The sequence below is a fragment of the Triturus cristatus genome, chromosome 7 (assembly GCF_964204655.1).
Source record: "Triturus cristatus chromosome 7, aTriCri1.1, whole genome shotgun sequence".
Classification (NCBI taxonomy): Eukaryota; Metazoa; Chordata; class Amphibia; order Caudata; family Salamandridae; genus Triturus; species Triturus cristatus.
The window spans coordinates 1,842,440,983-1,842,585,161 of record NC_140590.1 but is presented as its reverse complement, the minus strand read 5'-3'; the positions used below and the strand labels follow the sequence as shown (position 1 = coordinate 1,842,585,161).

General features: G+C 45.7%; 2 protein-coding genes across 10 annotated transcripts; one reads left to right on the top strand and one right to left on the bottom strand.

Annotated features, from left to right (window-relative positions):
• Positions 1–39,546: 39,546 nt before the first annotated feature.
• LOC146813399 (zinc finger protein 783-like) lies at positions 39,547–70,129 on the bottom strand. Of its 9 annotated transcripts, XM_085620181.1 has the most exons (8): positions 69,408–70,129; positions 59,853–59,979; positions 59,311–59,424; positions 58,086–58,184; positions 54,486–54,581; positions 46,692–47,309; positions 41,055–41,101; positions 39,547–40,005 (listed from the first exon to the last, which is right to left on the bottom strand). In XM_085620181.1, exons 1-7 carry the CDS (start codon positions 69,447–69,449, stop codon positions 41,094–41,096), a joined length of 1,104 nt encoding a protein of 367 aa, XP_085476307.1. In that variant the 5' UTR covers positions 69,450–70,129; the 3' UTR covers positions 39,547–40,005; positions 41,055–41,093. The 9 variants fall into 9 exon arrangements, with proteins under 9 accessions (XP_085476307.1, XP_085476306.1, XP_085476303.1 ...); XM_085620180.1 differs by lacking the exons at positions 39,547–40,005; positions 41,055–41,101 and adding an exon at positions 40,825–41,000; XM_085620177.1 differs by lacking the exons at positions 39,547–40,005; positions 41,055–41,101 and having other exon boundaries at positions 44,361–47,309.
• Positions 70,130–70,187: 58 nt separating this feature from the next.
• On the top strand, positions 70,188–123,393 carry LOC146813398 (uncharacterized). The gene is made up of 8 exons (XM_085620176.1): positions 70,188–70,429; positions 82,827–82,953; positions 83,446–83,550; positions 90,276–90,377; positions 92,132–92,242; positions 108,142–108,252; positions 108,813–108,929; positions 116,158–123,393. Exons 1-8 carry the CDS (start codon positions 70,388–70,390, stop codon positions 117,108–117,110), a joined length of 1,668 nt encoding a protein of 555 aa, XP_085476302.1. The 5' UTR covers positions 70,188–70,387; the 3' UTR covers positions 117,111–123,393.
• The last annotated feature ends 20,786 nt before the right edge of the window (positions 123,394–144,179 follow it).

Here is a 144,179-nt window from a genome sequence, read left to right as displayed (position 1 = left end):
TCCTCCTTATGTTTGGCGAGGGATCTGCAGTTAAGGTTAAAGAAGGTAAATTCTTTAGTTTGTTTTTTATTAGTACTGCACCCAGATGTAAGTTGTTTACAGGGATCAAGCTGGATGTCAGTATTCTGCACTTGCGGTTTCTTGTGTAGGGGAGTGCAGGTGAAATTACAACCAGGACATGAAAAAAGTGGGGCAGTCAAATGTGAAGGAGCTGCATTCTGCTTCTGGTCTTTTACGCAGATTATATAGGAGACTGGGAGAATATTTTTGTATCGTTTTAGATATAGGGGCAGGGGTTATGGCCCCTGGCCCCGGACGGACGTGTACGGGCGCAGACGGGCTTGCCTTTGGCGCGCCGCTGGCACGCCCGCTGCGCGCTTCCGCTGTGCGAAGTGGGAGGCATGTAGTTAAGGCCTCGGAGTCAGCTGTCTGCTGACGTTGATGCTCCGCCTCCCACCGGCCCCTCCCGCCAAAGATGTCAGCCACTGCTCCCTCCACATCAGAAACAGATGTCCACAGCCTTAAGTCGAATAGAATATAGTTGATTCTACTGGAATGACTAACTGACTAAATTGATTGCAGTGGATGTGGGCAATCCGAGCGTTGGGGCCCTGTTTAACATAGGACTTCTTCAGGACACTATGATTGTGAAACATCAGACACAATCACAAAAGTGCCCCTTAGCTAAGGGCACTTTCCAATGCATATGCAAATTGCTGGCATCTGTTTAGTGCTTTGAAAAAGTAATCTATAAGTCACTTGGAAAATCCAATAGACAATAAGTAGATAAAACACGTGGTGTGATAACCAAATGTCAACGTTCAGCATGCAAGTCCAAATCAGACTGGCACTCCGTGGTGGAAATTATCCACCAGATCATATGCACTGCAATAGAAGTGCGTCTTAGTGGAAAAAATTCGATAGATCTACTTATTGGCTATTGGATTTTCCAAGTGACTTATTTTCCTGCATGGATTACTTTTTCAAAGCGCTAAACAGATGCCAACATTTAGCATATACATTGGAAAGTGCCCTTAGCTATGGTGCACATTTGTGATTGTGTCTGACATTTCACAATCATAGTGTCCTGAAGAAGTCCTATGTTAGACAGGATGAAACGCGTTGGCTGATGGTTTTTATGAAAAGAACAAACCTCAATAAAGTATATGTATTGCATTGATAGATTTTTTAAATTTAATTGTGATATCTGGATGCTTGTTTCTTAATCTGTACATATGTCTGTTTGTCAGTGGTGCAGCTCCGATTCTGCTTTGTTGAACAACCAATAGGTCAGTGAAGATTGATGGATAAATACTTGTTTGGAGCCTGACGGCTATGGAACATTGTGTGGGTGAATTGCTTCTCCTTCGTACCGCCTGGAGGGGTGTAGACAGGGGAACTCATCATCCTTTGTGGGTGACATAGCTGGCAGAGTTGTACTGGCCTGGGCCACCCTGTCTGGGACTTACCCGGTCTGGTTGACTGCTGTCTGAGAGTTACTTACTCTATGATAACCTTATTTTACAAAGGGGTGTTAAGAGATGAAACTTGGGCAATCCAGAAGTTGGTGAGGGGTTGACTTTTTCCCAGAGGGAGTGGGTGAGGGGACTTCCACCATTATATGAATTTGAATAAATGTGACAACAGATGAGACACAAGAGGCTGGTTAACGTGAGACAGTGTGGTAATGACGCAAACATGACCGCACTGGGGGACTGCTCATGGCAAGGTCGAAGATGGGGTGACATTTGCAACAATGGACTATGAATAGAACGTTAATAATTTGGAACATGAGGGGGCTTAATGGTGCCCTGAGAAATACAGAATATATTCTTATCTTTGTAGCTATAAAGTCAAAATGACAAAGCTGCATGAAACCAACCTGCTTAGCTCAGAGGTCGCTACATGGGTAAGGAGGTGGCAAGGCCTTATGTATGGGTCCACCTACTCAACTATGCCTGGGGAGTGGTGACATGGATAGCAGTGAGGGTTCCGTTCCTGGAGCGGGCAGTGTTGATAGACCCGGAGGGAGGATACGTAGTAGCGGCGGGGGTCCTAGATGGGCATGACTCCTGCAGAGTGAACTTGTATGCTGCTAAAGCGATGACCAATCATCTTCTCTGAGTTATTGAGGAAGACCGCTCCCTTTGTAGGGTATGGCTCATTTGGGTGGGGGATTTGAATTGGGTCCTGAATAGGCAACAGGATAGATGCCCCTTCCAGGTCAGGGCCTTACATCACAAATGGAAAATACTTTGAGGGAGCGAATAGAGGACTTTCATCTTATAGATATTTGGTGGTGTCAATGCCCACAAATCAACGCTTACACCTTCTAATCACAGGTGCATGGAGTGTATAGTTAGGTAGATCACGTATTGGGCTGCGGGGAAGACGCTGACATCTATAGACACTCAGCATACAATGCCCGATACTTCTCTGATCACTCCCCTTTGCTCTTTACAATATCACCAGGGTGACATAGACTTAAAATACCTTTCTGAAGATTACAAGCAGATATAGTAACAGACACCTATTTCCTAGGACATATGAGAGAATATACTGTGTAACCTATCTGTGACAACCATGCATTGTGACCGCAAGGGCGGATGAATGGGACTCTTTGGGGGAATGCATGGGGTAGATAATTGGGGTGCGGATAGATTTAGAGCAGACACCCACAGGGCTGGAGAGTAAACTGCAGCACCTGGGCATGCACCTGGGCACACAGTAGGATGTGGCACAGACATACTCTGCAGTGAAGCGACAGTTGGTGGATGTCTGAACTCTGCTGGAGAAACCACACAACCAAGATATAGGCAGTGTCTGTTCCGAGAGGGGGGTAATTCGGGAAAAATGTTGGCATGGTTGTTATAAAGGGAAAAACCACATGGTCTTCAACCAGGTGAGGGGGAGTGGACTTGCTGTCTAGAGATCAGATTAATGAGGCCATAGCTGAGTATTTGAGACTGAGGTTTGCCCAGGCACACGCTGGAGCGATACTTGGAAGAGACAGGTTTACTGTAGCTGCCAGCGGGTTACTGTGTCAAGGTTACAATGCCAGTCCTTGGACAGGCTGCTTGGATTAGAGGAAATTAGGAAGGTGCTCATTGAGATGCCCTGCGGCAAGACAACAGGGGTGGACGACCTAACGGCAGAACTATATCAGACACTGCCGTCCCCAACTGCAGAACATCTGCTTGAGGTCTTTTTGGAGGGCTAAGAGCAGAGAATACTTCCGCACACGAAGAGAGGTGCTTATCCAAAAGAAGGCAAGGATTTAAAGAGGTTAGCCTTTTACATGCCACTATTGATGTTAAATATGGATATATAGATATTACGAAAGGCTCTTGTGTCTAGACTCTGGCTCCAGGTGGTGTAGGAGTTGGTGCATGCAGACCAAACGGGGTTTGTGCCTGAGAGAAGCATGCTGTACAATATCCATCAGTTGAACCATGGCCTGCATGCGGTGGTTGACTCAGAAGAGAGATACATGTTAGCTGGATTCGATCTCGAAGAGGCAATTGACACAGTGGACTGGCAGTATATATGAGCAGTCTTGTGGGCGATGGGCTTCGGGGTCCCAATTTCATTGCATGGTTACACCTATAGTGTAATGACTCGGTGTCCAGAGTCTGAATGGGAGGCCTGACTTCAGACATGTGAAGCCGGTGTAAGGCAACCAGACAAAGGCGCTGCCTTAACCAATGGTCTTCTCATTTGCGGTGGAGCCACTGATCTGTATATTGCTCTTAGAGATGAGGCCTTGGGGAATAGTGCTGGGAGGGTCTTCCCATGTGGTCTCTATGTACACGGATGACACTTTGGTGTACCTGCTGGAACCTGGCACTCAATGCCCTACAAGCCGGTGATATTTGACCTGTTTGCGGCAGTGTAGGGCAGACACATAAACCAGTCAAAATCAAAGCTTTTCCCATTTGCCGTCCTAAGGCAGTCAGAGGTGACTCTCCCCCAGGGGCTGGGGTTGCAGTGGGAGACTGACAGGTTCAGGCATTTGGGGGACAAACTACCCAGCCACACAATAACCTAAATGTGAGGAAATTGCTGCTGGGGTTCCGTTGGTTGGCTTCTGAATCAAGCTACCACTCTCAATCATGGGGCTATATCCCTAGCTAAAATGGTATTCCTGCTGTGCTGCCTGTATGTCCTGCAGAATGTAAAATGCTGAATCCAAAATGATACGTTTATGTCAGGATTGTCAAACCACGATTCAGGAAAACATTGCTGTTGAAAACTGTGAGATTAAGGTCTAAAGGAAGAATTAGGAGACCAATGTAAACAATGGACCAAGACTGATGCTAAGATGGCCGCCAAGAACCTCCCTTTAGGACAGCGAGTTAGCGCGCTAGTGTTTACTCGCAATCAGGTAGATCCAGGTGAAGCGCCCGCGCTGTGGCGCACTTCACCTGAGTATTGAGGCAGAGTAGGTCGCTGAAGGTCGTCGCGGAGTTTACAGGGAAAACTTTGTCACGCCCTAATTCCGCCAATTCCCTGTTCCGGAGTTTCCAGAGGAAGACGTTTGAGAAGAGTTTCGTGTCAGTCCGAGAGGAATTCAAGTCAACTGAACTACGCGGTAAGACTGTTCCATGAGGAGCAGTTAGTACGCGCTCTAGAGAAGATAAGGCGGGTCGCTAGACCTTGGTGTTTCAGTAGAGAAAACGCCGTGAGGTCATGGCCAGTATCATTTGAGTAGAGTAAGCTCTGAAGAATTTAGTCATGCGCAAATAGAACTGTGACAGAGCGAAGTGTTAATCTACCTGCACGTTTACAAGAGACGCTTTTGATTATCTGTAAGGAGAAAATTTGTTTAGAGTTTTCCAGAACGAATTACTACTCATCAAAAAAGAATTAGACAGTAAAATATCGAATAGCAAGTACCACTTAAAATTAGAAGGAGAAGCAAAAGAAAGACACTTACCTTCACAGAATCCAAGTATCGCCCAGCTGTAAATCCATTAGGTGAGGAACCAGTAAATGTAAGAGGTAGAGTTAGGAAGAGAGATTTCCAATAAAAATGTTAACACTTGACAACTTCAGTTACAGCACACAGAAGCAAGAAAAAAGAAAAGACACACACAACAGAAGAGAGGCAAGGGTCACACTCAGACAGGGTAGGTAATAAGACGATGGATATAATATAGAGAGAGAAGCAGATAGACGTAGGACTAATTGTGTTACTTATATTACAGTCCTTAAGCTGTCGCGCTAGCCTGAAGAAGACAAGAAGGTGAAGTCTGAAGAAAGAAAATAAGACGCAGCAGTGTGGCCGTCTCTTCTCTGTCCAATTCCCCTTTCCCCCCTTGGGTTTGTTTGGCACTCGTGCAATAAGGTGCAGTGCTGGAGAACCTGGGAGGGGCATTGGGAGCTTGCGACGTTCTGCTCCTGTGCATTGAATCGAGCGTGGTCTGACAGTTTACTCAGTTGGATAAATTGTGGTGTACGCTGGTATGGGCCAGGAAAAGAAGTAGAGTTACTGAAGCCTCTGGGAAGGCAGGGTGGACTGGGATTGTAGAGTTAAACCAGAGATACTGAAGCTTCTGGGGAGGCAGGGTGGGCTGGGCTTGTAGAGTTAAACCAGAGATACTGAAGCTTCTGGGGAGGCAGGGTGGGCTGTGATTGTATAGTTAAACCAGAGATACTGAAGCTTCTGGGAAGGCTGGTGGGCTGGGAATTGTAGAGTTAAACCGGACACACCGAAGCTTGTGGGGAGGCAGGGTAGGCTGGGATTGCAGGATTTATTCTTTCATTACGCTGCTACACAGCTTCAGCATACAGTGAGTTGGTTTTATGAGGAGCCCAACTGCGAACTGAGGCTCCTTTCGGGCTCTCTTGACCTGTGTGCCCTCCCTGACCTGTTCATGGGATGTATGTCGTTACAACGCACACTTTTACAACGCATGCACTTACAATGCATTTTTTACAACGCAACATCCACTACAACGCATTCCATTACATAGCATGACACTACAACGCATGTTTAAAAACTACCTTTACAACGCATTCCATTACATCGCATACTACCTTTACAACGCATACCATTACAACGCATAGCATAGGGGTAAAAATTACTATTCTAACTCCAGGGGGTGCAACAGTAGGGTAAGTGTTGGATTGCGTTGTAATGGTATGCGTTGTAAAGGTAGTATGCGATGTAATGGAATGCGTTGTAAAGGTAGTTTTTAAACATGCGTTGTAGTGTCATGCTATGTAATGGAATGCGTTGTAGTGGATGTTGCGTTGTAAAAATTTTGTTGTAAGTGTAGTGCGTTGTAACAGTTGCGTTGTAAAGGTTGTTCACCCTGTTCATGATGGGAAAGGGACCCCTGTGGAATCCCCGCATCTCACAGGGCCTAGTTTGTGGACAATATGCCCCTTGGACCTTGAACCCCTCTCTACAATATGTGGATAGACATGGACTGCTCCAAACAGTGGAAGGAATGCTGTGAGCATGTAGGAGACTGGTACTTAAGTAACAGGGCGCTGCCTTTACACAGGCTCAGAAGTAGGTTGGGTTGGGAACCGGACAGGTTCTGCTTTATGACACGCAGGTGCATATAGCCCATGGTATATGACGCACATTCTTAGACAGGCTAAAGGAGCACACTGTGTTATGCAATAATTACTAGTCCTGGCAGGGTGAGGACACTTATAGTGGGCCACAGCAGATGAGCAGCACGCCCGGCTCACTAAAAGAGATGAAACAAAGATTGAGGCGGATTTAGAGATACGTTTGGTAAAATTATGGACTCGTCCTGACTCGTGCAGATCCGGTTGCTCCCCTCTGTTCTCCTGCTGGGTATCGTAGCGCTTCTCCCACGCTGCTTGTAATATCTGCATTCTTCAGCTGGACTACCATAGCGCCGCATTGTGCATTTGACTCGCTCTGTCCTCAGCGCTGCTTTGCTGCTTTGTGATTGCTGCTCTGTGTTTGCTCTGTGCCCAATTTCATAGCGCCGCCTGTCACTCTTAATGTGCTGTGCTCATAGCGCTACTCTATGTCAGCCATTTCTTTTATAAAATATATATTTTGATCATTGCGCCCCACTGCTCGCCCCAACCTCTCCCTGCGTTAAGTGTTTGTTGTTGTTGCAGCCATTTGCTTCCTGTGACGTCCTAGCCCGTCCCTCCAATCACGCTCCCGCCTCCCAGCTGAGCCTGCCTCCCACAGATAGATTAGACCGACCCCTCCCCCCCGAGAGCTGTGACCGTCCTGACTCGTGCAGATCCGGCTGCTCCCCTCTGTTCTCCTGCTGGGTATCGTAGCGCTTCTCCCACGCTGCTTGTAATATCTGCATTCTTCAGCTGGACTACCATAGCGCCGCATTGTGCATTTGACTCGCTCTGTCCTCAGCGCTGCTTTGCTGCTTTGTGATTGCTGCTCTGTGTTTGCTCTGTGCCCAATTTCATAGCGCCGCCTGTCACTCTTAATGTGCTGTGCTCATAGCGCTACTCTATGTCAGCCATTTCTTTTATAAAATATATATTTTGATCATTGCGCCCCACTGCTCGCCCCAACCTCTCCCTGCGTTAAGTGTTTGTTGTTGTTGCAGCCATTTGCTTCCTGTGACGTCCTAGCCCGTCCCTCCAATCACGCTCCCGCCTCCCAGCTGAGCCTGCCTCGCCCCTCCCCTTCAACTATCCACTTATGACAGTGGCTTTTGCGCGCAGCGTTCACGCGCAGCGATCGCGCCCCATTCGCGCCGAAGGTGCGCCAAAGGTAAGCCCGTCTACGCCCGTCCACGCCTGGACCGCGCCCAGCGCCAGAGCCCCTGGTCCTCGTAATGCCCACCCCTCCCGCATTACTTACGATGCCACCACCCTCCTAGCCCTTAACCCCGGCCGTTCCCCCAACTGCGTCCAAGCGGCTCCTGGACACACCCATGGACCCTTTTCCTGCTACTCCTGCAAGTTCGACGGCACCAAGAACAACTCCTCATCTACGAACACACAACAGATATCTGATCCCAACCACCTACAATGCATCCTGCTCAACACCCGCTCGGTCCACAGGCACGCCATTGACCTCTGGAATCTACTCGACACCATCTCTCCGGACGTCGCCTTCCTAACAGAAACATGGATGAATGCCTCTTCAGCCCCAGACATCACCATTGCCATCCCGGAAGGCTATAAGATCATTCGCAAGGACCGTACCGGCCACACAGGAGGAGGCATCGCTATCGTCCATAAGAAATCCATCCGCATCTCAACCAGCTTAGACGTCAATCTCGCCAACTCTGAACACCTTCACTTCCAGATCCACATCGACCCCAAGACCACACTCAGAGGCACCCTCCTTTACAGGCCACCAGGACACCGCGCACAATTTAGTGAAGACATCACGGACTTCATCACTCCACACGCGCTCCCCTCCGAGGACTACATCCTTTTGGGAGACCTCAACTTTCACCTTGAAAAGAACAACGACCGCAACACCACCACCCTTTTGGACAACCTCGCAAACCTCGGACTTAAACAACTTGTCACTACCCCCACCCACATCGCAGGTCACACACTCGACCCTATCTTCCCCTCCAGCAAGCATGTTTCCTTCAGCCACACCACAGCTCTCCTTTGGACTGACCACAGCTGCGTTCACTTCACCTACAACAAGCCCACATCCAACAACCACCCCCAACCCACTCTGCAAAGAAACTGGAACAAAATCACCATCGACCAGATCTCCTCATCGCTTCTTCAGAGGCCCCCCGCCCACTCCTCAAACCCAGACCAAGCAGCCACCAACCTCACCCAATGGTTATCCAACAGCGCCGACATCCTAGCACCACTGAAAAAACGACAAATCAAACTAGGCAGCAAGAAGGCCTCCTGGTTCAACGATGATCTTAAGAAATCCAAGAAACTCTGTCGCTCCCTCGAGAAGGCCTGGAAAAAAGACCCAACCACCAGCACCAAGGACGCCTTCAAAAACGCCACCCGCATACACCACCAACTAATCCGAAATGCCAAGAAAGCAGCCCTCAAGGACCGTCTAGATAACAACGCCCACAACAGCAAGGAATTATTCAACATCGTCAAGGAATTTACCAACCCCTCAGCCAACTCCAACGACATCACCCCCTCTCAAGCCCTCTGCGACTCCCTAGCCTCATTCTTCCACAACAAAATTGCAGACATCCACAACAGCTTCGACAACCAACCCGAAGACCAACCCACCCAATCCCCTGCAGGACCCCCACCCCCCCTGAACATCCTCAATGACTGGAAGCCAATCTCCACTGAGGACACCATCCGTCTGATGAACTCTATCCACTCAGGATCCCCCACAGACCCTTGCCCTCACCACATCTTTAACAAAGCAGACTCCATTATTGCACCGCACCTCCGAGACGTCATCAACTGCTCCCTCAACTCCGCAACCTTCCCGGAAAGCTGGAAACATGCCGAACTCAGCGCCCTCCTGAAGAAACCCACAGCTGACCCCACCGAACTCAAAAACTATCGCCCTATCTCACTCCTTCCATTCCCGGCCAAAGTCATTGAGAAAGCTGTCAACAACCATCTCGCCGCATTCCTCGAAACCACCAAATCCCTCGACTCCTCACAGTCCGGCTTCCGAGCCAAGCACAGCACCGAAACCACCCTCATCGCAGCAACAGACGACATTCGAACTCTACTGGACAATGGAGACACAGTCGCCCTCATCCTCCTCGACCTCTCCGCAGCCTTCGACACAGTCTGCCATAGCACCCTTCTACAGCGCCTCAAAAACATCGGAATCCAAGGAAAAGCACTGGAATGGATCACCTCGTTCCTCTCCGGAAGAACCCAGAGAGTCCGCCTTCCACCATTCAAGTCAGAGGCCACTGAAGTCATCTGCGGCGTACCTCAAGGGTCCTCACTCAGTCCCACCCTCTTCAACGTTTACATGAGCCCCCTCGCGGCCATCGCACGCCAACATAACCTCAACATCATCTCCTACGCCGATGACACTCAACTGATCCTATCACTCACCAGAGACCCTAACACGGCCAAAACCAACCTACACGAAGGAATGAAAGAAGTAGCCGATTGGATGAAGCACAGCCGTCTGAAACTGAACTCAGACAAAACAGAAGTCCTCATCTTAGGTACCTCCCCCTCCGCCTGGGACGACTCTTGGTGGCCAGAGGCCCTTGGAAAAGCACCCATCCCGACGGACCACGCACGGAACCTGGGCGTCATCCTGGATTCCTCACTCTCGATGAACAGACAAGTCAACGCCGTTTCTTCATCTTGCTTCAACATTCTTCGCATGCTCAAAAAAACATTTCGCTGGATCCCTACCGAAACTAGAAAAACAGTCACCCACGCTCTGGTCACGAGCCGACTGGACTACGGAAACACCCTCTACGCCGGCACCACCGCAAAACTCCAGAAAAAACTACAACGCATCCAGAACGCCTCAGCCAGGCTCATATTAGACATCCGCGTAAAGAACACATCTCTGATCACCTGAAAAACCTCCACTGGCTCCCCGTCAATAAGAGGATCACTTTCCGGCTCCTAACCCACGCACACAAAGCACTCTACGAAATCGGACCCGAATGCCTCAACACACGACTATCCTTCTACACCCCCTCCCGCCAGCTACGATCCTCCAACCAAGCCCTTGCCACTGTACCTCGCATCAACAAAACCACCATGGGAGGTAGATCCTTCTCCTACCTAGCAGCTAAAACTTGGAACTCACTTCCCACTCACCTTCGCCTTACTCAGAACCACCTAGCATTCAGAAAGCAACTCAAAACGTGGATATTCGACAAGTAACTCCCCACCCTTCTACAAGCGCCTTGAGACCTTCTGGGTATGTAGCGCGCTATATAAATCTTTTGACTTGACTTGACTTGACTATTTGCTAGAGTATCGCCATAAGTGAAGGGTATCCGGCGATGAGCTCTGAAACCGGAAGGATGGGTGGACCCCCTGGAAGTCCTAAGTTAAAGGGTTTTGAGTGTCATACTGCTGTTTCGAGGCTGACTCACAAACATCAGGATATGTAATTTGCCTATTACTGTTGACCATTGCGTAAAAGGTCTCTGTATAATTAAAAAATGTAATACAAACAATCAGTTAAAAAAACATGGAAATTATGTTTTCAAACTCCTCTCACTTTGCTGTAAGAGAAAGAAACATTTTGAGGCATATGCATCAAAGTATTTATTTGTGATTACCAAATACGGACTTTTAACGAATCGCTATTTGATAATCGCAAATGCCTATGCAGCAAATAAATCGCTATATTTTTTGCCAAATTGGGACTCACATAGTAGTGAATCTGCAATTAGAGACCTCAAAACCAGGAAGTGAGCCATCCCATGCTGTTACCTGTGTACTGAGAGTGAGGAGGAGGGGGCAGACTGCAGGAGCACAGCACTAGGAAGCCTGTTGGGACAGCTGAACCTGTGCATGTAAATCAGCATGGCATCAGGAAACACCGAGAAGGAGCCAGCACTGCACAAAAGGAAGCTGAAGTTCAGCGAGAAGGAGTTGGAAGTCCTCATTGAGGAAGTGGTGAAGAGCCATAAAAAGCTGTTTGGCAAACAGTCACTGCAGGTCCCAGAGTCAGACAAAAGGAAAACATGGCTAGGAGTACAATAAAAAAATCAGCGCAGTGGGGGAAGGGGGGGTCACAAAGCGCTCCATTGCGGATCTACGGAAGCCGTGGTATGACCTGCGGAGCCGGGCGAAGGAAAAGGTTGCTGCAAGGCTTGCTGATGCTAAGAAGACTGGAGGAGGGCCATAAACACAAACAGACGCTACACCCTTAGAGGACCTGGTGGAGTCAATCCTTCAGCCTGAAGCTGTCGTTGGAGTGATGCATATAGACACCTCTTCACAGCCCAGTACTTCCAAAGGTATAATGCATGCAAATGAACATTCAATGGTAAATTTGATAAAATACCCCTTAAGTGATATCAGGCTTAGTGTAAGAAATACTACTCCAGTCCACATTTTACTATCTACACACAAATGCATTATGGGATAAGCAGTCAGGAACTCCAATAGGATCAAAACAGCATAGGTGCATTCAAGTCCAACAAGCAAGTGAAATATATAGTCACTGTGTGTTGCTGAACAATTTTATTAAACAAAACTATGTGCTATGTGAAATACATGTCCAAATATAAAAACTGAAATTGCACTGTTTAACATCAGATGCACCTGCACAGGAGTCAGATAAAAGTCAAGCCCATGACCCTCTGGAGACCCAGGCACAGTCAGGAGATGACAACACAGTGGCCCCATCACCCATAACACCAGCACTCACAAGATGCAGGACCACAGTGGCACCAGTACTTGCGTTCTAAATTGAAGAGGAGAGCCAACCTGACCCTCCAATAACACAGGCTGGGCATACACCCTCACCAAGACCCCAAGTCCAAATGTGGTGCAGCAATGTCCACATGAGGAGGCGCAAGGCAAGGGCACAAATGGGAGCTGATGAAGGCGACAGATCAACTGTCTGTGGTGGGCTGGGGAACGCAATGTTGAAGGTGCAATGCCTTCAATGCAAACAAATGCGTTCGATGCAGGCACAACTTGTATCATTTTCAATAAACATGGTAGAGATGAGGGACAGCATCAAACAGCTCACAACAGTAGTGGTGGAAGGACAGAGGGAAACAACTGATAACTTCAGTAACATGACACAAGCCATCTAGGATTTATGCAAGGTAATGCAGGAAGACCACGTGTCCCACTGCAAAGGGCACCATCATTTACTTGGCTGCGTAGATGGCTACACTAGGGCCATCACCCGCCTAAGCACCTCAGCAGCTCTCCTGTCTCAACGTGCTGTGGGCATGCAGGTAGAAATGACCCATTGTTGTGGTGATGGGGCCAGAGGACTGATACAGGTCACCAATGCTGTGGAGCAATTGCAAACTGCTTCCGTTGGTGGCAGTGATGTACTGGGTGGAGGGGATAGCGAGGAGAACCCCAGCCTCAGTACAACATGGCACCAGTGACCGAATGCAGAAGGCACAGTACAAGAAATACTTCATCAGAAGGCTCAACAAGGGATGTGACAGAGCGCACAGAATGGCCCACTGTAGTTCGTGGCTGCAGAAAATAGTGTGCCATTGAGCAATGGAATGCAATTTGGTGAGGTTACCAGTCGAATTCATTTGTCAGGGCTAACGTACAAGTTCCATGACAATGTTATCCTGTTGCATTCTGACTGTCACATTCCATTTTTTTAATTGTCTTGGTATGTGTGCATTAACACTACCTGATTTTTTGATTTAATAAATCACAATAGCAATGAAGCCATATAGTGTCTCGTATCATCATTACCCACCTTAAAAATAATTCTGTGTTATTTCTGCACATCACTGTCTTCCTTCTGCTGTACTCGAAACGATTGCTGCATGTTGAGGTTGTCCTGGGTCGTCATCTTCACCAGGTTCACTATCCATTAGGCCCAGGGGTATGCTTCTTGAAGTTGCAATGTTGTGCAACATGGCACAAGTAGCCACAATTTTGTAACAAGTATCTGGCCTGTATTACAATGCCCCACCAGTTTTATGTAGGCAGTGGAACCTACTTTTCAGTAAGCCAGAGGTCTTCTCGATCACATTGCATGTTGATATGTGCACTGCATTGTATCGCTGTTCACTTGGTGTAGTTGGATTCAGGTATGGTGTCAGTATGAATAAGCGCACAGCATATGCGCTGCCACCTACAGGGTAGAGGGCAATAGATTACTCATTGCTATGTTTCACAATGCTCACTTTGTCACTGGATTCAAGCAAGCCTGGCTGAAATGCCGGAAACCGGTCCTAGGAAGCTTGTTTCCGGTCCAGGGAAGACATGGCTTGGCAGTTTGTGCTGGACTGTTCCCATGAGGCACAGGGTCAGACTGATTTGCATATGGCCATGTCTGAACTGGGGTGGCAGTGTGGGCTAAAGAACGGGATGGATTAAACCCAGATCAGTTGACTGGGGGTGAGTGCTTACAATGTTCAACACTCCGTCCATCATTTCCTTTGGTTTTGCTGTGTTCGCCATAAGTTGGCAGGGTATGCTCAGATGTGAGTCCCTTGCTCACTTTGCCACTGGATTCAAGCAAGCCTGGCTGAAGACGGCTGAAATGCCAGAAACTGGTCCTAGGAAGCTTGTTTCCGGTCCAGGGAAGACATGGCTTGGCAGTTCGTGCTGGACTGTTCCCATGAGGCACAGAGTCAGACTGATTTGCATATGGCCATGTCTGAACTGGGGTGGCAGAGTGGGCTAAAGAACGGTGATGGATTAAACCCAGATCAGTTGACTGGGGGTGAGTGCTTGCAATGTTCAACACTCCGTCCATCATTTTCTTTGGTTTTGCTGTGTTCGCCATAAGTTGGCAGGGTATACTCAGATGTGAGTCCCTTGCTCACTTTGCCACTGGATTCAAGCAAGCCTGGCTGAAGACGGCTGAAATGCCAGAAACCGGTCCTAGGAAGCTTGTTTCCGGTCCAGGGAAGACATGGCTTGGCAGTTCGTGCTGGACTATTTCCATGAGGCACAGGGTCAGACTGATTTTCATATGGCCATGTCTGAACTGGGGTGGCAGAGTGGGCTAAAGAACAGTGATGGATTAAACCCAGATCAGTTGACTGGGGGTGAGTGCTTGCAATGTTCAACACTCTGGCCATCATTTCCTTTGGTTTTGCTGTGTTCGCCATAAGTTGGCAGGGTATGCTCAGACGTGAGTCCCTTGCTCACTTTGCCACTGCATTCAAGCAAGCCTGGCTGAAGACGGCTGAAATGCCAGAAACCGGTCCTAGGAAGCTTGTTTCTGGTCCAGGGAAGACATGGCTTGGCAGTTCGTGCTGGACTGTTCCCATGAGGCACAGGGTCAGACTGATTTTCATATGGCCATGACTGAACTGGGGTGGCAGAGTGGGCTAAAGAACGGTGATGGATTAAACCCAGATCAGTTGACTGGGGGTGAGTGCTTGCCATGTTCAACACTCCGTCCATCATTTCCTTTGGTTTTGCTGTGTTCGGCATAAGTTGGCAGGGTATGCTCAGACGTGAGTCCCTTGCTCACTTTGCCACTGGATTCAAGCAAGCCTGGCTGAAGACGGCTGAAATGCCAGAAACCGGTCCTAGGAAGCTTGTTTCCGGTCCAGGGAAGACATGGCTTGGCAGTTCGTGCTGGACTGTTCCCATGAGGCACAGGGTCAGACTGATTTGCATATGGCCATGTCTGAACTGGGGTGGCAGAGTGGGCTAAAGAACGGTGATAGATTAAACCCAGATCAGTTGACTGGGGGTGAGTGCTTGCAATGTTCAACACTCCGTCCATCATTTCCTTTGGTATTGCTGTGTCCGACATAAGTTGGCAGGGTATGCTCAGACGTGAGTCCCTTGCTCACTTTGCCACTGGATTCAAGCAAGCCTGGCTGAAGACGGCTGAAATGCCAGAAACCGGTCCTAGGAAGCTTGTTTCCGTTCCAGGGAAGACATGGCTTGGCAGTTCGTGCTGGACTGTTCCCATGAGGCACAGGGTCAGACTGATTTGCATATGGCCATGTCTGAACTGGGGTGGCAGAGTGGGCTAAAGAACGGTGATGGATTAAACCCAGATCAGTTGACTGGGGGTGAGTGCTTGCAATGTTCAACACTCCGTCCATCATTTCCTTTGGTTTTGCTGTGTTCGCCATAAGTTGGCAGGGTATGCTCAGACGTGAGTCCCTAGCTCACTTTGCCACTGCATTCAAGCAAGCCTGGCTGAAGACGGCTGAAATGCCAGAAACCGGTCCTAGGAAGCTTGTTTCCGTTCCAGGGAAGACATGGCTTGGCAATTCGTGCTGGACTGTTCCCATGAGGCACAGGGTCAGACTGATTTGCATATGGCCATGTCTGAACTGGGGTGGCAGAGTGGGCTAAAGAACGGTGATGGATTAAACCCAGATCAGTTGACTGGGGGTGAGCGCTTGCAATGTTCAACACTCCGTCCATCATTTCCTTTGGTTTTGCTGTGTTCGCCATAAGTTGGCAGGGTATGCTCAGACGTGAGTCCCTAGCTCACTTTGCCACTGGATTCAAGCAAGCCTGGCTGAAGACGGCTGAAATGCCAGAAACCGGTCCTAGGAAGCTTGTTTCCGGTCCAGGGAAGACATGGCTTGGCAGTTCGTGCTGGACTGTTCCAATGAGGCACAGGGTCAGACTGATTTGCATATGGCCATGTCTGAACTGGGGTGGCAGAGTGGGCTAAAGAACGGGGATGGATTAAACCCAGATCAGTTGACTGGGGGTGAGTGCTTGCAATGTTCCACACTCCGTCCATCATTTCCTTTGGTTTTGCTGTGTTTGCCATAACATGTATTTACCGAGCCGGTATCCTTCGCCAAATTCACTCACAAGGAGACGTGTATGTATGCCACTGTATCTGGAGATGTACGAATCATGTGTACTACTTGGGAATCTTGCCACTATGTCTGTGATGATATTTTTTGCATTGCATATGACTTGTATATTCAGTGAATGATATGACTTCCTATTCCTGTATATGTACTCATTCACTGAGGGGGGCATATAGCTACATGCGTCTCATCAATGCAACCAATTACACGGGGAAATTGGGCTATCTGATAAAAGTCAAATTTAGTTTTCTGCAATTCCTATGGTGTAGTAGGAAATCGTATGTGGTTGTGTATCCTCTGCAACATGGCGTCCAGGAATGAATTGAAAAAGCGTGATAGTGCCCTTTAGGAAACCCCTCCTGCTGCAGTTATTACACCCTGGAAGCTACCAGAAGCTAGGAGGTGCAGTGAATATAGGACCTGCACATGAGTGGGGATGGCATGTGTCCTGCGAATCCGACGCTGCAGTAGTGGATCTAGTTCAGCTATCAGATCATAGATCGTGTCTGAAACCAACCAATATTTCCCATAAATTGCTTCCTCTGTCTCCCCCAACAATAAAACGTGCACTCTATAAATGCGTTTCTGCATCCTCCTTCTTCTCTGTGCTGCTGCTTGTATCCTCAGAAACAATCTTGGGTTTGACTTATAAAGCAGCAAGGCCAAGTCATATTAATTAACAAAACAAAAGTGCTGCCAATGCTGCACTGGATTACAAAAACACTTTTGACAATGAACTGAATAAAACAGCTTCACTCTCAACCACTTTTTCCGTTGATTTTAATCAAAAATTGAATTCAGTACTAAATTAACTCATTAGTTAGCACGGTTTCATTAAGACAAATAGAACATTTCAACAAAATAGTAGAAAAACAGTACATCATGAATATTTACATTACATGGACATATGAACACGACACTACCACTAACATACTGAGATCGATCAACCAACCACACAAACACACTAATCAATCATACTGTAAGGCACTTCATAGTAACATTCAGTGACAGTTTTGGAAGAGGGCTATCGACAAATGGTATTTGACACAGTTGTAATGGTTGAAAGATATAGAATTAGGTTGTTAAATGTATGATTAGCCCAAGGCGAAGAAGAGGTCTACGCGTTTCGAATCCCTCAAGTTGTGGGGATTCTCATCAGGACCAAACGCTCTCTAGAAAATAGACAAAAAAGCTAAATTAGACCAAATAACCCTGGCACACTAAGACTTCCTTGTCGCACACCTTATTCTTGAATCTTACCTGTCATTGAGTGACAGCAAAGGAGAGACTATGGAAAATCAACCTTTAAAAGAAACCTTAACAGAGACAGAAAAGGAAGAATAGGTCAGTGAAAATGTTGCCTAAAGCGCGAAGTCATAAAGACACGGCGTTTAAAAACATGAGGTGCGTCTTACTTGTCAGCCTAACGTAGTATATCCGTCGTGTATCTGTCAACTGGCGTGAGGGTTTGCAGGGGAACAACTTAGTCCGGAAAAAAGTCTCAACAACTTTGGATGAAGGAGTGTTCTTACTTCGAAAGGTTCTGGGTATTACTCTAAGAAAGAGACGAACCACAATGGCATGGGGTCATCGCGCCAGTGAAACATGTGGGCGGCAGACAGGATAACTGCAGTGCTGATGGATGTGAAATAGCTTACCTTCCGATGCTCTTAGTGAGGTTTTACGGGGAACCCTCGATCCGTGTGTGTTGCGCCATTGCAGATGAAGTTCGTTGTGGAACAGGGGAAGCGTCTCTTTTACACTTCCTGTGTTGGACCGCAGGCGGAGTCTGGGAATTGTAGTTTCGTTTAACGTAGGAGCTGGTTGGAGTCTTATGGCAGACGGCTTCAGAATAGAGATTACAACGGTGTTGGTTTACCAGAACATGAGAAGGCTCATGGGAAATGGAGTTCAAAACGTTTTTTAACCGAACTTTATTGGCAAGACCAAATAGGCACATTGAGAGGTTCGTGAAAACAGTACAGTTTATTATGGTGGCCAGATTCGAATAAGAGCAATAATTTCGCGCACATATGGTTTGAGGGGGCTTGATCAAGCCTCATTGTTAATAATGTATAGCCAAACGGGGGCAGCAGTGCATTTGAAATGATGGTGCCAGGCCTGGACGTGATCTCAGTAATGTGTATAATATATGAAGACTATGTTAGCATACAGGGAACCTCAGTTCAAAGAGAATTCACAAGTTAAAGATCTCTGAGATTTCATTCAACCCGTCAACTGACGTGTTGAATTTAATTATCAGCATCGCTTCCCTTTTTAATAATTTGGCATCCAGGTCTCCTCCTCGACTGTCTTGTGTAACTTTCGAAATGACAGTCCATTTCACAACTTTTTCTGTGTGATTATTGAGATGCCAGTGATTGACCAGAGGAGCGTTTTGCACATTCTTGCGTATTCTGGATTTGTGCTGTTGAATTCTGAACCTTATCTCCTGATTGGTTTTTCCAATATATAGTTTGTCGCATGGACATAGTATCCCATAGACTACGAATTTCGTTTTGCAATTTGAAAAGGAATCATGTTTCCAATGAATTTCCTGATGGGTGAAATGATTGCCTTCCAAAGTGGACTCACAACAAACACATGTTCCACATTTATGATGGCCTTGGATTGGAGGGAGATTTAGAAAACTTATCATATTCAGACTTTTTGTTTTAGGAAGCGCAGCTCTCACAATCTGATTGGCTATGCTTCTATCTTTCCTAAAGGCAAATAGTGGGGGTTCTTTGAGAGAGGGATCCAGATTTTTAACCAGGTGCCAATTTTGGGAGATGGTCTTTTTGAGCCAATTGGACGTAGGAGTAAAGGTGGACACGCAGACAATCCTGTCCATTTTGGATTTATCTCTCCTTTCGAAAAGTGCCTCCCGTGGGGTCCACCATGCACGTTTCATGGCTCTCTTCAGAAGTTTTTTAGGGTACCCTCTTGCTAAGAGGTTGGTTTTTAATTTTTCAGCATGAAGAAAGAATTCATCCTTGAATGTGCAGTTCCAACGGATTCGTAAAAATTGGCCATAGGGCAAATTGTCCCGTAGGCTACGTGGGTGGTTGCTTGAATAGAGTAAAGCTTTATTTCTGTCGGTTTTTTTCTTATACAATGTGGAGACAAGGTGCCCTTCACTGGGGTAGATTTCGACGTCCAGAAATGGTATTTTAATTTTGGAAAAATTGGCACTAAACTTTATATCTGGTGTTCTATTGTTCAGCCAATTTACAAAGTCTTGCAGTTGGTCTTTATCTCCAGTCCAGGTTAGAAAAACATCGTCGATGTACCTTACCCAATGTCCGATGTAGATTGAAAAAGGATTATTGTTGTACACGAAATGATCTTCATATTTTGACATGTAAAGGATAGCCAGCTCTGGGGCGAAAGGACACCCCATAGCGACGCCTTTGATTTGTAAAAATAATTCATCCTTAAAACAAAAGTAATTATTTTTTAAGGCAAAGGTGGCTAGTTCCAAGATGAATTGTGTCGGGACTTTTTCGGGCTTGGGTCTGCTGTTTAAGAATGTCTCCAAGACTGCCAGCCCTTCGTCTTGGGGAATCTCCGTGTACAAAGAAGTCACGTCTAGAGTGACTAGGAAGTGTGTGTTTTCTTGAAACTCCATTGTGGCTAGTTTGATAAGGAAATCCGTGGTATCTTGAATGAACGATTTCACCTCTTGCATGAAGGGTTTGAGGAAGAAATCTACAAATTTCGAAATTGATTCAGTTAGTGACTCACAGCCCGAGACTATCGGACGACCCGGGGGATTAGTTTGGTCCTTATGTACTTTGGGAAGTACATAGAAGATGGGTATGCGCGGGTTATTATTTTTTAGAAATTCATATTCTTTTTTGCCTAAAAACCCTTCGTCAAATCCTTTCTGAAGAATATTGAATAGTTTGCCTTGCAGTTCAACCGTTGGATCTTTGTTTAACTTCCTGTAGCAAGATTCATTTGAAAGTTGCCTCATCACTTCTGCCGTGTAACGTTCAGTGGCCCAAATAACGATTGACCCGCCTTTGTCCGCTTGTTTAATTATTATAGATGGGTCATTTTTTAGGTCAGTCAATGCTTCTTTTTGAGCTCTCGTCATATTGAATTTGACAGATCTCTTTTTTTGTTTTTCAGCTTCCGTGATGGCAGATAGTACTACTTTTTCTAATAGAATCACTTCTTTCGGAGCTTTTGCTGTTGGTGGACAAAAACAAGATTTTTTCTTTAAACCTGTCGTTTCTGTGTTGTCCTTCAATGGATTATCTAGGAAGAAGGTTATCAGGCGTATTTTTCGGCAGAATTCAATAAATTCAGTCTTGAGTTTGACAAAGTTGGTTGCTTTAGATGGTACAAAAGACAAGCCCATTTCTACTACACTGCATTCATCTTGTGTCAGAATTTTATCTGAAAGGTTGAAAATGGACGTGGTGATAGGTTCCTGTGAAGTTTGCAGATTAGCAACGAATGGCGTCCTTAATTTTTGTAGTTTTGACGTCTCGTGGACATTTCCCATGGTTGGTTGGTAAATCTGGACCTGCCGCGTGGTTTCCGCTGGCCTCGTCCTAAAAAAGACGGTTGTTGAAAGTTCTGTTGAAAATTTTGTTGGAAGTTCCCACGTCTGCTGGGTTCTCCCCTTGTATTGAGGTTGTCAGTGTCACTGCTACCCGAGGAAGATGACGTTTCAGAGAAAGTGATGAAATTGTTCCTAGATCTCCCTTGGTAGTCCGGTAAGAATCTCCGTGAGTCAGGTCTTATATAAAAGTCAATTTGTAAATATGGATAAACCTTGTCTAAAGAAAAGTTCTTTTTGTCCTTTTCAAATTTGGAGCCCTTTTGGTTGATTGAATAATCTTTAAATTCAAGAATCTCTTTATCGACTTTGTCCAAAAGTGCTTTGGCATCCGTAATCAGTTGGTTAGATTTGATTTCACTCTCAAGAGCCGTGATTTCTTCCAGTTGTTGTTTGGACAGTCTTTGTGCTGTCTCAACAGTGAGGACCATTAGGTCCCTACTACATTTCGTTTCGATCTGACTGAAGCTTTTTTTATAAATTGGATCCTCTGTGAATATTACTGGAACATTGCGTATTTGGAGGCCTCCCGGGATAGTTCCTGCCCTCAGGTGTTCAATTAAGAAGTGTCCGTGTAAATCTGTCCGTATTTGCTTTTTTTTCAGTCTTACGAGTCTGTCAGATTCGTTATTAATTTTGGCAGTTGTGCTTAAGGCGGCGGAAGAAAAAAGTGGAGGGTCATTTATTAGCTTCAGTATATGTTCCTCGCTGTATGCAAAAGTGTCGCTAACTGACATGATATGTCAAAGAAAAACAGAGAAAGACAAAGTTATCTACCAATGACACCAACCCTTAAATGTGCTATATCTATACTACAACAAATATCCGTGACCAATTCAAAAGTCGGCAGTCTCAAACTGCTCGTAATATAAAAGAAAAACACAATTCAAATCTGTACAACCTCGCGAGTGGGCACCCGCCAGACAACCTTAGAAACAATCTTGGGTTTGACATATAAAGCAGCAAGGCTTGTATCCTCGCCATGACATACAGCATGGCCATTGTGAAACATTCTGAGACCTTCTGGGGCTGTTTAAATAGTTTTCACCTGGTTACCACCTGATTTGAAAAGTGCAAAATTGTGAATCCTCATCATTCGCAATTTGCAAATAATTCATGCATAGGTTTTCGATTACCAAATAGAAAATTTGCTACTACGGAATCGCTAATTGGAAATCGCACAATAGAGAATTGCAAATTTTGCGATTTTCCGAGATATTGTGTGAATTTTGATGGTGCATTGTTTAGGGTTATTTTGCAATCGCAATTGGGCGATTTTGGGGAATCATACTGTTTGAGATCGCAAAATAGCTTGATGTATGTGCCCCAAAGTGAATTATGAGGCAATCTTGCTGGGTGGCACAGAGGGAGTGTGAAAGGAAGGCTGTAGGGTGTCATGTTTGAAACAAACGACACAATGTAAATACCTGTAAATGAACTGTACACATTCAGCAGTTAAAAAAGATATAATGAAGTACATTTTGTATTATTCTCAAGTGTGATGGAAACCAAGATTTTAATAGGATCAGAACAAATCAAGACACTTTACTTGGTGGTGCACGCATGTTAAATATTCACTGAAACCTGATTTCCACATGACATGTGAGTAATACAATGTTATCAATTAAACTGCATTTCTGTGCAAATTTATAGGCCATTTAAATAGAATATATGCTGTCTGTAAATGACAGTGTGCTACCACCCCGTTAGTTACATTAAAAGAAATGCCTGCCTCCTGTACGTTAAAGCAAGATGGGCCTCGAAGGTTTGTCGGTCTAAAAATTGGGTCATGATTCTAAAAGGTTTGGGAAGCACTGCCCCAGAAACTAAAATCAAATCACACAAGGCACAAGCCAAACCAACTCTGGAATTACCAACTTCTTACAAATCAATTATGTCTTATTGACTAAAGCCTGGACTGTGAGAAAACAACACGTAAATTGGGAGACAGAACATGAATGTATGTTTGGAGCAAACAAATAATTAAATATCCTAAAAAACACTGTAAAAACTTACAAACACTTGAATTTACAAGTGATCAAGCAAATAACTTGCATATTCCTAACTCTGGGAAAACATCTATGAAACAAGACTACACATGGAGAGGTACAATGGCAGAATTACATCTATGAATGTATAAACAAGGAGAGCATAATCTACACAAAACTAAAGATGAATTCATGTTAATTGGGACATACGCTGGTAATTATATATCAATAGTTCAGACAATGACTGAACCTCAAAGATATTTGTGGGATTCTTAGGAAAAAGTATGATACAATGATTTCCATATTTCACCAAGAGTGTCTGCGAGGGTCCTTACAAATTACACCATAATTAATACTGTGATTCTTATTCCATTCTGTGATCCATTCATCTTGATGAAAGAACTGTTATATTGGTTTGAAGGAATATCAGTTGATTTGTTAAGCTCTATAGCAGTTCCAGTCACCCTTGATATAAGGATCAATCATAGTTGCTATGGACACTGTAGACCTTGGAAGAATCATTCTTGAATTTGGCTTAATTAATCACCATTGTCATCCATTGCATGTGTCTTTATGTTGTTATGGATTCCTCTGCTCTCCATGTACGTTTATATACGTTTATGTAAAAAGTCTCATAAATAAAGATCCAAGTATAAATTGGATTCTGCTCTCTACACATTCTCTTTCTATCATGGTTCTCTGCATTATTTCTGCTTTCCTAAAGTATGTATTTTCTATCAAATGTCTTTTTGTTACAACAGGTTGCTCTGCTTTGAAGAAATAAATGGAAAAGAAAAATACAACAGGCTTCATCATTTTGGCATTTTCCACGCATTCTCGGACTCAGATTCACCTGTTTGTTCTCTTCTTGGTGATTTACGTGTTGACCTTTGCTGAGAATCTTTGCCTGGTCATGATGGTCTGCGCAGATGACCACTTGCACACCCCCATGTACTTCTTCCTCAGTAACCTGGCCTTCTTAGACATTTGCTACATCTCAGTCAGTGTCCCCAAGCTATTGGACATCTTCTTAACCGGACACCATGCCATATCCTTTGCAGGCTGCATTACTCAAATGTATTTCTATGCATCCCTGGCAGCTACAGAATTTCTTCTGCTTTCTGTGATGGCGTATGACCGCTATGTTGCCATTTGCAAACCACTCCACTACCTGAATATTGTAACCCCAAAACTCTGTGTCATTCTCTCAGTGGACTCATGGTCCTTTGGCTTACTCATGTCAATACCAATTGCAGTTTTGATGTCCAGGCTTTCTTTCTGCAACTCTCTTGAGGTTAACCACTTGTTGTGCGACGTGAAACCACTACTGAAGCTTTCTTGCACGAACACTAAGGCAGCAGAAACGGCAGTGTTTGTAGAAGCGCTGTTTTGCAGCTGCTCTTCCTTCCTCCTCATCGTGAGCTCCTATGCTTGCATCATCATGACCATTGTTAAAACCAACTCCGCAGAAGGGCGTCAAAGAGCTTTCTCCACTTGCTCCTCCCACCTCACTGCTCTTGGCTTGGTGTTCATCATTCTACTTACGACATATGTACGGCCGTCTTCCACGTATGCGCCTCAGTCGCTGGATAATGACAAGTTACTGACATTATTGTATTCTGTATTCATTCCAATGGTGAATCCCATCATTTACAGTCTAAGAAATAAAGAGGTCAAACATGCCGTCATACGAATACGACACAAATATTTTGTTCTTAATACCCAATAGATTTTTCTGCCAAGTCATTTTTTCAGTCATATTATACAAATTGAAGGCCAGTCCTAAACCTACATTTCTTACAAAGCATATCAACTACATTACTGTGATGCACCCTATAAGAAGACAAACACATCTGTAATTGTTGAACATTATTGACAGATGACTGTCTGGAAAATTTGTCTTTATAATGACTCTGTGCCTCTGGACTATGAGGTCTATTTCAAGCAGTCACTTCAGAGCAGTGCGGGATGCCTGAATTGCCATTTGCCACTGAGGAGGAAGAGGTAGACAAGACTCTAGTGGTTGAATAAAGGGGCACGTGTTTTGACTTCTTGAATGTAATGAGGGGACTATATGACCCACATCCCCAGTGCCTCTAGCTCAGCCCACTGGGCTGTGAAGTCTAGTTCAGCCCACTTCCCTGCACCCAGTGAACTCCAGGGACCAAGACCTAGCTGGTGTGAGGCACAGTGGACTTGGCCAAACCCTCTTGGTTCCTTCAAACAAATCTCCAACTAGTCCTTTTGATATTAACACATGCTAACTCGATAACTCAGTATGAGTAAGCTGAAAGCCATTGCACAACTCATTTTCACCATCTCTGATAAAAAGTGCTTCTCATCCACAAGAATTGATTTGGGGGGGTGGTCAGTGGGTGTAATAAACATGGAAAGAGAAGATACTGCTTCTGATATTGATGCACTGTAGGCAGATGTTGTTAGGAGTTCTGTTGATATGACTAAAGATGTTAGCCCTATAAAAAGTGCCTGAAAACTTGTAGCTGGTATTGGTCAGCAGTACACATAGAGCTTCAGCAGCAATTGTTGCTGATGTTCATCGAACTGCAGATGATTGACTGGCTCATGCTGTGGGGACCAATACTTTGACTAGGTTTATTACAACAGCAGGAGGAAAGGATTATTGTAAGGATTGTTTTAATCATCTTGCCAGCTGTCTTTACCTTAGTAAGATTACTCTCAAATGTAAGTCTTTGATTCAGCCCAACTAGGAAAGGTTAGAAGAAACATTGGCAGTCAATGAACAGTGGCTAAATATAAACCTAACATCTAGGATCTTAGTTACAACACCTGATCAGATCACAAAGCTGGATCAAGATTCCGCCCTGCATCTTTCTGCTTCACTGAATACCAGGCCTTCCACTTTTTCGGCAAATCCTTCTTCTTTGCTACTGCCATATAATTCCATAGTATCTGGCGACCCTGTTGGTGCAGGTAGCCTCACTCCTGGTTTTCATACAGCTCAATGTGCTTCTAGTTCTGAAATTCCACAATTCCCTCAACAAGCAACCCTTTTGAACCAGTAGTAAAGTATGTCCCTCATGTGTCCACATCTTAGATTGAAAACTACTTTCAGTTACAAAATAAATCTATCTATTTGGCTTAATCTTCAGCTCAAGGCACACATACATAGGTGTTTCCCTATTCTTAGTCCCTTTTTGTTGGGCTCATTGGCCCATTCGTGATTTTATTGCTTTTTCCAGGTTACACGCCATTAACAACCGAGTCAACCATTGTTGAAAATATGAAGGGTTTAAGTCCAACCAAGCTGAAGCAATACATAACCTAATAATAAACAGTGCGATGCTTAGCAGAGCACCTCTCTCCTCCATACTGATGCTCTCTTGTATTCCCAGTAGTATTAACAAAGGGGTCATAGCTAGATTCATAAGTAATTTATTTCTAAAAAAGTATTAATTTCATCTATTACCGGAGAGAGAACTAAAAGTTGCAAACATATGCACTGCATCTGCCCCATAAAGAGCACAGCATGGACAGTGCATTACTTTCCCTTCACCCTATTTGCCATTTCGATGTGGAGTATAGTATAGGAAGAAGCAGGTCTTATAGAACTGAACTGAAGATTGCCAGACATTAAAACCGATTGTGCTAATGAAAAGGCTTGATGAAAGGCGCCATCCATAATACTTAACTTTATTTGCCACTTTGCAGAGCATTTTTCCATGTCATCTTTCATTAGATTCAAAAAATTATAAATACTACCTATTCCGGGGGGTGGGTAGTTTAATCAGTTTCCCTATAAACTCATTTTTACAAAACCCAGATGATCCTCCCACCTTCTTCTGCAAATAATTCCAAATTTAACGATTAAAAAAAAAAATCCACTGAGTAAGATTAAAATTTGATCTGAAATGATTATAAGAGATAGTAAAAGACGATGAATAAAAACATCCTAGTTTATTAATCCCCACCTTGAACCAATTGATCATATACGAGTCATCAAAGATCTCGGGTAGATTCTTATTACCCTGGAGGGAGGGTATAAAAGTTTAGTCTCCCTATACCCAATAGTCGACGTACAGTGGTCCAAACTTAAAAGCAGCTGAAAGGGTCTTAAAATATACCCTTTTAAAGTATCTAAAGTCTATCTGTCGCCATAAACACCCCCAAGCTTCGGTACCAAATACTATCTCAAAGGGGGAAGGATAACTCCACATCTCGCTGCTGGGGTGTTTCCGTAGAAGTACCATACAAAATGCCAAGGAGGTATCCCAATATTAAAATTTGAGACTAGGGAAGGCCATTACCCCTCGTTCTCTAGGGGGCAACAAAAACGTTGCTGATCTTGTTAGTCTCGAGTAAGCCCAGATAAATTGTGAGTAGATACTCTTAAATTTCTTCAGCCATTGATTTGAAAACACAAGAGAAATAGCCCTCAATATATACAAAATCTTTGGGGAAAGAAAATCTTAATTAAATTGCATCTGCCCACCAGTGGCAGATGCAGATTATTCAACCTGCCCAATGAATGCTTGGTTTCCTCTGTTAAAGGGGAAATATATTCATTAATAAGCTTGTCTAAGTTAGCCCTTGTTGGAAGGCGGACCCCGAGGAGTCGGCGAGACCACCAAGGGGGGCCCTCACACTGCACGAAGTAGCCGAGCGCTGCAGGGAAGTCTCCTGAGAGATCCTTCCCCTATCACGTACTAGCACAGTAACACCACCACACAGGACTCAAGGAGGTTGTCTCAAGACGAGTAATTCTTTATCAGCACTTAAAGGTTACGGAATCAATATTTACACTAAAGGGATCGAGGGATCCACCAAAAGTCTCAGTGTCTCTTTGGAAGGGTAGGGGTAGCGGGACAGTCTTTGGCAGGAGCTCGGTACGAGGGTACCTGGGGCCCAGTTCTTATCCTCAAGCTGGAGAACCTCCGGATCTCGAAGGGGTCGAGCCGCGACGGCGTCAGCAGGGCTCTGGCGTTCAGTTCGTGGGGAGCCGCGATCAGGTCAGCAGGGCTCCCAAGATGGTTTCTGCTCAGCTCGAGCCGCGACGTCGTCAGCAGGGCTCCGAGGGAGGTTTCAGCGAGGTTGGGCCGCGACAGCGTCAGCAGGGCCCCGATGTTCCGGGGGGCTTCAAGGTTTCCACAAGAAGGAGCCGCGACGCAGGGCTCGTGGTAGTTCAAGCAAGAGTTCTTCTCCGTAGGGTCGGCCGCGATTCGAAAAGCAGGGCTCTCGACTCCGGGATACAACTGCCGATCGGTGGCGGGGTCGCCCCAGATATAGGTCTGGAGCCCTTTGATGTCCGGACCCTTGCGCCCGGGGGGGCGGAGAGGCCGGGTGGAGGTGGCCAGACGCCCAGCAGGAGAGGCGCCAGGCCCAAGAGAGTTGCAGGGCGATCACACCTAGGGATGGGAGGACAGTTGGGGGTCTCATCGATACTGTCCTCCGCCGGGGGCGGTGAATGGTTCATGTGGCACCCCCTGGCCAGTTCTTGGTGCCTCGATGTCGGGGCTTCGCTGGGGCCGAGGCCGGGTTGAGCGGGGTCGCGCCGGCTGGCGCACAGAGTCACGTGGATGCCAACAAGATGGCGGAGCCTCGAGGGGTATGCGACCTCGTGCGGCTCGGGATGAGGGGTCTCGGTGCAGTTTGGAAAGGGGGCCCGTGAAGGCCGGGGCGGGGAACGGGCACAATCCACGGGGGTAAGGACCACGCCACGAGGCTGGGTCCAACAGGCGTCCCCCGCAGCCGAAGGCATGGAGAGTCACCCATCTCCTTGGGGATTCTCCTCGTCAAGGCGGAAGAAGCGGGACAGGCCGTCGGCGTTGGCGTGGTCATTGCCGGGCCGGTGTTCAACAACAAAGTCCATCCCTTGCAGCGAGATGGACCACCGCAGCAGCTTGGGGTTCTCGCCCCGCATTTGCATTAACCACCGCAGGGGCCGGTGGTCGGTCTGGACCCGGAAGTGGGTACCGAAGAGATAGGGCCGGAGCTTCTTAAGGGCCCACACTACAGCGAAGGCTTCACGCTCGATGGTGCTCCATCGCTGCTCCCGGGGCAGTAGCCGTCGGCTGATGAAGGCCACTGGTCGGTCGAGCCCCTTTTCATCAGCCTGGGACAGGACGGCCCCGATCCCATACACGGAGGCGTCTGTCTGCACGATAAACTCCTTCTTGTAGTCAGGGGCCTGGAGCACAGGGGCAGTGCACATCGCTGCCTTGAGAGTCTCGAAAGCTGATTGGCAGCGGGGAGTCCAGTGCACTTTCTTGGGCTGTTTCTTTGAGGTGAGCTCCGTGAGAGGCCCAACAATGCTCCCATAGTCCCGGATGAACCGCCGGTAGTATCCGGTGAGGCCCAGGAAGGCCCGGACAGCTGTCTGGGTAGTGGGGGGTTCCCAGGCCTGGATGGCATCGATTTTTGGCTGGAGAGGGGCCACCTGCCCGCTTCCCACTTGATGGCCCAGGTAGGTCACTGATCCTTGGCCGATCTGGCATTTGCTGGCCTTGATCGTGAGCCCGGCCCGCTGGAGGGCGGCCAGGACGGCTTTGAGGTGAAGGAGGTGCTCCGCCCAGTGGTTGCTGTACACGGCAATGTCATCTAGGTAGGCCGCGCTGAAGGCCTCGAGCCCGGCCAAAACCTTGTTTACAAGTCTCTGGAAAGTGGCCGGGGCGTTCTTCATTCCGAAGGGCATCACCCGAAAGTGGTAATGCCCATCCGGGGTAGAAAAGGCGGATCTTTCTCGGGCGCCGGGGGTGAGCTGGATCTGCCAGTACCCGGCGGTGAGGTCCAGCGTGCTCAGGTAGCGGGCGGCCCCTAAGCGGTTGATGAGTTCGTCGGCCCGGGGTATAGGATGGGCGTCCGTCTTGGTCACCGCATTCAGGGCTCGGTAGTCCACGCAGAATCATAACTCCGGGGGGTGGCCGGGGGCTGCGGCCTTTGGTACCAGGACGACAGGGCTGGCCCACGGGCTGTCGGAGGGTTCGATGACCCCCTGGGCCAGCATCTTTGCTACTTCGGCCTGGATGCATGCCCGCACTCGGTCGGGTACCCTGTAGGCTCGGTGTCGCACGGGGGGGCTCTCCCCGGTGTCGACGTCGTGGACGCACCAGTGGGTCACCCCCGGGGTGAGGGAGAAGAGGGCTGCGTAGTCCTGCAGCAGTTGTTGACAGTCGTCACGCTGTTCCGGGGTCAGGGAAGAGGCAAGTTGGACACCCTTGATGGATCCGTCATGGACGTTGGACTGCAAGAGGTCGGGCAGGGGCTCGGAGTCGTCCTCGCCCCCCTCGTCGGTCGCCAGTAGCAGGCTCAGTTCGGTCCGGGCAAAGTGGGGTTTGAGCCTGTTAACATGTAGAACCCGGAGGGGGTTCCGAGGGGACTCCAGGTCGACTAGGTAGGTGACGGGGCTTTTCTTCTCCACCACCTTGAAGGGCCCGGTCCACTTGTCCTGGAGGGCGCCGGGTTCAACCGGGGCCATGACCCAGACTCTCTGGCCTGGCTCGAATTCGATGGTGGAGGAGTTCCGATCGTACCACCGCTTCATGTCCTCCTGGCTGGCCTCGAGGTTGGCTTCGGCCATGGCTCGGAACTTGCGGGTCTGGTTTCGGAGGGTCAGGAGGTATCGGTAGACGTCAGGAGGGGCGCCTTGGAGCTTCGTCTCCCAGCCCTCCTTGACCAGGCTGAGCGGTCCGCGGACCGGATGTCCGTACAATAGTTCAAACGGGCTGAACCCCAGGGACTTCTGCGGGACCTCCCGATAGGCAAACAGGAGGCACGGCAGCAGGACATCCCATCTCCGCCTTAGGGGTTCTTCCAGGCCCTGGATCATTCCCTTTAAGGTTCTGTTGAACCGCTCAACCAGTCCGTTCCCCTGAGGGTGATAGGGGGTTGTGAATTTGTACGTGACCCCGCACTGCTGCCACAGGGACCGCATGTATTTGGAAATGAAGTTCGTGCCCCTGTCGCTCACCACTTCGCGGGGAAATCCCACTCGGGAGAAGATCCCCATCAAGGCCCGGCCTACCACGGGGGCCGTTATAGTTCTTAGCGGGACCGCCTCCGGGTACCTGGTGGCGTGGTCCACGAGGACCAGGATGAAGCGGTGGCCCAGGGCGGTCTGGGGGTCCAGGGGCCCCACGATGTCGATTCCGACCCGTTCGAACGGGGTGCTGACGGCTGGAAAGGGCTGGAGGGGGGCCTTGACCCGACCCCCCGTCTTCCCGCTGGCTTGGCAGGTCTGGCAGGACCGGCAGTGGTGGTCCACGTCTCTCCGCATCCGGGGCCAGTAGAAGTGGGTCACCAGACGGCTGTAAGTTTTGTCTTGCCCCAAGTGTCCGGCGAGGGGCACGTCATGTGCCAGGTTGAGCAGGAACTCCCGGAAGCGGAGGGGGACCACCAACACGCGGCTGGCCCCGAGTTCTGCCACTTTTTGCTCACTGTACAACAGGCCCTCGGCCCAGTAGACCCAGTGGGTGCCGGTCTGGTCCCCGTTGAGTTGTGCGGACGCTTGTTGTCGGACCCCTTCGAGAGAGGGACAGGACTGCTGCTCTTGCTGGAACTGCTCCCGGGTGGGGCCCCCTTTGTGTCGCCATTGTGCAAGTTCTGGTAGGGCGCACGGGGAAGCGATCTCCTCGGGGGAGGATTCACTAGGTCAAGGGTCGGTGTCCGCCTCCCCCTCGCCGCCGGCAGGGGTTGGTGCGAGCCCCTCGGGCTGGGCGGCACCGGGGGCCAAGGACGAGCGGGGGGCCGGGGCGGTCATGGACCGGGTGATGGCGCAGGCCCATTCTGATAGTCCCAGCATTCGGAGGTGCTCTCGTCGCTCTACTTGGGCCCAGGGGGAACTCTCCAAGTCGTTCCCCAGGAGGCAGTCTACGGGTGCGTCGTCGCGGACCGTCACCTTTAGCAGGCCGGTCACCCCTCCCCACTCGAAGGGGACCAGGGCCATCTGGCACAGGCTTTCGCTGTTGTCGGCCGTCCGGACGGGGCACAGCACATTGGGTAGGATCTGTTCGGGGGTCACCAGGTGGCAGCGGACAGCGGTGACGCTGGCGCCGGTGTCACGAAGGGCTTCGGCCCGTTGTCCATTGACGGTGACCTGCTGCCTGTACTTCTGGGTGTTGCTTGGGATGGGGGTGCGGGGCACCATTTCTCGGCTACCCAGGCAGACCAGGGACATGGCTGCCGGCTCCCATTCGGTGGTCCCTCGGTCGAGGGTTTCTTCTTCCTCTTCTCCCTCTCCCAGGGCGGCGGCCGCCAGCTGTCGGGGCGGGGGCCCGCCGGCCCCGCTTCTTCGGTTCAGAGGGCAGACCGGGTCGCTGGCATAGTGTCCGGTTTGTTGGCAGCCGTAGCATGTCACTGGTGGCCGTGGTCCGGGTCTGGCCGGGGTCGCCCCCCTTCGGGCTAGGCTCGGGGAGAGGTGTTGCTGCGGTGGCCCTCGAGGGGGGCTCCTGGGGGCCCCGGCAGGGGGGTCCCGGTTCCTGTTCGGCCCTCCCCCTCCACCGCGTTGGCGGGGGGGTCCGGTGGGGTTCCTCTGGTACTCCCCCATTGAGTTCCGGGGGACTCGGGAGTTGATCCATCGATCGGCCTCGACGGCGAGTTTTCGTGGGTCGGTCATCTTGCTGTCGAGGAGGTGTTGCCTCAGCTCCACGAAGCAATTGTTGGAGAGATGTTCCCACACGATGAGGTCGACCAGCTGCCCGTAGGTGGTGACTTTGCTACCCTTGATCCATCCTTCTAGGGCCCGGCTGAAAAAGTCCACATATTCCACCCAGGTGGTACCCGGGATCTTTTTGCAGTCTCTGAACCGCTGGCGGTACATTTCCGCGGTTAGCCCGTAGCGGGTGAGCAGGGCCTCCTTCATGTGGTCGTAGGAGGTCATCACCTCCTCCGGCAGCTGGAGCAGTGTGTCTCGACCCTCACTCAGGAACCGCCCCCACAGGCCGGCGCCCCAGTCCTTTCGGGGCACCCGATGAGAGGTCATGGCCACCTCGTAGGCCTTGAACCATTGTTGAATGTCGTCATTCTTATAGTACTCTTTGACGACCTCTTTCGGGATATGTACCTTGGCCTCGGCAGGCGGTAGGGTGTCTCTAGTACTGGGGGTGTTGGTCCCCCCGTTCTTGGCCTTGATTTCGAGCTCTTTGAGACTTCGCTCGTGCTCAAGGGTCAGTTTTTTTTTCCTCCAACTCTCGGTGCCGTCTCTTTTCTTCTATCTCCTCTTGAAGCCGTAGCTGCTCTAGGGCCAGTTTCTTTTCCGCCAGCTGGAGTTCGCCGTCCAGCCGCAGTCGTGCGAGCTCTAGTTCGTGGTTCCGGACCTTCTCCACTCTCATATTTCTTCTTCGGAGAGGCCGGTTTCTAGGCTCTTTCTTCCTCCGGTTGCCGGAGTCAGTGCGGTTGATGTGGCCTCAGTCAGGGGCAAGGGACCGTCTTCCTGGGAGTGGCCTGCCTCGGCCTCCAGCCAGGTCCTCAGGGCTTTCTGCATCTCCTCTTTGGTACCTAGGCCGGTGGTTGCAATGCCTTTGTCCTTGCAGAACTGTTTTAATTCCTTGTGCGTATATTCCTCCAACCGTTCGGGCTGGAACTCCATGGTCGCGTTATTTTCCTGGTTGCTCATGATTACTGTTTGACTGGATGGGTAGCTAGTGGGTACTGGCTGGTACGTACTGCGTTCGGCTCGGATCCCGTCGCTGGCCACCAAATGTTGGAAGGCGGACCCCGAGGAGTCGGCGAGACCACCAAGGGGGGCCCTCACACTGCACGAAGTAGCCGAGCGCTGCAGGGAAGTCTCCTGAGAGATCCTTCCCCTATCACGTACTAGCACAGTAACACCACCACACAGGACTCAAGGAGGTTGTCTCAAGACGAGTAATTCTTTATCAGCACTTAAAGGTTACAGAATCAATATTTACACTAAAGGGATCGAGGGATCCACCAAAAGTCTCAGTGTCTCTTTGGAAGGGTAGGGGTAGCGGGACAGTCTTTGGCAGGAGCTCGGTACGAGGGTACCTGGGGCCCAGTTCTTATCCTCAAGCTGGAGAACCTCCGGATCTCGAAGGGGTCGAGCCGCGACGGCGTCAGCAGGGCTCTGGCGTTCAGTTCGTGGGGAGCCGCGATCAGGTCAGCAGGGCTCCCAAGATGGTTTCTGCTCAGCTCGAGCCGCGACGTCGTCAGCAGGGCTCCGAGGGAGGTTTCAGCGAGGTTGGGCCGCGACAGCGTCAGCAGGGCCCCGATGTTCCGGGGGGTTTCAAGGTTTCCACAAGAAGGAGCCGCGACGCAGTCTGCAGGGCTCGTGGTAGTTCAAGCAAGAGTTCTTCTCCGTAGGGTCGGCCGCGATTCGATCAGCAGGGCTCTCGACTCCGGGATACAACTGCCGATCGGTGGAGGGGTCGCCCCAGATATAGGTCTGGAGCCCTTTGATGTCCGGACCCTTGCGCCCGGGGGGGCGGAGAGGCCGGGTGGAGGTGGCCCGACGCCCAGCAGGAGAGGCGCCAGGCCCAAGAGAGTTGCAGGGCGATCACACCTAGGGATGGGAGGACAGTTGGGGGTCTCATCGATACTGTCCTCCGCCGGGGGCGGTGAAAGGTTCATGTGGCACCCCCTGGCCAGTTCTTGGTGCCTCGATGTCGGGGCTTCGCTGGGGCCGAGGCCGGGTTGAGCGGGGTCGCGCCGGCTGGCGCACAGAGTCACGTGGATGCCAACAAGATGGCGGAGCCCCGAGGGGTATGCGACCTCGTGCGGCTCGGGATGAGGGGTCTCGGTGCAGTTTGGAAAGGGGGCCCGTGAAGGCCGGGGCGGGGAACGGGCACAATCCACGGGGGTAAGGACCACGCCACGAGGCTGGGTCCAACAGCCCATATAATGACCCCTAGATAGCCTGCACTTGTGACCACTCTATTATCCTCCACAGATGTATACTCATTAATAATAATCTGGGTATTTTTCTTATCTAAAGACTTACCTGCCAAACCCAAAAATCTATGCTTCTACTTCTACTGTTTTAATAGCAATTTCGGGATTGGGAGTCACCAGGGCTATGTCGTCCACATAGGCTAACACTTTAGTATCATGCCCTTGCAAAATCACTGGGGTATAGTCAGATTAATTTCCAGACTTTTAAAAAACAGGTCAATATATACCGCAAATACCAATGGGGAACATGGGCATCCTTACCTTGTCCCGCTTGTAATTTTAAATTGGTCGGTCAATTCCCCGTTGATATAAACGCTTGCGGCTGGCTCCACATATAGTGCTTAGACTACCCTGATGTAATCGGGCCGATACTCTTAATTTGCTTTGAAGCCCAGAGAAAAGTGCCAGGAGACCCTATCAAATGCTTTTTCGGCATCAAGCATAATCACAGTCATAGGGTCTCCTGACACTTGGCCCTCATCAAACATTGATATAATCCTTATTATGTGGTCTATCGTGCCCCTCCTAGGGATAAATCCATGTTGCCATTTGGATACTATTCTGTGAATCACCTGGAAAAGGGGGTAGCAATTTTGAGTAGATTTTTGAATCCCCATTGATTTGTGTGATCAGGCGATAGAAGCTGAGCTCCTGCACAGGTTTATTCTTTTTGGGGAAAACAATAATTTTGGCCAGAGCCCATGATTTAGGTGGATCAGCCCAATTAAAAATATGTTTTCAAACAAAGCTGTAATAAAATCTTTTATCTGATCCACAAAGATTTTGTAAAATGCGGAGGGAATTAGGTCCCTGACAGCTGCTTTTCCTTCAAACTCGACATTGCCATAAAGATCTCATACCAAGACAAGGGGCCATTGGGCTGCTCCTGTTCTTCCCTAGTCAGTCGTTCTGACACAGTAGATTCCAAATACCTACTAGTTAAGTCCTGCATTTGATAGATCTTATCTTTGGGTCCCTCAGAATATACTCTTTGATCACAATTCTGAAAAGCAGCCAGAATCTTCGTTGGATCTGAAACCAAGCCCAGTGTTGGATCTCTAATTGTCACAATTTCATTGCAAGTAAGTTCCTGTCTAGATGTTATTGCTAGTTGGTGTCCTATCTTGTCGCTACATTCATATATATTTTCCTGATGACCTCTTAATTTATCTGCAGATTTTTTAGCAAAGATTTCCCCAATTGTAGCCTTGGCTAATGCCACTTCAGTTTGAGCCTCCTCAACCCCATTCTTCTTTTGTATTTATAACTAGTTTTTCTTCCACTAGTGCTAGCGTCAGCCGGCTATCTTGCAAAATACGTTTCTCATCTTTTCCCCTATTTCAAGAACTCCAGAATCCACTCCTTCATATGACTCCCATAATCATCACTATAAAGTAATGCTCTTTCAAAACTCCAAGGAGATACCCTTTTTTTTTGTTTTTAAATCAACCCCATCCCTAAAAGTTCCAAGATTAACGGGTTATGATCTGATACAATTCTGGGATAGCATTCAACCTTGCTCGCCTGCATTAACGGAGATAATACAAAAAAGTAATCCAATCTAGCATGCTTTTGATGTGGGGCTGAATAAAACGTAAACCCATGTTCCATTGGTTTTAAATTAGACCACAAATCCCATAGCCCATGTGTCTGGCACAGATTCATTACGCATTGAAATACTTTAGGTTTCCTCCCTATATATCCCTGGCTCATAACACAGTTCCTTGGTAAATTTATATTTAAATCACCACACAGAATAATAGGCAAATGTCAGTGTGCTAATTTGTTGGATAACCAGTCGAATACTGCCCTACACTGAACATAATGTAAAAGAGGGAGAACCGGCGATAACCCATGGACCCAGTGGATGCGCCAGAGTCTGGTTAAATTGAGGCATATTATTACAGTCTAAAATTGTCCCATGGGTTGTTCCCCACACTAATCTATAGCCTAGGTTCCTCAACACATCCTGAGGGGCTCCTCTATATGCGTTTCTTGCAGGCAAACAATGTCTGCTTACAACATTTGGAGCCCTTGAGAAACCCATTCTCATCAGTGTCATTTAACCCACAAATATTCAATGTGGCTATCCGTAATTTTCCCATTCCTGTCATCAAAACAACCATAATCCCTTCGGCCCCATATCACACCTAAATCTGTTAAGAAAACTACCGTCAATTAATAGAAAAAACTAATGTGACCCTTCAAACATAAACCTTTTCCTGTGTGTGTGACCAACCCATCCAACCACCCAACCCATCCCCCTCCCTTTAATAAATGAGCAATCAGGCAAAGCCTGAGCGATGAGCATTTGACCCACTGCCCCACCGCCCCCACCCCTCAAGCCCAAGATAATAACTATCCAGAAACCTCTGGAAGCCCTCACATAATAAACGTTGAGAAAACATCATCATATGTTATATTTCAAAAGATTACTGCTACTACCCCCAGGATTAGCTTTTTTAAGTATTCTTGAGCTTTAATCTCGGAAGTAAAGTTTGTCCATTAAATATAATTTTTTTGCCTGGTGGGATTTTGGAGATAGACCGCTGCCCTAATTGTTTGAAAAGGGGCAAACAGAAGCCGGAGGCGCTATCTTCGCTCAACAGTTGAATGCACAAAATCGGGTTTGACACCCCTTCGTGCGATTTTTGGGCATTTGGGCAAGCCTGCTCATACACAAATTGCCTCGGTAAAAAGTTACCATAATGCACTAGCATTGCTCTGGATCTTTCTGTCTCATTCCTTCATTTCTTCTCCAACATTAAAGGGAATCGGTGGAGTCGCTGGATTTCCACGTCCCAATCCCATTTGGACTGACCCAGAACTGCACCTTTCAGCAAATTCACAATGAAGGCTCTGGGGTTACCCCCTCCCTCCACCCTCTTTGTGATACTGAGGAAACGTAAATTGTTCCTCTGCTGTCTAATTTCATGGTCCTCCAGTTTAAACATAACTTCAGACATAGCTACTCCTTGAGAGGCACTTTGCATTTTCAGAAAATTAACCTCTATCTCCAGGGTCTCTGCTTGGCCTTCCACAGTTGTTAATCGGTTGGCAATCTCTGTGCAAGCTTGGTTCAGTTTCCGGATCGACCCCTTGTAGCTTTTTAGGGGCAATTCTCACCGGTGGCTTTCATTCCGGGTCTCCTCCTGCATTTGTTTAATAGACAAAAAAATAGTAGTAAGGGAGTTCCTTTGTCCCAGACAATGTAGCAATACTTGGAATATCAGCTTCATTTAAATCTGCCCATGATATGTTAGCTGAGTGGCCGAGTAATCCCATTTAAGTTGTTGATTTCCCCCTTCTTATTTCCTTTTTTTCTTTTGATTTGATGATTTTTTTCTTTGTGTCAATCGTAAATCCTCCATTGAGATGCTGCTATTTGAATCTGAAGTATCATCGTTACTTGCGGAGGCGTTTCTTTGATTAAATGAGTCCGAACCATTGGTTAATGAAAAAGAACCTTTCCCCATGTACCTTGAGAGAAGGACTCCCGCTTGTTGCCAGCTGATGCTGAAGGGGCCAGATCTAATAGGCATGATCAGTTTCATATAACCGGTGTCAAATTCCCCCCCCACCTTCTCACCTCCCTCTGCTCCCTGAGCTGGAGGACCGCTGGATATTCCTTCAGTAGTACCTGGATCAGTAAGTTCATTCAGGGCTATCCTAGATGAACAAAGCTTTTGGGGGGGGGGAGGGGGCGGCTGGAGGAGGAAGAAGCTGAAGGCTAGAGCTAGTGCAGCTATAATTATTCCCTGCTCTTACACTCTTACACTTACTTCTGTCATGGGATGCATGATACCACTATCATCACCAATCTTTGAGATGCCATTTTGGAGGTACATTACAAGAGGAGTAAACAAGGATGCTATAGATGGTTGTGTGGACCCATCTCCGACTGCACTGCATTAGACAATGTATTCAGAGTAGTTTTCTTCCCTCCAGTCTCCCAGTTAGGTTTACAGGGACCCTCACGTTGCTTGGGTTCCTTGGCTGACTCAGATGTTAATGTTGGCCGAGGCAGCCATAACACCGTTGACAAGCAGTTCTGCGGCACCCGTTTTCACTGACTTCCATCCCCAGCCCATCATCATCTCAGTGGAGCAGAATCTCTTGCTCCGTAGCGCCGTGATCTGAGACCCGCGGTAGAGTGCGGCAACCACACAACAAAAGCAACGATCTGGCGGGACAGCCTGGAGTATTTGGACCATAGGAGCCAGGCAGCACAGCATAGACCGGGCAATCGAGGTCTGTAAGGTCTAGTCATGGGTGGAGCGGCGAGTGATGCGGCCAGTTAGTCAGGCGGCATCTTTGCTCCTGTAAAAATAAATCTGCAAATTTTGTGTGATTCAGTGGGAGTCCCACAGAATTGAGGCAAAATATAAAAAAAATGGTGGCTGCCATTTCTTTTTTAAATACATGGGGAGCCCCATCCTCCGGTACCAGGTTTATTTAAGGCAGTAGTTCCCAAACTGTGAGCCACGGCACCCCGGTGTACCACAAAAAGTAGCCAGGGTCACTATTGCTAAGCTGAGTCCCTTATGAATTACACCGACCTGCACTTAGAGTGCAGGCCAGGTGTGCTGAATCTGGCGCCCACTAGGCGGTGCATTTGCTGCATCATCATAATGATTAAAACCTAATTCGTGAAAAGCCTTTACTTGTCCTGGAGGCTCTCAAAAACAGTTATGCCCATCCAAACAAAGTATAATGTCCAGCCGTATTTATAACTCCATGAAAAAAAGTTTATTTTTGGGTGTTTGAAGACACTCAAAAGTGTTTTTAACATAAAAGATCTGCAGTTTTAACTGTGGGAGTTCAGAACTTCTGCCTGTATTTTTATTATGTAATATAGTGTTTGGCTATAAAAACAAGACAACATTGTGAAACCGGTCGTAATCCACTTGTGATGTCTCCGCTGTCGGCTTGCCTGCTTACAGGGGCAGGAAAGACTGCACTGCGGTATGCACTGTTCGAATTTGTTAAAGAGCCTTCTGTTAATGTGCAGCACTATGTATTCCACTTGGCTCTTCTCTGGACTACTTGGCTCTTCTCTGGACTACTTGGCTCTTCTCTGGACTCTGATTTACTACGCTACTTCCCCTTCTTGCTCCTCTCCTCTTCTTTGGAGGTTCAGGTTCTAGCGCCGGGACACCCCTTCGGGGGTAGCTGTGCGCTCTACAAACTACATAAAATAAATAAATAAAATAAATAGGTCAAGTTACAACTTGTTTGTAATAGGATTATCATTATGAGACCTTCAGGGCAGTGAAGAAAGCCTTAATTGTGACTCACTCTACAATCAATGTACTCTTGTTTAAGCAAAATTGCAACTTTATTATGACTGAAATACTTTTTAAATGAAAAACAGCTGGCTGCGGAGGGTGGCTTATTCTTTTCAGCTGTCCATCAAGGCCAAATAAAACAAATATCACAGAAACAAATGAATATTGATGGGTATACCAAACCAACCAACCAACTCAAATATTATACAGTATCAACATAATAGAACTTTATAACAACATTTAAGGGACAAAAACACCATATTATAAACCGATACAAAAATAATTTTATTCAAACAAGTCCTTATAAATACATAATTCACCTTCACACGTCAGTCATATCTGCATTCATTCTGAAGTCATTCTACACTATAAAAACAGGTGCAAAAGACAGGCACAAAGACGAGACAAAAACAGTTCTAATCCGTTAATAGATGTTTTGTCTTTTATAAAGATCAATGAATATTGGTCTGATATAATCAAAGAACCGTGAAACAATTGAATAACAATTGGTGGCTATAACATAGATGTAGTTCTCTACGTGCATTTCGGCCAAATCCATGCCTTCATTATGAAAAAGCCACAAAAACGTATTGCGTAGTACTTGAAAATACCCTCCAAAAAAAGGATGAATGAACAGAAGGTCTAGTTATGATACATTTGGGATTACTTGCAAAAAAAGACAGGATGTCTAGGCCTTGATGAATTTTGTAGTTGACCAAAAAACTCTTCAAACGGGGGACTGCTCCTAAAGCCCCGTATTCATTGGTGCCAATTGGTAATGCGCAGTGTAATTGACGGTAGCTATTAACATGCGTCCAAACATCCGTGGATAGACAATCAGAGGCGTAGCAAGGTCAGGTGGTACCCGGTGCGGAAACGTTCTTGTCACTCCCAGCTTAACATACAAATACAAACAATTAGCATGCATCATAAAGTTTACATTACTTACCAAAATCAATATCATAGAGAAGAGGATGATCACAATGAATCAATTAACTAAAAAATGGAATAAAAATAAATTAACCACAGCACTTATAAGCTTCAGTAATAATGCATAACTAACTCAACAGAATGACGTGGGGTGACGGACCGGCACGGCAGCGGATAGGATTGGTTGCGGGTTGAGTGATGATAAGTCACCGGTTGTTTACATCTGTACAAACTGCAGAGACAGACTTCGACGGAAATAAACACCCCCTGCCCTTCCTTATCCTTACGCTCTCCATACGTCGAGTTCAGCCGCATTTCGTTGCGTTTGTTGACTTAACTAAAAAGTTTCAATACATATTATGTTGACTTTTTGAGGTTAATTGTCAGACGAAGTTATTAAACTCATTGTAAATAATATGTTTTTTTCCCCAAAAAGTTTCATGAGCCCCCCCCAATTTTTTTTTATTTTAAAAACACATATTTTTGCCATTTTGTCACCCCCTCAGTGATGACACCCAGGGCGGCCTTCACCCACCTTCCTACGCCATTGTAGACAATTAGTAATGCTGTGAATAAAATGCAACGAGATGTCTCGCTATAAGGCGGGCAGCAGCCAGACACCGTCTAAGCCATGAAGACTATCTATACCAAACTACAGAACATACAGTATGCAAACCCTTAGAAGTGAAACCTTTTCATGCACTTTTATTAAGTCACGTCATAAGGTTCATAAGATAAGTCAATAATGCAATTAAGTACTTCCTTCTAAAGTTTTGAAATAAAACTAAATCGCACAGGGTTGTGCTTTATATGACTTGACACCGGAGTTTTTGAGTACTTCACAGACTCTTAGAAATTGGGAGATATTTTGCTGACTCCTTATGCAATTAGTACAAAATCATACAAAATTGATCATGCAATTTTATCTACGGTTTCACTGGTCTCGGTAATGCTGGTGTTATCTCTTTTATCTGCACCCCTAAATAGCAAAAACTGGGGACACAGAAGACACCAGAAGAAAGAAAGCATTGGAAAAGTCAATAGGTGAGGCTTTTATGTGCTAACAAAGGCAAACGGTATTTATAACATAATGTGTTTGCATGCTATTATGCTTTGTTAGCATGCATTAGCACAGTGTTCCTTAACCTTTTGACGTGTGGATTCCCACTGAATCATTATTGGAAGCCAGGGTCAGCCGGCCTAACTCTGTGATTTGAACCTCAAAACAAAAACATAAAAATGCAAAAACAAGTATAATCCAAACAGATGCTCAAATATTGAAACAATGTATTTAATTCAAAAGCAAATATAGAAAAGGTTTTCAAATTTACAATTTTGCCTTTTTATTCGTATATACTGTGTTAATGTTAATTGATTAATTTTACTAATATTTAATTTTGGAAAGCATTTGCAGGCACCTTAAATTGGCCTCACGGACCCCCAGGGTCCTCGGACCACAGGTTAAGAAAAACTCCATTAGTAAATTAAAATCAGACCTGTTGGTTTTGCCAACGCCTGCCATCCAATGCAACCCATTACCAACAGTCCCTCGAGTCAAGCCCGGGGCCTTGAGGATCCTTTCAATAATGTACAGTATTGCAAGCCGTTAACAGTAATGTAATGGGGAGCTGCAGCCACTGGCAAATTGGTCAAGGGCGCCGCAGGTCGAAAAAGTTTGAGAACCACTGTTTTAAAGGGATATTACATTCAGTCCCGGGGATGGCGTCCCCGGGGGCCAAAAGCAGCTCTGGGAGTGGAGGTTGCGCGATCACCCTCCCCGAACCATTTTTTGCCAGGGTGACCCCGTTCCCTGGGACCTAATTTAATTATTTAGGGGAAAGGGCACACACATCCCCTCCCCAAGATGTATTCAAGGTTCTCATCACCTGGGACCCAAAGTATTTAATAAGGAGAAGGGGCAGTGCCGCATTTGGGATGTCAGTGATGTCATCAATTATGTCAGAGAACATGTCATGAGTGATGCAATATTTGAGGTCATAAGCAGTGCATGGCGGAGGCGCAAGTTATAGTTAGCTCTGCTTACTAAAACTAGTGAATTTTTCAGTGAATATATGTGTGTGTCTTTACACACACCAACACATACAAAGTCATTTAAACATTTTAAGCAGACTGTAAATCAAACAATACTAGGGTCTGTGGAAGGGGTTGTGGTCTTCAGAGTGCCTTAATCACTCCAGTTCTCTTCGAAACAGCATGGCGCAGATTTACTAACATTTGACATGAGGCAGTGCAGTAACAAAAGCTGCTGCACTGCCCTGTGCCAAAAAGGGAGAAAGAAAGAAATTTGCCATATCTACTAAGATAAGGCACATTTTGTCTCTTCCCCCAGCGCTGGTACACTTTTGGCTGCCATTCGCCAATGTAAACTCCCTTGTGCATAGTAGAAGGACGAGAGTTCTCTAAAGCTCGGGTTTTTCTTTTTTACTGGAATGGGACCCATCCAGAACAAATGCTATCCTTTATGACTTTTCTAACCTTGTATGTGTGCTGTACATTGCAGCACACACCCAAAGCAGGAAAAATAAGCAGCAATTAAAACATTTCTCCGAGTTACACCTGCCTTCGAGAAGGCGTTTAGTCCTGGCACAAATGCCTGTGTACAAAGGTTAGTCAATAATGATTTGCACCACAAACCATGGGTGGTTGCATGGGGATGCCCATGTACGACCCAAATAATGCTACCTTGAGGCAAAGTAGTGCATAGCGTAACTCTGCTTTACTTTGAGGACATTCCTGGTGCAAGTCTTGATTTGCATTGAATAATAAAGCCCAAAATCATTCTTTGTGACAGGTTTGCATTCATTTTGTGACACAAACCTGGCACAAAGCTTTGGACCCACTGTTTCTGCAGTTTCACAGTTAGACTCGTATGCCCTTTGTTTCTTGATACTTTTGTGAAACCATCCATCTGCCCATCTCATATCTTTCCTCTTTGGCACCCACTTTACCCTTTTTGTGCACAAACTTCCTTGCATTTCGTTGCCCTCACGTCCCTCTCACACACAGAAATCCACCACTCAACTGTAAGCCCTGCCTTTGCTCATCTCCTTAACACAGAATCACATTGACAACTGCCACACCGGACCATTACTCTGTGTGCTCTGCAGAGGGGCCAAGGACTAGATGAAAATGTATTTTGAACCCCTTTATGACCCCTTTGAGAAATTCGTTCTGCCTTAGGCCTTAATTGCACAGCTAATAATTGTGGCCAGTTATACACATCCACAACCTGAACTCACACAGCTACATAGAGCCAGCTCTTTTCACAATACACACTATACCTGAGTAATATGATGCATGAAAAAACGGTTCAGAAACACAACTTTATGAATAAAATCAAATATTTGTAGGGAATTCAAGAGTAAGTACAACATGAAATGTAAATAGGAATAACATCGCTGTTTCCAGGCTTACAGGCTAGTGTCTGTTTTTGCTAACAACAGCGGTCATCAGGTGGTGGAGCACAAGGGTGAGTGTCACACAATTTCAGATAAGGCACCAGTAACACCAGCCACACCCCTTACTACACTACTAAATGTGCAATGTTATACATACTGGTTAAATGGAACTTAATATTATGGGTGCGGTACCCAATATGTTTCAACCGCCCCCTACCTTTGCTGCTTCTCTCTCAGGACTGTCAAGTGCTTCTTGGCAAACATATTACCTTTTATAGCTTTGCGGATCTTTTGTTTCAAACTCAGGTTACTCCCTCAAAGACGGCTTCCTCATCGGGAGTACTATCCCGAGGATGCGGAGACCGGCTGGGTAGGTGTAGACACACAGTCAACACATCTTAATTGATCGGACTGTTCCCATGAGGCACAGGGTCAGATTGATTTGCATATGGCAATGTCTTAACTGGGGTGGCGGAGTGAGCTAAAGAATGATGATGGATTAAATCCAGATCAGTTGACTGGGGGTGAGTGCTTCCAATGTTCAACACTCCGTCCATCATCCCCTTTAGTTTTGCTCGGAGTAGATTCCCACCTGCCCCCAGTGCCTTGAGACCCTCACGGGTGAGTAGCGCGCTTATAATTTCCCTGATTTATTTAACTCTTGGCATGCTTCAGTGCGGCACCTCCATGCCACCCGATGTGGCCGTAAATCTCCTTGCATTTAGGTCGGACCCTGAACAACACACACAGTAGGTAGCACCTAGGAGCATTAACTCAGTGTCGGTTTGTTCATTCACTATTGGTTTGTTGCCCTGACGAAGCGCCACAGATCCTTACAACCACACCAGGCACGAAATATGTTGACACACCTTTAAGGGAGTAACCTGAGTTAGGTTCCCCCTCTTCTGACTATAGGATACTTTCCCTATCTAGTCTCATTTTACTGACTACCAGGGTTCCTTTCAAACCCCAAGGTAGCATTCACATGTCATAGGTTTTTATCCCTGGAGGGGTGATCTCCTCATTAAAGTATAGTGCAGGATCCCAATTACAAGTTTTAACCTCTAATCATACCTCACTACTCCACATCACGGATCACTTCACTTGCACTCATCATAGGGCAGCCTCTTTAAAAGCTCTCTGCCAAAGTGACCCTTCGGGGGACCCGTAGGGCATTGCAGCGAGGAGGAGCACTGCCCTATGATGAAGCATGACATCCTCTAGGAGATGTGTGAGGACATCATGAAACAGTCCTGTAGACTGTCCCCATCCATGATCCGGGTCCAGGCATTCTCCACCTTTTGAGAGACCCTGCCCCCTTCTCTCAGGAACATTAGCCCATTTTGTTGAGTCCATCATGATTTGTCCCCAGTCTGGTATTTCCCCTATGTACCGGCACTCAATCGAAAGTGGAGGTTCCCTTGGGAAAATGCACTGCTTATTAGAAGCACCCCGCCCTAAAACTAAAAAGTATTGTGGTTAACTCTCAGCTGAACTCCTCCAAGTGACCAAAAAAGAAGGGCGAATAATCACCTGCTTCAAAGCCTGGAACCAGTTACTTTCTTATGCATAAGCACTTAAAGCAGGCAAGGCTTCAGGAGAGCAGTTAAGAATCACCCACTAGCCATGGTGTCCAAATGCTAAACCTCTAAGCCCTTGGTTTGCAATGTTGTGGATTACATGCAGTAGAATGGCTAATATCATTACACATCTTACCATCTTAAATTTTTAGTCAATTTTAGGTTTTTGTGTGTCCAGGCTAGATAATATAAATAAAGGGGGGAGCGCAACAGTATCAGACAGGCATCAGAGTGAAAAGCAATGATTAATAGTCAAACAGCAGACAAACCGCAACCATTGCCCTGGGTATGCAGCCAGGTCTTCAACTGAGTGCATGCCCCAACCCTTCACTAATAGAAACAACTTCATAAAGCCAACAAGCTTCCACTCACAGAGATTAAACACTCAATACATTCATCTGTGTTAAAGAGCCCGACAATAGCGTAATTAAGTAAGGACTAAAGGAATCATGAAAGGCAAGACTGTTCACTGTTTTATAGAACTCAAAGTATCATATTTGTATGTGGTAGTGCACAAAGAGGCCCGCTGATTTAATGATTATTTCCCACATAATTGAGGTCACATTTTTTCAAAACAGTGGGTTCGCCGATGAGTTCTCATACTAGCTGACTGACTAAACCTCTTTCCACAGTCACTACAGGTGTAAGGTTTCTCACCTGTGTGAGTTCGCTGGTGAACTGTTAGGTGTGATAAGCGACTAAAACACTTTCCACATTCATTACATTTATGTGGTTTCTCGCCAGTGTGTATTCGTTGATGTCGGATTAGGTTTGATGAGTCACTGAAGCTCCTGCCACATTCATGACAAATGTTTGGCCTCTCTCCAGTATGTGTTCGCCGATGTGTTATCAGGCTCGAAGACTGACTGAAGGCCTTTCCACAGTAATTACACACAAAAGGTTTCTCTCTGGTATGTGTTCGTTGGTGTATTAGAAAAACTGATGAATGCTTGAAATGCTTGCCACATTCAACACAGCTGTATGGTTTACTCTCTTGCTTTAAAGGCTGGTGTGTGACCGGGGATGACGAATCTTTAACACTATTCCCACTGTAGGTATCTAAGCTTCGTCTTGTGTGGGTAATTGAATTACTATCCAAATGCAGCGTCCAGCAATTTCTTTTTGTGCATTCACTGCATACATGTTTCTTCTGTTCCCAGTCAATATGATCTGCAGGCAGAACAAAATTACTACCGCATTCAGTGCAAATGGAGGTCTTCTCTTTTCGGGAAGATTCTTGTTGTCCTTTGAAGTTTGCTGATTTGCAAACACCTGCTGAAAAAATAAAAAAATAGGAACTCATAAGCTTAGTAAGCTAGATATAGCAGTGACACAAAAATGACAGAACCCATGAGAATTTCGTAGAAGATCAAAAACTGCAGAATGGCACCCGGTAATGAGACACCGAATCAATGCAACTAGAAAGCAAAAGTGAAGCAGGCATGCCACATGTAAAGCCATCAGCATTTTAACACAGAAGTCAGTTACACAGTTTATGGAAATCTTATTGTTCACAAAAAATTAAACAATAAGCAGGATCATTAAACACAACGGTTGGCAAAACATACACCTACACCCCATTCCCACTCTATGATAAATCATCAGCAGGACTGTGTTTTAGCACAGCCAGGCACACACAATGCATTTAGACCCTCAGGTATCGATACATTTCCCCACAGACACAGAATGGGGACAACCCTTTGATACACCAGGTGCATGGTGTCATAATCAATAGTACTGCCCCCATGTACCTGCTCTGCAGACCAAAAACAACACCTAGCAGACATAGTACAGTGCCTGAACCTCTACTCTTGGCAAATGCACCTCACTGTCTGTAAGAAAAGTCCAGACCATCTTTGCAGTTGCAAAACTCCCGCCAGATTTCTCTTTAATGCTTGCATTACCCTCAGTATTTTACGAAACCAGTTTGTGGGACGCCCGACCCTGAGCAGCCCTTCAAATTACAGATCCAGTATCTACCCGAGACACCCTTTGGTGCGCTCTGAAGTTTGTCCCCCTTGAACATTATGGTTTATGGCTGAATCATAAGTTGGGGGCACGCTAGATGCTTCCTGAGGTAATGCATTTAAAAGTAAGGGCTTGGGCAGATGGGAGATGTGCAGGTTTGATTGTTTTGCACGATAGGAAGCGCGCAAACGGGATAGTCATTTGTTAGAATGGCATTTGAAGATGGAGGATAGATTCGGCTAACAGAAAATGAATAGCCCATCACCTGCATCGTCCCATTTCTTTGTCTCTAGAATCTGTCAGAACTGGTCCCAACAGAGCAAGTTTAAAGATGGTGTACACAGCTGCCTGACATCATAGTAGATTCGGGCAAGACAACTAGGATGACATTTCCAGGATCCCACCCGAGGAGGAAACATGGTTGAATGAACCCTTGAACTTTAAGGCTGAAACCTGACAGGCAGTGGATTGCTAAGCAAGTACCAGGACTTGGCAAAATAAGCTGCAGCTGCCCTCCAGCTTAGTGAACACCTTCAATAACAGACCTGCTTGGATCCTGTTGCTAGTGTGGTTCCAGAAAGAGGAGCAGAGTGCAGCCTATTTTCTGTTAGCTGGGCACTAGGCTGAAGGCAGTAGCCTTGGTTTGCAACTGCTGATGTCTTGCCTGCAAGGAAGACCCCAGCCAGACCAATACGTCCTGAGATGTGTACAGCGTGCCTAAAAGTCTTGCCTTAAGAAAGGAGCTTTACAAGTAGAAATGAGCTGAGTGGCAACTCTGCCTGGTGAGCACATTCACTGTATCAACTGTTGTTCTTTTTAATGTGTGGAGAGGTCCAGCATGAGGTTAGCTTGTCCAATGGCCCCACTGCAAGGCTCTCAGTGGTCAGATATGTGCCCTTGGTGTCCTGTGGACCCATACACTGTGCCTTTGGATCAGACTCTAGTGTGCCAGAACAACTTGGGCTACATCTGAATCATGTGAAGCAGCGGACCCAAAGACTCTACAGTCCTGAACTCATAAGGAAGCCCCATTTTATGGCTCAACAATTTTTATAATCAAATATACTCTGCCAACATACCTCCTTGGGCAGGCAGAAAAGCAAAGACATAAGGAAAAAATACACCATCACAAATGAGTCTCAGATCACAAATCATTATTTAACATAAACAGCTGCTGGGCAGCTGAGACCTACTAGGGGAAGGGAGAAAGCAGAGAGGGAACAATGCAAACAAACTAAATATACAGAAAGATCCTTTGGGGTTCCCACTCACTTCCCCAATGACATGGCAAGGACAATGGATCCATGCCACCCTGCCCCTGCTGAAGTCTCTCCTCTACAACAGACACATACACCATCTACTCTTCTCTGTTCTCTCCCCAAAGTCTTTATGGGTGGATCACTATCCCTTCTCTCGCTATTCCACTTTCAAACTCACCTGCTGGGGAGTGAAAAGCTTGGTTGCGGAGGCCTCACTTAATAGAAGTCATGGCCTATTTTCCTTCCCTGAGTGACAGGAATCACATTTATGAAAATAGGAAGATATGATGCCCGGCACGCAGACCCTCAGTGAACTCACTTGCCTCACCCAGAAAACTTCCACGAAGTCATCAGATCCCAAGACCACCATCACAATGTTTCCAGCTCTTCTCCAGGACTTGGGTGCCTCTATATATCATATAGAACTTTCATATCAGGTGCGGAGCCCCATCACCATGGGCCCTGAAAAATGGTTGTAAGAGTGAACATCAAACTTTAGGTCAATACTCTCCATCTGGGTAAAGATGCCTAAGATATGCAACACTATACATTACCAGAGATATTCCAGCACCTCTAACTTGGGGCCTGTACTCAGGAAGACATGGTTTATAAGACTACTACAGTCCAAATATCTAACCCCTAGTGCCAATTGTTATGTCCATCTTGTCTTGATTCTGCTCTAGAAAATGTGTCTCTCTCAGTCAGGCCATGTCATTTCATCTCCAACACGCTGATAACCGAAGTGATGACCTCTTGTTTCTCACCGAGGTCATTGTGAAGAATGCTTATAGTCTCAAAAGTCCATAGTACCTCCTCAAGCTGTTGCGAAGACACTTGAAGGTCTTTGCGCTACAGTGTCTCTCAAGGATTAAATACTTTTGCTGCAGAAGTTGTGTGCCATTGTAACAGAATGACAGCCCACTCTAAGAGTTCTTCCAGATGGTAGAACAATGCCTCACATGCCTCTGGTGCTTAGGAGATCCTAGCCTCTATGGTCCAGAGACACCTCAGGGCATGGGAAGGAGGACAAAGCACCGAACCCTTGAAGCAGGCCAGCCCCCTACATAGGGCACCAGGAGCTGCAATTCCCTAACAAGGTGTGCCATTCTCCTCCTCAAGATTCCACCCACCTCCAATGCTGGGCCCCCAGGGCTTTTATATTAGATTCCAGGCTTGGTTATATCAGGTGCAGTCCACACCAATTCCATTCTTGTGGTGTCCCTGGGATCTTCAGCCCTAACCCACAACCCCAGAGGAGGACAGCCAACTCAGCTAATGGTGGCAGCCACACATTCTGAACCCCAGGAAGTGAATGGAGAGCCCAACAGCTGCACCAAAGCCAGAGAGGTCACAGCGCTCACTTGAATTGGGCCACGGCATCAATGATTTTAATGGGGTGGGGGGTAGGGTAGTTGGTAAGGTCAAGTGGGCAAATCAATGGTTTCTTTAGGAGAAGAAGGATCAGACCGGTCTTAAGGGCATCTGGGAATGTTCCTTGGTTTAGTGAGGCATCCGCAATGTGTATAGGGGGTGTGAAGACCTCTTCTTTGGAGATTTGATGATGGGAGAAGGAAGAGTGTCATCTTCATGGGAGTTTGCCTTGGGAGAGTGCAGGATTTTTGTTAGATTCATCTGTAAGGCTAGATTGAAGGAGGCCCACTTGGTGGTGAGATACTGGTGATCGGTCCTGGAGGTGGTAATGATGTTGATCTGATTATGTTGATTTCATGAAGAAGAGGTTGATGGCATTCCATTTGTCCACTTAAACAGGGACTGTGAGTTTGGGTAGCAAGCCTTGAAGAGAGGGTGCTGAGAGCTTTAGCTTGGTGCAATGGGTTTCCGCTGGAGCATAGCATTCAGCGCGAGTTCTCATTGAGGTCTCGTGAATGTCAAGAACAGTACCAATAACTGTGGTAGGCTGTAAGTGTTTAGAAACATGTTTTGTTCTTCTTGGATTTTTCTAGATGGATGACTTTGATGATCAAAAGGTTATTTTTCCTTTTTTCGTATGTCTTTGAAGCGGAGGTACGATATATACAATAGCGAAGAGGTTGATCCAGTCCAAGGCAATAGATGTCTATCAGTGGATATTGGACAACATTGACTTGATAAGGTCCAGTGTGTTATCTTTGGAGTAAGTTTGATTATTGAGGAGTTCTTTTACTTCCAGTATTTTAAGAAGTGTGTAGAACAATTCCTTTATTGGTTTTGTGTTGCCAGGGAGGCAAATGTCTCTGAGGAATGTGGGGAGGGTGTGTTGTTGGGAGGCAGAGGTGATGAGGTCGGAGGTTTCTTCTAGGAAGTGTTTGGTACAGGTCTGTAGATCATATTTAAGGAGGTTGTTTAGGAGCTTAAGAGGGGGAAGTGGCAGGAAAGGACCTTAAAAGGTTTATATGTAGTAGTGTTGCTAAGAATCGATGAGCACCATGTTAGGATCTTCTGTTTTCAATAGAAATGCATCCACTACAGGGAACTGTGCTTGACATCATGGTTGCAGGTTTGAATATCAGAAGGTCAACTCAATCTTTCATCCATCAGACGTTAATAAAAGGATTACCACTGAGCTAAGTAGCAATAAACATCTGTTATTTCATTGCCAAGATTCCCTTCAGAGTGAGCATGCACTTTACAAATATGTGTTATATTATGACATGTACATCTGCAAGTACCTCTCCTGTTTTGAATTTTGTTCATATTTTGGATGCTACATCCATCAGAGATTAGGACATCCAGGAAGTGTGCGGAAGAGGGTATAAAGCAGGTTTCCGTTATGCAGTGCCCCTAGGTTCTGTTGGACAATGATGTTGGCTATGTTCAGAGCATATATGACTGCAGAGTGCGGATTGATGAGCATCAGTTGAACGTGCTGCGTTGGGGTAGGTTTGTGTGTTGTAGTGAGCATGTAGAAAACCAAACAATGACGGCGGACCCTTCAAACCACACCTTCCACACAGTTCCTTTTGATTAGAGATTGGTGCACTTCATTCACAGTACCAGCCGGTACGTGATACTGCTGCTAGGCAAAAAAACATAAAAATCAAAACACGGAATGGTGCACACACAAAAATGGAAAGTCAACAGTCCTTTGCATCTTTGTAGCATTCTTTATTGAAATGTGATGTTTCACTTCAAAACAGCCAAGATAACAGGCAACACATTTTGTTCAAAAGAACTGAACTTCCTCAGGGCTTTTCTATGTAAATAAGGTAAATTCATTCTTTAATACATGGTAAACAATAAAACATAAAAAATTTGTTGGACGCGTATGTGGGAAAAGATGTATTACCAATGATGGACGCGGATTTAGGCGTCGCTATGGATGACCATCGATTTATATGATAAATATGTGGCAAACCATGTATTGAAGAAGGAATCTGCCTTATTTACATAAAAAAGGCACGAGGAAGTTCAATTCTTTCTAATGAAACGTGTTAGCTGTTTTTGTAGTGAGCATGTATATAAAGTTAGATGCATTTGATGTGTGAATGGGGTGAAAATGTTTGTGTGGTCCAGGAGAGTGCGTGTGAATGAGGTGAAATGTATTGTTTGCAAGGCACATGATGAGCTAGTTTACCTGGAGCAGGGATCCTAGCCCCAGGGCCTTCTTGGTTCAAACCGCTTTAAAAAGCTGATCCCCCTGTCTGTATCAGCCCTTAGATGGGGACGCCCTAAAAATATCGACTAAAGTAGGGGGGAGGTGGAGAGAAAGGCAGATGGAAACAAGTGATGTTGCTTCCTTCAGAGATGGATGATATGTCTGTTCTCGCAAATTCCCTGCTCCTTCACTACTTAAACTACATTTTTGAACCAACATTTTATTTTCCCCTTTATTGTCTGTACCGCAATATAGAGATTAATGCAATTGAATGGGCTTCTCAACTGGATTCCTCTCAGCAAGCAAGGGTGATAAAAGACGGTCACAAAACTGACCTCACACATCAGCCACCCTTCCCTTCCCTACACCTTTGCTGCTTGGGGTATCAAAGGAGAATAAGGGATATTAGTTCTTCTTTGCCCCAGAGATTGCTCTGATAGAGGAGCTTCCGCAGTGCTAAGCATCATTCGGCTTAAGTAAAATCCACAAAACAAGGCGATACTGCAGGAAAGGGAGCAGAAAAAGAATCAGAGTAGCATGAGACCAGCTTTGCCACCCCGCACTTTGGCCAGCAGCATATGGCGAACACTTAAACAAAGCCACTGCTTCAAATAAGTTTGGAGGCTGTGGAGAACTGGGGGGGAAGGCTGACTAAACATTTTCCTTTATTGGACCTAAAACCTGGAGACCACTGGGCTGGATGTCTAATGGTGGAAATAAAGATGGCTGGAGAGATGCCAGGGAATTTAATCATGAGGCAATACATACAGTACAAGACAAGAGTGTGGCAAGACTAAACAGAAAGGCAGAAAGACAAGAGTTGGGGGAACTCATTGTGACAGAGGAAAAGGAGGGAGGAGAGATGTGATTTAACAGATTTATACAAATATACGAGAAGAAGAATTAGGCGTGCGATGCATTATTTGACAGTCTTTCTGAAGGATCGGGAAAATGAAGTCTCATGTGTTAAGCTGGTGGGACTAGAGGTCCTATTACGAGGCATTTAAAGGTGGCGCATGCTCGTACAGGCATTTATTTAACAGCTAGTGTGCTGATATCAGTGCAAGACCCTGTGCATGATGGGTTACACTACATAGGAGACAATGAGAGTGGTTTGCAAGTGATATTATACCAGATTCCTGCTATAATGTGATGCTAACGATTGTAGTTACTAAGCAGACGTAACAGAGCTTTGTGCAAGCAGTCACTGCAGAATTACAGTCATGAAATAGCAAGTGGACAGCAGGTATGACTTATTTTACAAGTTTGTTTTATACCTCCATCATGAAACAGTGTTGTCTCCTAGCATATCTGGAAAAAATATCTTACTGCTCTACTATTCAGATGAATTACGAGAACATGCAAGTGAGTCTGAGAGAGTCTGCATGAACCTCAGGCTGTACCCAGATCCCTCTGTACTTCCAGGTATGCTCAGGAATTTGTATTCATAGGAGACAATGTTCACATTTGAATCAGAACAGCTTTCTGTTCCTTTGCATATATCTGCAGTACTCCAGTATTCTGTAAAATGTACTTCTCTGATAAAGAGGGTTGTCTATACGTTTTACTCAGAAGCTATGGATTCCCGCCTCTCCACATGCACGTCTCTAGCAAAGAAAACAACCTTACCACGGATTATGGGCTCTGGAGCTTCTATTTCCTGGAAATGTGTTTCATCCTCCTGTTTAATGCTTAAGGAATACACGGATGTAACAAATGGATCGCCTGCAAAAAATACATTTAAGAAGAGCTGAGATTAACACCGTGTTACATAGTGATTAATAAACAATGTTCATCCCAAAGATACAAACATTTCACTAAACCACAATCTAATTTGCATTTATGTAGAACTATGTGGACTGTTTCCATGACAATGCATGAGATGATTTAGATCACTTTTCATGGCAATCCCTTGCCCCAGTTTACAGATTCTGCAATGGGTGTTGGGCAGCAGCCTATGGGCAACAACAGCAAAGCTGGGTCTGATTGGGAACAGAGCCACAGCCTGAGGGAGCTGCAGTGGGAAGCTATGGAGTAAGTGGAGCAGTTGAGGCCGCAGAGGGTGAGCAGAGTAACATCAGCAGAAGGGGGTGAGCACAGTGGACACACACGTTGTGCACAGTGATGCACAGGGTGGTGGAAGTGTGCAATAGGTGGAACATCGCCCACAAGGTGATGCAAAGTGGAAAAGGTTGTTCTGGTGCATGGCACAGAAGGTCTGAGGGCACAGTAGAGCACAGTCCAGAAGAAGGTAGAACATACCCCAAAGAGGGCCAATGGAGTGTAGCCCACATGATAGCGAAGAGCAGTGGATGCCGTGTGCATAATGCAGAGGACAGAATAATTTGGCCCTTGTTAGAGAGGATGGGTAGTGGGTGTGGCATCAGTGCGGACTAGTGTGGCCTCAGGACTCTCCCGTGCAGCACCACATAGCAGCCTGTCTTTCCAAGATAGCTCAAGGTGGCAGTAGGTCAGAAGATTGTGAAGGCATCGCACAGGTCTGTGGAGGCTGGACAGAGAAGCGTAAAGTGTGAGCTAAGGAATGCAGAGTGACTGGTTGTGGGAGTGCACGCAAAAATTGAAAAAAATGTGTCAGGATTAGGGTTGTTTTTGTAGTTATTATTGTGTGTTCTTTAATGACAATACAAGGACTTTTAAAAGAACACAAAATCACAGCTTATTCCAGTAGGTCTCACCTGCGTTAAGGCTATGACTTTTCCCCATGTATATATCACATTGCGGCAAGTCTGCCAGCAAGTCTGCCAGTAAAACCAAGAAATATGGGATAACTACAGTATAACTAGAACAGACTGCTTTCAAAGGAATATTCTTGAACTCAATAAATGTTACACAATTTATTCTTATTAATTGACTATAATCTAAACATACAAAATGAAGTCTACTCGTTTTATAGTGCCTTTCTATATTCAAAGACTCATTCAGAATTAATAAACATATTTGTTGCAATCACAATGTGTTTTTCACGGCAGTGGAATTTCCCACAACCCGATACATGGATCTGTTACAGTTTGGACTTACTCTAACATGTTAATCATTTCCTACCAAAACTAAAGGGCACATTCTTACCTGGCTGCCCATCAAAAAGCTGGAACGCATACGCAAACTTACCAGTCTGTGAATGCTCACAAAAACATTTTGCAAGTTCTTTTCAACCATGGGAAGCTACCCACTTGATGAGTAGCAGTATTTCCTTCTACAGTGAGGCAAAGGTTCTTCTTGTTGAGGAACAAAAGTGCTTTGCTGCCATGCATACCCAGAAATATTTTTTGCCGTGAGGAAATTGCACTGGAGTACACAAGCAGTAATATCTATGATTTTCTTAGACTCCCATGTTTACAACTTGAAGTCTTTTTGGTACAAGGGTTCGGGCGGGAGTGGCCACAAAGATGGAGAATTTCAATCTGACCACTTCAGCTTTGTTTCATGGTGGAAAAACCAGTATTAAACACGTGCACTTCTGCTGGTTATTCCCCAACTGATGAGCTATGAAGACCTATTTACCACGTGACACACTGCCCATGGGCAAGTGCCTGCAGGGCAGCAGACTTAATGTATATTCACATTGGGGTGTAGAAATCTGCATTTGAAGGTGAGACCATTTAAAGCAATGGGGTGACCCTGTGTCCCTCAGAACCTGGGTATGAGTAATATATGAAGAAGTGGTTCTGTCGGGTAGGTGTCAATTGCTTTGTACTGGCGAAATCACTGTATTCACAACATTTGATTTTTTGTGAAGTAACTCTGGATTCTATTGAAGGTTCAACGTCCCTTCTGGAGAACCAAGACTGGACTGTTTTAACACACCACAAAGACAATTATATTTTAGACCAAAAAATGTTTTGTATTGTACATGAATTACTGAACATGGCTGTCAATGAAACAATACAGAGTAGAATAATAAAGTGATTAAGGTGAAAAAAGTGACTTAGTGGTGATATGTGAAAATTGTGCTATACATATATTATACAAATAGGTAACATTTAGGAGCAACAATATTGATGTTATATTGTCCAATGTTCATAATGCATGAATACACGACCGGTGAATGACTTTATGTTGGGGCCTGTGCATCTGCGTAGGACTAGCGTGACTGCAACGTCGACTTTTCGACCCTGGGAACTAGCGCAGATTAAAATGCGTCAAGGGCGGGTCTTCATCAGGACAAGGATAATAGAAAATTGGTTGACAGCCTGTCAAATGAATTAGGAGGGGGGGGGGGGGGGGGGGGGATCAGGTGTGTTCCAAATGTAAGTATGATTAAGCATGTATATGCGATACGAAATTCACGCTTACCGAAATTAATCGTGGAGGAACCCTATTGAGAGAATAGAATAGGATCAGGGAAGGTTCATCGGTGGACACACACCGGGCGGTTGTGGTCTAAAGAGGCGAAAAAATACAGTGTGGCGCGTTATAGAATAACCGCTGAATCACCGATCTGATGGTATTGTTCATAGCACATGCTGTCAAGTGAAGCGCTAATAAGTCCTGGGCAATCACGTGCGTGTTAGTTAAAGGCTCAGGCATGTGAGGCTGAGAAATTAATGCGGGCCGATAATTCACAGTGCACGGTTATACCGGATTAGTTCTAGGTGATTAAGCCAGCAGGAGCGATCTTGTAGAGTATCGCGGGCTGAAAAATAATTGCATTTACGCCGGGAAAACATGCGGTTACATAGCGCTATTAAAAGGTACAAGATTATGATGGGTGGCGCAGGCTGGCGCATTGGGAGTGATTAAATAATAACATGGCACGTATCATTATAGCGTGCGAGCAAAACACGCTACAAGGGTCCCGGTAGTGTTGACTTAAATACCTTGCGACGTGTATTCTTTAGTATCTCCACCAGCCGGTTGGAGATGGGGTGATTACATTCAACATCGCCAACTTCTACTCTGTATTGTTTTATTGACAGCCATGTTCAGTAATTCATGTACAATACAAAACATTTTTGGGACTAAAATATAATTGTCTTTGTGGCGAGTTAAAACAGTATAGTCTTGGTTCTCCGGTAGGGACGTTAAACCTTCAATAGAATCCAGAGTTACTTCACAAAAAAATCAAATGTTGTTAATACAGCGATTTTGCCAATACAAAGCAATTGACACCTACCCGACAGAACCACTTCTTCATATATCTGAAGGTGAGACCAACAATTTTACTCACAAAAAATGGCATGTAAAATCTTGAGACAACTTCCAACTCACCTATGCTAGGAAATGGCTTCGTTTTTAATTCATCAGAGGCACGACTTCTATCCATCTCTTTTTCTTGGTCAATCCTTATCAAAAGGTCAGGGATAATGCCTAGATGACAAGATACATAATTAAATATTTTGTATTATCAATCTCTTCCTTCCTCTAGTTATCCCCATCTACCAAAGCTTCGAACTTTCTCCTTTCCTTTCTAACGTCTAAGCTCGTCAGAGTTATGTTACTCAAACCTTTCATTACACCCTTTACACCCCTCCATGTGACCCCCATAATCTCCTCACACTGGATGATCACACCTGCCTCTCCATTCACTCCTTTTCTAGCTACGGGGCAGAGATCATCAACTTCTGGAGGGAGTGGAGTCACTTTAATGAGGCCATAACTACAATGGTTGCCATCTTCAACTAAAAATCATCGCAATCCTTCGTTCTAGCCATGTTTTATAGGCCCTCTTCCACCTCCTTCCTCAGAAGTAAAAACAAGGTTCCCCTCCAACGATAATCCTCTCTTGGAATGTAAATTTTGCCCACTCTAGTTTCTTACACTTCCCCCTTTAACATAAATAAATTAAAATTACATGACTTCCTATTCCCCTGTAAGGTCACTGGAGACAACCCAGAGGTTAGCACAGTCTCTGCCTGGCTCTTCTACAAATGCAGGAAGTTCATAATGCCCACCTCACTTTCCTCTCTTATGCTCTCACCCCTTTTACATCACAATCTAATACTGAACAAAATTTGCATTTTTCAAATCTCATGTCCTCAAAACCCTCCTCATTCAGTTCAGTTTTTTAATCTAGAATTCTCCTACTAAGCTTTCCAGATGGCATGTTTTCTCAGTTCGTGGACTGAGGAATGCCCTCCATAAATTCACTTCAGATAAAGGGGATACCAGGACCACTAGCATGACAGTCAAGACATTTACTACTTTAGGTCATGGCTCGACCTGGTCAGCAGTGTCTTCGAGGTCTATCAGTTTGTCGTGGGCCACAATCATTACCCTACTGCCCCTTTGTTACTTTAAATGCAGCGTTCCTCCTCTTAGACCAGCCAAAACATGGCCGTGCTGGCGGCGTACGCCACACTGTAGCAACACCCATAATGCATCAACAGATGTAAGGGGCCCAGGGACAAGTATGTATAACACTCAACAAATATTAGACTTTTTTATAGGAATGCCTTAGCAGCCACAGCGGGGATGGTGGAAGCGCTTTACTTACACGAGGTGGGGTCTTCAGAGTATGGTCGGTTCGCTTCACCCTTGTCGGGTCTGATAAACATATCATTTCCTTCATGAATGCGAAGCAGGGTGCTGGTGTTGGCTATTTTATAGCCTGTCACCAGAAAGGAGAAGTAAATACAGCATCATCAGAAAGTGAACTTACACATTTATCCTTGCAATAAGAAATTGAGGCGCAGCACAGGAAACCAAGTTAGATTTTGAAAAATCTGTCATTCTACCAGAAATGTATATTTAAACAATCACTATTGTAACCAGATTATAAAGCTAGAAAATCGTTTGCACTTGAAAATATCTCAACTGCATTAGAAGAGTCTTGAAGGGGAGGTCTCTCCCAAAACCAATCACCTAACAACTTAAGAAAAATATTCTTATTGGTATAAAGAAAAGCATATGTGCTGGAACATTCTGATTTACCCTGATACAAGACTGGTAGACCTGTTATGTACATCAAGAAGGCTCTGAATGACAACCCCCCAATTTAAATTACTCCATGAGTAAGGTGCTGGTGGACTCCATTACCCAGCAACAGCAGCGCCTGGTGAATCTCTTTCATTACACTCATGTAAAGTTCCTTCTGCCAGTCAGCAATGACCCTCCACTCAGCCTCTGAGAAGCAGGCAGCAACATCACGGAAAGTAATTGGTGTCTGGAACGAGATACACATCATACAGTCAGAACCTGTGCTTGCATCTTTCAAGCATGCAGGTTGTCATTCATGTTAGCTTTCCTCTGACCCCTCACAGTTCCTTCTTGGTACATACCAGAAAGGTATGTTGGCTAAAATGAAGAAAGGAGAAATCAGGGGGTCGGGAATGTTCCAGCTTCCACCACTGACCAACAACCAATCACTAGGGCCTCAGTTGCCTTAGATGGAAACACTGGGAATTCTTCAAAGAGGCAAATCCTAGTTTTGAGCGCTTTGTAACACAAGCATGCACAAAGTCACAATAACTAGCATATTAAGTGAACCTGCAACTTCATTATGTGCGTGAGAATGCAAGAATAAATGAATGGATGGGTGAACGTGTGTCTGCCTAAATAAATGAGTGAGTGACTACTGGGAAGCATACTAGATAAACGGGTGAGCGCACAGATAGACCTGAGTGGCGAATGAGTGGATGGATAAAGAAGCAACCCATACAGCCACCCCTGTGCATTCACTATCGCTGCAGTGAATCTTCACACACGAACCTCTGCACAACACTCATCAATGAATCCATGAATACACACACCTTCCAGCTTTATAGACATTTATCCACCCACATGTGCCCACTGACACTCAGACATCCCCAATCCCCTGATCACCTGCTTGCATTCATTTATCACTTGTGGGTGTGAGTGCCTATTTGCAAAAAATCTGGGTTTCAATGTGCGCCTGCATGTATGCTGCCTGTATATATATCTGCCCCTATGTGTGTTGTGTGGATGTAAACCTAATCTGAATTTGTCTGCAGGTAATGTTATGTGTGCACCTTGAGGCATATTTGTACATAGCCTGTTGGTCTTTCTGCGTGGTACCTTTCTGTATGTTGGCCAATGTGTGCATGTTTGCCCTGTAGATGTTTTGCTCTGCACATGGGTACATTCTGTGTGTGTGTGTGCATGCATGGGTGTCTGAATGTGTGTTAGTCTGTGTGCATTTATGTGCCTGGATGTAATGCTCTATGTGTTTACGAATTCCTGACACACTGATGATCTACTTACCCCTTTATTTCTCCAAACGGGTTTGATTTGAATTTTAAAATATGCAAGAAATGAATCATAATCTCACATATAATTAAGTCAACAGAATCTGCATTTTCTTTTTTCAATCTCTCAAAAACTACTAAACAAGTTCACTCAAAATTAAAACAAGCATTGGCAAAGCCAATATGTTTGGGTTTAATATGCTAACATATGTAGCATTAGCGCGTTAGAGCGAGACATATGGAAGACAGTCAGAAGAAGCAGAGACAAAGAGCGCATTAGTTGTAAAGTAGTTCATCAAGCAAGCCATTGTAAGCAGAGTGGAGCCAGCCCAAATATCCAACAGCCTTAGGTGAGAGATGAATTCTCCAATCAGCTAAGCCAAGATGTGATTGACAAAGTCTCAAACCAGTGGCGAAAAGAGACAGGGCTATAAAAGCCAAGAGTTAAAAAGGGAGGACACAAAGGCTTCTCCGTGTACATTGTCAACAATAGGCATATTTGTACATGGCCTGTTGGTCTTTCTGCGTGGTACCTTTCTGTATGTTGGCCAATGTGTGCATGTTTGCCCTGTAGATGTTTTGCTCTGCACATGGGTACATTCTGTGTGTGTGTGTGCATGCATGGGTGTCTGAATGTGTGTTAGTCTGTGTGCATTTATGTGCCTGGATGTAATGCTCTATGTGTTTACGAATTCCTGACACACTGATGATCTAATTACCCCTTTATTTCTCCAAACGGGTTTGATTTGAATTTTAAAATATGCAAGAAATGAATCATAATCTCACATATAATTAAGTCAACAGAATCTGCATTTTCTTTTTTCAATCTCTCAAAAACTACTAAACAAGTTCACTCAAAATTAAAACAAGCATTGGCGAAGCCAATATGTTTGGGTTTAATATGCTAACATATGTAGCATTAGCGCGTTAGAGCGAGACATATGGAAGACAGTCAGAAGAAGCAGAGACAAAGAGCGCATTAGTTGTAAAGTAGTTCATCAAGCAAGCCATTGTAAGCAGAGTGGAGCCAGCCCAAATATCCAACAGCCTTAGGTGAGAGATGAATTCTCCAATCAGCTAAGCCAAGATGTGATTGACAAAGTCTCAAACCAGTGGCGAAAAGAGACAGGGCTATAAAAGCCAAGAGTTAAAAAGGGAGGACACAAAGGCTTCTCCGTGTACATTGTCAACAATAGGCATATTTGTACATGGCCTGTTGGTCTTTCTGCGTGGTACCTTTCTGTATGTTGGCCAATGTGTGCATGTTTGCCCTGTAGATGTTTTGCTCTGCACATGGGTACATTCTGTGTGTGTGTGTGCATGCATGGGTGTCTGAATGTGTGTTAGTCTGTGTGCATTTATGTGCCTGGATGTAATGCTCTATGTGTTTACGAATTCCTGACACACTGATGATCTACTTACCCCTTTATTTCTCCAAACGGGTTTGATTTGAATTTTAAAATATGCAAGAAATGAATCATAATCTCACATATAATTAAGTCAACAGAATCTGCATTTTCTTTTTTCAATCTCTCAAAAACTACTAAACAAGTTCACTCAAAATTAAAACAAGCATTGGCGAAGCCAATATGTTTGGGTTTAATATGCTAACATATGTAGCATTAGCGCGTTAGAGCGAGACATATGGAAGAGAGTCAGAAGAAGCAGAGACAAAGAGCGCAATAGTTGTAAAGTAGTTCATCAAGCAAGCCATTGTAAGCAGAGTGGAGTCAGCCCAAGTATCCAACAGCCTTATGTGAGAGATGAATTCTCCAATCAGCTAAGCCAAGATGTGATTGACAAAGTCTCCAACCAGTGGCGAAAAGAGACAGGGCTATAAAAGCCAAGAGTTAAAAAGGGAGGACACAAAGGCTTCTCTGTTTACATTGTCAGCAATAGGTCTATTGCACAGCTGCATAGTCAAATTCCAGACCAAGAAAGGATCTATTGTAATGCAAGCTCTATCATCAGTTTTAGGGAAAATGTGTCCATCAGTTTTTGCTGCAACAGAGAGCATAATTTAATTTCGGAATTTTGGGCCTGGCATACTATTCTCATTAGTAAAAGGGAGATGTGCAATTTATATACCTACTGGTTTGCGAATGGGAATGCAATACGATATGCGAACTATGTACTGATAGGCTGCATCACAAAATATACATTTGTAGTGGGTTGCAAAACAACCAGACAAATGAATATTAATTAGACTGGTTCCTTGAACAAACCGGAAAAACATTTTGTAAATAGTACACATGTATTTTGCAGTCGTAAATCCTGTGACTTTGAAAATTGCAGGCTTAGTGGCACAAAAGACCTTTGTGCATCAGGCCCTTTGCATGCACATTCAACCATAAACACACCTGCATAATTTTAGCCCCACCTAAACATAATCTGCAACAAGGTAGAAAAAGACTGACCTAATTGGAATGTACCAAGCTTCAGCAAAATTGAAGCAAATTTGAAAAGATAAAAATGTGTCGTTGACTAAAAAGAATTGCTGTGGACTAAACCATAACTCTAGATTCACCATCACCACCTCTGTAACACACACCACATAAGGTGCACAGATTGATACAAAGTGGTGCTCTCTGAAATACTAATGGAGAGTTTGGAAAGACTGTTACAGTCTCATTCATCCTTCTCCGCCAACAGGAATGCCATCATCACTGTGGCGAATTGAGGAGTTCTCAACTTGTCTGCAGAGAGAAAACATATTTATGTTTTGTTGATTTGTATAGTGCACTAATCTCCTGAGAAGGTATCTAGACGCTTGGGCAAGGTGTGTGGTCCCAAGGTGCTCATATGAAGAGCCAGGTCTTCAGCTTCTTGCGGAACTCAATTAGTGAGGAGGAGGTTCTGATGTGTTGAGCAAAGTCGTTCCAAGACTTGAGTGCAATGTTGGAGACTGAGTAACCTCTAGTAGTGCTTTTGCGGATGCGCAGAGCAAGTGAGATTGAGGCAGTGTGCAGGTGTCTGATGGGTTGCTGAAAGTGTATGTGACTATTAAAGTACTCTGGTCCTGTGCTGTGTAGGGCTTTGTATATGTGCATGAGAAGTTTGAATTGGCTGCGCTTGTGAATGGGGAGCCGTTAGGAGATTCTGGCATAGAGTGTTGCTGAAGTCCAGCCTGCTGGTGAATTTGTGCTTGTGCAATGATCCGTCTGGTGTTCTGATAAAACCATTTGAAGATTTGTTGCAGCATGCGTAGGATGTGGAAGCAGGAGGTGCACACTGCATTGACTTGAGCCGTCATGTTGACCTTATCATATAGGATGACTCCTAGATTTCTTGGGTGTTCTGTGGCTGTGGGTCGTTGACCCTAGCTCAGGTGGCCACCAGGTGGAATCCCATGGAGAGGTCTTATTGCTGAAGACCAGTACTGCTGTATTGTCAGAGGTGAGCTTCATGCTCTTGGTTTGCATCCAGACTGCTACCATGGTCATGCATTTGGTGAAGTTGGTTCTGGTGGTGTTTGTCTTATCTGTCAGTGAGAGGATGAGTTGAGTGTCATCCGCATCCAAAGTGACGGTGATGTCTTGTGATCGGATCATGTTGGCGAGCGGTGTCATGTAAATGTTGAAAAGAGTGGGGCTGAGGGACGATCCCTGTGGGACACCACATTGCAGTTTCTTGGTCTCAAGAGTGAAGGGTGGCAGCCAAAACCTTTGGGCTCTTTCCCTGAGGAAGGAACAGATCCAACTGAGAGAGGATCCTTGTATGTCAATCTTGTGAAGTTTTCTGATGAGGGTGTTGTGTGAGATAGTGTTGATGGCCGCGGAGAGGTCGAGCAGGATAAGGGCCACTGTATCTCCTTGTTCCAGAATATTTTGAATGTCATCTGTTGCCACAATGAGTGCTATTGCGGTGCTGTGGTTCTTTCTGAATCCTGAGTGTGTGTTGTCTAGAAGATTGTCACGTTTGGGGAAGGTTGTGATTTGCTTGTTAATGGCCTTCTCAATCACTTTAGATTTATAGGGGAGAAAGAGATGGGTCAGAATTTGCTCAGTTGATTCGGGTCAGCTGTGGGCTTCTTGAGGAGGGAGCTGATTTCTGCAAGTTTCCATTCATATGGGAAAGTGTCATTGTTGATGATGTCGGTCAGGGTGGTGCCGATTGGTGATGTTCACAGGCTGTCGATGTGGTGGGGGCCTGGGTCCGTTGGAACCCCTGAGTGGATGGTCTGCATGACGGCCACTGGGAAGGGTCCGGTGAGGGTTGTCCATTTGGTCAGGTGGCCGTCTTGGTTGGTGGTGGGTAGGATAGTGACAAATTCACTGGGGTTGGGTTGGAGTGCGAAGTTGCTGTAGGTGTTTGTGATTTTGCTGTGGAAAAAGTTAGATAGGTGGTCACAGAGTTGTTTGGAGGCAGTGATGTTGTTGACAGTGGCTGAGGGCGAGGTGAAATCCTTGACGATCAAGATCTCCTTGCAGCTGTTTGAGCTTCCTTTGATTCGGTCCACTAGTGCTTTTTACTTGGTATTTCTAATTTGATGGTGATAGCATCTGCGTGCAGCCTTGTAGGTTGTTCTGTTGATGTTGTTGTGTCTGGCTCTCCATTCCCTTTCTAGCTGTTTACAGTGTCATTTGGTGTTACGAGGTCTTCTGTGTACCAGCTGGCCAGCTTCTTTGATCTATTATGCTTGTTGGGTTTGAGGGAGTCCGCACAGTTCTTGATCCAGTTGTTGATGTCCTTGTCGAGGTTGTCTGTGGGGCGAGGCTGATCAGTGCTGAGGGCGCTGAGCCAGTCTGCTTCTGTGATTTTTCACCAGTTGTGGCTTGAAGTGTTGCACCTGGTAGGGGTGTTGACATGAGATGTGTTGATTTGAAAGTGGATAATGGAGTGCTCGGTACATGTGAGATGTGTGGTTGAGTTGTATTTGATGCTGTTGCTTGTGGTGAACACTGGGTCCAGTGTGTGTCATGCGGTGTGTGTTGAGCTGGGTGAGTCCGATGTTGCTCAAGCTTTCGAAGAGTGCTGTGAAGGTGGGGGATGTGTCGGTCTTCCAGGTGAAAGAGGAGGTCACCAAGGAGAATATAGGCTCTGGAGTTGATGGTGAGCGAAACGACAAATTCGGTGATGAGGCTAGGAAAGGTGGCTCAGAGTCCGAGTGATCAGTAAACAGGTTCTGTTTGGGGTGATTTTTTCAGAGGTTTGCAGATTGAAGTGCAGTACAATAATGGCGAATCCACGTATAACTCATTTTTAATATTCATCAAGCCCAGGAAGCCCAGGAAGATAGCCGCCAATGCTGTGAGGGGAACGGTCAGTACAACAAGGAGGGACTGCGAGTCCCAGCAGCCCGTGGGGCAGAGACGCCCCTTTCCGCGCCCGGAGGCGCATTAAAGCTGGTGTGGGCTCCCACAGCGCGGGACACCTGCGCCTGTCAGCGGCCGGGCTGGGCCACCCCACCTTGGTTTTCGCCAAAGAAGCAAGCAGATTTGGTTCCTGGACATTACGTGGCTCAAGGTCAGTGCCCCATCAGCCCTTCATATTTTTCACTGTACCGGCGGGCAAACCTGTTTTACTTGGTTGCACTTGAACTACATCTGGGTCCACCTGGCTCACAGTCTAGACAAGAGTAGGCGCCCTGCTGGTATTCTAGAACACTAGCGGGGATCCCATAGCATTTATATCAATAAAGTAAGTTGAAAACAAGTAGAAAAATGGGCAAGCAAACCTGTACCAATAAGAAACAAACAGCTCTCCCGAAACCAAAACCCAAAGTCCAACCCACCTCCATTGATAGGATGTTGGAGAGAGCAATAGGAGCGGTGGCAACAGGAACTGAACGGACTGAGAGACAGCTATCACTCACTCCAAATCTGGACCTTCCCTTGACAGATTCAGACATATCACAAGCCTCTGGTCCCTTGATCAACAACACCCCTAGGGCCCAGACAATTATCAACGAGGTGCCTAATGTTGAACTACACACCGAGGTAGTACCCACGCGTCAAGTGAAGAGAGGAAAACCTAAAGCGCCAGTGAGAACAGGGGCGAAAAAGAAGAAGGCAGCAGCAGACGAAATCACAGACGATAATGATAGCGGGGAAAGATGTTTGTCCAGTAGTACTGAAAGCGGCAAGGAATAACCTGCATGGGTCACAAATGTAGTGGTGGACTTACAATTTCAGGTAAGGGCTTTTGTAAAGGGCGAACTTAAAATGTTGGTAGTGAGGGTTGATAAGCTGACCATGCTGCTTGAGGCTAGGGCAGGGGTCACAAATGGAAGAGAAGGGATTGGCAGTGGCCAAGAAACACAGGCTGCATCTAGTATCAGCAAGGCTGTCTCCACTTCATATCAGAGTGGCCCCCCACCCACTACCGCTAATGACCAAGCAAGACAGTGTATTGCAAGCCCTAGCAGGGTAAAATTAACACCTGTTCATACACACATTAGTGGTCCATGGCAAGAAAGTCGACAGCGGGAGGGGGTAGGACCCATTAAAAATACTGAAACGTTTAAAGAAAATCATCCTCCACCGTGTATTAGTCTACCACCAGCCTCAACCCCTTACATTGTTGTTTCGTCAGGTAATCCCGAGCTTGGGAGGGGGCAAAAGGAATCACACCAGGATCTAAAAAATAAATGTATGTCCTGGTTAGCTAACAACAAGCAATTTCTCTATGAGAATGCAGGAGAAATCTTAACGACCCGTCGAGTTGGCTGGGTAGGCAGGAGACCTAAGGTATTGCAGGAAGACTGTGTAGTGATAAACTTTAGAAACCCATCAGTCGCCCGAGCAATCCTAAGTAGGGTTGACAGAAGTCAGGAGGGAACCATAAGAGCCCTTCCGCTAGGTTATTTTTATCTCCCAGAGAGACCACAACATTGTAGAGATGGATGGGAGGGGAGGCCTTTAAAACAAAAATTACCAAATTGATAATTTGGAATTCCGACAGTCTAGGCAACCACTCTTCAATATCCCCACAACCAATAGATTTGGTGTCCTTGAAGGAGTGGATTGACTGGAACCTATGGGGTTGGGTTGAAGGAACATAATCACCTGGAAGAGTTAGAGGGGAATATTCTCCAAGCAGGGGAGACCGTAGACCAGCCCATGAAATTAGAAGAGGGTGAGGCCAGTGGGAGGTCGAGAGGGACAGTAAGGGGGAACAGGGCAGAATCCAAAGGGGCTAAAACTAACAGCCAATCCCGTGTTTCCAATAACGAGAATTCTCAGAAGTTAGGCTTGTGTACAGGCGGGACTTTGTTCCCCCCCCCCGTCCCCAGAATTTGCGGACAAAGATAGTTGGTCGGATCTATCGAGATTGTGAGTGATATCCTGGAACGTAGCGGTCCTTGCCCCCAAGATGGATAATCCCGATTGGGGGAGCTTTATTGAGCAATATGAAATCTGTATGTTTCAAGAAACATGGGCAAGGGGAAGATATACCCAAACTAGGCTACGCCACATACACCATAACAGCGTCATCAGGGGGAAAGGGGAGGCCGTCAGGGGGGCTGTGCATCTGGGTGGGGACACATTTGGGCTGCACATCTACACAGCTAGAAACATCTTCAAATGACATTCTGTGTGTCCTCCTTAACTTCCCTTCAAGGATTACAGTTGCTCTAATAAATGGCTACTCGAGACCAGTTAGCCGTAGTCAAGAGTCAAACACTCTCGATGAGCTAACGACATTTCTTGCTACCATCCCTGATAACTACCTGTTGATTGTAGTGGGGGGGGACTTCAATTGGCAGTATGAGCCCCTAGATGGCATACTGTACGATAGTGCAGTTCCCACTGATTAACATAACTTGCTTTTAATTTTCATTTAAGCGAGTTATTTTATATGCAGTTACCTGAAGGTGAAAGACTGAAACAAGCTACTGATTATTTTGATTTACGCCTTTGCCCACGTCCCCACTTTCACTCACCCCGCCCCCAGTGCGTGCAGTATCACAATCCCATACTTTTGTTCATGCACTTCGACCACTGCATATATCCATACAACATAAATATAGCCAGACAGAACAAAGAAGGCAGACATCGTTGATGGTAAGAGAAAGGCTCCATGCTCATTTTATATTTATCCATTCTGCAGAGGAAATCTAATTGGAAAAGTGGCTTCTGCTGGGTGTGGCAGTCTTCCAAGTCACATTACAATTTAGTTTTTGCATCCTTTGCAAAGAAAAGCAGTTGTGTAACAGTAAAGAAAACTTGCATGCACATGCAAGATATAAACATGCCTATATATCACTTATTTTCGCTAACACCCTATTTCGGAAGATGAATAGGAAATTTGGGTTAGTAGTAGGCCCGAAGCAGACTGCACAACGAATCTAGAAGGTATGAAACCTATATGTAAGATAACTATACACATATTAAAGTTATCATTAGAGAATATCCAACGAGGTCATGTTCAGCAGACGACTCACCTTTTCTGGGTCGTACAGGGGCATTTCTATGCTGCCTGTCATTGTAATTTCCAGAGAAAGCCAAAGCCTTTGGTGAAAGCGTGCCAGTGCGGTGGAAATAAAGAAAAGGAAAACTCCTGTGCATGTAGAGCAAAAAGTGAAGCTCAGCAAGGGCCAAGCCGGGGACCTTACACAAACCAATGGAACGGGTGGCTCTGGACAGCTGTAGTCAAAGCACCCTGATGACAGGTTAACTAACACCTCCCTATCTACTATCACTGCCAGGCAGCTGGAATGTCCGGGGCACTACGCATGCGCACAGGGAACTAGAATGCAAGGGGCACACACCGCATGCGCAAAGAGAACCACACTAGATGACGACACGAGGGCTACAATTAGTCATTCTTTCAAAACAACGCGCTCTCCAGGTAGTGCCAAGGAGACTTCGCAGCATACTGCATAAAAAATTAATGAAATCAACCTGTACGATTGAAGCCGTCATTAATATTTTCCTTTACATGAAATATGAGATTACCAGTATCCGTACAATTCTTCAGTAATGCTGCATACACAATTATGGACGCAATTGTATTACTAGTAGTGGCGGTTAGAACCGCAAATGTAATCCAAACAAAGAAAAATAGAAAAAAAATGCAGTTTGATACAAGTGCGGCGTCGATCTATATTGCCCCGGCTGTGACTAGTTTGCCATCCCTTCTGTTTCCCTGCTTCCGGGTGTGCGCGCGCAGCAGGGCTGCCACTCCTGGGCCCCGACGTGTGCGGTCCTCCTTGTGCACATGCGCATTGAGCAGTGTCTCCGGATGAATATGTCTCCTCCTTGCCCTGGCTCTTCTCGGCCCCTGGGTCCCTCGCCTGTCATGGGCATGTGCAGAAAGTCAGACAGAGGCTTCTTGAGCTATTTTAGTTCAGACCTAAAACTGTTTGCACGCCACGCACCCTCTTAATGCCTTCAGATACAATACCTAATCTTAGCACTTACAATGAGAAGCAGAAACAAAATGTGCAGTGAGAAACCAGCGCAGGTGAGTCCCTTTTATTTTATTTATTTGTTTAATGCAGTTTTATATAGCGCGAACTTTGCCCAGAGGTGTCAGAGCGGTTTACATAAGACCCAGGTAAGTTACAAAAGGTACACAAGATAGACTAAACACGCAAACAAGTTAGATATATACAGTTACAACGCTAACAAGTTGCATATATACATTGAAAAAATAAAAGGTGCCAGCGTTGGGGTCAGTGCTTGTATTGGAAAAATAGAAGTACCGGTACTCTGTAACTGAGTACCTGCTTGTTTCTGAGAAGTGCCGGTACTCTCCCGCTCAAAATAAACAAGTGCCGGTACTCCGTACCAGACAGTACCGGCCCATTTAAAGCACTGGTTAGGGTAAGAAAGGAGTAAAATACATATTTCAAAGTTGACCTCATGTGAGTGCCAAGTGGCCGTAAGGGTCATGAAATGGGTTGAATTATTCCAGTAAGTGCCTTTTGAGAAGAGAATTAAGATCTGTTTTGAAAGTCTGGAAAGAGGCGGTGGTTCGGAAGGGATGGAGGAAGTGAGTACAAGATTCTGGCCGCATTACCAAAGAAGGATTGAGCCATAAATCTGTCCCTTTTGAAGGTAGGATGTTCAAGCAGTAAGTTTTCTGCATTGCGTGAAGGTCTAGAGCCGCCTGAGATTTTGAGTTTATTAGCCAGATAGCAAGGGGTGGAGGTGTGCAAGGCTTTGTGGGTGATACAGGCAGTATTGTAAATTGACCTTGCTTCGATAGGAAGCCAGCGAAGAGACAACAGTATGGGCAGTGGCGGCTCCTCCATAGGGGCGTTTGTGCGTCGCCCACTGCTTTCTCGCAGTGCGAGAAGCAGAAACATAAAATGGTCAAAACTACCATTTTATGTTTCTGCTTCTCGCACTGCGAGAAAGCAGAAGTGCCTGGTTGCCGGGGGCGGGAGAGTGGGCGGTCCTGCTCGAGGACAGGGGGGGAGTGGCTTACCCACTGTTGTGGGTACTGACTGTTTGGTCGGCCCCTGGAGCCGAACGAACAGTCAGTACCCACAACAGTGGGTAAGCCACTCCCCCCCTGCCCTCGAGCAGGACCGCCCACTCTCCCTTTCTCTCAATGTTGGAGAAAATGGCGCAGCTGGGGCGCTCTCCCCTGCGCCTTCAGCGTTCTGATTGGCGAAGGGGAGGGAGGGAGGAAGGCTGCCTTTCCAGATCACGAGGAGAGCTGCAGGGCGGCAGGAGTCGGAGCTATCTAGAAGCAGAGTAAGTTATTTTATATTTTTTTTCATTAAACCCCGTCCGCCTCCCCCGTGACGATCCCCATTCCCCCCCCCCCCTGCCCGTAATGCCGGTAATCGTGAATGAGTTCATTTGTGTTGTGAACTAAGCCAGCGATTCTGCCAGAATCGCTGGCTTAGTTCACAACACAAATGAACTCATTCACGATAACATAACTGAAACTGATCACCTACCTGTGTCGAAGTAACTTTAGCAGAGCAGGCATTGGGAAATGTGTTCCTGAGAGATTAGCATTTAGCACCTCACTACGAGATACCGCCATGAAGCTGGAGACAATGTGGAGCTGTGTGACAGAAGTGCACTGGCACTTTTTATCTGCTGCGAGAGTCACATTCTAGGTTGACACTGTGGTATCATCATCATCTTGATTTTAAATAGAGCAGCAGCCTTCATTTCGTAGGTGACACAAGCAGGAGACGGTGGCCATCGTGTTAGTAAAACTCCTCCGAAATCAAGTTGAGCCCTCTGTTTAAGGTCATTCTGCTGATAATTGTGCATTTGAGGTCATGAGTGAACCGATTACTGATGTTATTGATAAATCCGCAGGTGATGTCATACATGGGTCAGTCAACAGAGTTGTTGACAATTTCAATGGTTTGGGGAGAGGTTGTGGTGTAATGGTTAGAGCTGCCGACTTTGACCTTAGGGAACCATTTTCGAGTCTCGCCGCTGGCTCAACAACCTGTGATTCTGGGCAAATCCCATTATTTCCCCGTGCCTAACAAAATTTAATGTGTCCATGTGTAATGAAACTGGTGCTCATGTAAAGTGCTGCAATACCTTCGGGTCGAGTTTGCTTCATATAAAAAGTGCAACAAAAAAATATGATCCAAATGTCAGTCTCAATCGTAAAGCAAGAAACATGTCCTCACAGTAGACATTCATCTGATGTATGACATAAAAACGGCCCCTCCTAACCTAACATTGATACTAAAAACTTGGGTTGATTTACAAACCATGAATGGTAAAAACCTTAATGCAGTGCATGTCAGCGATTTAGTTCCTCTCGTATTTCACATGTTTTACTTAATCTAGCATTCCCTCAAAAAAAGCTTGCTATTTTATAATGTTGTTGTGTTGTTTATCTGTATTTTTTCTGTGCATACTGTGAGCCATGCAAGGTGGTTATGATGGCTTTGATTGAGAGCGCTGAGGCTGAAGCCAAAGTAAAGTGTATGAACTAGAACTCTGTGGAAATGTGTGATTTTGATACACATGTCATACTTTTTACAAGGCGAAAGGAAATACATTGCCTAAATGTGAGTAAGTGCGGTGTATGTTTGGAAGTAGTGACGTATACTCACTAAATTAATTTGCTTTAAAATACACCATTGGCATTCTTTATTTGTCATTTGTTTCTCGGGAGGGAGACCCACCAAGGACCCCACATTTGTCCATTAAACTTGCTTGTGTTGCTCGCTATATAAAAGCCATACCCAATTTTTACGCCCTACCACTTTCACATGTCACCAGCCGCCACTGAGTATGGGTGTGATGTAATCATTTCTTTTAGCCCCATATACGAAGCGAGCTGATGAATGGAGGATGAATTTTATAGGGGAAAGGTGGGATTTGGGGAGGTCAGCAAGGGGAGCGTTTCAGTAGTCCAATCTGGAAACAACCAATGATTGGACCAAGGTTTTTAGGTCTTGCTCAGGAAAGAAGCTGTAAACCCCCCAGAGAAGGCGCAGTTGGTAACGTGCATTCTTGGCGATGGTATTGATATGGGACTGTAAGTTGAACCTTTTGTCTAGGATGACGCCTAAAGATTTGGCTCTGCCAGGAATGGTAAGCTTGTTGTTAAGAATGTTCAGATTGTTCATCCAAGATTGGATAGAAGGAGGAGATAGTGTGATCGAGAAAAGAATGGAAGGATTCAGTATTAGTTGATGAGTTGATAACCAGTTTTGGTTGAAGTTGAGAATAGGTGACTTTATTGAAGATGGTTGATGTTTGGTGAGGGAGATGGTTAGTATAGTGCAGTGATTAGCGTTAGCTGGAGAGAGAGAAGGTGTGGGGGTTGGAGTTGGAAGAATTGTAGCTAGCCAATAAGTTGGAAATGTAAGTTGGTGACAGATTGTGTGAGGCTTTTTTAGGGCGTGGGAGCAGGGTACTTCTTGGGAGTTTGGGGAAGTGACTGCTCGCCAAGGGAAGTAGGGAGTTGGGAAGAGTGGAAATGTTAGTACTTATATGGGAGAGGGTGGCGTCAAGCTGAGATATAACAGAGATGAGAAATCATAGTTTATTTTCTAATGAGAGCAGAGCTGGACACGGAATGTTAGGTTGTTCAATGGGTTCAGGAGGGGATTCAACGTGAGAGGGAGAGCATGGAGAGGGGGTGGGAAGGATGGTGTGATGAGATGTAGGAATATAGAATGGAGGGAGACTCGTTAAGAGTTGTTGATTGGAAGTAATTGTCGGTGCAGCTGTGGTGGAGAGAAAGTTGTCTGGGCATACATTGAATAAAATAGAAGCATTGACTTATAGCTGAGAAAGAGAAAGGTGAGGTCTGTAGTGGGAGGACAGGGGGTATTGGAGGAGGGGTCATAGGAAGGCAAGAAAGTCGGGGGAGGAGAAAAGAGAAAGAGTTGGAGAAGGTGCGGAGAATGGGTGCAGTGGGTGTATTGGAGCTGGAAACGAGCACAAAAAGCATGGTAGCCCAGGCTGGTGGTTGTAGAAAGTGTAAAGTTCTGCTAGGTTAGGGGACATGGAGCGGGGGAAGGAGGTTGTCATAAGGGGATAGTGGTTCAAGCAGCAGTTCTGGAGTGTTGGGAGGTGAAGAGAAATAAAGGGGTTTCCACAGGAATCATGATAGAGGGGGAGGGGGAAGAAGGGAGGGGTGGATAAGAAGGGAAAGCATGAGATGGGAAAGTCAATGTGTGAGCTGGGAAGTCAGGCTGTTGCAAAGATGGATTGGATAGAGGGTGTTTAACCTGGCGAGGGGGAAGTTTCTGTGTAATTCCGGTCTTTTATAGGGGTGTAGATGAGGGAGCAGGCCATTGGCTCGGATGGAGTGTTGAGGGTAGCATCCCAGATGAGGAATGAGGGATTGGGGGAGGGTAAGTAGGGGTGAAGGAGGGGACCAGAACTGCCAGGGGGGACGACTGTGCTCCTAAGGAGGACTGCAAACTGCTGTCCTGGTGGATAAGGGGAGGCGAGGGAGAATTGAGGGAGGAGTTAGATGAGTCTGGAGGGATCGGAATACCAGGGATGGAGAGCAGGGATGGGAATAGGTGGTCTAAAAGAGAGAAATAAGTGCCTTTGGCTTGTATCAGGACTTTGTTCGCCATAAGTTGGCAGGGTATGCTCGGACGTGAGTCCCTTGCTCACTTTGCCACTGGATTCAAGCAAGCCTGGCTGAAGACGGCTGAAATGCCAGAAACCGGTCCTAGGAAGCTTGTTTCCGGTCCAGGGAAGGCATGGCTTGGCAGTTCGGGCTGGACTGTTCCCATGAGGTACAGGGTCAGACTGATTTGCATATGGCCATGTCAGAACTGGGGTGGCAGAGTGGGCTAAAGAACGGTTATGGATCAAACCTAGATCTGTTGACTGGGTGTGTGTGTTTGATTGGTTCTGATGCTCTGTCCATCACCACCCCCTTTTGTACTGCTATGTTCACCATAAGTTGGCAGGGTATGCTCAGACGTGAGTCCCTTGCTCACTTTGCCACTGGATTCAAGCAAGCCTGGCTGAAGACGGCTGAAATGCCAGAAACCGGTCCTAGGAAGCTTTTTTCCGGTCCAGGGAAGGCATGGCTTGGCAGTTCGGGCTGGACTGTTCCCATGAGGTACAGGGTCAGACTGATTTGCATATAGCCATGTCTGAACTGGGGTGGCAGAGTGGGCTAAAGAACGGTGATGGATCAAACCCAGATCTGTTGACTGGGTGTGAGTGTTTGATTGGTTCTGATGCTCTGTCCATCACCACCCCCTTTTGTACTGCTTTGTTCGCCATAAGTTTGCAGGGTATGCTCCGACGTGAGCCCCTTGCTCACTTTGCCACTGGATTCAAGCAAGCCTGGCTGAAGACGGCTGAAATGCCAGAAACCGGTCCTAGGAAGCTTGTTTCCGGTCCAGGGAAGGCATGGCTTGGCAGTTCGGGCTGGACTGTTCCCATGAGGTACAGGGTCAGACTGATTTGCATATGGCCATGTCTGAACTGGGGTGGCAGAGTGGGCTAAAGAACGGTGATGGATCAAACCCAGATCTGTTGACTGGGTGTGAGCGTTTGATTGGTTCTGATGCTCTGTCCATCACCACCCCCTTTTGTACTGCTTTGTTCGCCATAAGTTGGCAGGGTATGCTCAGACGTGAGTCCCTTGCTCACTTTGCCACTGGATTCAAGCAAGCCTGGCTGAAGACGGCTGAAATGCCAGAAACCGGTCCTAGGAAGCTTGTTTCCGGTCCAGGAAAGGCATGGCTTGGCAGTTCGGGCTGGACTGTTCCCATAAGGTACAGGGTCAGACTGATTTGCATATGGCCATGTCTGAACTGGGGGGGCAGAGTGAGCTAAAGAACGGTGATAGATCAAACCCAGATCTGTTGACTGGGTGTGAGTGTTTGATTGGTTCTGATGCTCTGTCCATCACCACTCCCTTTTGTACTGCTTTGTTAGCCATAATCTGGCAGGGTATGCTCAGACGTGAGTCCCTTGCTCACTTTGCCACTGGATTCAAGCAAGCCTGGCTGAAGACGGCTGAAATGCCAGAAACCGGTCCTAGGAAGCTTGTTTCCGGTCAAGGGAAGGCATGGCTTGGCAGTTCGGGCTGGACTGTTCCCATGAGGTACAGGGTCAGACTGATTTGCATATGGCCATGTCTGAACTGGGGTGGCAGAGTGGGCTAAAGAACGGTGATGGATCAAACCCAGATCTGTTGACTGGGTGTGAGTGTTTGATTGGTTCTGATGCTCTGTCCATCACCACCCCCTTTTGTACTGCTTTGTTCGCCATAAGTTGGCAGGGTATGCTCCGACGTGAGCCCCTTGCTCACTTTGCCACTGGATTCAAGCACGCCTGGCTGAAGACGGCTGAAATGCCAGAAACCGGTCCTAGGAAGCTTGTTTCCGGTCCAGGGAAGGCATGGCTTGGCAGTTCGGGCTGGACTGTTCCCATGAGGTACAGGGTCAGACTGATTTGCATATGGCCATGTCTGAACTGGGGTGGCAGAGTGGGCTAAAGAACGGTGATGGATCAAACCCAGATCTGTTGACTGGGTGTGAGTGTTTGATTGGTTCTGATGCTCTGTCCATCACCACTCCCTTTTGTACTGCTTTGTATCAGGACTTTGACATTGTTGTAGAGTGAGATAGTGAGTAAACCATTGAAACAAGCTGGAGGGGTTATTCTTAATTGGTGCCCATGTAGGATTGAGGAGGAGGGAGTTATTGAAAATGGTGGCCCAGGATGAGATATTAAAGGTAAGGAACATGAGGTCGGTTTTGAGCCTTCCATATTGACCGCTATGGTATTGGTCAACGAAAAGGAAATCAGGAAATTGTTCTAGGGTGTTGTGTTTGAACGTTTTTGCTGATGCTTTGGACAAATTGGGGGGGGGGGGGGGGGTGAGGGGGGGGCGTGGCGGAAATGATCTTGAAACAGTTGGATCCAGCCTTTACTCGCCCCTTCTTTGCCCAAGACCTGTAATTTCTGTTTGGGCAAACACAGCACGCCATCTAGAACTGAGGCATTAAGCTGTTCTTCCCAAAGGGCCATTATGTTCTTGCAGTGCCCTCTCTCTCACCCACCCTGCTATGCACAGTGTACCTTTGTATAACAATACATGACAGCTCGTCTTCTTTCTGTCCCTTTATTTTTTTTCAGTATTTCCATTGAATTTTTCATTCAATGTTTTATATTGCCCCTAGTACATATATGTTAGAAAGTTTTTAATAATCAGAAAGTAATGCCTAACTCAGATGTGCTTAAGTTAGCAGGAAAGGTCACGGTTAGCTCACATTGACATCAATTCATATTTGTAGAAAGAAATGTGTAATTTTATTTTACATGAACAAGCCTTACCACGTGCACCTTTCTCTGTGTTCTTTTCCATTCTGAAAGTCAGACTTCATGTCAGTCTATCCAGTAATTTATTTTTAGATCGTTTTGCACTTTCTAACCGACCACACTTGAGGCTAGTCTGTCTTTTTATATATATGTCAAGTTTTTTGCACTTGGTTTGGAGGCAGACTCTGTCAGTCTTTTTGCTGAGCTATACTTTGGTTCAGGCTGGTGCATGGCTCTCAGATTTCTAGCTGGATTAGCAGGAGTAAAAAGGGTGCCTTGGATGTGGGGGCAGATCGAAGCTGAGTCTTAGGTGTTTAAACATCACAATTGTTGAAGATCATGAACTTTGAAGTACTCTGTATGTACCTTATGTTCTTGATGATCATGAAACAAGGGTTTTAGCACAGGTGCACATCAGAGAACCCACTTGGAATCCAACACATAATGAATGCTTCGTCACCGTGTCAGATTATGTTGGGCCAAATTATTCAATGAACAGTTGGGAGCACTTAGTCCCTATCACTGCTGCTATCTGATTTATTAATAGGAATATGACTTTTCAGGCATGAAATTTAAAATACACAATATTCTAGGAGGTGTCTATTGCAACTGGGACCTCATCACATTAACATAGCTGTGGTGTATGTGGCAAAAGTTTGCTTATCGGCTCGGGCCACTCAACCGTTGTATGCTAGTTCCCGCCTTTTAGGTCTTACCTGAGACAGCACATGCGCTGTTGATTGCGACACATTTTGTTTTCTTACGGGGGGTTTAGAGACCGCCCATTGCTTACTATTACTTGACTTCAATGTCACTCTCATTTGCTTGCTCCTCCTTGGTCAGTTCATGCCATCTTAACTTCTTCTTCTTGTGTTGGGCCTTCCACTGGAGCATGGCAAAAGTACTGCTTCCTTGCTCAGCAGAGTGCATGTTGCTTGTCTCCTCCTGAACTGCTTCCGGTGACTTTGGTGTTGCATGCCCCCCTACCACCCTCTTTCCGCTGTCCTTGGTGTTTCTTGCCGACTCTCACCCCCGTCCTCCTCCTGCTGCCTGTCATGTTCTTTACTCCCTCCTCTCTTTCTCTCTCCTCCCTCTATCTCTTTGTTTGCCCCCTCTAGCTCTTCTCATGTTGTCTGTGTTGGCTCTTCCTTTTGTATTGCTTGCCCCATTCCCCCGCATGGTGCTGCTTCATCCGTCCTCCCAATCGCCTCCTGTGTTGTGTTACTTGCTGTAGCAGAGTAGGATCTGCTTCTTAAAGTTACCCCCACTTTTTGCTGATGCTCTACTATTTTTCGACTTAGTCTGGCTGGGATCCTGCTATCCAGGACCCCAGCCTAGCTGCTTTCTCTCTAAATTGATTGCATGTACCTTAGGTAAACCACAGATTGGATTCTGGGGTACCTCTATAAGTCCCTAGTATATGGTATCCTATATAACCAGGGCATAGGTACCCCAGAGGTCTCTCAGGGGCTGCAGCTCGTTTTATGCCACCCTTGGGAGACCATTTAAAATGACACAACAGGCCTGCTACAGCAGCCTGTGTAAGGTGGTGTATGCACCCCTTACTGAGATATAGGTTACCCATATCTCTCCATATCACTGCACATGTAAACCTATCAGTCACCCCTATGGCAGGCCTTATCAATCCTGAAGGCAGGGTACTGGGTTTCATGTGAGAGGGTGCCCATGCATGAGCAGAGCCCCTCTGCAGCTTTCGGAACCTTTATTCCGGGGTTGTTTGTGATGCAGCCAGACAATATACTCTTAAGTGCATTATAACCTCACGGTAAATGCTAACTTTGCAATGGCTGCATGGAAACATGTTGTGTTTGGTGTCAAACACCTTGGAATCATACCTCCACACCAGTAACTGGTATGGGAGGTATGATTCCACCCTACTAGAGGGAGAAACATGACAGCACCGGTACACCCGGTACCAGCTTTGTAAACCCGGGCATCACAAAATGGATGCTGCCAGCCACAGACACGAGTCTGCCCTCCTGCTGCTGGACTGAACTCCGGCAGGGGAGGCCTGGACAATAGGTTTTCTGTCAGGAGGTGTGACCACCTCCCAGACAAGCTTTAGTGTATTGGGTCTGGGTGTGAGTGCTTTGAAGTCTGCACTGGGGGCACATTTGGTGTCCCTGTGCATAGTCCAGCTCAAACTGGTTGCTCTGGCACGAAACTGGACAAAGGATATGGGTGTAGCCACCCCTCTGTCCTGACCCTCCCATAGGTGGGTTCCCAGAGTTTTTCCCACCCCTTCCTTGGGTATAAAGTAGGAACCCCTGCCCACAGGACTTTAGATTTACCTGGACAACACTCTGCTACAGAATCCCAGAACTTCTACTATCTACACGACGTTGGATGACTGAAGGATCTCCCTTGGAGTAAAGGAGTTACTCCCCTGTAAGGCAGGCACCAAAGACGCATCTGTCCGGTTTGCATCGACGCAGCTCTCGAAGGACTACGACGATTTTGCAACACAGGAGGTGGGTTTCCAAGCCTCCCCGAGGCCGATCCGTGCTCTCAGCAAATCTGAGATCCAAAGCCCTAGTGGGGACCGTGCAACCCGAACCCCTGGACACCGTGCACATTTGCAGCAGCATATGCTTTTTGGCGATCCTTGAGGCTGTTCTTTGGGCTACTTGTAGTCCAGACCCGGAGCAGTGATTCCACCGAAGATTACTGGCCTACACTCCACGAGTGTTCCGTGGGCTTGTATTTAGTGAATCCTCTCGAGGTCCCTTCGCGATTCCTTGTCCGTCGATTTGTGGGTCCCTGAGAAGGGTACTTTGACTTTCAACGGGCTTTCCTGGTTGCCCCAGACGTGCCCTGACTCTCCACCGCGTGGGGAGTCCACAGAACCTTGCTGGTCCACATCGAAGCCGTTTTACTCTCACGGCGTGGGTTGCAGTTGCCAAGGCTTGTTGGTCTCCAATCCGGACGCCGACCCCCCCAGCACTCGACATCCTTCGTAGGACAGCTCGCCTATGGACTTGTCGTCATCGACGTCTCCTGGTCCCCGTGGAAGCGGAGTCAAGCTTCACCTCTTCACACCGGAAACACCCGACATCGGTGGACATCCGTCTATCGTGCCCTAGTCACTGGCAAGTGACCTAGACTCTGTCCCCTCTGCTTTCAGGTTCTTCACATCTTTGATCCAGGCTTGGATCACACCGGACACTTCTCTTTTCCGCGGCAGCAGCACTTTGCAGCAACACGCCATTAAAGACCGCGAAGATTCCCGATACCATTTGACACCTATCCACCCGGCTTCCCTGGGTTAGGTAACACGAGTACTCCGGTGCTCACATGGGTGCTGGCCTTAGAACCTTCTAAGTCTAAAAGGGTTTGCTCCAAGTCCTCTCCTAAGTGTCCTTAATCTTTAAAATTCCAACCGCGACTTTCCCATACTATTGTACGAAGCTTGCGGCTGTGTTCTCACACTGCACGCGTCCCGTGGGTCCCCTGTGTCACTGCCTCGGGTGGTTCCTTGGGGTCCCAGCGATTCTACGTGCTCTGGGCACTGTGTCTAGTCAAGTCGTGGTTCTTATCCCACTTTCATAATGTATGGTTTGGTCTCCCCCTGGGGCCCATTGTATATTGTGCTATTTACTGATGTTTTAGAACTGTAATATTGTGTGCCTTGCTCTCTAATCTCATAAAGAGGTTATGAGAGAGCGTTTAGTAATAAATACATATATTTTATATATATACCTTGTGTGGTTCTCCTTTCATTTGGTCATTCAGGAGGTTATAATCTGGTAAACCAAGCTGCTTTACATTCCTTCGAGACTTAGCCTGAAGGCTGTTCTCCATAGTTACCACTAGGATAGCTTTCAATAAAGGTTGTCTTAAACCTAATCATCAATAAGAGTTGTTTTGACTTGTGCAAGGTGCCCACTATAACTAGTGGACAGGATATACCAGGCCAACTTCTCACACTTGCCGTTTCCCTCCAGTGTTCTTTTATTTGCCCTGGACCCTCTCGCGTTGTTGCTTGCCTCACCCCCCTCCTGCGTTGCATTGTTTTCCCAGTCTCTTCTGCCCCCATCCTGTGTTGTGTTGCTTTCCCCGTCCCCCAGTGTTGTTTCTTGCATTTCAGTCTTGCTGCAATGCATAGCTAAAAGGCATTGACAAAGCCAATAGTTCTTGCATAGGCTAGACCTATTAGCTTTGTCAATGTTTGTTTACTTGCAACTTTTGATTTGACTGCTAACCGTTCTCAGCATGCTTGGAAATAGAAGCCTCTAGTGTCTGTCAGGTGAGGGGTTTGATTGGAAAGCTCTCTGTTTTGATCCGCAACTTTACGCTCTGTGCTGCCTTCAACATTTGTGCGGACTTCCTGTTAAAGCTGGTTATTCCCAAACCATAAGCGATTATATATGATCAAAATGACTAAAAGGAGGCAGGCGGGGAATGTCGCTGCCTTGTTGCTGAACACTGTGCCTGGATAAATCATTATCGGTAATCACAATCTTATGGGATTCCTCTTACTTTGGATCGCCGATGCACTGCTTAGCTGGTGTTACTAGAGTTCTTGTATCCAGGTGAGCGATAAAGCGTTTTTACATTTTACTGCATGCGTCGCAGCCAGCCTGCTGCAAGAAACCTGTCCCTGAAAGCAAATGCTTGTTTTCGGTGCAAGTGGGGAAGGCTTCCTGCACTCTTGCACGATATAGCGGAAAGTCAGGAATCTGCACAAAAAACCTATGTACATAAATCTGAGTCTATTAGATGTCCAGAGAACTCTATTAGATGTCCAGAGAGAGATAATACACAGCAAGATAATAGATTGTTCCCGAGTGGAAGCAAGAATGGAGGGAGTCCCCTTGGAGCCAAGTGGCCGCAGATGCTGAGTAAATCTTGATGTCAGTGTATACCTCTGCCCTAGTTATAGTGGTCGTTATTAAAATCGTTTGCAAGACTATCGAAATTATGAATAAATCAGAAATTAAAAGATTTCTCATTGTTAGGATTGCAACTCCTTGTGTATGGTACAGAGAAATTAGAAGGAAGAGAGAAAGAAGTAGTAGTTTTAGTTCTTCTCCATTCCCTCAATGTGTGTATTTATAAACCAATATCACAAGCATATGATTTACGGCTTTTCACAGGGTCCAGTCGTATTCAATGATGTTGCCGCCTATTTCTCGGAAGAGAAGTGGAATGTTTTACATGGATGGCAGAAGGAACTTTACAAGAATGCGGTGAAAGAAATACACAGAGCCTTGATTGCGCTAGGTAAATATTCTTCTAATAAGATTTCCATGCGCTTTAAAAATGCTTATCTTTGAGTTTGCCTGTCAGTGTTTTTGTTTCATGTGATTATGTCCATGTTCTTGCAGTGTGAAAGGTAGTAACAGACATTTTCCTGCCTTCCTCGGGCCATTCTCCCATCTCTTTACTAAACAGTAGTGCTTCCTTTGGCACTTGAGGGGATTTAAGAGACCATTTTGCTGGAAAAAATACGTAAATTCTCTGAAAAAACAACCAAACAAATATATATATATATCTATGGTCAACTCTTAGGATGATTAAAATTTCAGCAAAAATAGCAACATTTTGCAAGATGCATCACTGAAAAATAGAACTGATTTTTCAACTTCATAATGCTGCTGCACTTATAGTAATTGAAATAATCCCTGCTACCCCACTTTAAAGCTATTTTGTAGATGCAGAAACAATTAGACGGATATACTAATATTTATCTCTCTTTATTTGTCTCTTAATTAGGCTACCAAATTGTGAATCGCAGCACGTTACTCTGGATAAATAGAAGGGAAGATGTGAACACCCAGGACAAAAAACAAAGATTAGGGATCAGTGAATCCTTTAAATGTGAGTACAATTGTTTTTTGAAGAGCCTTTCTTATGAACCATGTGAAATGATCAGGGTTCAGTTTTACCCTCGCGCTTTATAAGTATTATGCCACTTGTCAGGATTTTGTGAACATAATACCACTAAAACTGCACCTGAGATCTACTTTGAAACCACCCACATATAGGAAATGCATTTATCGGCTTGTAAACTACATTTGGTACTATGGTTTCTGAAGCTTGACTATGGTGGAGAAGATTAGATATGCTCCCTTCTGTGTGATTGCTTTAGATATGCTGTAGGGCCCATGAACCCCTCATCTAGGCTGTGTTTTACTTTATTGGGCTCTGGTTCAGACATGCACAGGTACACCCAGTGTTTTAAATGGAAAAAAATAAGTGCAGGTACTCGCCAAATTGAGATGTGGACTAGGAGGCGGGGCTTGGGGGTGGAGCTATGGGGGCAGGGCTATTTGCAGTGCTAAGGGACCCAGCCAGGGGCACACATTTAATGTGATTGAGATTGAATTGGTTTGCAGATGTGCATAATGGTACTAATGCATTTCTGGTACATTTTGAGTATTCCATTTCCCTTATACGTACAAGAGGGTACATTTATTATTAAAGTTTGCTTCTGATGGTGCAACAACTAGATCACATATGGTTAACTATCTTGTCTCATTGCCACTTAGCAAAAATAACCCAGCCCCTCCTAGGTGGCACAGCTTTGCCTCAAAGCTCCTTACCTGCTGTAAAGTCTGATTGTCTCTTTCTGGAGGTCGGCAAGCTGCTGAAAGCTTGAGCCAGGAAAGAAAGAAAGATACAGCCATCTAGAGACTGAATTTTACTAAGTGAAAGAAGAAATTCTGTAATCAATCCCAGTTTCCCCACATGACCAAAATGTGTGATCGTAGACAAATATTTTCTCTTACCAACCTCCTTTTTCTTCATTAGCACATATGATAGTATATTCAAATGCACAAGTTCAGGATGTGTGCTGTACAATCACATCTTGTGTTAGATTTAATACACTATGATGTTGCTTCATTCATGAAAACAAAATAAACCACATATAATGAACACCTGAAAAGTGGCTTGCTTCCTAGATCACTAATGGCATTGTCATCATGGTGGGAGCACAAACTCCTCTCAATGCTGTGATATAAGCTTGTGCACCAAGGTGAAAGGCTTACAAATGAAAACAAGCATTGGCATAGCCAATAGGTCTCGCTTTTGGAACCTTCTAAGTATTTTAGTTATGCAGCACAATATCCTTGGTGCAACCACATCAACTGTTGCATGGCTAAACACTTATAAGGTCCCAAAGGCGAGACCTATTGGCTATGACAATGCTTGGTGTGGTTGTGTGTGTGGTTGTGTGTGGGTGTGGTTGTGGGTGCGGGTGGATGGGTGGTTGGGTGTGGTTATGTGTGTGTGTGTGTGTGGTGTATGTATGTGTGTGTGGGTGGTTGTGTGTGTGGTTGGGGTGGTTGTGGCTGTGTGGGTGTGGTTGTGTCTGTGGGTGTGTGTGGGTGTGTGTGGGTGTGGGTGTGTGTGTGGTTGTGGTTATGTGTGGGTGGTTGTGTGAGTGTGTGGTTGGGGGTTGTTGTAGCGGTGTGGTTGTGTGTGTGGTTGTGGGTGTGTGTGTGGTTGTGTGTGTGTGGTTGTGTGTGGTTGTGTGTGTGTGGTTGTGTGTGTGACAGTAATACTAAAAGCATCTCAAAATAAAGGAACACAAACATTGAGTTTGTGGAAAGAGAAAGCACGTTGTAAGTCAATCGGGTGCAGCAAAGCATTGACACAACAACAAAACAAGATCACTTAGCGAAGACTGAGTGCTGATAATGGATACACACAGCCCATCATCTTAAGAGTTCGATTGCAGCCAATGTGCACTCAAATCTGCCCCCTCCTTGTGAGTTGCACCCCATATTTCATGAGTTGTAACTGCTGCACCCACCATAGCGCTTTGAGATCTAAAGCGCTACATAGGTCTAATCGATTAACCAGTCGCCAACATGCTGTGCTTTTAAAGAGAATGTGCCAAAAGTTTCCAGCTTCCTCATATCCTCATGAAAGCACCAACAAAAGGACTCCCTGAATGGTGCAACGGACATGAAGCAGCCGCTGCGATCAGAAATAAACACTGTGAACTTGTTGTCCAGTTTCACGGTAACATTTCCTTAATGTTCCTTAAGTCATGTCACATAACAGTAATACTAAAAGCATCTCAAAATAAAGGAACACAAACATCGAGTTTGTGGAAAGAGAAAGCACATTGTGAGTCAAACAGGTGCAGCAAAGCATTAACACAACAACATGTTCTTTGATGTTCTTTGAACAAGAACATCAACTGGGCGCCGCGAAAGTGATCGCGGGCGCATAATGAGCATGACGAGGTTTGCCATATGGTGCCTCTGCTCCTAAGCACGCGCCCGCGCACATGCACTGTAGCTCTAGGCTGGCCATGGTAGCACTTTTTTGAGCCCTCACAAAAAGTCTCGCCAGATCAGTGCATGCGCTGGGTCAGGCGAGACCTTAAAAGACACCTTTATTTCAATGGTAATGTTTTCAGGGCTCGACTTATGCACAAGCTTTTAAGGCCAAGCTAGACTTCGTGGTTCGGCTCTGACTGGGCTCTCCTTGTTAATTTTTGGGTTCACCCACCTCTACCCTTCCCAGAGCCGCTCCATTAACCCAAGAGAAAACGGCCTCTAAAAAATAAATACAATGGTGTTGAAACATTGCGGAGAAAGCAGATCCGCACTGGAGGCAGTGAGGCCTAGCACTTGCTACAAGCAAACCTGTTCACGTGTGCTTCATGGGCAGAGCGTGGTAATGCAGGGCTTGTCGGGCTTGCAACTATATATCTGCTATGCTGGACACTGCAGACACTCTCTCATTCAAGAACATGCACAGGGTCACAGAAGCATTCATGCACGCAGAAAGAGCATTTAGTACTTGTGCATAGCTGCCAAGGTTTCAGATTGCTTATGTGTGACATTTTTTATATTTTCAGTGTAATTATAAGTGACATTCAACGACTATCAGTGACACTTTCTCGCCAGCAAAATCGAGCAATGAAGATGAGGGAAACATAAGCCCTCAGGATAGTGAGGATTAAGTACACATAGGTCACACGCAGGCTATGTTATTTCAAAAAGACTTCGGCTTGCTCATACCTATAAAAATCATCAGCTGAGCGGTCCATCGCAGTCGGGCTCACTGCCCGCTACCTGCCCAGACCTGCTGGTGGCACCAGATCACACCAGCGGCAGCCTGTCACAGAGCTACACTACACTCTGCTGACTTAGTGACCTGTGAACTCTGGTTCATGACCATGCAGGAGAGGCCTTACTGAAACACTCTACGCTCACCTCTCTCTAGTGACCCTCGTTTTGGGCTAGCTATATTCCTGTATTTTCATCCAGCCTGACAAAAGCATCTTAATTAAAAGTTCCAATTTGACCACAGTTACATTATCAAACAGCATGACAATACAGCTCTCCATGCCTCACTTCGGGTGTTTCTACGCGATGTAAATATAGGATGATAGCATTATCCAATTTCATGAGTCTCAGTTTCCCGGCCTCGGAAAGATGTAAGGACAAGTGGGCCTCACAAGGGTTCATGCTCATGAACTGCAGATCACTAAAAGTACCTTTGAGAAAGCTATTTTATGAGATTTAATAACACTTTTTCCAAAAAATTTGATACTTTTGTATTATTTTTTAACTTTAAATCTTAAATATTACTTTGGTTTTTTTTTTGCGTGGAATACATATTCAGTCATCATCTACTGTAGATGGCTGTATGTTCTTTTAATAAAAAGAAAAAAGCTTAAAACGTGTTACAAGTCTTGGGAATATGACAAACAAACGATTTTACTATGCATTTGCAAACTTTTTACGTGTAGGCCTTGATTGCTAATACATTGTTATTTTGCGATCCCGGCGTGCAAGCTGTGTACACAAGAGCAGACAGAGCAAAGTGTATGTACACAAGAGGCCTGTCATGCAAACTGTGTGCAGAAATGCAGGCAGAGCAAAGTATATGTGCAAAAGAGGCCCGTCGTGCAAGCTGTGTGCACAAAAGCAGGCAGGCAGAGCAAAGTGTATCTACACAAGAGGCTCCTCTTGTGCAACCTGTATGCACAAGAGCAGGCAGAGCAAAGTGTATTTACACAAGAGGTCTGGCATGCAAGCTAAGCGTACAGAAACAGGCAAACAACCCAGCAGGCCGGGAGTAAAAAAGTAGGCGCAGAATGACTGTGTGCACAAGAGCAGGCAGGGCATAGAGTGAGTATTCACACAAGAGGCCTGGTGGAAGCAGTGGCCACAGAAACAGGCAAACACGTAAAGAAGCTAGGAGTGCACACACCAGGCGCAGAAAGACAGTGTGAACAATCAATCTGCATAATCTGGGTGAGCCAGTCCAGTCCTGGCTCACCCACAGACACCAAGAAAATTCACTCATAGCTCACTGAAGTCGTCACATTCACCTAAAACAGAAAATGCCACAGACCCATTCACCCTTCTTATAACGCGCCTTCACAATCCGAACCAGACACCAGTCTGTGACAGGAAGCTAAGAACAGGTCGGAAAGTCACAGCAGGCCTACATACCAACGGAAGGACGTGTCATATAAAATACACTTAACTTAAAATAACACACAACAGCACAAGCAGTGCAGACTGCAGTTACAGAAAGTTACTATAGTGTGTGCAAGGATCGAAACTCGGTGACTGGTACGTGTGAGTGTCTTGTGTGCAGTGTACGAACCCGCATGGCTCGCATCCTGTGCATGCAGTGCACTAGAGTCATCTGCCCCCAGGACACAACAGGCCGTGCCCTAGGCTCTCCACTAAATGCTCTCCTTCCCCTGCCTGTACTCGCAGGCTGCTGACAGCGCACCTCCCCCTGTCTGTGACTGTGCTCACAGGCTGCTGACACCTTTCCTTCTCGTCTGTGGCTGTACTCTCAGGTTGCTGATTGTAGTGTCCATGTTATCTGTGCTTACGTTCTATGATGGAGTGTTATTGTATCACTGGAGTTCTAGGTTCTATGATGGGTTGACTGTTCATTAGCAGTTAGAGTCCGTCCTGTGTGGTTGTTTAAGTTGTCCTCTCTGATGGAATAAATCTACCTGGAATCCACTTGTTGTGAACCGTGTGTTTACTTCACACTGGCGACGACTGGGAGTCAGAGGAGGACAGCGTTCACTATTGAAGACGCTTTCAAGGTATTGATGCTATGTGTTTTGATTGCACCTGCGGCTGTTCGCTCGTGTCCGTCCTGTGTGGTTGTTTAAGTTGTCCTCTCTGATGGAATAAATCTACCTGGAATCCACTTGTTGTGAACCGTGTGTTTACTTCACTGATAGCTCTCCTTCCCAGGATCATTTACAGCCGCCATTTCCAGCTCCAGACAAAACTTAATTCACTCTCATGAACTGACGCCCGCTCGCGCTCCGGGCAGTATGGTCCCACCTATTAAACTGTGTCTGACTCCGATGTCAGTGAATGGAATGCCACGTGGAGTATGGTGTCCTAATATTATATTATAGCAGAGAAGGAGCTAGAGCTGTGAGCAGCTCAGCCATCCACCCCAAGCCTAATGGGAGCATCACGCTGCCACTTCAGCTTTCAGTCAGCATTGTGCATTATAGCAGCGCTCGAGCTTGACAGCTGAGGAGGCGCTATAATTCGTGACTTTGCATTTCAGTGCGGTGATGCGCACCACCACACTGAAATGTGATCGTCTAATGCCTGATGTGTGTTACTTGGCAGGACTGCATGTGTTTTAGAAATACTTACATTCGCCTCTGCCCACATTACTAAACCTAGATGCCCAACGGCTCTGCACAGCATCACTATCATTAACTTCCTCCTCAGTCTGGCCCCAAACAAGTGCTGCCCTACTCTGCTATGCCAGCAGGAAGCCTTCTCTGATTTCCCTAGAGTCAGGAGATATGCCCATTAGCAGGCCCTGATCGCACACCTAGAGTGCTATTGACTCCACAGAACCTGAGTGTACACTGTCAGTAATCACAGTATGAGTTTGGCTCCCCCCAAACTTCCTGCCAGCTCTGAATGAATGCCTACGGGCTGCCGCTCAATTAGCGCATTGTGGGGGATAGATTAGTACTCGATCTTCAGAGTGCTTCAGGAGAACGGACCGACTCATTGTCAGCCCCGTTGGGCTTCTTTTTGTGCATGCCAATGCCCCTGAGCTTGGCTTGCTGTTCCATGAGTACCGGCACTCTCTTTAGACAAAGAGAAGTTCTGGTACTCAAGAGCAGAAAATGTAGAAGTGCTGGTGAGTACCGGCCCATTTAAAGCACTGGGTACACCACGTTTCTGCTTCCGTTTTCCATCCCATAAATGTTATGATGCTCTACGACACGTGATTCTTTCTTGAACCAGCACAGCAACAGACATTTTTTAAAAAAACTGTGTTTAGTTGAAGTGTTAATTTTTCTCTCTGTAAAGCTAGCTTTTTCTGGGAGTTACAAATGGAGCATTCTAATGTGCTGGCTGCACTGCTCCGCTTTCTTTTCGCTTCTGTACACACTCTATCTGAGACCAGTTTTGTCATGCATGTTTTTTAGTAGTTGTCTCTGAAAGTCTTGCTCTGGAGCTCAACATGGGCTTGAGTTAAACATGTTAATCGCTGTGTCATGAGTTTGTTTGGAACAGGTAATGTTATACATTAATATATTGAACACCTTATGCTCCTGTGCTTAGCTTGCCTTGAACCCATCAATCCTGACTTTTTACTAAGGATCAACGCAGATGAGGACGACTGTGGCAGAGTGCAGTGTGACCCAGTGGAATCCAGCAATGCAGGTAAGCAGGACTGATATCAAAAACTGCTGGCTCTGAATAAAATATTCACCAACTTTTTCCTTCTCTGCAATCTTCACCCCTCAGCACTCCACTGCTTGTTATTGTCTGCCAGCCAGTGAGACCAGCAAATACTTATAAGGATTCAGCCTTACCTCTGGATAAGTGAGGAACATTTTGATCTGTCATCCAAATTTGTGCATGATAGCTGCTTCCCTGATGAATTGCGTAATTACATCGGGCATGATGATACAATTATCACCTATCATAGAACTTAGTAAGCTTGTCAGCCAATCAGAGGGCCACCTTTGCTGGCAGTAACTACCAGTATAGTATTTCCTATGTAACTGCCAACTCCCTGTACCTCCTGTATGCCCTTTCCTATTTGGTTTGCATCTAGCCTTATGTAATTGCCCCACCCCTTCTCTGTCCACTTACTTTAGACCTATTGTTGAAGTGAATGTGAGAGGCCAGCACACTGTGATTGCTTTGAAACATTTAATTTATGCTTTATTCATGCAAATGCATTCCTATAGCAGTGCCAGTGTTCTCAAAGCAGCATTTATTTGAAGAGGCCACCTGAGTGCATAAAAAGCCCAAACATTTCCTTCTCAAAGCTCTGGCGTCCTTAACCTCACAGAGCCTTCAGCGAGACTTACATTGTACATGTGCAATGTAAAAGTCTGTTCTGCGGGGTGATATAGGTACTTCTACAATGATCCCTATGTTGGTTTTATTCTGTATACGTACAGTGTTTGATGTGGCCACCAAGTAATGCCAAAACGGAAGACTGGTTAAAAAATAACTGGGATTTGCAGAATAAAGAGGCACACCTTTTATTACATGAAGTGTGCATCCATTGGCCTGTTTGCAGCTCAGTGAATTTGAATGTTTTACATAACCAATTGTAATTTGGAGGTTTAGACTGGGTAGTGCCAATTAAATAATCTATCTTTGATTTATTGTAAGAGAAAAACATTTGTTGGAATAATATTTCCAATATTATACTGTGTATCTGTTCCTTTCTCAAGACGCCCCTGCATCTTGCACAGCTGTGGGGTTCCTCTTCTACCAACGTGTCTTAAAATGACAAACTAGCCATGTGACAAACTACAGCCTCAAATGTGCCACTCTTTCGTGACCTAGTCCCCTCTACACAATAGTTTGGATTTCCACTACTGCAGATCTACACTAGTCTGGAGAGTAGTATATTTATATTTGATATGGACGTGTCTCTTTAAGGAAGCTAACATGTAAGAAACTGCAGCTTTCAGAACAATGTGGGTGATGCAAACTTACATTTGCTTAAAGAGTGAAAGAAAGTGTTTCTGTCACCACAAGTGAGTCCTTTTTCCTACCATGTTTAAATTACATTTAAGCTTTTATGGTCTATGCCATAGGCAAACCGTCTTCCCCCGTCCATCAGTAGATTATATTAATAGGAAGTGTGTAGGTCACCTCCTTAAATGCCTTAAAACCAAGATCAGCTGCAGTTTTACACATTGCCAGGTGCTGTGTTGCACTCTTTATGTAGCACTTCTAAAACATGTCATCCCTTTGAGCTACAATGTGCAGATGATGCAAATAGTAGTTTGGTTGTTATGCGAAGCAGCCTCACATGTGGGGGAATGCGGGGTGTTTTTCCAGTAGCCTCGCATTGATTGTTATGTCTGCTTTAATATTCTTTTGTCTCAACACCTATTTCCCTCCAATGTGTGTTTGCATTAAGGTCTTTAACGCATTCCTTTTTCACCCAGGAGATGTCGTAATTACATCTGTAGTGTCCTGTATTATAAAAGAAGAGTCAGACACTTCCTCTAGGGATGGCGAGCTGTCTGAAAGTGGCCAACACGTCAGTAGTACTACAGGTTAGTGCACTTAAGCTCAATAATTTCAACTGTGACTTCTTGTTTTGGGTGTCATTATAGTTGGATGTGAACAAAGATAATGTAAACAAAACACATTTTATAGACATTAAGTTGATCGTTTTAAAGCACATACTCGCCTATGAGGCAAATGGCGAGCAAAGATGGATTTTGTTGCAGCGTAAACACATTGAACACATTGTGAAACGGGTGAATTTATTGGTGTCACCGTACCCAGTCACTGCCAGACACAGCTGGCAGACGCCACTCCTTCAAACCCCAAGCCCCGTTCAAGCTCCCCCGTGCTTGGATAGAGCCATCAATCACTCGGACACCACAACTCTCTTCCCTCAATCAATTGGACACAGGCCACGTAGAACAGAGGATTTGAGACGATGAGTGCTCCTCCTGCTCGTCGGCAAATATTTTGTGGCGAAACACCACAGTTGCTGTTTCGCGTGTGGTGTACCAGACCCCTACATTCTTGCATACTTCACATTGAGAAAAATAAGGGGATCAATTACTTCAGAGAATCCATGTGACAGTTTCCTACCCCTTAGACCAAATCTATTCCTTGTTTCAAGTCTGTGATGCAAAGGGACCTGCCCTTGAGCTGAATCTGTGGTTTATGGGAAGAGATGGACACCCTGCAAACCATAGCTTTAAGTTTGCTATGGGAGAAACTTTGAGCAGTGTTCTTCTTGGTACTTTCATCCACAGTGAAGTCAACAAATGCTATTAAGAATAATTTCCTTGCAAAATTGTTGGAAGTGTCTGGGGTTCCTTATTTGACAGGTTAGTACTTTAGTTTCCGCCCCTGAATATGTAATGGAGGTGTGCAATAGTTCCTCAATTTGAGTAAAGAATCCACACTCTAGAACTGGAGCTGGCCTCTGGACAGCAACCCTGTTGGAACTACTTTGAAACTGCAACACAAGTATCAATTCCTTTAGGAATTTGCTTCCTAGTGTACCATGAACGTTGAAGTCATACCACCTCTTGAGTGACTTTCAGAATAGTTTAGTGGCACATAGTTTTTTTTTTCTACTTTACTCATTGTACTTTTTACTACACTTTAATGTTACATGTATGTTTAATAGATTGCTATGTCTATGTTGTGTATGTATCTCTGCCTGAAATCCCCCTTTCAAAGCTTTGGCGTCTCACTAATAGAAATCTGCAGCGTTTTACTCCAAATATTCTCATTGGCATCTACGATTTTAATTCCCAACTTCTTGGAGATGGTAAAACAGTCCTCTTGATGCACAGTAGGTATGCACCCATTGGGCTTCCCTCTGCAGTGCAGTCATGAAAATAGGTTAATGCTTTGGCTATTGGGGTTTCTTAGATTATCCATACCTGATTTCTAAAGGAAACCGTGGCATGGCTGAAGGTCAGCTGGTGAATCAGGAATTGGTACATTTAGCATTCTCAATTTGATGACTTTGAAAATATTATAAAGATTGATGGCCAGTTTCTATTATGATTTTTCCCCTTGACTGAAGCTGCAAAAATGCTGAAGCATCCACGCAGTTGCTAAAAAGTCTTCTGATAGAGGTAAAAAACGCCTCACAACTGATATGGTCATTCTACTACAGAAAATAATTGTATTGGTTTGGTTATGTTTTTAAGTGTGATACTGTTGTTAGTCAAGAACCACAATGTCCCTTCTCCAAAAATCTTTTCTCATTTATTTCATGCTATGCTAAACACCGGGCACCAGATAACTTCTTTTTAAGAAAACTTAAAGCATTTCTTTGGTATTCTCCACCCCCCATTTTTATGCTTTGGAGTTGAGTTAACGACTGTTAGACCTCCTTGTATCATTCAATGAACTTTGAACTGTAATTAGTAAGACCAAGTACACCCCAAAGTTCTTTCAAGGTAGTAGTATCTTCTAATTTGAGGAGAGTCTCTATTTTTTTTTAGTTTTGAGTTTAGTCCTTTAGCAGTAATCTGTTGTTCAAGTACATTAACCTTCTCTCCACTCCCTTGAGCCTTCTTGAAGGCAATTTGGCACAAGCTTACCAGCTGGGTTAGAACATGGAAGATGTCTTGTAGCTCTGACTCTGCAGTGAGTTGGTGGTGGGGGAGGGGTGCTTAAGACTTCAAAAATGTGGTCAGTTCCTTTTTTGAGTCACATGTGGATGAGCCTTCTCTAAGAAGCTATTACACTTTTAGGGCTGTTAAAATCCTAATAAGGCATCCAGGCACTGCTGCTTCTCAAACAAAGTGTATATCATTTGTACTGATATGATAGTTTTACAAAGACTCACTAGGTGTCTGGCTCAGAAAACAGGCTTCAAGATCTGTGGGAGATGATAGTCTAATGTAGTGTTGTTGATCTATGTTGAAATGATGGATTGTAGTCACGAGGTAAACCAAAGTAGAGGTTTATTGGTAAGTTACAGGATAGTAGTTACAAGTAGATGAGTTAGTTCAAGCTGATTCAAGGCCCCACCAGGAGCTGCATCTTTGCTGCTCAGCCCACTCTCTCTATCTGTCATTCCTCCAGTCCACCAGGCACACCGACATTCCACACAGTCATCAGCCATTCCAACATTCCATACACACACTCATGCATACTGGCTGAGCAGCAGGAAATGTAAGTACAACAATCTACAGTAAACATCCCTGTAAAAATGTATCCTGTCTATAACATAGAGAGTAGACCAGTTGTTTTATGTCTGTGGACTACTCCAATAAAGTGAACGATTATATCCCTGAATCACGCGTTTCTAATTTCCAGGTTGGGTGCTGGTCAGTGTGAGTCCATTGATTTCAGTTATTTGGCACATGGTTTCTTCTCCATTCCAATGGCGGGCTTGCGGCATAACAGTGGCTGGTGCCCCAAGTAATATTTCTCGTCACCTCAACTAACCAATACCAGTAAAATAATCCACCAGATAGGAGCCTCCTTTCCTGTCAGCTTCTTCTGTGCCACCCAAATGTTGCCGGAAAATCAAGGTATTGATGGATGTTCACGGCCTGTACCTCAAATTTCTGGGAGTCGGGATTTGCCGGGCAATATGAAGAAATGATTAATATTCAATGAAGACCGCTAAACCTTTTGTCGAATTGCCCTGCTTGTTCTGCATTATCACTTTTTATATTCTGCTAATCCTGCCTAACATAAATTAATAAAATACTCCACTTAAAATGCGACCTATGCAAATTTTTTCCAACCCTTGTTTAGGTGTCAGTCCTTCATTGGCTGTCTGAGCCACTGTGAAAGATGAATAATAAGCATTCGGTGATGTACAGATCACGTCCTCTGAGATCACCCTCTTATTTGAGGGTGAATTTTAAAAAATGACAACCGCTTGAACCTTTCTGTGATGACATGGCATCCTACCTTGATGAAGAGGTTTACAGTGTTCAGGGAAAACAATAGGGCGCTATAAATGTTTTTTGTCCATGAAACAATATTTTCTTCATCAAACACAGCGACTCTTCTGTTTAGAAGCTAAGCATAACTCCCATTATCTGCTAGCTAGACACCAATACATTGTTTCTATTTGATAATGCAAATGTAAATTCGGAAATGTTCTATTCACGCTTTGACATTTAGTCATTTTACAGTATATAAATGAATGATATTTGTGTCAGTTCCTGGATGTATTACTCTATTAAACGCTGGATATCGACCCTGGCTGATATTCTATATTCTTCTTCGGAAGCAGAAGTATTTTCACTTAGCTGAGAAGATAAACCCGTTGAAGGAATTTTATTCTGGATTTAACGAAGTTCTTCTGGCCCTGCAAACCTCTGTATTCCTATGTTTATTCTTCTCAGTGGAACTAATGTGGTTATCTATTTGTAATGCAGGCTGACTTATATGCTAGCGTTTGTGCAGTGCTTCCACTACCAGGAGATGCTTTTTCAAATAGCACCCTATTCATGTGATCCTCTGCAACAGGGAAACACTATTTCATGTAATGCATGGCATTTTTGGATTCTTTTTCCTGGGAAACAGTCTTTACTATGAAATTTTTACAACAAACTACTTTCATGTGGTCTAGGTGGCCATTCTCATTTTCCCTATGTTAGCATGAGCCCGTGGCAGGCTGTCTTTCGCTTTGCACACGTTACTACATGAACGGATTTTGCTTTGTGCCACACTGCAACTTTTACACAGAACATGCTGTTGTTTTTGCGTTCTGTACTTTCCTGGGATTTAGTCTAAACATTGCAATCAAGGTCGAACAACAATGCCCCATGTTATTCTGTTCTGGTCAAACCCTAGCACCTAGATAAAACATGCAGCTGCAGCTGTTCTTTGGGAACATGCACTTTGGTCATATAGGTATACATGGGTTGTTAACACACTTGGAGAGGGAAATGTCTAGAGCGCGTGGCAGCACCTGTGATGTAGATCTTCCAACTGTTGACTGAGGTATGGGGTCTGCTGCTAACACCCAGAGATCTTATAATATAAAATCATTTTGCTTCTATAGTAGGGGAGGGAGGCTAGGTGGTATATAATGACAGCACCTTTTATGATTTACGGACTACTTGCTATGCTAACCGTATTTGTGTTAGTCATTTTTCCACTTGTGGCACGTATACTGCATACTAGAGCACGGTAGTTAAAATCATTTAAAACCTTTTTCGTGTCTCTGTCAACTCTTATTATGGACTGGTACGAGAGTGAGAGCAAAAGGGTGTGTCCTGCAACCACGATTCCTGAGAGGGTCGGGAGTGTTGTATTCTGGGGTGTCTAATAACTTGTTCCTCTGTGAGTGAGTAGGAGAGCTAGTGAGACACTATAGCTAGTTGGTCCCTGGGCTCGTGGGTACTCAAGTGGTAGGATGACGCAGTCCCTGCCTTCTTAGGTTCCATGATCCCAAGCATAGTTCTGTGACTCCGCAGAATCCCTGCAACATGCCGCCACCGACGTTTGGTCTTGTACTAATTCACGGAATCCCTGAGTAGTGCTTGTGCTCGTCCATAATTCCCTCACACTGGTTTCCGGAGGCGTCCATGGTGGGAAGGTTTTGCCTCCTCAGTTGGTAGGGTACACCTATTGCTGTAGGTTTTTCAGGCTTAAATTCTTAAAAAGGTTTTTGACCTGTGGTGTGCTACCAATAGATCCCTTTCTTACTTTTCCTTATGGCTCAACTGATCGCAAATCCAGCACATCGCCACGCAGAGGTCACATCAATGTGCGGCTCCTGTTGCTTTCGTGGTTGAAGCGGATATAGCATACAGCTTTGAAGTTTTTTAATCAAGGGTTACATTTCCCGCAGTGGATGCGAATGATAATTAATTTCTTCCTTATACGGTTCCTGCGGTATATCGTCCTTATGCGGTGGTTGAAGTTACTCTTATGGCCTGCGAGCACCAGATTTGGTTTAATGTTGCCCTTCCTCACCCTTTCTTTCGTTCGCATGGGGCCCTTAAGTATTGATGGGGCCACATGGCCTGTATTTGCCGGATTTACTCCTCATCCCAATTATCTTAACTCTAATTTGGCAGAAGTTTGTTTACAGTATGGGCATGTATGTCTTCTGTATAGATGCCTGATTACATTTATTTTACGTACCTTCTTGGTGGCTCCACCTGGGGTTGCGCCTCTGTTACAGGTGCATGGTGGAGGCCTTGTGATTAGCCCTGTTCTTATTAATTCGGTAATGGGCAAACGTCCTCAGGCTCGTAAGGATCTTCCGTTTTGGATTGCTCAGAAGATTGAACAGATTGATGCTGTCTTCCCTCACACTGGTCCTGTGGAGGAACACTGGATCCTTACTGTGTGTTTACCTAGTGGTCTGATTTTTCCTTTGGCAGAATGCAACATCCGGGGGACGTGTTTGCCTCAGTGTATACACTTTGTTTTGGCACCCCCTCCACGAGCGTTCTCCAGAGCATTCTAAAAAAAGTACAGAATAAAAACAGGGCAGGTGCGGCCCTGGAATTGGGGATGAAATTGGTTATTTTCCCGTTGTCTCTGAAATTATTCTTTCTAATATTAAGGGTGATCAGTTTGCTTACAGGTTTGCCAACGCCTTTCGGTGGTGTCTGACATTGATCGGGAACGTGATTTGCCGATTATTATTGCCGATGTTTATACATCCTTAGGTCGCAATAATTTGGGAGTCAGAACTTCTACTCAGCCTCAGGGTAAACCACCTTCTGAGACGGAGGGGTGTCCAGTCTTTCCTAAAAAGACAAGGGTCAAATATGAACAGCAAGAGTAGCCTAGGTCTTGTGCTGGTTCACTACCACCTGACGCTTCTAAACGTAGATGTGATTGCTCTAAGATTAATACTCCAGAGAGGTTTCAGGTTCCTGATCCTCGTTCTCCTCGTTCCTTTCAGGAATCATTAGACTTACAATTTGGCGGAGGAGGACGACTGGATCGCAGACAAGGCGAGTCCACGCAATATAAGCAGGATCCGCAGTACCAGTTTGGCGTGAAAGTCAAACAGGAGGAACCACCTCCGTATCGAGGTTCATTTCAGAAGAAAAAAGTTGCTACTTTGACAGTGAAGAAAACTCCAGAAAGTGAGAGCCCTTCTCCTGGACAGGAGTTGGGCGGTGACTCTCCTCAACAAGTGCGGCAGACACTCTGCCAGTTTCTGGGGCCAAAAGCAACTGGCACATTTGTAACGGTCAAAACCGCAGACACCCGCGTAGCTCCTCATGATAGACTTTATCATGTAGACCTTCAGATCGAAGGTGATATTAAGTGCACCATTAATGCTATTTTTGGGACAACTTGACGTCTTCTTATGACATTTTACTAGCGTAGGTAGATTGGCCTCCCACGTTTGTCCTTGCTTGTTCAGGATGAGACTAAGCATGCTTATGCTCTTAGTGGGCTCTTGCCTTGGCTCCTGCCTTATCCTGCATCCAGGTGGGTTGGGATAAGGATTCACCTTCACATGTTGTGCATGTTCGCTCACCTCCTCAGCTGCAACCACAATATCCAATTAAATGTGATGCAAAAGCATCCGTTAGAGAAATTCGCACTCCGTTGGAATACCAGGGTGTAATTGAATCCTGTGTTTCTGGATGAATAATCCTCTTTTTCTAATTTTGAAATCAAATGGTTCATATAGCATTGTTTTGGATTACAGACATTTGAACAGCCATACCCGTGCCTTTGCCGTACAGAACACGCATGGTACAGCACTGATTAATAATATTGTGTGTAAAAAGTTTAAAACTATTTTGGATATTTCAAAAGTATTTTTCAGTCACAATTTGGCTCCAGAGAGCCCTGACTTATCCGCATTCAGCACTCTCAGAGGCACTATGCGAGATTGCATATGGGGTATAAGAATAACCCGTGGGTTTTTGCGGCACCTATTGTGTCCTTTTTAAATGAAATTGATCCTGATGCTTTTTCATATGTCGATGACATTTACCTGACAGATGATAAATTAAACCCTCTTCTTGCGCGAGTGGATCGCATCATCACTCGTTTCGCCTCCTTGGGATACATATTCAATTTTGCAAAATCGAATATAGCCTTTTTCGCCCTTCTTTTTCTTTTCAATGAGCTACCAAATGAGGTTAGGGGTTTAGCACCTCACTTTATGGAAAGGTGTGCTCAATTGCAACCTCCATCTACCTTTAAGAAATTACAGTCTCTGCTCGTTTTTTAGGTCTCGCTGAGTCAGCGCGCATGCGCTGCTCTCGAGACTTTTAGTAAGGGGGCTTCAGAAAATGCTGCCATGAGCCTAGAGCTTGAGTGCATGTGCCTTACAGAGCCATCTGGCTTTCAACCCATACACGCGCAGCAGCTTTCACTTTTGCCGCCGCGCCTGCGTGCGCACCACTCGCACTTCTCCCCCTCCCCCACCACATATCGCGGCCAATGCTTGTTTATGCAGGTAACTGAAAGTAAATTGTTATTGTCTGAACCACTTTCCATTGTTCAAATACTATAGGATTTGGTCCGCTGTGGCTTTATTGCAAAAGTAAGTAGTCAATATTGTTTATATGTACAAATGGGTATAGTATTAATGATTAACCTCTAGGAAGACAAAGCCTTTCTAAGATGGCCGCTGGGATGTACTCCCTCCCCAGCCGAGCCTGGCGTCGAGCCCTGTGACGGCGTCAGAAAGAGACTCCAAGCAGCAAAGTTCATGGTGCAAGATGGCAGCCCCCGGAGTAGAGTTTCATGCAACGTGATCAAGTTATTCAGCAATTAGCATTGGTGAGCCGACCAGCAGGGATCAGTACAGCCAATCCCGTGCCTTGCCTGATATCCCAATGCCTTCGAGAACTTGAATGAGCTAATCAGGTAATGCTTACTGAAGGAAGCTTCGCGAACCACTGTGACACAACTGCCCACAATCACACGCTTACATTGAGGGATTTAGCAAATTGAATCACAACTGTCGCTGTTTAGTACTTAAGGGCAACAACGGCGACGTGCATGGCCATACTCCTTTCCATGATCATTCCTGTGCATTGTCCTTTCATTCAAGCAGACAAGCTGGCACTGCTTCATACTTAGAACATAATGATATTTTTGTTACCAGGGACTGGAGGTACCGTTATGAGTCCCTGGGTTTATTTAAAAAACAATACTAATAATGTTTATTTTATTAAACACTAGACCTCACTTACTTTATTTACCCGGGACTATTAATTTAATGTCTCCAGTGACCACCTAACCTAAAATTGGCAACTGCTCGGCAAGTTTCTTTTAGGTGTCCAGCAATTTTACGCTGTCACCCATACTCACAACTGCTACTTCCACGATATAGTCACTCGTTTATATGAACTGAATACACAGGGAAGGGGGCTCTGAAGAGGGAGTGGAATTTAGGATGTGACTTAAACACCTGAACTGAACTTTTGCTAGACCTATTGACTTTGATAGTGCCTGTTAGCTGTATCCGATAAAACGGTAACAGCAGTGTTTTTTTTGTGTGAATAATTATGAGTGGAAATATGAGACTGAATTTACAATTTCTTAGGTTTGTGGGTGCAGTAGTGGTATTAAGTGTCTCCATCTCAACCTTCTCACCACTTTCCTCTGCAGTCTCTCACTCTGGAAGATACTTACACCCCTTTCTCCTGACATTATCTGCCATCTCACACGTCATTGCCTTCCTTTCCATCTGTCTTTTCACTCTGCCCTGCTCGCTTTTCTTTGCGTTACCCTCCTTCACGATGCCCTCTCTCTCTCTCTATCACACAGTTGCTCTCTTTATCAAACAGTCTCTCTCTTCACCTGAAAACAGAATTTTCTTAAGCAGTGCTAATATTGCAACTGGTATGTATAGCTCCTTCACACATATTAAATGGTAATTACAATTAGTACATTTGTGACCATCACTCAGTGCGCTTTCCAGAAAGGCCAATGATTGGATAAGCATGTTGTCTGAACACCTTTTATGACCCATTGACAGGCACTGGAAGAAACAGACTGCCCTCTGCCTCCCACTTCAGAGCTCTCAATCGTGTTCTATCATGAACACCATCCCACAATCTGTAGTCACCCAGACACCTAGAAGCGGCGCAGATCACAATATTCACTATACAAGAGTCCTATGTTATCGCATGAAAAAATAATACAGAAACACTACATCTAACAAAAGCAGCTACTCTTAGGGACAGCAAGATAAAGTAAAACGTGAAATATACCGCAATACTGGCACGGTTTACCTCAAGTATTTTTATAGTCATGTTGAAAAATTGATCTCTGTTTTTGGCTGCAAGTTTTAAACTTTTAAATTGCTCTTGGGTCTGAGTCCTTGCAGGGTCAAGTTCACTTAAAACACAATAGGTACAATTCTTTCACCAAAGAACTGATGAGAAATAGCAAAAGGAAAGTTTAACAAAATAAAGCATTATTGAGCGGCGCTAGTACCTAATGCAAAGAGGAAGATGAAAATATGGTTTTAGAAGACTGTAAAAACAAACCTTGGCAAAGCCAATAGGTTTCGCTTTTGGGACCTTATAAGTATTTAGTTTTGCAGCACTATATCCTTGGTGCGCCAACATCAACTGTTGCATGGCTAAACACTTATAAGGTACAAGGTTTAGCCATGCAACAGCTGATGTTGTTGCACCAAGGATAATGTGCTGCAAAACTAAATACTTAGGAGGTCCCAAAAGCGACACCTATTGGCTATGCTTATGCTTGTTTTAATTTCAGCAGAATTTACATTCCTGACTATGCTCAGCATATCATGCCACTCTATGCATTGATACACTCTTCCTTTTCTGCTTCCCCTTGGCTTCCAGAACACACCGCAGTGTTGCGTGGTTGAACCGTGACTTAAAGCAATCTTTGACAGCTAGGGTATTGGGTTGGTTAACTCACCCATATGTGGTTCAACGTCCTCTTAATAATCTCCCACGAAGATCTCTGGGTGGGCGGAACCCTTACGAAATGCTTACATACAATAATTTGTGCAGGCTGGAGTGAGCTCTGTAAACAGAAATATGAACACGTACATAGGGCCATATGTAGGAAGCCAAATTGCGATCGCAAATGCTGAAATTCGCCGAATTTCGGCATTTGCGATCGCAATTTGGGCAGTGTGCTATGTAGCACACAAAAACCCACACGCAAAATAAAGAATCGCAAAATTTGCGATTCCTTATTTTGCTAATGCATTTAAGGAATCCCAAATTGCGATTCCTTAAATGCAATGTAGGAAGCACCCAAGTTGTGCAATTTTGGCTTAAGGAATCTCATATTACCACCAACCTCAGGTTGGTGGTAATTTGCGATTTCCTTGAAAAATGCACTTTTTTGCATTTTTCAAAGTGCCATGTGGCGCACATACATGCCCTTAGCGCATGTATGTGCGCCACATGTGCACACATGTTTATTTCAGGGGTGCAAAAGGGTGTCCTATTGACACCCTTGCAACCTTGAAATTGCATTCTCAATTTGCGATTCTCTAATTGAGAATCGCAAATTGAGAATGTCTTCCTATTCATTCCTATGGGCCTTCTAGCCCATAAGAATGAATGGCAAGGTATTCCTTATTTGCGAATCTCAATTTGGGATTCGCAAATAAGGAATAGGTGGGAATCGCAAAATATTGTGCTAATCCTACCTACATTCCGTTTTGCAATTCTCTAATTGCGATTCCCTAAAAATTGCAATTAGAGAATCGCAAAACACGTTTTACCTACATATGGCCCATAGTATCATGCTACCTCTTCCATAAAAGTGCTTTAAAAACGGGTGGCAATATAAGCAGACTTTGAGTAAACTTGAGGCAGAATTAGCAGGATCATTTTATTCAAAAGGCCGTAATGTAATAAAAGGGAGTTTGACAGTGTTTTCCTGCAAAAAAGGGGTATGAATAACGTGATAAAAATTTAAGTGTTCACACATTAAACAATGATTGGCATAGCCAATAGGTCTCGCCTTTGGGACCTTACAAGTGTTTAGCCATGCAGCACATTATCTAATATATTAGCAATTAAAGACATCAACGTTTGTGGTGAATTAGTGGTGGGAGACACAATTAATATTGTTGGAAAAAAAAGCCATCAAATAAATGAATATGTAAGCACAATAATAATAATTGCTTTGTCAGAAATTGATTGATAACTTGATTAATTGCCAGAAGGCATCGGACCAAGTGTTAAGTACGTGTAGATTTGCTTCTGTGTTCTGTCAACCTCACTCTGCATGGAAGGCACAGACATAACCATTTATCATCAATTACTTGCCTGTTGGACTTCCAAGCATTGCCAGAACACCTATAGCACACAGAAGCAGCTTGGGCAGCACTTTGCAGAGCACGTGAACAAGCACATTCCATGCCTTTCGTAGCCTAGAGGTTGGACACATTGATTTGAATAATGGGCAACGTTGGTTGTCCTGTCTATGTACTGGGAGGGAGGTCCCACTGCCTTTTTGTAAAGTAACTTGCCTTTATATAGTGCATCTGCGCATTTTCTTGGCTGTGTAGTGGTTTGAATAAGAAAGGTATTAGTGAAGTGAGGTAACTGGTGAATGTCACGAGAGAGAGAAAAGTATGTGCTGTATTGTGGAAAGTTAATAGAGATGTGATCACTGGAGGTTCAGCCACGTGCTGCGAAAAGTGGAAAATAGTCAGGTTCACGTTTAGGTATTTGTGACGTACACTGGAATAACTAGGAGCCTTGAAAAGCACGAGTGTTGCCCGAGCTTGCAGATGAGTGAGTGGAAATGTCCACCTCCGCACATAGCCTTTAATAGTAGTTTATAAATGTGTAATTTTTTGGCAGATAAAGCAACTTTGGCGTAAGTGTATTATTTGATATGCCCAGGATCACATGGCAAAACTTGGCACTGGGGATAAGAAGTCGTGTTTATTTTATTTCACAGCTGACTAGTTATTGGGTCATATCTTTTTTATATCAGGGCTATTAACGATTAAACCACTGTGAGATCCCCCACTAAGCTTGTGCGGTGCAGTGCCTAAAGGCGCTGCTTTTTGTTTTCGGACACCTATACTCTTTGCCACAGTGCTTCTTAATTGGTTTTGCTGCATGTACCTGGAAGCTTGGTTGTACAGAGAGTGTACACTACTCCAAATACAGTGGCAAACTGGTCCGCTGGAAATTAAGAGGCTGACCGATTCAGAGGAACAGTGTTTTCACTTGGTAAAACTGCAGCATGCTTAAAGCCCACAGAAGGATTGCCTCATGCCTCTCAGAGCAGTGCATATGTTCTGCCTCTAGGATCGACCTGCAAACACTCCTCGAAACCTTGAACAAATAGACAACAAGCAGCACCAACAGTGAAAGAGTGGCAGTAAGCCAGTGCCTGCACGAACTAACCTAGCCTAGGAATGAACTGTAACTGACAATAACCGACTTCCTCTAATCATATTTTTACTCTTAAATTACACCGTTTTTATAACAATTTTGACAGATCTGGAATTTACTTTTCATAACACAACTGCATGTTGAAATCATCCTGAAAGTATTTGCTTAGGTCTGTTTGAACAGGCACAACAAAAATAACCGATGAGCAGGCATGTTTCTATGCTTTAACGGTTCCCACCACCTCCACACCCTTCTTTTATAGCCGCTTTGCCAACGCCACCAAGGGATGCCACCTGACAATTATTTTGCAGTGGCAGACAGTATTCTTATGGCGAGATTAGGACACCAAGACATTTGGAATACCCGAAAAAGCACGCATTTCATCATTTAAATGTACAAACAGCAAATACATGAGGAATTCACATCAAAAGTGTTTTATAGATAACATTAGTCCTAAAAGATTATTAAACCAAAGAGGCAAAATTGATATAGTAAAGATAATATAGACAATAACACATAAAGCTCACAGCCCACTTAGAATCTTAAAAAAAAACATATAGTCGGTATTTATATACCGTTAGAAATACCGGTCTAACACGAGGTTCCCTCCCGCATCGCCAGCATTGGCTGTTATAGGATCAGGGCAGTGCTGTTTCTACTGTTGAAGAACTAATCAAGGAGGCATCACAACAAAAAGTGAGAAAAGGAAGGGTAACTGTAAACAAGCTGCAGCTGCTTTATCAGGTTGCCAGGCGAAATCACACATTTCAAACACTATTCCGCTCAATTGAATTGTAATACCCAACAAGGTAACCATTTTAGGTGTAGGAATATTCTGCACTGCTATATGAGCGACGGATGCTATTCACAGATTTCTGTTGTCAAACATTTATTATAAACCTCCGGCAATCACGGCAGCATTTCGAATGTAACAACCTTTGTTAGAAAGCAGCTTAGAGCAAATAAAATCGAGGCGCCAGGTGATTTCACGTCTATCACGTGGGCCGTAGGTGAAAAGTAAAGTATCCTGTACTGTGAATGTCTCCCACAGTAACATGCATGCTTAATTTACACGTCCGCTACTGGTTTCGCTTTAAGAGAATTTAAAGCGTGGTTGTAATGGTTACCGTGTCTGACTGGGGAACGTAATTGACTTTAGCACTTTGTTTGTCTGTAACTATGTCGAAGAGAATTTATGCTCACTTTGCTTTTCCATCGTTTCTGTCAAGTCGCCTTTCAAAAACAAGTCTCCAACCCAAGTCCCTATTCCATTGCAATTCTGTTTTTTCTATTTCTTTAGTTTGGAAGCAATGCAGCACCCGCACTTTGGTTTAGGATGTTTAAAACAAAAGCACCAGTACCGCGTTTGTAAAAGGCGTGTGACAACGAAGTTGTGCCATGTAGGGGCAAAAAGATACAGTAATAATAGCAAGAGGGCTGGGGCGAGCACTGCTAACCTGCAGTAGCCAAATGAGAGGAGGGAAGAGCTGCCATCACACCCTGTATGGCGTGATGGCCGACCAAAATGCTCTCTGAAAGTGAAATCGCCGGAAAGAGAGCTAAACACTCAAAGGAGGGACTTTAACAGAAATGCACCAATAAGAAACCAGCATTTCTGAATGCTGCAGCTAACAGCCTATAGCAATCGGTGTATTTGCCAAAGCCACACAGCGCTACTACAGGTCATCGCTGATGCTCGACCTAAAAATGACTTTGTTTATGCTTTCCAAATAACCTTGAAAACAAGTATGGACAGTCATTTGTGATTTAATTTGTTTTCATAATTTACTTTGTCTGCATATCAAGGTCTCCCACTCATGCACTCTACCTTGTAGACTGCATGGCCTACATAGGGGAGGTATATTAACATTTAAAAGAGGGGCCGTGACTAGTGGTGGGCAGAATCTTCAGTGCTGCCCACGGAATTGGTGTAATTTTGGTGACTCCGCGCTACTCTTGCAACATGGAGTTCCGGTCAAATTCCTCCTTTTACCACATGGTGGAATTTTTTCTTGTGCTCAACTCCAGAACGGTAAAATGGCCAGTGAGATTTGCACCCTCCTAGCATGATTTATGGTCACTAGGAGGACAAAAAGATTTTTCTAACACGGGCGGTCGCGAGTTTTTGCAGTCAGAAGGCTGCATCTCAGGTAGAAAATCTACTTGAGCGGCAGCAAAATCAATTAGAGTAGCTGCACCCTCTGGAACACTGTGTGATACTGTTTGCATTGATTTTTCAGTGCAGAAGCGCTACTGGCCCTAAATCACAGCGCAACATGTCTATTTCTGTTTGTTGACAGAACTCTGTAGTATCTCGCTGAGTTTTTATGTAACTCTACGTCAATTTTCGTGAGTTCTGCCCACCCTTTGTCGTGACCTGTCAAAACGATCATATTGCAGTTTTTACACTGCTACAGTCAGGCTGCATTGATAGGCCCCAAGTCAGGTTTGCACTCTCACTGTAGAGGATGCCACATTATTTCCTCAATTCCATTAGTGGCATTTAACTTCCAGCTCCCTCGTACATCTTGTACCATATACTTGGAACTTATGGGTAAGTTAAATATTTTAATTGTGAATATGCCAATTTGACCATGTTTAAATGGGAAGCAAAAGCATTTTACTACTGAAAAGCAGGGTTAAAGTGGACCAAGTTCTAAAGGCAGCAGTAATATATGGTCCAGCAAAAGGTGAAATATCTAGGATGACCAAGCATAAAAGACCCATTTCTTTCACTCTGCCTCATCTACAAACCTCTCCTACACCCTCTCTGTGCCCTTGTGTTATTGTTTTTGACACCCATTTACACTGACACCTTCTGCCCCTCCAAACTGCCCCCCCCGCTACACCTCCAAATGAGCAAACCGTTGGTTAGAAAGTTAAGTGAAAATGTCAGGCAGAAGAGCAGTAAGCACATACTTGACAGTCTTTACTTGCTTTCAAGTTCTGGGTTTGTGTTCTTCATATTTAAAAAAGTACAGAAATTCAACAAAGCTGGCGTGAAATGCTCTGAAGCATTGATCTCAATCATCCGGCACCTCATATTGAAAACGTTGAAACCCTCTTCTTGGATAACCAAATTACTTTGAAAAAAATGTATTTTGAAGTTCCTAGTAATAATGACTCTTTCTGTTAAAATGGCATATTTGTATCTGTTGCACCAGGTATCAAAGTTCCTAATTCAAAACATTTACCGTCAACTGAACAGGAGCCTGATGGAATGATGTACGATCACAACTTTGAAGCAAACAAAAGAAGTTACGACTCCATCTCAGGTCAGTTTTTAATGCTCTGAATTTGTACTTAGTTGTGATTGCATAGCTCTGAACCGCTTCTCATTTGCTCTAGGTGTACCTGTAACTGGATTTTTGACTCCTGCTGTAAACTTCTGATTAGCCCCTTTGATATGTATTTAATTTGCATGTGCGTCTTATTACAAAATCTGGGTCCAGCCTTTTCATTACGTTGCTAGATTAACACATTGGTCTTTCCACTAAGCACATTCTCATGCTTCCTCCTTTGCAAACAGCTCATTCCCTCAACGCCTTTCATCTTTCTTTATTAAAATACTTATAGTTATCAGATTCTTGAAACAATGGCCAATTGCTCGCTGTCACAGTGCACTTTGTACCATGGATCGGATCAAAGCATCCCGCTCACGAGCTCTTGCTGAGACGCTTTGCAGGATGTTCGGGCCTCCTTATCTTTTTTTCGATCTCCTGATGTTACCTTCTGATGGTTAAAACAGATTCTCGTTTCTCCAATTTTTCATAAAGGATATACATGCCTGTTCTTATTTTTTGTGTTTTTCCCTTTACTGTATCTTTTGTTTCAGGCCATCTGATTACAAAGACAGCCATATCTCCCATCTTTAAGAAAGAAAAAGAGGAAGAATCCAATTTTAAAGAGCATTCAGTATTTGCAAGAACAGAGTGCACGAACAGCAGCACAGGTGAATAATCAGTGTTTCTCTCATCAACCTTGCTTGCATAACGTGTCTCGTCAACCCTTTCCTTTCTGTGAGAAATATTTTCCTTTTTATAAATGCTGTTCATTCTAGTTCTTTTGTATTTTTTTGGCAACAAAGGTACTCAAGAACTATTTCTCTTTGATTCTTCATACTCTTATGAAGCCTGTCTTGCAGTCATGTTGCCCTTATTTTAGACTTTTAATGTTTTCTTGTCCAGCTTCTCTACTTTACCTTGCTTTTCCAAATGTACTCCACATTTCTGCTACCATTCATTTTTTTTTCCATTTAAAAACAGGCTTTTTGTTCTCCATTTTTTCTGTTCTCTTTATGCGTTTTTGTTTTTGTATTTAGACACTGGGAGTAAACCATGGAGGTGCAGTGAACTGAACCGGGTGCTGATAGAATAGAATAAAGCTTGTGGGAGCAGGTTGGAAAGTTTCAGATTGGTGGCTGAAGAATTTTACCGTCTCTCTTGGTGTGCCATAACTAAAACTGTTAGTATGATCCAGAGTTCTAGTAATCCAGGCAACTGCAAGGATTGCCACTGTCATTATATGCCATTTTGATATTGATAGTAGTGTTTTGCTAATGGTTCTCATCTTCAAAGAGCAGCATTTTACCTTGTTGCCGGCTGTATTGTCATCGAATATGAGGTTGATGTCCCTTGCTGACTTCCAGAAGGCAGTAGTGCGGCAGTGAATTGAGTGGATGACTTAAATGAGTTTGATCTGCTGTTCTGCTCACTTTGCATTACTTCTGACTTGACTTTGCTAAATGCAGTTTCAGGAAACTTTTTCTCATCCATGCGAGGATGTAATGAAGGCATTCTGTCTGAGTCATTCAATATTGGACTCCAAATATGTTATTTCCAAGAGCCAGTCAGTGTTTGGAGTTAGAACAATTTTCAAGACTGTGTCCGATCATGTGCACGTGGATGGCCTCATTTCATGAGCCCTTCTGAAGCAGTATAGGGGAGGGGGAATCCTCATATCTAGACCAACAGATATTAAGAAAAATACACCCAACGTGCAAATCCCTAAAATAGAGCACCACCACCAGTTGTTGCCAATGTGTTCCTTGTTTTGTATATACTGGTCACCTCCTTCAGCAACTAGCTGCATGTATGCACATCAATATATGCGAGGCGAGGATCAAAGGAGCACACAGAGTTGTGTGAACAATTTCCTGCTGGGGGGGAGAGGGAGTGATGGGGGCAGGGGAGTTCTGCCAGCAGGACTCTAGTCCTGCCAGACAACTGGTGGTAGTGCTGACAGAGGTCTCTTTGCAAGGAGAGGATTCATAACTGATGGGAAAATTCCTTCAAGGGCAATGTGTCTGCTAGGACTTTTCCAGCTTCACATTAAAGGCTATTCTTTTGCGTGGGATGCATGCTTTCTATAGCTGGACACAATGTTTCCAATTAAGTGCCCCTTAAAGTGTTACACAAAAGGCACGGAAATTTTACACCTAAGCACACCGAAAACATAAATGTCACACATAAGCAATAGAACCTTCTAAATTCAAAAGGAGAGTCGGAGTGGGAAGGGGAGGCGTTGCCTTGGCTTAAAGAGCCGGGAAAGGAGCCAAGCTATCACAAGATCTTTTGGGTCAATCAAACAAGAGAATGCTTCTAAAAATATAATGAACACTAAATATCTTTTGAGTTTCATTGAATAAATTACATGTGCATACTGTATTGAGTCACATTTATTACATTTGTAGTTTCTAATGACAAAAGTAATAATAAACTTAGAAAGGCTGTCTAGACTTTACCATGAGTGAGTCAATAGACAGTTTACGTTTTTGGTCAGCGCAATAATAGTTGTCAGTTATATAATATATTTTTTATATTATATTCACCCTTCAGCAGCTGGTTTCAGGAATGAAACAATATATGAATAGAAAATGCAGCATGCAGAGCACCATTTCACTGTATGAATCAATTTGTAGTTATTGGGCAGACTTTGGGCCAATTTACTTTTGCAGTTTAGTGTGGTGCAGTGCCATAAAGTTGTTTGCCCAGTACCACATTATTCAGACAAATTGGGATAAAGCCTGGAGTTCAGTCCAGGTTTTGGTTGTCACGCTGTCTGCAGTTCAGCTACAGGACTTACCTCCTCTTTTCTTTAGTTTTGAAAGAAAGGTTTCGATAAACAACTATGCGCAAAGCTTTATCCTAAAATAGTATTGGTATTTGTTAGACCTGGCACCTTGGCGTGGGTCTCCCTTCCATTTTTTTTTTGCTGTTGCCTCATGTGTTTTTTCTGGTGTTAGATGCTTTGGGCACTGTGCCACTGCTGTCCAGTGCCACAGTGCAAGTGCTCCCTATTGTAAATTGATGTGTGGATTAGTGATTCCATGATTGGCTGGTTTGGTTTACCTGTCAGACCCTAGTACAGTGCACCAGGAGTGCCCAGTGCTGGTAATCCAAATGCTGCTGGTCGGCTTACAGCACTGGTTGTGCCACCCACAGAAGCAGCCTGTAAAAGTATGTCTAAGGCGTGCCATTGCAGAGCCTGTGCGCAGTCTGGTACTGTCATGCTGACTGGACAAGTGCACCCACTTGCCAGTCCCTAAACCTTTCCTTTTCTTCATATCAGACACCCCTATGGTAGGCCCAAGGGCAGGGTGCATTGTAAGTATAAGGTAGGACAAGCCCTGATGTGTGTGGCATGTCCTAATAGTGAATTACAGCCATTTTCGTTTTTTACTATTGCAAGGCTACCTGTTCCCCATAGGGCAGAATGGGCAGTTTGATTATTACATCTTATAATCCTAACTGACTCAGGGAACATGGTAGAAATTCGAGTTTAGTATGCCTGAACTCAGGATGATATAATACATCTTTTAGTGAAGTTGGAAAATACCACTTTTTAGGTATTTTCTTGTCTAACCATCCAAACCTGCCTCTGCTAGGTTGTGTATTCCTTTTATGGAGTTTAAGTGACAGGGGCTGGGGGATTCCAGGAGACAGGGTGAGTCAGCACAGGGCTGTATATGAAGATCTACATGCAGATAGGTGGGAGGAATTGCACCTGGGACCTGAATAGGGCTGTGCCTTCCCTCCACAATGCTGGCTCCACCTCCTGTAGTGTGTCTGATGTCTTTGCCCTGCACTGTGAAAGGAAAGAAGGAGTCATGTCAACAAAGTGCTCCAGGACTGACTAGAACTGGTTTGGACTAGGCAAAGGCCTCTCTGCCTTCAGAGAACAAAGAGAAACTGGGTATAAATATTGGGACCCAAAGCCAAGAACTTTAGATCACTTTGGGAAACAAGAAGAAACCTTTGCTGAGGAGAGGAACCAGAGAGACTGAGGAGAGACTATCCCTAAGCTGAAGTGCTGCTTGGGGGATTGGCCTGCAGTGGTTGCCTGACTGCCAAAGAAAGGAGAAAGGAACTTTGTCTGTACTTTATTCAACTTGTGAAGGATCACCAAGGGCTTGAGAAAAGAGCTTGCCGACTGCTGAAGTCTCAGGGACAACAGACTTCAACCACCAGCTCCCCAGAGTTCTTTGGAAGTGCCTGCAGCTGTATTGGGGCCTTCTGAGGAAATGCGTGTCGCAAGGAGCTGGAAGCGCAACTCGCGAAGAAGCAGCGTGTCGCTGCCGCACCTGCTGCCGTCGCATCTCTGAACAAGGGTGTCGCCGCTGCAGCTGTCGCATCGAGTCGAAGTGTCTCGCATCACCGGAGAAGCGTGCCGGCGCCGCTGTCCTCGCATCACTGGAAAGGGTGTCGCCGCTGCAGCTGTCGCATCGAGCCGAAGCGTCTCGCATCATCGAGGAAGAGTGTCGCCGCCAATGCCGCTGTCGTTGCATCACTGAACAAGGGTGTCGCCGCTGCAGCTGTCGCATCGAGTCGAGACGTCTCGCATCATCGGAGCAGCGTGTCGCAACAAGAAGACGCCAACTTTGTTTCATTGCACCGTCTCTTCATCACACCACGGCGTTGCGGGTCGCATCGCCACTGAAGCGCAATAAGAAACCAACGCATCACCTTCCCTGCAACACTTTTGTTGTATAGCGTTACGCATCCAAAGGTACATTGACTCAAAGTGTCGCATTTTAACATCTAAAGAGAACTAAGTTAATTCTACCATTTTTAAGTACAGTATTGTGGATTTTTGTCGTTTATGGTCTTGTGTTAAATCTATATAAAGACTACTTATTGTTTTATATAAAACTAGTGTGGTGTCCATCTGTAGTGTTGTCACTTGGTTACTGTATATGTTCACAAATGCTTTACACACTGCCTCTGAGATAAGCCTGTCTGCTCGTGCCAAGCTACCAAGGGGGTGAGCAGGGGTTATTTTAGGAGTGCACCCCCTTACCCTGACTAGACGCCAGTTTCCCTATTTGTCAAAGGTACCTACGTCTGCCAACTGGAGACCCCCAAATCTAACATTGGTGGTCAGCGGTGAGGATTCTGGACTTGCATTTGTGACTCATGTACAGTGATTGGTGAACACTACTAGTGAGTGCTGACCAAAACGCGACCACATACTTTTTGGTAGATTTCTTTTTGCCTGGGATTTTCTATTTTTGCCAAGTTTAACCATCATGGAGAAAGCAGCATCCATAGCGTCTGTTGATTTTGATTGGGAAGAGGAGAAACTGGAATGCTACATAGTGAGACAGCTGACGTACTTCTGCAAGAAATTTAAAGTTGTAATTACCGGGCTCACCAAGAGGGATGAGTTCTACAAGGCGCTGAGGGCCTGGGTAGAAACAAGGAAGACCCCTGAGAATGAGGAAGGGGATGAGACTGCAGCTGGGCAGCTGGAGGGGCCATTGGGTCCAAGGGGAAGGAGAGCAATTTCCCCAGCAGGTAGCAGTGTTTCTGCCAAGAATCTGTCCCCAGAGGAGCTGGAGGACAGAGAGAGAAATAGGATGCATGAGTTGGAGCTAGCCGAAATGAATGGGCAATTGGAAATTAGGAAATTGGCCCTGGAAGAGAAGAGAATACAGTTGGATCATGAGAAAAGTTTGAGGGATTTGGAGTTGAAAGCTAGGAGCTTAGAGATTACTCCCTCTGGTGGCAGCACACCATCAATGCCTGTTGAATCTTGGGTGTATATTCCTAAGAATGTGGTTAGAGAGTTTTATAAAAATGATGACATTGGGCAGTGGTTTAAGGCCTATGAGGTAGCCATGTCTTCCCACCGGGTCCCTGAGAAGGATTGGGGAGCGGGGTTGTGGGGGCGGTTCCTTAGTGAGGGGCGGGATACACTGTTTGACTTGCCTTCTGATGTCCATAATTCTTATAACCACATGAAAGATGCATTAATGTCCAGGTAGGGTTTGACTCCTGAATTGTATAGACAGAGGTTCAGAGGTTGCAAGAAGATAGAGAGCAGTACCTGGGTGAAATATGTCACTTTTTTTCTGCAGAGCATTGGATGGTTGGGTGAAGGGTAGCAAAGCTGATGATTTTCAGGGGCTCTTTGATTTGATTGCATGGGAGCACTTGTCAAGTAATTGTTTTCCAGAGCTACACCAGCACCTGATTGATAGCAGGCTGACTAACCCTAGGAAGCTAGCTGAGGAGTCGGACCGCTGGGTGAGCACCCGGGTCCACAAGGGTCACGTGGGAGATTCAGCTAAGAGTGGGCAGGGTCCCCAGCAGAAGAGTGGGGGGGGGGGGCAAGGGTAAACAGAGGGAGTTCCAAAGAAGGCCCCAAAGGTTTCCAGCCTCCCCCCCCCAGAAACCGTCAGGGGCCCCGACAGGTCCACCTGTTCAAGGGGGACCCCGAAGTGCTACAAGTGTGGAGACCTGGGTCATAAGGCGAATGATCCCAGGTGCTGCCAGTTTGGAAAGACAGCACCCCCTGGTGCAGCCCCCCCGGCAGATGGCTAGTGTAGCCCTGGGTGAGGAGATGGGTGCCCAAGGTGGGTGGGGTCCCGCAGAGATGTCCCTTGTCTCTTTAGGAGACTGTGAGCTGGTCCCCAGGACCCAACTGTCTGACAACACTAAGAAATACAGGCAGTGGGTGACCATCAATGGCCATAGAGTGGAGGCTCTTAGAGATACAGGAACCAGTGTGACAGCTGTCAATTGTCACCTGGTATCTCAAGAGCAGGTTGTCCACAATGCATTCTATCCAGTTGTTGCCGCTGACAACACAGAGAGCCACTGCAAGGTGGCTCAGGTTCCCTTTGACTGGGGGGGGGGGGTCTCTGGTACTCTCCAGGTAGCTGTGAGGCCCGCCATGCCTGTTGACTGTTTGTTAAGGAACGATCTGGAGAGCTCACCTTGGGCAAAGGTGGAGCGAAGTGCTCATTTGGAGATGTTGGGTCTGCCTGACTGGGCGTGTGTAACCACACGGTCCATGGCAGCCAGTAAGGGTGCTCAAGAGGACTTGGAGCATGAGAGGGGGGCCCAGGTGCCTGCCTTAGAGAGAGGAGGCAGGGGGCATGGGAAACCGGCCCCCGAAGTTCCCCCGGCCCAGGAGGAAGCAGTCCCTGTGGCAGGAGTGTGGAGTAACCTATAAGTTTACCACTCCTTACCACCCCCAAGGAAATGGGTTGGTTGAAAGGTTCAACCGAACCCTAAAAGGCATGATTATGGGTCTTGAGGAGCCTATGAGGCTTAAGTGGGACGTCCTCTTACCATGCCTACTCTTTGCATACCTTGAGGTGCCACAGAAATCTCTAGGGTTCAGTCCCTTTGAGCTTCTCAATGGTCACCCAGTGAGAGGACCTCTGAGTCTGGTAAAGGAAGGCTGGGAGTAATCTCCCAGGAAACCTCCCAGGATGTATATAGCTACATGCTGGCCTTCAGAAACCAGACTAGGCGTTTCAGGCAACTCGCTGAGGCGAATCTGGAAGCCAGCCAGGAGGAGATGAAGCGGTGGTACGACCAGAATGCCACTCTGGTAGAGCTTCAGCCTGGTAAGAAAGTGTGGGTCATGGCCCCAGTGGCGCTCCAGGATAAGTGGACCTTACTTTCTCCTCTTCGCTATCTTCAGCCACCAGCTGAGTAGTCTGTGCATGTTTTGCTAGAGTAAAGTTTCTTCTTGCTGTACAGTAACTCTTCTTACAGCGGATGCAACACTGCCATCATTCTCCTTCACATTTACTTCAAATGTGCAGATCTCACTTGCCCTTCTGCCATTGAGCTAGTTTAGCACAACAGTTGCATGTTGTTCAGTAAAATGCATGTTTGTATTTCAAATTTGGAAAGGTAATGTGCTGCTTTCTTTTCTTCCAACAGATTGCAGAAATATGAGCAAAAACAATAACATAACATGTTATGACAAACCGAGAACACGTAGAGCGTTGTCAGGAAGAAACCTCTCCAGGATGGCCAACATCTCAAAAGATGGAGCTCATTCTGAAACTCACTTACAAGCAGAGAGCAACAAGCAACTTGGAGAAGAGCAAACTATTCCCTGTGAAAGTAGATTCGATTTGCAAGTGCCTTCTAGTTTATATTCCCAAGCACATGATGGCGCAAGTTCAGAAAACAACATATTACGAAACTGTCAGCCAAGGAATGAAAATGTTTGTGCAAGTCAACCAGACTTAGGATGGAGTTCACCTATGTTTGATAAATACAATAACAATTCCAGCGACCCTGTGGGTCATATACCAAATGACAAAGTATCAGATGTTAGTAATGAAGTAGAATCCTTTACATCTCAGGATAAAACAAAAATCTTTATTATACCAGCTAAAGTACCAAAACTGAATAATATAGAGAAGTCTTTTGTATGTGCTGAATGTGAAAAGGTCTTCAGACATAAGGATAGTCTTATAAAACACCAGCGAATTCACACAGGTGAGAGGCCTTACCGGTGTACCGATTGTGAAAGAGGGTTTGCTAGAAAGGAATCACTTATTATCCACACCAGAACACACACAGGAGAAAGACCTTTTATATGTGCCGACTGTGATCTAAGTTTTATCAACAAAGGAAATCTGATAACACATCAGAGGACGCATACTGGAGATAAGCCTTATAAATGTAGCGAATGTAGAAAATGCTTTAGTGTGAAAATTGGCCTCATAAGGCACAAAAGAACTCATACGGGTGAAAAGCCATATAAATGTACTGAGTGTGAGAAATGCTTCACTCAGAAGCAAAATCTCATCAAGCATCAGAGAACGCATTCAGGTGAGAAACCGTTTCGATGTTATGTGGAAAATGTTTTAATGAAAAAATAAGCCTTTTCAGACACCAGAGATCTCATTCAGAAGAAAGCCTTGCACTAATTCAGCAGTAAACTTCCGTCTAGAGGTGGTGTACACCCAAACAATGTCGAACCTCACTAACCTTGCCAAGAGAAATATTGGACATTTTCATTATTGTTCACATAAAGTCTACACTAAAACAACATTTCATGAAGCTGCACTATTTTATGAAAGATGCATGTTTGGAGGCTCATAGACCGATTTTATATTCTATCGATTTGCATACATGACAATACTTTATACTCCACGTGCAAGCTATGGTCGTGGAAAGGTTTGAGTTAACTCCCTGGGAATTTATCAATAAATGAGAGATGTCTCAAACCAAACAACATTACTGAATTGTTGAGTAAAACATATGATAATCTTCAAGTACTGTTGCAATAAGATCAAAAAATACCTTATCTGTATATTTTTAAAACTATGTAGATGTGTGCGAAATTGGAAGTATCACAGTATAAAAATTGCCTCCCATTTGTGAGACCAACATGGATGCCTTAACATTTCTTCTGAAAAGCAACAGACTGGAGAAAAGCAAGATGATCTTTATAAATAAAGTGGTGAGAGGAGAACAAACAGATAAGCAGCATCACTAATAGCTGGTAGATGCTATATGTTATGAATATCATGTGCCCTGCAAGGCATAACTTGAGGTCCGATGATGATGATGAGGATGATGATGCTTGTATTGTTAAACTAATGGGCTGTTCCACTCAGACCAACTTGAATAGAAATGCTTTGGAGTAACTGGTTTATTGACCCTTGGAAAAAACATTCACACACCACATTGGTAAGCAGAATGCAATTTGCCAGGGTCCTACATATGGGTTATGCATTTACTGTGGCACCCATCTCTCTTACTCAGTGATAACCTTTTTATTTAATTATGTCTAAATATTAGTTTCCGTCTATCCCCGAAATACATGCACAAATGTTTCAATAATCTTTTGTAGCTCTTTTCCAACTGAACTACTACCACTGTTCGTACCATAAAGAGACAATAATGACCATGGTTTATATATTTTACAGTTAATTACATTTGACCATATAGATCTGCTTAAGGAATAAGGAGATACTTATTCCAGAGGGAAAGTGGCAGAAGTTTTGAATTACAAAGAAATACTTGTCGCCAATTCCTTGCAAAATAATGAAACCTCCAATGAGGAAAACAGTTGATTTAAGATGATGAGCGCAAACGCACTTGAGGGAAAGTAGGCCAGAAGTCTTCATGGAAGTGCTCCCATCAAGGTGGCAGTGCAAGATAAGCCTCTACAGAAGGGCCTAAGTGGCATTCACGGACAGTGTTATCTGGCACTGCAGAATGCTGTCAGGCAAAACATAGAATGGGCTTGGGCACGGAATGCTCAATAAATGTTCACTACTGCATAAGATGTACAAATAGCTTATGTAAGGTATCCAATTACAAATGTCTCAAACATAATTCCTTAATTACTTTGCACCATGTTTGAGATTACGCTTAGAAAATAATTAAAAGTTAATCAGTCTTAGATAATTGAATATTTCCTCAGGAGCGTTTTCTAAAGTGCAGAGGCTATTTTTGTTAAAACATAGTATTATCACTAAAACTAGCTGCAAATATATACATTCTACAAATAGATAATTACAAAAACTACATTGTAGCATTCCTTTTAAAACCGTATTTATCATTTAATGCGTTGGGTTTTATTGTTTTACATAATCCCCTAACATTCAATCAGTAAGGAAAAAATAAAACATTTATAAATGTTTCAGCTCTTGTATCAGTTTGCCATGGCCTTTCTTGGACCTTATCAAAATGTTGCAGAATTGTGGCTCACTAACGACTGCAGGGATGATATTGAGTGCAATGTGAAAGTAAATATTGTAAGTAAAGTGTTCATCTGCAGCCATCTATCACATGCATATAAGAGCAAACAAGCATTTTAATAAGACTAATGGTTCAAGATATGATTTCCACTTCCAGCTGCATGGAGAAGACTGCAGTATTGAGCTATTCATAGGACTTTTGCATAAGAGAACTGTTAGATTTGGGGGTCTCTAGTTGGCAGAGGTAGGTACCTTTGACCAAATAGGGACCCTTGCGTCTAGTCAGGGTAATGGGCTACACTCCTAAAATAACCCCTGCTCCCCCCTTGGTAGCTTGGCATGAGCTGGCAGGCTTATCTCAGAGGCAGTGTGTAAAGCATTTGTGAACACATACAGTAACCCAGTGACTACACTACAGATGGACACCACACAGGTTGTAGTATAAAAATAAGTATTTTTATATAGACTCAACACTAAACCCAAACGACAAAAATCCACAATACAATACGAAAGCTATGACTGTCAAACAGTAGAAAATACCTCAGTTCAATAAGGATGATAAATGCAACACTTTACTCTCAATGTACCTTTGGATGCGTAACGCAAAACAAACAAAAGGGTCGCAGGGAAGGTGATGCTTCGATTCCTTACACGCAGAAAGGAGGATGCGTCTGTTTCTTACTGCGGCCCAGTTACGATGCGCCGAGATGGCGCTTCGATGCGATGACGATCCGGTGCTAAGCAATAAAATGGCGTCTTCATAACGGTGTGACAACGTAGGCGGGATGCGTGCACGCCTGACGGCCATGCAGCAGCTCGGCGATCTTCTGAGCCATGACAGACCCTGTGACACGCTTCTCCGGTGATGCGCCGGCGTCCTGTGTGGTGGCAGCACGCTTCTCCGGTGATGCGAGGCGCTTCGGTGATGCGATGGCGACAGCGGCGGCCCACTTACTCTGCGATGCGATGACAACTGCTGCGGCGGCACGCTTCTCTAGTGATGCGGGGCACTTTTGTGAGGCGGCAGTGGCGCCACGCTTCCTCTGCCATGCAGCAACACTGCTGCGGCGGCGACTCGCATCCTCTTCGTTGTCGTGCTTCCAGCTCCCAGCGACACGCAGTCTCTCAGAAGGCCCAACAGCAATAGGCACTTCAATTCCCAGCAAGGAAATTCAGGGGGCGAGCTGGGGGTGAAGTCTTGTATCCCTGAGACTTCAGGCAGGAGGCAAGCTCAATCTCGAGCCCTTGGAGATCTTCCTCAAGATGATGAAAGCACACTCAGTCCTTTTCTCCTTTCTTTGGCAATAAAGTAACCACTGCAGGCCAACCCCAACAACACGCAGCATAGGAGTAGTTTCCTCCTTTCTGCTTCCTGGTTCTTCTCCTCAGCAAAGGTTTGTCTTGATTCCCAGAAGTGATCTAACATTCTGGGGTCTGGGTTCCCCTTTTTATACACACAAATCCTTTGTCTCTGAAGGCAGTACAAGTGTCTGTACCTAGTCAAAACCAGTTCTGGGTGCATTCTGCCAGTGCACAACTTCTTCCTTTTGTCAGTGTGGGCCAGGGTCATCAGACGCACCACAGGAGGTGGAGCCACATTGTGGAAGGCAGGCAGAGCCCTATTGAGGCCCAGGTGCTGCTACTCCCACCACTCCCAATGCAGATAGGTCTATTTAGCCTAGTGCTGACTCACCCTGTCTCCTGGAGCCACCCCAGCCCCTGTCACTCACAAATCAGACATGCAATACACAACCTAGCAGAGGCAGGCTGGATGGTTAGGCAAGAAAATATCTACTTTCTAAAAGTGGTATTTTCAAAAACAGAATGTTAAAACCAACTTCACTAAAAGATGTATTATATCATTCTGAGTTCAGGCATACTAAACTTGAATTTCTACCTTTTTCCCTGGGTCAGTTAGGATTATAAGATGTTATAATCAAACTGACCATTCTGGCGTATAGGAGCAGGTAGCCTTGCAATAGAGAAAAACGAAAATGGCTGTAATTCACTATTAGGACATGCCACACACCTCAGGGCATGTCCTACCTATGTCCTTTAGAAAAACTGCAAGCGTCACATTCCATCACTACCACATCTGTTGCCTCGCTGCCTTTCACCACATCTTGTGTGATATTTATTTCCTACAATGCATGCATGCCACACACCTAGCCTTCTCCTAACAACTCCTCCTTAAACTGAGTTAGTACACTGCTGGGTTCATGCAAACGCGTTGATGGGGTCAAACGTTATTGGCCAATCAAAACTCAATGAAAACATACCTATACATTAGCCATTTGTTTGAACTTTTCCATAAGATTTTCCACTGAATTAAGCAGGCCTCTGGTCTGTTAATGTAGATCCTATGAAGCTAAAGCCGAATCACTCTAGTGCAGCCTTTGAGGTCCGACAAGGCCTCTGCAGTACAGAGAGAAATTAATGGATCCATGTGATGTGGAAGCATTATTTTGAGGTACATTGTCACAGCATTACCACTCCAGAATGGCAATCAGAGACTAAACAGAGTGTTAGGCACTTCGTAATGACCTGCTGGCACCAACTTAGCAGGGTCAGAATTCACAATCCACACAGCTCAGACATGGCAAATTTCACAGCAATAGATGAAAGTAAAGTACAAATTCATTCATTTTTCATCCAAAACCTTTGCAAAAGTTTTTACCTATTTGCTAGATGAAACGCTTGCAATATGGAATGGTGCTGTAGTAACACAGGCGGACAAGGGCCCTAAATTGTTGTGGCTTAACATTCAAGAGCAGAACAATTGTTTGCCACAAGCAAATGGTGTGATAGGAAGGATCATTTAGTCTCTGAAGGAACCATGCAGAGCTAGAACACACACCAATCCAGCAGGCTCTTGAAGTTCTCCGGGCATATAGCAGCACACCACATAGGACAAATGGGCAGCATTTTGACACCCTTATGTCTAGCTGAAACGTGCATTTCTCTGCCATACTGGTCAGGAAAAGCATGAGAAAATGAAGATAAGAGACCACACAAACAGCAAAAAAGAATCACAAACTGCAGTTAAGCACTTAAAAGAGTTTTCTTTGAGAGACCACAGACTAAAAGAAAAGATAATATAAAGGCCTGTATAGACGAGAAGTACTGCAAAGAGGTGGACATTCACAAAGGTTATTTGCCACTTGTGCGTCAAGAACAAATGAGAAAATCAGATCAATCCCAGATCAAAGCAAGCATTTGCTATGCAATAGGTCTCGCATTTACGCAAGCTTAAGCTGTTTACATTGTAAATGACAATGCGTTTTATTTATGTTTCAAAAACCAAAACCTAAATAAAGGGCATTGTCATTTGCAATGCCAACAGCTCAAACTCGCGTAAATGTGAGACTTGTTGCATTTCAAATGCTTGTTTAGACATAGGATGAAATCTTCCAGGCTGTTGCCGTTCCCTTCCCAAGTTAAAGAAAGGGCATCAATGAATCTATTCAATAGTTTGACAATTTCCAAGTTCTTGTGGTTGTCTTCTGTCCATACAAGCTGTGACTCCCAATATCCCATGAGGAGGTTAGCGTACATTGAGGCAAATGAGGTCCCCATAGCTGTGTCCTGCTTTTGTAAAGCCCTCCATAAAAATTAGACACATGGGTGAGGCCGAAGTTCACATTTCAATAAGTATGTTTGAGTGTTCCAGAAAGCTGATAGATTTGTCACGTAAGAAGAACTTCACTGCTTTAATTCCATCTTTATGACTGATTGACGTATACAGTGACGGTACGTCAGTTGTGGCCATCAGATAGGAGTCTTTCCAAGGAATACCTTGGATTTTGTTCAGAAAACCCAGAGAGTCACATAAATATGATGGTAAAGCTGTGACATACGGTGCCAGAAAGATGTTTATAAATTTAGATTTATTTTCGAGTAGGGAATTTATTGACCTAATAGTTGGACGACTCCGTGGGTTCTGCATGCTCTTGTGGACCTTTGGGAGGGAGTAAATTGTTGGATGGTCAGTTTTGAGATAGCTGTACTCTTCATAGTCAATTAATTTCTGACTATGCCAGCTTTGCAATTTTCCCTGGTATTCGAACATGATAACATTTGTAGGATTTTCTTTCAACTTTTCATAATGTCTGTTTTTTAGTTGTTTTTCTGCCTCCATCAAGTACTTTCCACTTGTTTTGGACCACAATATTGCCACCTTGGTTAGATGTCCTTTTTATAGTCTGCATATCTTCTCTGAGTTCTTTAATGGCAGCTCTTTCTCCAAGAGTGATATAAGTAAAGATACATTTTGTTCCCAGGAGGTAACTGCGGGCAAACTGGTGATTATGGTTTAAGACCACTGTCTCCTCCTCCTACTGTTTGTGTCCAATATATGTGTGTGTGTGTGTTTGTGTGTGTGTGTGTATGTATGTGTGTGTATGTATGTATATATATATATATATATATATATATATATATATATATATATATATACTCAAAAAAGCAAAGGTGAAAGTAATGTTATAGTTAGGTATGTTACTACCTGAAAATCAAAATGGTGTTGTCATTTGAGACAAATAAAAATGCCAGGCCCACCTGAAACATGAGGTCTTCCACAGCTGAACACTAAACATTTTAGTTATTAATTTATGTTCAATAAATTTGCATTTGTATTTAATAAATGTGCATTTGTATTTTTTGTTCTAGTATGTCACTTTTTAAATAGGGCCAGAATATATATTTAATTTGAGAGTCAACCAATAGGTGCCGTCATTGTGTACATGATGTTTATTTTAAAGTCTTTCCAAACTGATTTCTATGTCGGTTTGAATTTCATGGGTTTGTCAGGCATAGAGAACGTTATTACTAATAGCACACACTGAATGTTGAAAAGTGCTTACATGCACTTTGATATGTCTGTGGCAGTAACACTTTTTTATGAAGTATGAAGTTTCCAGGAATCCTATTTTTCCTTTAAAGCACCCTTAGGCATATGTCTTTTACTTGCATTGTGATCGACTTATAAAGTGGTTATCACTCAGAAGAAATCTTACCTGTATCTTTCAGAGTTAACAAGTGTGTGCTGCAGTTTAAAATACCACTTTGGTCATGTTGCTACCTCCCAATGACATGTTTTTTCCCATCAATGAGATCATCTCAAACCATCCTATGTCCTTGGAGATAACCCCAGAAGAATTGAGGATGAGAAAAAGTCAATGTGATTATCCATAAAATTACCAATAGATTCTGAAGAATGATCCATAGACCGATGCTTTAGAGCTCTGCTCTCTGATCTCTTTTGGCTTCTGACCAATAATTGATTTGAGGGTTTTTCCTCTGAACTTTAACTTGACAGCTCTTAAACATCTGATTCTTTCCTGAGAAGAGGGGAGCTCTGAAGCTGTTTTAAGGTTTGAAATATTTAGTCTAATGAGTACAAGGAACCAAATGTCAGTCTTTTGGAGCTGGAAGTAGGTCTAACCATAAAACATGTTCTGTAGCTTTTATTACCCCTGACGAGGTGTTGAAGTGCTTCATCCCAGAAATCATGCTGCTCCCGAACCAATGGTTAGAGGTTTTTTCAGTGGTTGTTCTTTATTGTCCTTAGTCTTATGCTCTTATGAAAGCTATTCCATACATGTTATCTAGTTTCTATGTAGTAGAGTTTGTTAATTAATGCAAATGATTGGTGGTATTAATAGATGAGCTATAGGAGATTAGCTATTGTTAGGCTGCAGGAGTATGACTTTTAAAGGAGAAATTGTGATCTTTCAAATGAGACGTGAACAACTTGCAGAAATAAAATAATACAGTACAAAAGGGGGTGGTGATGGACAGAGCATCAGAACCATTCAAACACTCACACCCAGTCAACAGATCTGGGTTTGATCCATCACCGTTCTTTAGCCCACTCTGCCACCCCAGTTCAGACATGGCCATATGCAAATCAGTCTGACCCTGTGCCTCATGGGAACAGTCCAGCCCGAACTGCCAAGCCATGCCTTCCCTGGACCGGAAACAAGCTTCCTAGGACCGGTTTCTGGCATCTCAGCCGTCTTCAGCCAGGCTTGCTTGAATCCAGTGGTAAAGTGAGCAAGGGACTCACGTCTGAGCATACCCTGCCAACTTATGGCGAACAAAGCGGTACAAAAGGGGGTGGTGACAAGAAAACAGTCTGCAGTGGCTTCTTAATTAATAAGCCAATGTGAGTGCCAATAAGTAATAATTTATTGTTCGTGATTAATTAAAACCATTACAAAAATACACTCTGATAAAACATTTTCGATTGGGTACCCTTTCCAGTCAATGCTCTTATAACATTTTTATCTATTATAAAAAGTGCGGGAATGTTCGAGTAGGGAAGAGTTCACGGTGTAGCAATTTTCCTCTAAACCATCAGAGTCTGTACACAGTACCAATGAGGAATACGATTAGTTAGCGTTGCTGAGCACCTGCCGAGCAGAAACTAGAAACTGGATCACATAATATTCCAACGTAAACTAAACATAACTTAGCTCCCAGTGTGAGCAGCATGCTTTTCGGAAAAAAAACTTTAGCATTGTAGAACCCAAACAGAACAAATAATTAATATTCACGAGCCCCGGAATCTTGATGCTTAGCAGTTTGAGCAGGTCCTGTTTGCGGTCCAAGATATCCGCCCAGCGGTGTGTCAGCTGCTACAGGGTGCGCCAAACGTGGCTGATGTGCCGCATGCCCCGGCGCACTCTCCCCCAGCACAGCCAACACTCCTGCAGGGGGTATCTGCTGCTGGGCCTGCCGCCTGCTACCAGCATGAATGGGAGGTGGGGCTGCACAAAAAGGCAGTGTTGCCACAACCTGCTCGCTAAAGATTGCCCAATGCTGCACACCTGGGCTGCAGTACTGCCCGCAACGAAAGCGTACCTCTGCCATCGCGCTGGGTGGGGTAGAGAAGGAAAAGTAAGGGAAAGGAATGAAGTAAAGGAAAATATAAACAAAATACAAAAAATCACAACAAAAACACCAAGAAAATGTCCAAAAAACGTAAAATACACAAACACACACTAATTTAAGAAATAAAAATGATGGGTAGATAAGTTGTAAAGAGGGAGGATTAAAGGGGGAATAAGATTTATGCCTAGCACCATAACAGAGCAGAAAAACAAGATGGCCGTGCCTGTGCGGACCGCATGGTGAGGTTCGCACGTGATTTGCAGTGCGAGGACGCACATGAGAACCACGTGGTGCCATTCACATGTGATTTGAAACATGAGAACGCACTACGCATTCCCATCGCAACACAAATGGGCAAACGGGCAATTCTGCCAGCAAGTGGAACTCCTCGTAGTGCTGCAGAGTTTTTTGCGACTTTGTGGAGTTGCTCTTTGCCCAACTCCAGCAACTCCACAGGGCCTACTTACAATACACCTCTGTCCTTTTATTTATTCCTGTTCATTCCAGAACTCACAGAGCCATTCTCTACTTTATGCATACACAGATTTCCAGGTAGTATGATTTTTTTCAGAGCGTTGGTAATGAACATTTTTGCTGATCTATTGCATTCATGTAGCTAGCTGTCAGAAACTGAGGCCTCTGCAAAGCTCTGTTTCCTATACTTGGAGTAAAAAGAAATGTACTGCTCTGTTATGTTATGCTCGCTGAAGAGGGGTGAAACCCCGAAACCGGTCCTTGGATGCTTGTTTCCAGTCCACGGAGGACCTGGCTTGGCAGTTCGGGCTGGACTGTTCCCATGAGGCACAGGGTAAAGACTGATTTGCATATGGCTGGGTTCAAACTGGAATGGCATGGTGAGGAAAAAAACGATGGATTTAGGCCCAGATCTCTGTACTGGGGTGAATGTATGACATTGTTTTGCATTCTGTCCATCAACTGTTGTTTTTGCATTTGTCACCCCGAGTGGGACGGGTATGTCCAGATGTGAGTCCTGTGCTCTCCATGCCGCTGGAATCAAGCTATCCTGGCTGAAGAGGGGTGAAACCCCGAAACCGGTCCTAGAATGCTTGTCTCCAGTCCTGGGAGGACTTGGCTAGGCAGTTTGGGCTGGACTGTTCCCATGAGGCACAGGGTCAAGACTGATTTGCATATGGCTGGGTTCAAACTGGAATGGCATGGTGAGCAAAAAACGATGGATTTAGGCCCAGATCTCTGTATGTTAAGTGTACTTGGTATTTATAAAGCGCGTGGCTACTCCCAGGACTGTACTGGGGTGAATGTATGACATTGTTCTCCATTCTGTCCATCAACTGTTTTTTTTCCAGAAAGTGATAGACCATTCACATCCCAGTTCAGATTCCCATAAAATTTCCAACTTAGTTTTAATACGTTCTGGATTAGGAGCTAAAAATATTTATAAATAGGAGAGGCTTTAGGGAGCAAGAGAAGAATCTTGAGAAGAGGGTTAAGGACAGGGGGAAGAGGTGATGTTGGGAGAGAATAGAAAACATCAAGAATGACCGTCATTAAAGTGGTAAATTTCTGTAGGAAGGAGCGAGGGCATTGAAAAGTGGTTTGAAATTGGGGAAATAGACAAGGAGGTAGACCGTCAAAAAGGCCTTTGACCCAGATTATTTAATGGGCTGGGTTCCGACGCGCAACGGACGTGCGCCGCGGGCGCACCGAAGGCGCGCCTAAGGCAAGCCCGTCTGCGCCCGTCCGGGCCAAGGGGCAAGGAGTCCTGCCCAAATTGGAAATTTTGTTATACAATACTCCTGTGAGCAGCTTTTAGCGCTACGTCCTATTCCTCTAAGCGAATGCTCGATAATACATCCAGTACGCTGCGGACATAGCTGCAGTAATTGCCAGTATGTGTTAAATACACAAACTGAGTTTACTAAGACTATTTCCCTTAACATATTTGACCTTAAGACTCATATTAAGCAACCTAACGCTGCCAACAAAGTAGGGGTTTCTGCCTTTTCTTTTTTAAATATTAAATGTCGTTCGCTACCTAAGCATAGAGAGGAGATCTTTGATTTATTGCTCAATGAGTAGCCAGACGCCATGTTTCTTACTGAAACCTGGCTAGAGGATAGCTCTGGACCCGATATAGCTACTGCTCTTCCAGCTAATTATATAATAATGAAGAAAGATAGGAAAGATAAATCAGGTGGTGGCATTGCCATTATTTATAAAAACACCTATACCTGCAAATCTGAAGACTTAATCTTTTCAGGCTGTGAAGCTGCTCTATTTAGACTGACTCTTAATCCCCAATTCACCTTTTCGGGTCTTTTAATTTATCGTCCTCTGGGGCCTGCTGGTCTATAGGCCGCCAACCTTCCCGATTTAACGGCCCCTTATCTTTTAAATTCTGCCATTTTTTCCATCTTGGGTGACTTAAATCTGCATCTGGATGACTCCACTTGCGGGGTTAGTTCTACTTTGATCTCAGATCTAGCGGAAATGAATATATTACTTCATAACTCAGGCGCCACTCACCTAGCGGGGCACTTACTTGACCCTATTTTCTCTAATCTTTTAAACATTGAGTGTTCCCCAGCTCTTCCGCTAACGTGGTCAGACCACTACTTAACGGGTTTGAGCTTTAAGCAAACTTTGTCTCACCCTTCAACTTTTGTTTTGAGCGGCAAAACTAAAGGTAGAAATTGGGGGAAGCTGAATCTGGAAGATCTCAATCAGGTTTTAGCAAAAAATATACCTGACGTTAGTCAGATTTCCTTGGCCGATATGCAAAACATTCGACACTGGCTTGAGAAATCTATCGATCTATGTCTTCCTCTTTCTACGAAAAAATTAAACAAGCATCGCCCACCTGCCCCCTGGTTTTCGGAGAAATTAAAGCAAGAAAAAAGTAAATGTATGGTCCTTGAAAGGTGTTGGAGGAAGGACTACTCTGACAACTCTAAGATCGCCTATAAAACAGCAATACGAGCCGATCACTCTCTGTGCAACACTGCCAAAGCGGAATTTGTGAACAATACTATAATAAATGCACAAAATAATTCCAAAACTTTATTTAAAGTGGTCAGAAATCTGTCTGGCACTGAAAATAGAAAAAATGTATGCTGCTTTTAAGACGAAACAAGACATTTCTCCAGTGTCAGATAATTATACTTTCCTGACATCTAATACTGTTGAAGGAGAATCATGGACACTTGAAAATTGGGCACTTTTTGATGTTATCACTTTTAAGCAAATTTTAAACAGTCTCAGATCTGGTTCACCAAACGATTTATTTCCTGTTCCAGTGATGCAAAAACTGGATGCACCTACACTGAGCGTGATCATGGAGCTACTGAATGCCTCCATTTGTGAATTTACTATACCTGCTGAGTGGAAGCACGCTATGGTTCTCCCGCTTTTAAAAAAAGCTAATGCTGATCCAGAGCAGTTATCTAACTTCCGCCCTATCTCTCTGCTTCCAGTGTATTCCAAAATCTTGGCAAAACACATAAAAATTCAGTCAACTAAATTTGTTGCCACCCAAAATTTCTTACATCCTTCGCAGTCAGGTTTACGGGAAGGTTTCTCGACCGAGACATCGCTTTTGGGGGTCACAGAGAAGTTACGTGGTCATCTGGACGCTCGGGAGACAGCGGCGCTTATTCTGCTTGACCTAAGCGCCGCCTTTGACACGGTGTCTCATCCAGTGTTATTGACGGCTTTGCGTTCATTGGGGATTGCTGGCCCAGCACTTAGCTGGCTCAGTGATTTCTTGACCAACCGAACCTTTCAGGTTTTTTCATCTGAGGCAGCGTCGAAAACTCATTTATCTCCCTATGGTGTTCCCCAGGGCTCTATTTTGAGTCCTTTATTATTTAATATTTTTGTTAAGCCACTAGCAGTGATCGCAGAAGAAGTAGGGCTGTCTATTTTCACCTATGCCGACGATACCCAAATTATTTTTTCTTTGTCGGCAAATAGGTTTTCGGAATCATCTTCTCTTCGGACAGGGCTTAGGAAAATTGCTGATTGGATGGCGGTTAACTCATTGAAGCACAATGGGGAGAAGACCAAGGTTCTTATCTTGGGTAAGAATGTAGACCTCTGGGGCCCCCAGCACTGGCCACCTGAAATGGGGACTCTCCCTATACCTGCCACTCATGTTCGCAATCTGGGTGTGATTACTGATAATCAACTCTCAATGAAGCGGCAAGTGGCAAAAGTAGCTTCTATCTGCTTCACAATCCTGAAATGGCTCAGGAAGATCCTTTGGATGTTGCCTAGTCCCACTCTAAAAACGGTAATCCAAGCATTTATCACATCTAGATTGGACTATGGCAACATCCTATATTTGGGAGCCAATAAGGATGTGAACCGCAGACTGCAATTGGTACAGAATGCAGCGGCTAGGCTGCTATGCCAGATTCCGTGAATTACTCCTGTCTCCAGCTCTCTTCGTGAACTCCATTAGCTCAGGGTCGAGAGCCGTGTAAAGTTCAAGACTCTGAGCTATATGTTCAAGGTGAAGTCTGGTAGTGCCCCTCAATATCTAAAGGCCATTGTTCACTCGTATCTTCCTTCGCGGTCCCTCCGTTCTGCTACCCAGGCCAAGTTTGTAGTACCTAGGATGAAACGTTCACGTTTGGGTGGTCGATCCTTTGCTTATCTAGGTCCTCTTCTTTGGAATTCTCTTCCTTTATTCCTTAGTAAAGAAACTGTTTTAAGTAACTTTCGTAGACACCTAAAGGCTTGGTTATTCAATCAATAGGTTCGTGACAGTTTGACTACTTGTACCTCTTCTTGTACAGTGGCGCTGGGAAACCTTTTTGGTAGCTATGCGCCTTATAAGATCAATAAAATAAATAAATAAAAATAACGTAATGTTTGGGTTGCAGCAGTCACCTCACGTGGTGACTGACATCAAGCTTGATTCTACAGCATGACAGATGTGCCTGCATAAGCAACAGCAGCGAAGTGGTGGTGCTCTGTCATGGGTGATCTTCACAAAGTGCTTAAAGGGGCAATGTTGGAGAATTCATCCTTTTAGAGCTTTCAATTGCCGTCAACACCACTGAGCACAACACTGCAATGAAGCAGTGCACCCCTGCCTCTACCTTCATCCCTCTCTTCTGTGATTCCCCTCTTCCTCAAGTGCTTTTCTCAAACGCCTCTAGAAGCAAGAAATGGTCAACGACCCTCACCTGCAGTTGGAATTTGCACACAGGTCCTGTTCCCTGGACATATTACCAACTTCCCTACTACTACCACTCCTGTACTTCCCTTAACTAGTCTTTGTTTTGATTGCCCTTATGTTCTGCATCTGTTTTGAGGTCAATGCTAAGCTGTTTTATTTTGTTCTTAGCCAGGTAAATCAAAACCCTCCCACTCTGATATCTTCTGAGAAGCAGATAGTTTTGAGCATGCGGCAAACATCTGCCACAGCCCTCCATGCACACCCTCATAATGGCCATGAATAGGAATCTCATAACAGTTGCCGATCTCATCCCAACTCAGGACTACCTCTTTGACCTTCTGTATTGACATTTATAAAATATGTGTTTTCCTTAGAGAAAATTACCTCTGTGTCTTGTCGACAACCTTTTTCAGGTTTTGCTTTTGAGACAGGGCAAGCTGTCTGGTTGCAAAAGATCCTTTGTTTCTTACAGAAGACTTACATTCCCCCGTTGCTTACCACTGACCTTCTTTGTTGTCACTTCTGTTTGTTTGCTTCTATTGTCCCTCCACAGTAGCAGAGCCTCCTTACATTCCTTATGATTGGTAGACTTGCATCCTTCCACTGTTCACTTTTATTTTTTATTTTTGTTGAAGCACTCCATTACAGTGTATGTGTTTTCCAGCTTTCTCGCTCGTGTGCTTATCTTTGCAGCAATCCTGCCCATGCTCCAGCTGGGTTCCACCTACATATCCTTGTGCTCTGTGTTGCTCTTTCCCTCTTGTGCTTCTCCACACTGTAAAACTTCCACTGATACCCCTGGGTTCTGTTTAGCTTCCCCGTTGCATTCCACCCAGACTGCACTTCTGTTGCTCGCTTGTCCTTCTTTGCTTCTCCTCACACAAACCACCCTCAGCTCCTGTGCGCCATGTTCCTGTCTTCCTCGTATGCTTTCTCCCCTGCCAAACATTGCACCCCTCTGCTCGATATTGCTGTCTCATGTTCCCCTCCGCAAAATACCTCCTTGACCTTTTTGCAGTTCATTATTGGCACCAACCATTGGCAAAGCCAAAAGATCAAATAATGCATTTATAAACCAAGCCATATTGGCTTCACCAATGCCTGTCTGTTTCTGCACGTGCCATGATCAATGGAACCTTTTAAAATGAAGAGCAGGTCACATTGAGAAGCCATACTGACAGCACATAGAAAAGTGTTTATTTAAAGGGAAGTTTTACCTGACCTGCTGAAAACATAAATAGCCTGCTGCCGAAGGTACCAGGTAATAGCACCTATGGATCAGAAACCTGCAAGTCATGAACTCAAATGATAATTCAGGAACACATGAAATAAGACACAGTGATAGAAACATAGACAATTCATGATTGTGTGCAGCAATGCCAAGGGCCCAGATAGTCTTTTGGGGATGCAGAGAATATGACCATGAAAAGTCCTGAATATCCTTCAGTGTGACTGAAGAGGTGGAGGTGCTGAGTGTACCCCAGTTTTGCAGGTTTCTTTCAGCTGGAGGTTCATTACGCATCGGCTCCAGACGGTTCATTACAGCGCCATATAGTAGACTTTGTGTCAGCTGCTTGGGCTTGATTGGATGGCCTTGTTGTCTGTCTCACTTCCCTGCTGTTGAGTAGATTCTTACCTAATCTTGGCGTTGTCCTGCTCAGAACCATTTCGGTTTTGGATCTCTAAAGATGGTTCACTCTGTCACAACAGATAGGATGTACTGGGATTCATATTTCGGCGCATGGGATATCTGTCACCGTGGTGATGGAGTTACCTGTCCACCCAGATCGAATCAATCCCTCAGTGTTTTACTTGATTGATGTGCCATTCCACTGCTGACGTCAGACTTTGCAGTGCCATTGCATGTGAGGGACTATTTGGTCTCTCTTGCTGCTCCATTTCTTCCTCTTATAGACCCTTCCTTTTTCTACCCCCCTGTCACCTGGGATGAATGTTGTACACAAAGTAGAGAAGTTCTGTTTTTCGTAAGGCAGAAACTGCGTAGTCCTTGGTACATTTTCCTCAGGTAGACCACACATAGCAGAGGCCCCATCCGCATTTTATTTATATAGGGTTTTTCTTTTTTATCTATTTTTTTCTAGCTTTCACGCTCATGGTAGCCGTTTCTACAGCACGGTTAAACATGACCGGGTGCAGCCCGTGTTGCAAGGCATTTGAATTTGCAGGCTTTGCCCCAATCCCTAGAATGGCATGGGCACGATTAAGCGGCAGTCAGTCAGAGCTCAGCCCCTGACACACGAAGGCCCCTCTCACTGTAAGTGCAGCGCTGTTGCCGCTCGCAGCGCACTCGGCTCCTCAGTCAGTAAGGTGAGCAGAGCTTGGTACACACCTGAGTTCATGTGGTCGTAAGGCTTGTCCAGCTGGGAAATGTCAGATGTGTATGACATTTCACCCTTGCATCATTCACAGTTTGATTATTTAACATACCCTTTTGAGCAGGGGTCTTTCAAATCACATCCCTTAAGACTGGGGGTGATGCTTAAGTCCATTCTGCAGAGACGCCGCCGTGCCATGTGCCAGTGTTCATCATTGAGCACCACTGTTTCCATGGGGAGCACGACTCTAGCAGCCAAGTGCGGGGCTCAGTCTCCCCCCATCGGTGCCCCCTGCATCCGCTGCTGACCGACCAGGAGCCGACATGAACGGGTGATGGGTGCCATTTGTGACATGTATGTCTGGTAAGGCTCAAGACTCCAGCAGCCAAGTGCAGGGCTCAGTCTCACCCCATCTGTGCCAGGCTGCCCCGGGCCCACGCAGGGGACCCTCCTAAGAGGGCAGCCAGCTTTAGTGCCACAGGATGGCACTGTCGCCAGCAGTATAGTGGTCAGGGGACCCACTCCCCTCGGTGCAGTGTCACTTCTGGTAGGAGGGGGGCGGGGTAAAGGTATTTAAACCTTTCCCGACGTCCGATCAACCTCTTTGGCTGATCGACGGTGCCCCTCCTGCTTGCCTGCCCGGACGCTGTGACGACGACGACGCAGTTCACCCCCTTCACCCTCCTACGTGGCTGCCCTCTGGCAACTTAAACTGTGAGTACATCCCACCCCCCCTGTATCCCCCTATTGTCCCCTGGGTAGTATTTGCAGTGTGGGAGGGTGGTGGGGTCGTGCCCCCCCTGGCCCGGGCCGCCGGGCGGTCTTCAGTGTGGGGAGCTAGAGGACGTCTGCTTCTCGGTGTCCCTGACCCGACTATTTATTGTGACCCCCGCCCACGTGTCCCCTTGAGTATCCTGGGCCTCGCAAGGCCCCCCCCCCCCTTGTTGCCCTTGCGCATACCCCCTGTCCCCCGCTGACCTCCATGTTTCAGCAACGGCGTTGGCTTGGTCTTTCACTGGGCCCCGGACCGTTTCCGTCTAGGCCTTCCGTGCCGCGCTGCATGGGGTCTCCAGCGTGCTGCCACCTGAGGGTGAGGCAGGGGTCTGCACCCCCCCCGGCTCTCCCCCACTCCTCCTGTGGCGGCGTCTTGGGCCCTCCGAAGTTGGCTGTTCTTTCCTCTGCGTGGGGCCTTTTCTCTCTTGAGCCTGGGCAGCTCCCACCCCGCCGAGGGCTTGGATCTAAGTCTGCCGCCCTTGCTGCTGTGTCGGGCCCGGCCGGTGCCCGGGCCATGCTGCCCGGGCCGGGGTCCCCCCCGCCATGTCGGGCGCATACTCGGGGGGACGCCTCCACCTTGCTGGTGCTTTCTTTTTCGCCCTTCCGCCGGACTCTACTGCTTTTGGTCCACGTGGGGTCTCCGGCTGCCTCGTCCTGGCAGCGCCTCGGGCCTTGCGGGCCCCCGCCATCTTGGGCGCCCTCCTCTTGTTTTCCACCAGCGTCTGCTCGGCGCTCGGGCCTCCACCTCATGGCCACGCCCAGTGCATGAGCAGGAGCCGTGTGCAGCGCTCCCCCCATGATCGCATCTTTGCAGCGTTATCCCCCCCCCTTTTGTATCTCTTCCTCACGTCCACATCAGTCGCACCGTTTCCATGCCACCAGGTGGCAACACACCCCCCCTGGCCAATCTGCCTTGTGCTCGGCGCTGCGGCCGCCTCGCGCCTTCCTTGGGGCAATTTTTTCTTTTTGCATCTGCTCCTCACCCTCGCGCCCTGTCGTCTTTGCGGAGCTTTCCTTCATGCAGGGTCCCCCCCTTTTTAGGTCTCGCGAGCCAAAGGCTCGAAGAGACATTTTATATCTGGGCATTTCAAAGTGCTGCCGTGGCCTAAAGCTACAGTGCACGTGAACGTGCACGCGCGCAGCGCCATGTGTCTTAACTCCGTAGCGATCGTAATCACGATCACTTTCACTTTCGCGGGCTCCTCTGTTGCTGGCATTCCCCCCTCCCTTCTCGTTTGTTTTATACATCGCTATCTCCATCCCCACCGTGACACACTCCTAGCTTTTTATGGACATTATGATATACTTTGAAGTGCTTCAGTCACTTTACGACAGTTTAAAAAAATCTTTTTGATAAGCGTGTAGAACGCTTGTTTACAATAGCGATTGCGAAAGCGGTCGCTTTCAGTGCCGCTTGTTCATTTAAGCTGTTCCTTATTTCATATGTAGTTACCTGAAGGTGAAAGACAGAATTTTTTTTAGAATTTAAACACACCTTTTACATCGTTCCATGCTCATTTACCCCGCTCGCATTGCGCACAGCATCACAGTTCCCATGCGTTTTTTGAATGCACTTCGACCACTACTTAAAGTAAACACAAAAAGGTGCTACGACACGGGTGCGGCGCTTTGTTTTTAATTACTTTGAGCCATACTGTACAACGGCCCGCGCTGATGTGCAAGTGCAACATCTTATAGAACGGCAACGCCGATAGATCCCGCATAGATGAAACTTATTGGCTTTGCAAATGCTTGTTTAGCACTTATAGCCTGCAAACGAAACAACGCCTAACCACATGCATGAAAATACTGGACAACAACGGCCACTGCAAGATCCTACACCATCACCTCCCCTGCCTCCGGGATGCTGCTTTCGGTTTCATTCTGTGCCAGATTCCATGTCAGCGAACAAAATACCCTTCAACGCGACAGCAACGGGTGCCTTGACCCACTGGGTGATGTCAATAGTGCCAAGCGACCTCAACTCTCCTGCTGCGTAACTAAGCAAGAATCTGAGGCTCGCTTGTATCCGCGACAGAACAGACACTTACTTAAGGGGGCTCACCTAGTTTATTTTCCTTTAGAAGCACTTTTCATGAGCGCTGTTTTATCTCGCACTCTTACTGCTCATGAGGCCTCCCATGGACCTATGTGAGAGAAAGCGAAAGTAAGTGGCACTGCATCAGTTGAACAAAGTGCTGCACCCCATGGTAATAATTAGGTGCGTGCTGGACCTCACTGTTGTTATCCTGTTGAAAGGAATACGCAGTGAAAAAAAGTGCAAAATCATTTATTGAACATTAATAAACAAGTTATTAATGGGGCGTTCCGTCTCTGTCTACTGTGACGCTCCATTTCTCTCTCCGCTTTTAATCTCTAGAGCCTGATATTCTTGAATCAAGCCACATAAACATTGAATGCCGACTGAGACATGGAATTGCACAAACCCCAGAACAACACAACATTTGGGAATATAACGCATCCGTGGGTGTTCCTTCTTCCTCCCTGACCCACATCTTGTGACAGTTGCCCCCCCCCCTCCTTCTCTCTGTCTCATTCTCTCAGAGAAGCACAGCAGTGAAAGGTCTCTGTCACAGCTCTGGTTGCCCGAATCCCTGTTCATGCTCCTGAATTAACAGAGCTCGGCTCTGTTACAATTAAGCTTTTGATCTTGGGACACATTCTGTGGTGTGATACAGCCTTTTCTAGCAGGTGCGCAACACCCATTGGACTCAAAGGGCTTCAGCCCCCCCCCCCCGTCGTGTGTGGCAGCCGGGATGAGACAGCTTCCCGGCTCACACCCAGCCGCACCCGAGCACTTCACAGGTCTTTAAAAGACCATTTGCATGTTAATGAGGCCTCGCTGCTGTTTCACCCCTTCTAAGAGCCCTTGCAGCTCCACTCTGCCTAAGGCTTAAAAGATTCAGCCCCCCCCCGAAATTTTTTCTTAGCCCCCCACGAAATTTGGCTCTAGTTGCGCCTCTGTTGTCTGGTGCTGCCTGTAGCTATGTTATTGCTCGTGTGGTCTTGATTGCAGTGGGACTACAATGGCAGTTTACTCCTTTGTTTTGCAGTTGCATTTCTACAGCGCCACTTCCTCTAGACAATTCTGATGCACTAAAACGCTTTGGAAAGAAGAAGAGTTTCTACCACCGGACAAAGCTATTCTGTAAAAGTGTTTGGGTGGCAAATGAGTTGGGTATCGGAACAAGCGTGCATCTGAGTCTCAAACGCATCAGCACCGGCAGCCAAGAAGCAGGACTGAAGTCCTTGCAGCTTGCGCTTGAGAGACATCTGTTCAAAACAAGCATTTACAATGCAACGGTCTCGCATTCTTGAAAGTTTGAGATATTGGCGCTGCATTATTATTTGCAACGTCAATAGCTCAAACTTTCAATAATGCCAGCCTTACTGCATTGCAAATGCTTCTTTAATTTGTAGTCCTGCATTGCCCACACTGAATACATTCCAGTGAAACGTAACTTCGGAATAACGGCTTGCTTTTTAAATAGCGCTTCATACTGAGCCTGCCGTTTTTAAGGCCTGTAAAAATGAGGAGGCAATTTTACCAATTTAAATGTATCCGTTTCTGTCATTTCGAACAACTAGAGGCAGAGTTGATCTTGCTGGGATTCTAGCTAGTGACATATGGATAAATGCCAAGAGCAGCGGTGAGAGTTTAACTAAATGATCCATTGTCATATGTCATAAGCTCGGCCTGGCTAACGCCGTGACCTCTGCTCCCGCCAGCAGGGCTGGGTGTACACAGAGAGAGAGGAGAAGAGAATATTCCGTTCTGTCACAATGCAGATGCGTGACCTATTGCTGCATCCAATGTAAAGAAATAGAAAATGTCTTTACTTTTGATGCAATCGCGGCACCATGTTTTTCTATTTCTACTTCTTTACTTTTGCTGAAATCACGGCACCTGCGTGGGTGCCTAGATTGTAACAAAAGTAAAGTAATAGAAAAGAAATGGCAGGACGGCCGCACTTAGCATGCAACTTGCCCCTCTGCTTAAAAAAAAAAGCATTTGCAATGCAATAGGTCTCGCATTTGCGAGAGTTTAATCTATTGGCATTGTAAATGGCAATGCCTTTTATTTATGTTTTAAAAACCAACACGTAAATAAAAGGCATTGCCATTTACAATGCCAATAGCTCAAACTCTAACAACTGCGAGACCTATTGCATTGCAAATGCTTGTTAATATTTGCTACGTGTCTTTATTCATTTAAGGGGAGTGTGATTGTTTTTTGTGTTGTAATTTTCCTCTGCTCAGCATTTGGATTGCTTTTGCCCTGATGTTTCCTCTGGCCCTTCCCTTTTCCTAACCCCTTCTCCGTATGCCGAGCACGGGCATGCACTTTTCTTTAGGACTCCTATGCCTAGGCGATTTTAGATGGAGGCCGGTGGGGGCATCTGGGTCATCTTGCCACGTGGTATTCTCATGGTGTTCTTGATGGGGGGTGGGCGGGGTTTTTTCTCATATGTACCTCTTATTTCCCTATGCAGGGATAGCGTCGACCGCCGCCCAACTCATCTGGGAGCCACCAGAAACACCAACAGCTAAAAGGGGCAGAGCACATTGGGGCCAGTGTGCGATGGGCTGGGGCAACAAGGCTCGGGAAGGAGGCTAACGCTCGTTTTCTATTTTCAGAAGTTATGTGAACAGGCACTCAAACGGAAATAAGAGAGGAGCACACGCAGAACATTGATCAGGTACAGGCAGGTGGTGCTTCAGGGGAGGGTGTGTTTCAAACACGGACTGGGAGGGGTCAAAGAATGATCCCTGTCCAGAAAGGAAGGTCTCTGGAAACAAAAGGGGGACTGTGCTGACATGTCTTTTATCTCGCACTCAGACTTTCGCCGTTTTCAGTGTTGGAATGCACACAATCATATCTGACATCTTCTCTGATTAAGTGTTTAAGGGTGATAGGGATGGGGCACAGCAGCTAGCGGCAAGCCAGGGCGTAGTATTGTGCTGTCTGACACTATCTTTATCTCCGTAGAGTGAGGGACGCGCGAGCCGACGATCAGTCATGGAGAGCCAAGGGTCACCACCCCTTTTCACACAGACGTCGCAGGTGGACGATTCGTTGCCGTATGCCACGCAGGAAGCGCAATGGGCGGCGTTTATTCAGATGGCGATGGGGAAGGGCCTGTCTAGGGCCACGGGAATCCTGAAGGCTGTCGGATCGGAGGACTCTGGCGTCGTCTGCAAGCCACCTCCTCCTGAGCTGGACCTCAACACTGAGGCCGGGCCATCCAGAGCTTCGAAGCGGGTCCGCAAGCCCACGACAAAGGACTTCCTGGCAGACCGTTGCCAGCCAAATCCAGGGCACTGCACGCACAGAAGGAGATAGGGCCCCAGCAAGCTACCCCCCAGCCCTTGGGGCCAGCGACCCCACAAGACAATCCGGCCGCATCTATGTACGCTACAAGAGAGGACCTTGGTAAGCTCACTGACACGCTCAAGAATTTCATGGCAGAGCTAAGAGAGGGACAGGTGAGCCCCTGCCCCCCTCCTTTGAACATCAGCACTCCTGCTGGAGAGGGAGGGGCGCGGGCGGCTGCAAGGGTGTGGGTTAGCCAGACGGATATTCAGCAACCCTGCCGGGGGCACCTGCCCCTGCCATCCCTGGGGGGTTGTCTGGAGTGTCGGCCACGCTTGCGCCAAGCAAGGCTCTGGAGGGAGCGGGTGAGGTTTCCCTTTCCGCGACCCCCGCCACTCTCCCAGCACCTCCTAACGGACAAGATGCAGCAGTTCCACGGACACTGTGCCAGTTATCTCCCAGCCATCTGCCAGTGCGCTTGTTAGCTCCCCTGCACGTGGTAGTCAGGCCGTGCTAGGAACGCTATCTTCCCCGGCCATCATGCCGCCGTTGGGGGTCCCCCCGGTTCAGCAGACCGCGCCCCCGCTCCTGTCCAGCTCGTCGCAGCGACTCCTTTGCTGTCAGGTCACTGCTCCTTGGCCTGGCAGGTCCCCTTAGTGGCCAAAGAGGTTATCTGGAGGCGTGAGCTAATAGATATCTTCTCTCTGCTCTTGTTGGCTCAGGATGGGGTAGATGCCCGAAAAGCGGGTGGTCAAGGAGGACGACAAGAAGGTTAAGTACCAGCCGTGTCCAGAGAAGACCATAGAGAACTGGTTAGATGCGTTTGCCATCCTGTCCGCAGTCATCCTTGAAAAAAATCCAGAGCAGGCGCCGGGGCTGATCCAATACGGTGCTTTAATCCGCACTAAGGCGATGAAGTGGGGGGAACAGGGCTGGGTTAACTATGACAGGGAGTTTAGAAAACGGATGTCCTTGTGTCCGGAGATGCGGTGGGACCAGAAAGAAGTACAGCTTTGGCTAGATCACATAGGATCACGCGCACTGCTAGGCACAAGGGCACAGACTAAAAGTCAGGTTACCAAGGAAGCTACCTCTCACCCAGAGACTAGGGGGGACAATCAGTCCTTTCGGGGGGCGGGGGTGGAACAGGGGGAGAGGAGACAGTAGAGGGGGTTTCAGAAGGTCGCCACCAGGGATCTGCCGTTTGTTCAACACGGGGTCCTGCTTTTGGGGTAAAACATGCAAATTTTTACACACATGCAACAAATGTGGGGGGCCCCACGCAGCGGTTTCTTGCCACTCGCAGCAAGGAGGCACCACCAAGGGGAAGCAAGACACTGGTAGTTAGGGGGGGCATCCCGGGTCCCTCCCCCTCCCTCGAGGTAGCAAGTTCTGGGTCCACACAGTTTTTCCCATGCAACACACCATCTTTTCAGACGGGGGACCGACACCAGGTAGATGGGGGCACGATTAAGGGTCCCTCGCCAGTCTGTTTGTCAAACATTTTACCTCTCCTCAGACAGTATCCCCTCACACAGGACAGTCAGTTGCTTCTATCAGGATTTTGCGAGGACTTCAGAATTCCTTTTGTGGGACCCGAAGGGGCGAGGGAGGCCGATAACCTCAGGTCAGCCAAAGAACTGCCTGAAGTTGTTAGTGCCAAAGTAGAGAAGGAGAGGGCACTTGGGAGAGTGGCGGGCCCTTTCATGCACCCGCCCCTTGAGTATTTTGTGGTTTCTCCTCTGGGGGTGGTGCCCAAGAAGGAGCCTGGGTCTTTCCGCCTTATACACCACCTCTCTTACCCGGAAGAGGGCTCGGTCAACCATGGGCTGGAGGAAGGCGCTTGTTCTGTCACGTATTGTACACTGGACGTTGCTTTGGACCTAGTCAGGAGGGCGGGCAAGGGCGCCTGGTTAGCCAAAGCGGACATCGAATCGGCGTTTTGCTAACTACCAGTGCATCCAAGCAGCCAAAACCTGCTAGGTTTCAAGCTAGAAGGCAGGTACTTTTACGACCGGTGCATGCCCATGGGCTGTGCAGTCTCTTGTGGTTACTTCGAAGCATTCAGTAGCTTCCTCCAGTGGGCCCTTCAAACATGCTATGGGGTCGTAGGGGTAACTCACTACCTAGACGATTTCCTATTCATTGGGACAGATGGGCCGCAGGACTGCAGCAATACCCTTAAGGATTTTGAGCGGCTGGCCAGTCATTGGGGGTCCCTCTGGCGCCAGGGAAGACGGAAGGTCCTGCGCAAGTTCTAACCTTTTTAGGGATCGAACTTGACACCTTAGCAGGGGAATCCAGGCTCCCAGCAGACAAGGTCCAGGACCTTGCACAGCACATACAGTCAGCCTTAGGGGAGGAGAAGGTCACTTTGGGTTTCTTGCAGAGCCTGCTGGACAAGCTCAACTTCGCCGCCAGGATAATCCCAGCGGGGAGGGTTTTTGCACGGAGGATCGCTAGGGCAACGGCTAAGGTAAAAAAGAAGCATCACCTAGTCAGGCTAAGCAAGGGGTTGAAGGAAGACCTGGGCATGTGGGCAAGCTTCTTGGAAAGATTCAATGGTGCAGTCTTATGGAGGGCACCTTGGGCGGGATCCCCGGAACTCGCCTTGTTCACGGATGCGACTGGCAGGGAGGGCTTTGGGGTCATCCTGGACACAGAGTGGTGCGCGCAGAGATGGCCCAATGTGTGGCGCAGGAAGATGATCACGGCCAACATTACAGTGCTGGAATTGTTCGCAATAGTGGTGGCCTTCCACTTATGGCCCTCTGTTCTGTCTGCAAGTAGGGTCCTTTTCTGGTCCGACAACCTGGCGATGGTCCAGGCAATCAATTCTCAGTCTGCATCCTGCCCGCTTGTCTTGTGTTTACTGAGGGAACTGGTGAGGGTGTGTTTGGTTAACAACATCGAGTGTAGGGCGTGACATATTCAGGGGGTGCAGAAACATAGCGGCTGATGCTCTCTCTCGTTTTCAGTGGCACAGGTTCCGGGAGACGTGGCCGAGAGCAAGGGAGGAGCTGACCCCTTTTCCAGCACATCTATGGTTCCTACTGAATCTGTCAGGCACTTGAGGGGGATGGGCGTGCTGTCCTTAGCACCTCGGACTGTCAAGCGGTACAGGGCGTGTTTGAACAAATTCTGTTCTGTAACTGGCGCATGGAAAGAAGGGAGGTCATCCCTGCAGAGCAGGACTCAGGACTTCATTTTGTGGGCCAAGGGAAGAGCCAACCGTGGATTGGGGGACACCTGTCGGCGATCAGCCACCAAGCGAGATTAAGGGGGCAGAAAGATCCCACAAAGTCTTTCTTGATCCGGGCAGCGCTCAAAGGCTGGGCTCGGAGTGAGCCTTGAGCACCTGACAACAGGACAGCCATAGATTTCGTAACGCTACAAGGGATGCTGGATTGGGTTGGCAGGTCGACCCACTCTGCTTTTGAGGCGGCCCTCTTCGCAGCTACCTTTAGCCTAGCCTTTTTCGGGGCTTCTAGAATGGGGGAACTTGTAGCGAGGTCTAGACAGGACACGTCGAGGTGGCTTTGAACAAGCAGGATGCTGTGTTGGCAGGCGGTTCCCTCGCCGTTAGACTACGTAGATCCAATACGGACCAGGCGGGGGTAGGGAGGGTGATCGTGCTGAACAAACTAGAGATTGCCAAGTATTGTCCTGTGCGTCTAGTCTCGTCATACCTGGCGCTGCGGCCCGCAACAGAAGGTTACCTGCTAGTGCACGCTGACAGTACTCCCTTGACCAAGTACCAGGTACAGCGTATAATGGCGGTGTGTTTAGAGCTGTCAGGCAAAAAGATCCAGGGCACACGTTTCTGCAGCCACTCTTTCCAAATAGAGGCAGCGACCACTGATTCCCAGGCGTGTTTGCCGGAGGAAAGCATCAAACTGGTGGGGCATTGGGAGTCCAATTTGTTATAAAAAATACATTCGACCATAAAGGGCCCCATGCAAACTCTGAGCGAGGAAGTGTGTTAGTTGTGTCAAATAGGGTTACGACATTTGTCGGTGTTTTTACTTTTGGTGTACTTGTGTGCAAGTGTAATGATGTTTGCTGTGCTCTGTTTAATAAATTGATTTTCAAACTTCCTCATCTTTATTTTGCCAGTAAAAACGGTCTGGGTGATGGGCCATTCGGGAGTACAGAGGGTATCTCAGTGGGCGGATAGCAGAAAACGGTGGCACGGGTTGACAGCCATGAGGATAATATGGATTGGGACACCAGACTTGCGTTGGAATAGCCAGATGAAGAGAGTCCTTCAGAGATTGGGGGAGGATGTCCCACCGCCCATTTTATTAGTAATACACCTAGGAGGGAATGAACTGGTTCACCTGGGGAGAAGGGACCTGCTTCACGTGATGAGGGTCACCATGTGCGAGTTGAGCAACAAGCTGGGGACCTGTGAATTATGGTGGTTGGAAATTACACTGAGGCAGGTCTGGCGGGGCGCGCATTCCGGGGATGCCATGGAGACCTCGCGCAGAAGCGTGAACAGCGCTATGTGGAAGTTCACGGAGCAAAGGGGTTTTGGGTCTATCCGGCATGGGTTGCTACACGCTAAATGCACAGGGTGCTTCGAGCATGATGGGATTCACCTGTCCAGTGTGGGTATGGACTTATTCTTGTTGGATCTGGGGGAGGCCTTGGAAACAGCAGGGTGTAAGTAGGTAGGGCTATGTGGTGGGGAGCCCTGGGGTGACGGGGGCCACACCAGGGCTGTGGCGGAG

Coding starts and splice junctions, on each gene's coding strand:
- LOC146813399 (XM_085620177.1), bottom strand. CDS start 69,449: ATGACAGGCAGCATAGAAATGCCCCTGTACGACCCAGAAAAG. Junction 59,980..69,407: donor CCCTGTACGACCCAGAAAAG/GTGAGTCGTCTG, acceptor ATCTCGTTCCAG/ACACCAATTACTTTCCGTGA. Junction 58,185..59,310: donor CTCTGAAGACCCCACCTCGT/GTAAGTAAAGCG, acceptor CTTGTCATCTAG/GCATTATCCCTGACCTTTTG.
- LOC146813398 (XM_085620176.1), top strand. CDS start 70,388: ATGAGAAGCAGAAACAAAATGTGCAGTGAGAAACCAGCGCAG. Junction 82,954..83,445: donor CAGAGCCTTGATTGCGCTAG/GTAAATATTCTT, acceptor TCTCTTAATTAG/GCTACCAAATTGTGAATCGC. Junction 92,243..108,141: donor ACACGTCAGTAGTACTACAG/GTTAGTGCACTT, acceptor CTGTTGCACCAG/GTATCAAAGTTCCTAATTCA.